The sequence below is a fragment of the Schistosoma haematobium genome, chromosome 3, assembly GCF_000699445.3.
Source record: "Schistosoma haematobium chromosome 3, whole genome shotgun sequence".
Classification (NCBI taxonomy): Eukaryota; Metazoa; Platyhelminthes; class Trematoda; order Strigeidida; family Schistosomatidae; genus Schistosoma; species Schistosoma haematobium.
In genome coordinates, this window is record NC_067198.1 from 19,749,992 (window position 1) to 19,867,860 (window position 117,869).

Consider the following 117,869-nt stretch of genomic DNA (forward strand, 5'->3'; position numbering starts at 1 on the left):
CATACATACTAGTTGTAAAAATTAATTAAAAATCATTAAATGTTACACATTATAAGAAAATAAGAAAATTAAAAATGATATCTAGATTCTTTACTCCATTTATCCTCTTATCTTTATAAGATAAGCTTCACCAATGTTTAGTATATAGTAACTAAGATAATTTATTATATAAACAATCACAAAAAACTATATATTTGTTTTTGACTATTATTCTTTCTTTAATATTTTCTTATCCTCATTAGGTCTGTTTTATTTTTGCCTTAGTTTTGCGATTATTTATAGTTTTTAATATGAACAACACATGTCGGATAGTGATATACAACCATATTCATAGCCTAGTTACAAAAAAAAACGATTGAGTTATATTACTGTTTTATTTTGTCTTGTTTTGTTTACCTACTATCAGAATAATAAAAGGTATTAAGGGATTTTTCACAATATAGTATGTCATTGACCTTCATAACTATCTGATTTTCTTCTCTCCTCCCCTAGATATATATAAACACACCCACAAAGGTAAATGCTTACGGATAGAAAGACAAATAGATAGACAGATATGAGAATGTATAGAACACAGATGTGAGTAAAACTGTTTCCAGTCCACGAGTGATTATTATTTACCTAAAACGTGTACATTGGCAACTTTGAAAATAAGATATAAGTAACAATTTATAACACAATACTCTAAGTCATTAGTGTGAATAAACAATCTACCATAACATTATCATCGTTAAAATGAACTTTCCTGATTAACTATTGTTTTTTTTTCAGGAAAAATAATACTAAAAAGACATTTATTTTCTTTGTTTGAATATTAAGTATTTCATAAACCTTTTTGGAATTAATTTCGAAAACAGAAAATCTTTGTTAAATATTTAGTATTATAGATGTACAAATGTACTTTTGTAATTATACTCTAATGTAACGTCAGTTAGACATATAGCTTTACAAACTTTATAAAGTTCCTGGACATTTATCACACATCAAAGTCACTATCAACTTTACTTGAGGTTAAACTGAATGGAAGAGTTAAGCTCCACAAACATAACCTTGAAACTTTTCAATTTTATCTTCATAAGATCAATGACCAACTTGTTCATCATAGGATATGAATCTTAGTGAGTAATCTATGTATTTCAAGCAAACAATAAAGAGTTTAATATAAATTATTCCCAAACTGATTGACTTTACATTTTTTGTATAATAAATTAGTGTCAGCACAGAGAATAATTAAAAAGCGATGGATAATTTTTCATCGGTTTAAACAGAAGCAGTTTTATGAAAAATTTTAAGAGGCACAAATAAATGACTCTATTTTCTAGTCATATATAATATACGTGAATGAATGTGACTGAAATCTGGCTACTATCCGTTAATGATAGAAATTGTCTTGGAAATTGAAAATAATGTTAATTCAGCATTAATTCTATGAGTAAACCAAATATGATAATTAATTCATTTATTACTAGCGAGTAATATCATGTTTGCCTAGATATTAGTATACATCGAGTTCTATAGATAAGTTTTAATGTGGCCACAGATCAAAGTAACTTGACAACATGTTCACTGGGTGAAAACGTTTGATTGTTGAAGGTAGTCAGTGGCAAATTTTTCTTAACTTAGGTCTCGTTCGGGTTCTCTTGATGACTACCTCCGACTAACTATCTGATTAAATTTAGTTTTTTAGGATACACAACGTTAATATTGAGCCATCTAAAGAGATTAATATTGTGAAAAACACTAAATTCATCTTCCTGTAAAATGAATAAAACTCAATAATTATGATTGAAATTTCATAGTTTATATTATGAACTGATCTTAGTTAGACAGACACCGAAAAACAGGAGGTATCATTTAGTCATTTAGCCATTAGTATAGGATTGGTCAGGTATGTGTACCACGGATGCTCACTCAACGATCTAAACGTTAAGCGCTCGCCGTAAAACTTGAATATCTTGAGTTCTATCTTCAGTGATGAGAAGTCCCATCGTAGGATGAAATAACGGTCCAGTGCTTCCTGCTTTTGAATGGCTGTCTAACTAAGGTCAGTTCATAATGTAAACTACGAAAACCTAATAATCTCCACAATCCCCTAAAAAACAAATAGTTGTAATTTCAGGCATAAATTGAACTCTGGTCATAGAAAGAATGAATAATTCTTGAAAAAGGGTGGTAAATTAAAGCTTTTCTCTAATGTGTACTAGTTTCTTTCATTTCAGCATGTTTTTCGTAACCCTAAAATACTTTCAAGTATATGATTTCAATAATTTGTTTTCCAGGTTACTCCAACTAATGTTTTTCTCTAGTGAATAAAATATCCATGGCATTTTTCTTGTGAAAATATCAGTTGACGAGACTGGGAATTTATCTAATAATCAAAATAATGAGTACTAGCGACAATAAAACTAATTACTTCTTAGCCAATGAACATATAACTTTTTATACACTGAGTTAATGATCATTAATTCTGATGGCCATATGAATGTGAAATAATCTTCAGATCAGCTATACTTCTTTCAAATACTCTAACACTGAAATAAGTATTTATTCCCATTTTTGTCCAGAAAAATATTGTATATTAGTCATAAATTAGTTATTTAACCCGCAAAAAATATAACCACTGTATAATATATTATTCTGTGTTGAGTAATTTGACACGTGACCTGCATCATATTGTTTATCCTTTCTCAATTTTTTTCTTTGAAAAAATATATCAAATCTGATGAGTCTCTTTAATTCGTCAACTGCCATCTTTTTTGGAATTATATATACTCTTCATTCTTCCATTCTATTCCCCACCCTTCCCAGTGGATATAGAAAACAGCTTTTCTAATAAATTCATTTTATCTAGATTTAGCATATATATATATATATATATATATATATATATGTTTGGTGGTTAGAAGTCGTTAGGATATCCTAGATACAGGTTTTGTGTTATGTGACATTTGTCATCAAAGCATACCTGTAATTTTCAGAGGTCTACTGGTCCCTAATGGATTCAAACTAATGTCACCCATTTTCAAAATATGGAAATTTATCAATGAGTTATTCTGGTCACGACAGACATCTTGTATGACTGATATATTTACAATTGATTGATCATTGAGTACTAATGAATATCATTTTTGTTTAGTCCTTTAGTATTGAATTTGTCGACAGCATCCGATCAACACTAAAGAACCAGTCAAACTATGAGATTGCTCACTATTTATTCGTCAATCAATTGTAGATTTAACTGTGTATTTTTCGCGACCGTTAATTTTATTTCTAATTCTCACCAATATTAAATATACTAACCGTGACAAACTTTTATTAACCAATTGTAATAATAATAATGACATTGATGACAGAGATGAGCTTATAATGTACAGATGATCAGACATAATGAAAATGGATAACAGCAGTGAATAGAATAGATAATTTAAACTAAATAAATTGTATTAATTCATGTGTAACGGTTGTTAAACACTGTATTGTTCATATTTTGATTATAATTACTACTATTACTGGTATTGACTTGATTCTCTGTACATGTATTTACATACATAACAAATGATGGGAAAATAAATAATTAATCTTCAGGTGTTGTATTAGATTGGTTTGTTTTCATGTTTTCATAAACATTTCCAAATAAACAAACAAATAGGTTCTCACTTATTCTTTAATTAATTGATCTGATCATTAAAAACAAAATAAGTTGTCTATACATATACATGAAAATTTTGTTCTTCTTCAGAGAGAGAAAAAAGCATCGTATTATTATTATTAATTGCATAAAATATACATGGATTGTGTGTGTGTACTTATATACCCATTTTTTTGGAAAACAAAACATTTTTACGATTAAAATAAGGAAAATGTGTTTACACTTAATTACTTTTCTATTTGTAATCTATTTCTGACAGATCCGATTTATCTTATGCATTGTTTCGTCCATATATGTTTGTGTGTCTGTATGTGTCGATGTGTGCAAACGAGTCATTATCTGGCTTGTTAACTGAGTGGATGTACAAGATTCAGACATAAAGTCTCTCGATAATGAATTTTTATTCTCAGTACTACGAGAATAGATGACTAAACTAATCTTTTACGATGAACTAATTGAGTGTACAAACTTCATCAATATAAACTTATCAATTTTGTTTTCTTTTCTGCTAGTAATTTCTTCTTTTTGCCTTCTTTCATTTATTCAATATGATATGATAAAAAGAGGGGGGAAGCAAAAGTACTATTTTTAGGAAAACGTCAAATTATCTCGTTTTTGTCAAGAAATAGTAGTTCTAACGTGTAAACTTAACCGTGATAACATTTTTTCAAATTATGTTTCCTGAATGATCTTCCCTGTTATTTGATTGATTGTCCTTCACTTATGGTGATTTTATTTTGTATATCAAAGTTTACTATGTATAGAGAGCTGTTCTACTTCAAATTTGTTTTCTTGAAAATCAATTTATTCCTGATCTCCTTATTTTCACATATAGACTCATGAAGGATGATTTCCAAAGTATTTTATACAGTCCATCGAGTACATTTGGATTCGGTTCCTCATTGGGAGTACATCCTAAATGTCCATAATTAGGAATTATCGCAGGCCAGATACGAAACCTAATCTATTATAGACAAATAAACAAACGATATAACATATATTGATCTATGATAGATTATTTTTCATTATGGACTAATTTCAAGTAAAAAGTAACCATTTAAAAAAATGTAGGAACTTTAAGATCATGTATTTAATCTTTGTTTAAGACTTTTTAGTAATCCTCATGAAAGATCGATTTCAAGACCTCCAGATTACAAGAAAAGTAAGATAATTTAAGAAAAAAATGACTCAATCCAGTGATTCTCAACTAATGTTATCTAGAAGTATTATCTTACTTCCGACTTGGTTAACTTTACAAGACACTGTATTTATTTAGATTGATAGTTGAATGTTAGGTATACAACAAAGCCAAATAATTTCTTTTTTTTTCTAATTAGCACTTTTACACTTTCGCCGATGGTGTGATTTTAATCTAGAGGTCAATAAAATTCCAATAAAAAGTATTTCGCTGCATTTTGAGCATTGAATTATTGAACTAACTAATGTAACTAGTCACCTAATATTAGTGTTATTGTAAATCAGAATTACAAGTATTTATATAATAAATGATTCTTAAGAAACTCAATATCAACTGTTACTTAACTGATGTTAACTTTTAATGGAGACTGACTATCACAGTCATAGATATAAACTTAAAACATTATCATGTTAAATCCAGTTTAATTAAACATAAAAGTTTGTATAATATACTATAAATTATATTAGTCATTCACTTATATTGCTTGTTTAAACCGCCTGATTGGTGTTTAGGACTGCAACTGAGGAAGCCGAGGTACTATTTGAATAGGAATAAATCAGAGTTAAAATCAGTTACTCGTTATCTGAAAATATGTTGTTCAAATCAACAACTTAATTTTATATTATCTAAACAGTAGTAGTTTCTCACATCTCAGGATTTCTGCCTACTAAACTTTCTTCAATCTATAAAAATCATTTTGCAGTTCTACATCATTAACTGATTTGAGTTCGAAGGCCGGTGGAAGCTACAAAGTAATGGATAGTTGTTTTGTTCCAGTATGGGATCCTTTAGGATCAAACATCTATGATCCCAGCCCGAAACGAAACTTACGAACCCTGGGTTTTACTAAGACCACTTAATATTCTGGCTATTGATTTGGTATCTTTTGTAATGTAAATCTAGACACTAATTAAAGAAAAAGAAAACAAAATACATAACATTTATTATAAAAATGACTAGATTGTTTATAATTTTGTCTTATAGAAGTTCTTTGTTATTTAATAACAGAACAATATTAGATCACCATTGAAAACCCAGAAGCACTGGACGGCCGTTTCGTCCTAGTATGGGACTACGCAGAAGTGTGCGTACGCGATCCTGTACGCGGGATCTGAATCTAGGACCTTTGGTTTGGCGCGCGAACGCTTAAAATCTAAACCACCGAGCTGACGTCCAACAGTGTTAATGTCTAACTTCAAGCAATCCACGATATTACGCGACAGTCCTCTATTGTCTCCAGTAAGCAACTGTCTCACAGCAGATACGGTCGAACTCCACTCGTCACGGTTTCTCACCAGAACTCCTGGAAATTTATTAATATTTAAAAACCTTTATTTTATTAAAACATATGGATGAGAACAGTCTGGTTTAAGGTAAAACACAGTGGTTGTTTATTTTTCTAAATACGAAAGATGAATAAATACTTATAAGATAAAGTTTTAAACTAAATGAAATTAGTCTTATTTAATTACTGTTTTCTTCCTTTATTTACATAGCAGCAATAGATTTAACATCCATTCCACTTTTGTTGTCTCTAGACTAACACAAATCATCTCTTACTCAACGTTATGATTTATGGAACTTCCTAACATTTAGGTACAATGTAAAGGAGATCAAGTCACTTAAACTAGCGAGTTACACTACAATTTGATTGACAGAATTATAACAGTAAGACGGACATTATTTTAGCTATCAATCAGTGATTGGTTAGTTAATGTAAATAACTCACAATTACGGGGGGTCAACAGTAGCTCGAATAGGTTATTGGCAACGTTTCAGACTGTGAATCTGTGTGATGAGGGTTTGATTCCTATAGAGAGTCAGTTCCTTCAAGATTGCAGGTACACCTTGCTGATAAGTGCCAACAAGCATGAAACCTAGGTTTATGGTTTTTTACTAGCTGCATCCAACCACCTAACATCTAAATACAATGAATGCGATGTCGAGTCATTTACATCTATATCATTACAACATCCACAAATGCTAGTAAATTCATTTTATCCACATTAGTAGTTTGCGAATACACTTTCACTTTGAAGATAATAGTTGATTAAGTTTCGACAGGAACTGACGAATCGGTTAACTAATATTGTACCATCATACACACCGACGATCTATAAGCAAGACCAATTTTAGGATATGCAAGTCAGTAATAAGACATTACATCATTAATAACATTGAATAAGAATTTCTTTGGACCACAAATTAGCTAAAAGTGAAAAATCTGAACAATCAAATCCTCATTTAAATGGTCTATACGTATCATGCCGTGATAAGTGAAACAATACAAAACAACCCCTGGATTTCTAGTCAGATCACATGTTTACAAACTGTAATATCTAATTTATTTTAATTTCAATTATTATTTCACCTTAATACACTTAAATTTCAACAATCATACACAAATATACACACGAAAAAAAAACGCAGCATATATATATATATATATATATATATATATATATAAAGTAAATAAGTTGCCAAGGTTATAGATCATGAGTAATATCAAAGGTTTAAAATGTTAGAAAATTGATCAATTAATAAAAACAATGATTATATATTGAACTAGTTTTATTTATTGAATTAATAACAGGAAGTCTATTGTTAAATCTATATACAAGAAATAATCAATAATAATGATTCAAATAAATAGGTATCATTAATAAATGATTTCATTATTATAACCAATCCTCATGATTAATATTTTAATGACGAATGAATGAATGAATGAATATTTTAGCTAATTTATGGTAATTTCTATGTACATACATTTTAAATACGAAATGATAATTAGGAAATTATGATAAGCCTTAGTGGTTATTAAAATTAAATCTATCAATCAATGACTACCTTCAACCACCATCTACTCTCAATGTATAGTGTACGCAGTGTTGAGTCACCTAGACTGGTGGCCACATTGCAACATGGTCGATAGCATTCGATCTGCACTATTAAGGACTTGACACAAATGACATTGATCACCACCCAGTGATCAATCAATTGTGGTTACGTCTCAGTCCTACAGGAGGTCGGTCGCGGCCCGAGTAGCTCAGTGGTAACGTCTCTGACTGTGAAGCTGGGTGACACGGGATCGAATCCGCCAGGGAGCACCAGTTCCGTTAAGATTACAGGTACACGAGTGCCAAGTAGCACGAAACCCGCGTCCAGGGTTTCCTGTCGACTACCTCCAACCACCATCGAATACGATCCCCCTTAGGAGATTAATTAGTCTGGTACTACGTTTCAGAATAATTACTTTTTTAAAATATATATTTAGATATATATGTTAGGATATCGTGGAACTATGTATATTTATTGAGAATAGTAATATGTACGGAAAAAACTAGAAGTCCGATAGTAAATAATTTGATGCAGTCTGTCATGTAGACTGTTTTTTAAATATTTAGTAACTAACTAATATATTATTAATAATTGTTTTTATCACCTCGTTGTTAGTATTCATGACTGAATTTCTATCAGACTTTGTTGGCACATGTATATCTTGATAAAATAAAACATTATATAAGTTGAATAACTTAACGACTATTTATTCTCAATAGTTCACTAAATCATTCAATAGAACTTAAGGCACAATGTGCTCAGTTCGAGTTTTAGTAGAAATATCAATACTGAGTCGATGTTGCATCTAGCTGGCAAGTCTCGAATAGAACGAAATGCGATTTATATATTTCATTTTTTAACCATAATTCATATATCCAAATTACCTATTATGTTTAAAATATGAAGACTTTATACACAAGTGTGAAAATCAAATCTGACATGTCTTTCAAATGATAAAAACTAAAATTACAATGCTCATGTATCCAGAAGAAGTAAGGGAATCAAATTTATTGAAATTCCAAAGTTTCTGATTAATAAAAATGATAAACCTAAAAGGTAAGGATAGAAATGAATAAGCTACAAACTGTAATGTTCAATCGAACTAAATTAAATGATTCGTGTGAAGTGTACGTATATAAATAAATTAGGTTTATGCTGTTGCAAACCATATAATTTAAACAGGATCGGATTTTCAGTATTCATTTGACACATTCTTGGAGATTAGTGATTAAAAAATCAATCGTACAAATTGTTTATTGGTCTAAACACTGCACTTCTATGTATTGGGTAGAAATAGTAATCTTCGTAAATTCACATGATCTAAACACAATTAATATACCATAAAGTCAAGTATGCAAACCTGTACTCGGTTAAAAAGTTGAACCGTTTTCATTTGTGTTTCAGTAAAATTTAAAGCAAATTTACTGGTAGTATAAATGAAATGAAAAAATGCAACTGATTGGAATATAATCAAGTAAGAAATGTGTTCAGCGTTTAAAGTGTTCACACCAGAATTACATACCTATCTGGTGTACACTAATTTTGAATAACTGCTTACTCAAATCACGATTTATAATACAAATTATTTTCCAATTTAGTGACTGTGTATGAATATACAAAAACAACATATCAACTAGATAGTAAGTAGTTATACCAGCTGATTATTCAATTACTAAAGTTATCAATAAATATCTGATCTGATTTCTTACTTCATGAATTAATTAAATCTTTGATAAACATACAGTGATGTGAATAGTAGCTAGCAGTGGAATCCAGAATGCGCGGTTCGTCCTATTTGGGACGTATCAGCTGAATATACCCGCATTTCAGAGTTGATGTTCACTCTAGGACTTGAACTCAGTACCGTTCGCTTCAAACGCCATCGCGTCATCCACTTAGCTACTGAGTCCTGATAGTCACTTACTTGTGCAATGGAGTGAAGTTTAAATTCACTTGATATTGTTTGTTTGAATCTTCTCATTGATGTTTAGGACTGTAATTGATTAGTCTCTTATTGGCACATGTGCATCCTGTGCGTATTGTCTCGATATTACCTTAATTCACAAGCAAAGATAGATAGTGGCTAGCAGTGGTATACTTTTAAGTTTGTGAATCTTAAAAAAATTTATTTCACTTAAAAATAAAAGGTCATTTTTCTAGAAATTAAGATTATTGAATCAATGTTCAATTTATTATCTTCCCATAATAATGTACCATATGTTTTTATCATTAGTGTTACTATTTTCTTTTTCTCTTAATTTTTTATTATTCATTTATCATAATTTCATTTGAATAAATAATATTATATGGCGCTTATAGAAATATATTTCATTTTGACATAGATGGATATTTAATTAAGCTGTAACAATTACTTGACTCTTATCTTAAGAGAAATACAATTTCTTTTTCACCCAATGTAGACTAACTAACATTAATCAGTTGATAATTAACTATTATTCATAAAATGCATAGACAGTTTTTTTCCTTCCTTATATTGTTGAACACTTAAATAAATTACTTCTCAGTGAGACTGTAATGTATGAACGACCTTTGAGAGATGAGAAAGTGACCTTGAGAGTGTTCACCTACATACTAGGACCAAGTGAGGGTTGTAAACCAGTGTGAGGAATTAAGATTAACATTTACGGTTGATAGTTAGGATTAAGAAGTAGATTTAGGTTTTTGACCACGAACTGACATCAGCCAAAATGCCAAAACTCTGTTTAGCCAAATGGATAATTAAATTTCGCGCCAAAATCCAAGACCTGTTATCTGATTGGTTCGTCCATAAATTATAGTCTCGCATTTCTTTTTTGTAAAATAAATAAACTAAATATTGATATTTTGACCTAACTTTTATAAGAATGAAAAAGCAGTTAGATATGAGTTAGTTGATAATGTTATATGAAAGAGATATTTTGTCTGGAAATAACCTGGTGATCGGGATGTAATCAACAACAAACGGTAAGACAATATCCCATCAAATTCACTGAAACTCATACTCAAAATAAATATGATGCACTAATTGTGTACCCCATACATGTAACTCACGTTTTAGATAGGTACTACAAAATACAATCACAAGCAAATTTTTAGCTTAAATCAACAGATGAATTAATAGCGTTCAATAATAATGTTCACTAGTAATAAATCTATGTATGTTTTAGAATTATTATGTAAAGTTGTAAATATGAATCTTATCACTGATTAGAATCCGCTGGTCAATGAGTTGTAGATATTGATTTAGTTTTAGTATAGGTTTCTCCAGTAGTGTGGACCGCACGATTTTTTCAACCATCAAGCCCAAGATATTCAGTTCCTTTAGTAAGCCCTTTACTTATAAGCCACTCAACATCATTGTTACATAATGTTGGACTGATATAGCCTCTTCTACGTGGCGACATTCGGAATCTACTATCAAGATCCAATGTATTAAATAAATAAGGTTATAGACTGAAGAAGAGTATAGACAATTCAACAAAGAGAATTTTCTCTAAGACAACTTTATTTACTTAAGCTACACAGTCATATTTATTGTTAGTTTGCTCATTAAAACTAAAATGGTGTTGAACAATGAAAAAAATGAAGTGGTAGCCTGTCATGAACTATTTATCAAAATCAGATATTGAAAAGAAGTTACGTAATAGTCCATCGACTAATGAAGAATGTTAATGTGAAGATAATTGTCCACTTGATAGATATTAAGAACAATTAAAAGTTGTAAGGAGTTGTAAGTAGAAAAACGGCAGATTATGGAAGATAGAAAAGAAGATTAAGATTATGATAAAATGAGCGATCACAAAGCCTAGGGTTGAGTTAGTGGATAGCTATGGCCTATGTTGTATTTAGGTTCTCCATTTGTATTCCATTTGGATCGATTCTTCTGACCGTAAGAATGATTTTGAAGGATTCTGGTGGAACAAAGTGACCAGAATTAACTAAATGCCCCTAGATTGAGCTTTTGACTGACTTGTATAGTCCTTTAAATAGACAGGGAGGGTCATGTTCAGTGATGGGCTTGGAAAGAGCTCGTTTTATGCGGCCAGTGTAATCTGTTCCACATGAGCAATTAAAAACGATAGATGTACGTTAATTTCGTGTAAAGTGATTTTATCATTCACACAGCTACGAATTAATATCACAACAACATGAATGCAACTTTAGAAAAGTACTTACTACACCGTTGTAATCGGAAATGATTTCGGTTCACATTGTGCACAATACTGACCTTAGATTAGAATTTGTTAGGTCAGAGTTGAATCCATATACGAGACATTTGTTCATAAATGTAATTTGATATTAAAGCGTACATTTTATGTGAAAAAAAATCCACAATTCCTAAACAAATTCAATATTACACAGGTTGAAATCATGAGTCAGTTGAAGCTAGACCACCATTGAAAATCTGGGAACACTGGACGGCCGTTTCGTCCTAGTATGGGACTCCTCAGCAGTGCGCATCCACGAACCCGCCCCCTGCGGGATTCGAACCCAGGACCTACTGGCTTCGCGCGCGAGCACTTAACCATTAGACCACTGAGCCGGCATCCGACGGTGTTAATGTCTAACTTCAACCAATCCACGAAGTTGCGCCACCGAACACCAATGTCTTCAGTGAGCTGATATCTCACAACAGACCTGGTTGAACTCCACTGGTGACGGCTTCTCACTAGAACTCCAGAAGGTTCTCCTGAAGTCAGTCACTAGTGAGCAGTTGATTATTATCAGAATGAGTTTTGTGGCTCATGATTTCAACCTGTGAAATTTACTAAAATCTCCACAAAACTCATTCTGAAAATTCAATATTAATCACGGAAATGCATTCAACTATGTTGTCATCTTGTAGAACTGTTATTTCCATTGGAAATTATGAAATATTTGTATCAATATCAACAAAAGATAAAATTACTAACAAATTAAACTGTGATTTAAATTCTAGTAAAAATTAACAGAAATTCATTACTGAGATCTGAAACCTAGTGATTACTTTCCAATCCAGTTATCAGAAGGTGAACGCACTTAAACTCTTCAAAGTAGAAAGACTGTAAATTATGTTTGGTTTCAAACAGCGTTTTCTAAATGTCGAATACAAAGTCCCATGTTTACCTAAAATAATTTCAAAATATTTCAATTTAGTAAGTTTGTACACGAATTTCACTATGATCTCATATACCCCATTTAACTCTCATTTCAGTTCTAAAGCAACACATGTCATTTGAAGAAATAGAAAGATACTTCAGGTTTGTCGATCAGAATCATTTCCTGACATTTTTAAATGTAAACAAGCTGTTCCTTGTTTCACTCATATTTCCTTTAATCTAAGAACCATAATGAACATATCCAGGGATTAGTAACTAAAGGTAATCCATATATTTAACTGAACGAATTCTCACGAAAATTGATTTAGACGATTATTTCCTTTCATTTATTTCTCTCATTGATCCTGTCAACCTCCTCGATTCAGTGCATATATCATTTGGGATAATTAAGAAGATATGTCTAATATTAAAAATCCAAAATAGGGTCGAAGAAGTCAAAGGTTAGTTTTTCCAAATCCCTAATTAGACAACTAACTAATGGGTTTACTTACTATTATGTTAAATTATCTTTTTATGTACAGAATAATGCTAGAGATATAAGCAAATATAATTGATAGAGATTTACATTTTTGATGTCTACTGGAGTTTAAACAGCTGCTTAGTAACAGCTAACAACATATCAACTTATTTATACCAAACTAGGTCAGTAGGATATTAAGATAATTGCAACAGACATGTGTCTATTAGACTATAGTCGTGCTCACTTTATTTCTCACTCCTTGTATTTCATGTCGCAAAAATATTACTTCAAAAATAGAACATAAGATGTTTCCAAATCATATTATAATTCAGTTGATCTATCTCCAGTCTATAGTTTTGATATAGCTTTGAATTCAGTGTTGTATGAAAGCGATAGGAAATAACCTAATACAGAAAAAGATCTATAACCCACTTTATGAAATACATCTAATTAAATATGTTGAGTGTGGGTCAGATCATTTCCTTGGGGTTAGTGAATGTATTGTAACATGAAAATTCATTAAAACAGGCTTTCTTCTGTAATGATATTTAGAAACTACTAAACTGCCCCAGAAGAGCAACCACTAATGTGGTGTAGCATGATAAAAATATGCTTTAAAACTTGTTAATGCTTATTAACAAGATGTATTTAAAGTCTTGATGTAACCTTTAACATAATTCCCTTTTTTCAACAGTTCCCTAAATTAACTGTGGAAAGTCTGACTGTATTGTTGGTAAATTGTCTGAGAACGATATTAAGTGGTATATGTTCGAATATATTAAAATAAATGAATTTCGTTATCGCAAGCTTGATAGAATAGCGCAGGTACCCACCAACAGCGAAGAAACTCAACAGATTTCTAATACAAGTTTCCATTGAGCTTTAAATACACTTTGGGGATGATAAGAATTTTTGTGAATGGACATCAGTTAAATAATAGTAAAAAATATGTATCTAAAAATTGTTTGGTATTATCAGACATTTCCAAGGGCAACCAAAATATTCTTCAAATAGGAAAAGTTATTCTATTATCACTGGGTTTTGTGAATCAAGTTGATATACTTAATAAACATAAGAACATTGGTCGATTCATCTTAAGTAGAATGAGCTTGAAATTAGTCATTTAAATCTTCTGAAAAACTATTAGCTAATTACTGGGGTTTTATTTTTAGTTTACTGATGATAATTTATAATTTTGAATAATTAATGATTTTATTTATTATGTTAATACTAGCTTCATAGTTACACGTACCAACGGTCACTTCTAACCTGTTAGGTTGCCTTGAATCAAGTCTAGTCGGTCAGTTTTTAGCAAGATGTATCGGTAACCTTGAGAAAATTGTTACCTTACCAAAAAGAATTTAAACCTATGTCACCTATATTCATAGTTAGAGATGTTACAACTGAGTTATTCGTGTTGCGACTGACCTTTTAACCATCTAACACCCAAGCATTCCATGAAACGATGAGTCACATAGAGTAAATACCACATTAGACTTGATCAATAAAATTCAGTCAGCACAAACACAGTATTGGTTATCATTCAAAGATCAACTAATGTACCCTTTAATTTGTTTACTCAAAACACTATATTCAATGTAACTAAGAAATTGATAGATAGTTAATTAGCTGTTTTCAACTTTTGATAATCAATCACTTTGAAGTTTGGTATTTACTGTAGTGATTAATTTTACTGATAATTCCAAGGAAATTCTAATACTCAATACGGACATTTAATTCACAAAATGAATTGTAATCAACCATTTCTTTCAAGTTCAAATAACTACAAAAGAAATTTTTAAAAATGTAAACATTTCAAATGTTTAATTAGTTTTAGGAGATTTATTTTAAATGTGATTTCTAGACAATTTGTTGCCTAGATCATATTTATTCGATGTTAACTTATGGGTAATTTATGTATCAATTGATGCAAGCATGTATGTGTATGTGCATTATTTATGTCTCAAAAAGTTCATTAGATATTATCTGGGCATCTGGTTTCAACCTTGACTAACTATGACATTAACCGATGGTAAGTGAATTAATGATAAATGTAAATCTTTGTAAAAGATACACATCACAATGACTATGACCTATCTTATTCTTTTTGTTAACTTCCATAAATTATGTTTGCATACATAACAGAGTAAAAAAAAGTTACTGAAAGATATTATGTTTGAAATGGAACAAGTTATAAATGATTCGCTATCTTTAACCGATGAACTGTTAGTTAATGTCTACTAGTTTGATTCCTAGTTATTTCTATTTTTCATAACTGAAAATGAAGCATAGTAGTATACGGTTTACAAATTAAATATAATGGAGTTGAGATCAATAATTGCATTAAAAAAACTCTGATTTCAGCTGATAAGTATGTTACAAGTCCTCAATTGTGCTTTGGTTTCATGTAAGGTGTTGATAGAAACAGAATATTGCAATAGAAGGCCTTCGTTTGACACGCCAGGCCATGGTGTCAGTTCATGAAATTATGCCTTTTTTATATGATATTAAAAAACTGTCTCTCGTTAATTCAACAGAACGAACTTTTTTAAAGTACTTAAATGACATAATTCGAAAGAACTCAGACTAAAATTAACACATACACTTTATGCTATTCCCCAGTACCGACCATTTGTTTTAGTGTCACGCATTCAAGACAATCTGTAAGAATCGTTAAGCATATATAATAATGGCTTTTTTATGGCTGAACAATCAGTTAAATTTTCAATGTCGAGAAAACTAGTGTTGTTTGCTCAATAAACTCCAACTCATGCTACTCGGTTTGTAGTCTGGTCCCCACTTTGTTCAGAGGTGAATATCCATAATTGGTCAGAAGATGTAAGTCATGAAAGTGTGGTTATACTTCATAACATTTGTTATTCTTAAGTGATTGATTAGCGTACGTCAAGATTTATTTGTCTTTGATTATCTATTTTGTAATCTTTTTTATTCTGTTTATATTATCGGAATCCTTTTGTTGATATATTAGTGTTGAGTATTTTTTAAAAACTTGGTAACAACCCGGTACACTATTTTAGTTTAATTATGCTAAAAGACCGGCTACGAGTAAAATTAACTTCATTGTCTTCTTCAGTACCCTCACAAAATATTCATGGAAGTATTTAGTAAACCGGTGCATACACACACACATGTTCACTAAAAATAGTAGTTCCCTGCTTTTTGGAACTTTAAAACAAAAAGAACATAGGGGAAATAAATAGGGCTAAACTAATTATTTAATGAGCTACCCTTATTATAAATTTATAATTTGTCATATTTAGTAAAGCATTAAAATACGTAAATATAAATCTAACGACTATAATATGGGTAGGAAAAAACATAATGAAATAAGTAATTTATTCATTCTGCCACCCATATCCTTCAGTCTTGTGTGAATGTGTGTGCGTATATTTCTAGCAGTTCGTTTTCTTCTTAATCTAAGGTTTAAAAATATTCTACTCATTTATTTAAATAAACCGATCTCCTACTGTGTATGAAGTATGAACAAAGCGTATTAGAGCAGACAATCGCTTTTAATAACTTCTTCATCTGGATCCATATTTATAAATCCTAAATTATCAGTGTCTATAAGATATGATTTTGTTGTTTGATCTACTTCGATGAGAAACAACTACAAAATCAATGATCTCGTTCACTTATTATTATTATTGTCATCTTTATTGCTGTCCACATACTTTGTAACCCTTTGCTAAAAATGAAAGTAATTTCTCCATCCTTCTAAATTTTGTTGTCTCTTTCATCACATTTCTAATCATACTGTTGCAGCTTTTGTTGTGTCACAGTGGATTTTTTCCCACAATTCTGATAATTATCATTGATCAACAGTGTTGTGATTCGTTCAAAGGATGGGACATAAATATTCCTATCACTCTCATTATAACGTTTAATATTTGATATCATATATTTTAATTCCCTCTCTTCTCATTTTCTGAATTTCCTCAGTTTCTCCTCTGGAAATGGATGTAGAGAGATTTACACACACACACACAGGGAACAGCAAATGTTTACTAGTATATTATGAAAACTTTAATAACATAAAACTAATGAGGATGATAATCAATTGAGAAATTAAAATTACTTAAGGCCATTAGAATTTTGTTCTTTTAAGAAAAACAAAACATTGGATATTATTTTTTGTATATCTCAGGTTAACGAGGAAAAAGTGAGATGGAAAGAGCTCAAAGCTTACAAACACTACTATAAATACATACATATCATTACTATTTTTATTTGCAGTTTTATACAACAAACAAATGCCTTAGGCTGAATACGACACATAGGACTCTATTCTACAGTGTATATTTATATATGATTGTGTTGATTAGTATCTTGTATGTACATAAGTGAGTGCATTGTAGTAAGCTTAAACACCTTTCATTGGACTAGTTCAAACACGTGCGTATGTGTGTTCCATAAATAATAATAAAATTCTTACTGTCATACACCCTCGCTCCCCCCTCCCAATTTTTACAATCACTCAATTGGATTTATAAATGAAAATATAAACAATACGACAAAAATAATGCGTGCACACATAGACAGTATAGAAAATTTGTAAAGAGTGTACCGTGTGAACAAAACCGTGGGAACTAAATGGTTTGGACAGCTGCTAAATAAACCTATAGTTTTTCTTGTTTTCGGTTAAAATTCTCACGCTCTTCCACAATGTCATGTCTTTCGTAGATGAGAGAGTGGATTTCTTTCTATCCATATACACTAAATACAATAAGAATAATAATTATTACACTACTATTATTAATAATAACATTAACCAACACGGGTTGTAGTTTGTTGTTGTAGTACTAGTAATAGCTAAGCATGATTGTTAAAAATCATCCAATATAAATCTGCCTTTGAATAGTAGTCTTATCATTCACTCATATTATGCATGTGTTAAGGTCATCAATAAGAGTTGGCACATATACACTGATATAAATATTATGGATCCTTTTTTTTAATCTTTCTAACCAATTTATAATTAAGGATTGTACATATTTTGTTTTGCCCATGTACTTCTTCGATGTTAGTATTATCCCCGATGAATTCTCATCTTAATTTAAACACTGTTGTTACTGACGGTGATAATAGCAGTCTTGATGAAGACAATGAAGACGAAGAGGCAGAGGAAGAAGTCAATAAATATCATTTTCGTAAACTTAATGCTGACAATATAAACAATGATTATGTGTACAATATGAATTGTGAGCCTTCTGTTCCACATCATACTCGTCAGAGGCATCACCAAATCTTAACCAAACGACCAAGATTATCGACAATAACTTCTGAACAAGAAAGTTTTCATAATCAAATAAACACTACAAATAATAATAATACAAATCAACATCACATGAATTGTTCTCAACTACATCAAAGGGATTTAATAATCACATCAACTAGTATGTCAGTTGGATATACCACCAATGCTGTTATTACTAATAGTAATGAAAATAATAATGGAGATAATCCTTATACAACATTTCGTTCATTGTTATTACAATCTGACTATAACACTAATGATAATAGTTCACCAGAGAAAGAAAATCGAACGTCAATTTTGACATTGAAAAGTAGATTGAATCATTATGTCAGTGATGATGATGATGATGTTGATGATGATGTTCCTGATAATGAACATGTTGAGAATATGTCTACATCTGAATCGAATTTGATTCTTCATGAGGCTCATAATATCGATCGTTTCCCATCATTATTAAAACATAATTCTCATATAGATTATCATCAAGTTTTAAATGATGAAAGTGTTAGTAATAGAAATGATGAACTACATGAATATAAAGGTTAGTAGTAGTACAAAAAGTAGAGCATGTATTCAAAAGATATTTCTAAAAATCCTTTTAAGTATATAGTTTTTTTATTTAACTAAGTAATGGTTATTGTCAGTGTATGTTAACATTTACCATGAGTACTAAGTTATTTTTTGAGTCACGAATAATTAGAAGCTAATGTACTTGTAAAGATTTAATTTAATATTTATACGAATTATGTCCAGTCATTATAATTTCTGTAGAGATTTATTTTAGAGTTCAAAATTGCTTATCTTGGTCACAGTCTTAATTACCCGTCTTTTATTTACACTTTTCTATCTGTAAAATAAAAAGAGGAATTCTGGATTTTAAAAAAAGATAGTATCTGATATTTGTAATTATATACTATGAAGTGATTCATATTTAATACAAGGGTACCCATTCTAGATTTTTTAAAATTTACTGAAGTAACTTTATCAGGGTTCAGGTTCCACCTATTTAAGCAGTGATCAAACCAAGACATGATATGAAGTCATTGACTGTTGATTTGAGCCATGTTATTATGTGAAATCAACTAATTTGGGTCGATATAATAATCTTACACAGCGGTTAGAGACACTAAGAGACATGGCTCAGAACCAATACCATTAGTCCAGACGCATGAAGTCTTTATTTAGATTCACAGTTCTAGTACTATCTCATTCACATCCTTTCTTTTTGAGTTTTCGAACCACATTCTTAATGTACAGTCGTTCACTTTATCATTTTTACTATAATTCTTTCCACTCCTTTATCGTTCATTTTGATATTTTCATCTCATCATGCTAATACGATATGATAACTTGGTCTAACACATTTCTGTGTCAAGCTCCAAGTTGATTATAACCAGTTAATTGAATGATTGGCTCATTTAAGAATACATTTAAAAAATGTGATGTGTTATGATTTTCTGATAAAAAAGGGAACTGATGTTGCTTTTTTTCCTTTCACTGTATACTATGCTTACTTTTGCACTGATTTCACAACTAATTGCCTTCTTTAGCATATACTGAACAGGCACTTGGTAATTAAATTAAATTAACAATGAATCGTGACATGACTGAAAACTTGGTTTCAATAGTTCAAATTTTTTAAATTTATTTGTTGAATTTTACTAGTATTATTAATATAAAGTTTATCTGTTTGAACCGAAGTAAATCTGGTTTCATATTTCTTATGATTGAGTAGTTAACTAATAATATATAACATTGTATAAGTCACATAGGTTTAGCACTGAGTGGATGTGTCGCTCAATTTCGTGGATTATTTGAAGTTGGACATTAACACCGGCTCAGTGGTCTAGAGTTTAAGCGTTTGCGCGCGAGACTGATAGGTCCTGTGTCCAAATCTCGCGAGGCGGGATCGTGGATGCACACTGCTGAGGAGTCCCACAATAGGACGAAGCGGTAGTCCAGTGCTTCCAGGTTTTCCATGGTGGTCTAGCTTCAACTGACTCATGATCTCAACCATTAAAATTACTATAATACCTACAAAAACCCCTTCTAATATTTAAATTTATTTCTTATTGCGATAGGTTTATTTAATGAACACATAGTGTAGGGGAGAGCTAATAAAAATCAAGAGCATAACATTTGGTTTCTTGTGCGAAAATTAAAAATCACACCTAGCAAGCTGTAAAAGTATTGTTCTGGCTCTCAGTATGTTTAAAATGATAATAAGAAATTATTTTTTGCATTATGAAATATAAATGACAGTGTTAGACGCATCAGACGCCTAATTATTTTTTCGTAGATTGTACAAAACAGGTATATCGACACTCACCTTAATCTGGTGATACTATATTTTATGAACTAAATAGATAGCGCTTCTTGGATTTTTATGCAAAATCGAATCATTCATTTGGCTATAGAGCACTTTCGTATCATAGCTGATGTCAGTTCATAACGAAAACTTTGATCCTAGACCACTAACCCTAAACGTAATCAGGAACAATATGTCAACTTTAAAATCTATCTGCATCCTGATCAGGGTTCGAGGATTATATATATGGAGAGAGAGAGAGAGAGGTGAAGTTATATTGTCATGCGCATTACTTATGCGGACAGACATAAGTAGTATGTAGCATAAATTGGAAGTAGAACACTTACCACCAGAGTGAAATAAATAGAAGAGGAAACAAAAAGAAGAGCAATCAGAGCAATTATGTGAAGGATAACTGAAGGGAGATATGCAAATGTTGTATTTAATGTATGGTTTTCATATTTTGTAAATCTACTGTTTGATTTTGCATGAAATGGCGAATTGGTTTCCTTTACTTGAGTTATCGTTCATTGTAATACGTTGTGGTTTTCTCGCTTTGTAGACAAAGAAACCTTTAGAAGATTTCGATAGAATCGCTAATTATGTAGAACCTATTCACACTTTTCTAAACACATTGTTTGCGTGTTCAGAAATTGTACATTTACAAAAATTATTTTCTCACTAGCCAAGAGCTGGCTAAACATTTATCACAATTGTTATAAACCCATTCCTCTAACCGTTTATTTCTATTAACACTATCGACAATTAGAACAGATCAGCCTATTCTTTTCGTAAAATATGATAAACTTATCGAGTGTTATTGGCAAATAAAGTCTCTGAAGTATTTACTAAAAGTATTTATCAATTTCAAATTCCATAACATATGTACAAAATAACTTTCCTTTATGATACTTGTGAAATAATTATACAGCCATTTTTCTATTAGAATAAATAATTGTAATTATGTTAAATACTTTCTCAAAACAAACGTAAAACTGAGTGTAGGAGAGAAACCTTAAGTGCAAGTCATTATATGTGAAAATTATATTTGAAATAATCTCGGCGGTTAAACTTTAAATAATTTTCACATATAATGACTTCTCTATACTCGGCGCCAAATTTCTGTCAAACTATTTGTTCTAATCTTGACGAATATTCGTATAACTTAAGTGCAAGTATTCACGTATAATCCATTGAATCAGTGTAAAAGACCTCAAATGACTGATATGATTCATGTAGTTTTTACACTAAATCTTACCCCTAGTCAAATTAGGAAGTGGTAAGAATTACATTCAACTCTTGATCATCTTATGAGTTTTAACCTGATGAATACTGTGATAATTAACTGTAACTAAAGATGGAATAGTTTCATTCTAATTCATAATTGAAACTTCTAAAATATACATTGAGTATCTAATATGGCTTTTAATGTTATCCGCTTTAAGTTATCAGTGTTAAATGCAGTTTATAGCTAACGTTGATTCAACTATTATAATGACCATAGATCAAAATCGACTGACAGATTTCTTATCAGTACTGATGACTTACCATACTTTTTTGGTTAACATTTAATCCCCTCAATTGAAGTGTCAAAATTTGATCGGTTCCTGGCACTATGTGACTTCTAATTACGGGTCACACAAGTGAAAGAGAAAGATACATTCGCAATATTGTTTACAATAACATTGAGTAAAAGGACAATTATAAATGAAATCCTTTATAACGTATTTTGTTAATATTTTTTAGTATTCAGGACTTAATCAATGTAAAAATTTTAATTTATAACATGGATTAATTCAAGTTTTATATGTTGTATAATTAATAGTAATTTTGATTTAATAGCTGTAAAGCATTATGAAGAAGCTATCGAAAATTATTATTCTCCTTGATATTTATTGTTTCTGACTATTCTATGGGGATTTTAAAACTGTTAAAATGTAGTACGGTTTCAGTTCCCCTGAAGCCATTCAATGACTGACTGAGGTATATTGCAAGACTCACCATTATTTTTAACAGTATCTTTGAAAATGACTGTTGACTGATTTACAATGCCTTTTTATTTTGCTTTTAAGTTCCACAAATCAAAATCGGTAAAGTTATTTGTAAAGTGTGAACTAATAGGATTAGAGAAACTGTTATTCATTTTACTTACTAAAGCGGGTTATCCCTTTTACAGCATAGTCTACAAACCAGGGTTTCTGGTTAGCTCTTTTTTTGGCAAGGTTTTTTTCTTTACCATCTAGAATTGATTACCCCACTTTCAACCACCCATTTTTAGCCTGCTTAGGATCGGCAGTAACCTTAGAGGGTCCCCAGGACGAGTTTTAGTCCTTATTAAATGCAGTGAAAGTTTACTGGAGAATAATAGGGATTAAAACCAAGTTCTTTCATTAGTATGTATATATGTGGAGATATTATTATTATTAAGCTTCCTTGTTTATCTGTTATTCCTTCTCATCTTTATCAAGTTAGTGTTTTTGTTTGATATTTATTGTTCTTTTGTTTTAAGCTCGTAAACCTGATATCTGGAAATATATTACTGAATATTATTCCAATAAATGACATTTTAATTAAGTAACGAAAATGAAATATTTATCAATTTTTAACATATTGTACACTTAATAACAAAGGTCATGATGATATTTTGTATATTTATATAACAAAACAAAACAATACTTTGAATAAGTCATTCACTACTATTCAATTATCAATAAATTTTAGTGCGTTAATAGTAGAAAGTTCATTTATTGATTTTTTTTGTTGTTCAACATGTAATAAATTCTTAGTGATTAAAAAAACACAGTTTTATTAAGTGAATTCTTCTTTGGTTTATTCAGTTATTACGCTCTGATTGAACTGAATTGAATTCAACATGGAATACATTTATTGTTTTCTAGGAATTAAAACTTCCAGTTTACAGTAAAGATACCGAAGCAACAATTGTCGATCAAAATTGGTTCTAATTTTCTTTTCATGCTAAAATTCAATTCAAAGAGAATATATAATATATTTATCTCAAAATAAATAACTATTTAGAGAAGTTAAAAATAGGGAATTACCGTAAACACTTCTTGTGTCCATGTATAATCTCAAATGTGTAAGAGTATAAATTACATGAAGATTGAAAATACTCATTATGATGAATAATTTCTTAAAGATTATCTCCAAATATGAAATACTGAAATGAAAAATTATTAACATAAGATAGTAAATGATCAGGCCTTACTGAAAGAGGCTTATCATACATATTAGGCTGTCAAATAACCGTATATTATAAATTCAAGCTTGTTAAACTTAGAATAGGAATATCAATTAATATTCATTGATAGTTAGTTATAGGCGTTTAATGATTAATCATCACCTTTACAAAGTTGGAGAGTCTAAGTTTCATCATAATAAAGATTATTGGTTATATATCATGAAGAAGTATTTGAACATGACCATAAAAATTGTTTCTTCTAATTTGTATCGTGTTTAATTAAAGTTACATTTCATAATGAAAATGTCTCCAATTTGTAAGTGACCATTCTGTTCCTCACCTAATATTGCACTGTCGATTAACTTACCTTGATCTAAGGGGAAAAGAAAAATCAGTATTTTAATATTAAACAACAAAATTGAATTATGTACAATGTACTATCAACAGTTTACCAATGTTATAAAGATTTGTAAAATATAGTGTCAGTGACAAAACATATGCAAAGCAAGTATAGATGATTTTTCAAAAACAAAACTCATTTAATACTGTAAATTCAATAGTATTTGAGACTATTGTACAGGCTCTGTAAATAAATATTTGTACCATATGTTTGTATTACTACCATTACTTAAGGTTCCCAAACATAAATCACTAAATTCCTCTTGTTCCTATATATATATATATATATATATATATATATATATATATATATATATATATATATATATATATATATATATATATATATATATATATATATATATATATGACAGACTGAATCGCCATTCTGTATTACACATAAGTAAACCTCAGCCTATTAGTTCCCACGTTTTGTGTGAAAATATATATTTCAGTCCGACATGATGTTTTTTTTCGACTAAAGGTGTATTTATGCACATACATGATTATAACTGGTATGCACATCAATAATGTGCTTGAATAACAGAGATACACCTTTTATACCATTCACATATATCCATATGTATATGTGTACGCGAACATGAATAGATACAATTAAAATTAATGAACATGAATGTAGAGAGAATGTAGTTGTGATACAAATAGTGCTGTAAAATTAGTAGACAACAGAAAGATATTTTAGTGAAAGTACTAAGATATCGTTATAGTAGGATTATATTTCTTTAAGATTCATTCATGATAACAAGTACACTAACGATTAGTACAATTATATCATTGAATTGGTGATTAACTATAAAAGATATCTGGTCTAATATGATGGATAACACTATGTAAACATTAACTATCCATGAATTTCACCGTGTATTCGAACGAATGGTAAAACATATCGATTTATTTCAAACATATTAATCTATATTCTGCAGTAAGTGATTATCCACTATATGGCTGGTGGTCTTAAAGAGTGCACCTTGTGGAAATTTTCATTTGTAATGTGATCAAATTCAAGTAAGTAATAATTCATAAACTTTATGGCTTCTTTAAAGACTATTCTATGATACCTTCACAAGAGTAACCAATTTATGTTTTGCTTTTTGTAAAATTTTAAAACTTAGTTATGAATCTAAGTAGATTAGACTAGTTCGTACTTTAGATTATTTGGCTACTCTCTGTTGGAAGTGAACATTATAAATTGTAGATCGAACTATGTTATTAAGTGGGTTAATCGACACATTCTATCAATTCCCGATACGCATACCGTATCCAACATTTCCGGACATTTTTCCTATTATTTAGTAGATGTGTGCTGAATATGAATGCAAATGAATGGAAAAATACCTGAAAATGCTGCATACAGCAAACTTGTTGAAGAACGAAAGACGGATAGAAAAATTTACTTTGTTATTAATCAATGACAGCTTCAATCTAACTTCCTTTAGTGTTTAAAATCCAAAATACACCATAAAAATAATTTATACTGATAAAAATTTCTCGATTGCATCACATAAGCATACTAAGTAGTTTACATTTGTCACAGTTTATGGTGCTTCATTAAATGGATGTGATCATATTTATCTCTACTTTTCTTTTTAATTTGAAGTACTATTTATTTTTCTAAATGACAACTACATGACTAAATATCATTTCATTATAGTAAACATTTCTTTCTATAATTAGACAGGAGAATCACCTATTTTAGGTGAGTGCTTTGTGGTTAAAAGGAAGAAGAAAAAAGAGTTCCACATCACAGACAGGCATCAGCTGACGAACTGGGAAATCGCTGGATATCTTTGATATTTCCTTATATAATCTTAATTACGTCAGGGCTTACCCATTATTCAACTTACCAACGTTCGTTTCATAGGATTCGTTCGGAGGCTGATTAAAAACTATATACTTGACAATGTCTTGGATTTAGCAGTAGTTATGAATTTAAATTTAGGAAAGAGAGGGACCAAGTAAAACCCACTTATGCTGGAAAAGATGTAGAATAATAATTTTAATTCAATTGAGAAGCATTTAATTGGTTTGAAATAATCTTGACTAATAAGCAAAACTCATAGACTATTTCAACTGAGTTTATTATAAAAAAGATTGCAGATACATTCTAGGATAATCTACAATGTCTTGGTGGCTTGTAAAAATTTGATGATGATCGAAAAATAACTTGCTGGTAAGACACTTAAGTATATTTGAGTAAACCAAAATCTGGATACAATTGTCCTAATGCCATTTGGTCTCTAGGTCAAAATTAAAAATGCTAAAATGACGCATCCGTTATCGCTGGGTAAAATTACTTTAACAAAGTCTCAGCTGTGGTTGGCTATTCCGTTGACCTTGTAATTAAGAGTCACATCTTATTGATTAATGCGTTGGTGGAGGCTTATGCCTAACATTTGATACAAAATACACAACCATTGAGTGTGCGAATCAAATTTTGCCTAGAAAATTATTCTGCTATTGAAACTATATATTAACTTGGACTGTCATCTATGTGAATGGCTTCTAAAAATGAAGTACATTAAAGGCACACCAGTTCATACCGAGGTGTGGTATTACTTACTTTCCACAGGTGAGTTTACACTATAATGTGATTAGAATACTCTATTGGTAGACCTGAATTTGTAATGGTACCTCAGATTGTGACTGATAAATTTGTTATTTCAATCCATGATTAGAAAGAGTAAGTACTCTCAAATCATCATTAAGGAACAAGTTGACTGTTGCTTAAGTTTTGTCTCAACGGATTGTCATAGCTTTCTCAAAACATATCTTTATTTCCATAAATAAAGTTATGGACTGCATATTAATTTCGAGTTTATCTTCGCTATCAATGATTGATACAGTCAGTTTTAGTCTCCTTTAGTCAGACTAAGCAACTGTTCCTTCTGTCACCTAAAAACTTACAAATGAGGACCTTTCAATAGATTTAAAAGTTTTGGTGGTGTCAACGAACATCATGTATATATTAGAAATAAGTTTGCCCCTCAGATTATCAGTACATGGAACGGAGGAAGGTGAATTCACTGTCCCGGCAACATTGTGTATTATTTATAACATCCATAAACCCTGCATTTATTTAGATCTATAGAATGAAACTAAAAAATGTCAGGTTAGACAACTTTTTGCTAATCACTTCAACTGTTTTAAAACGAGAATGTTTTAATTCAAGTCCGCGTGGATTTTTATTATGATCAAATATTTTAGTAATATACAGGATATCTGAAGTCGACTAAAAGCAATGTTATGACAAGGCAATAGTACTACAGATAATTATATGCTTATATGAGAAAGATGGTCAAGTTCTAAATAAGTTAGGTTTGTTAAAATGTAAAATATCCAACTTCATAAGTTAAGATCAAGATTGATTATATGTTAAGTAGAAGTAATACCGTTATCCAAGAAAGCTTGTATTCTAAAAATTGTTACTTTCAATTAGTTTACATTGATTTTTATTAATTTTGATGTTTAAAGTAAATAATCAGTTGGAAAAATATCGTTGACAAGAAAGTCAATATTGTTATGACTGCATCAAAGTTGTAGGATAACAAAGACATACAGAGAGAACGCTTCTGTTTAGTGACTGGATAAGTTTCAGAAATTGAGTATGGATAACTAACCTCATAGTTTCGGATGTCCAACTTATGTGAGCTATCACACATACACAATACAACTCCCTTTGACTTCTTGATTAAATAGATATTCAATATTAAATTTTTTTAAATTTGATTTTAAGCTATCTTACAGTAGAGAAGCTTGCCTTCATCTGAATTGGTGGGCTCTTTTTTTACTGTATTTATATATGGTTGTTCATGTATCATTTATTCATACTTCATTTTCTTACATCAATGGATTCATTCGTTGGTAAAAAAATTACACGAGAATTTAAATAAGCAAATGGAAATCATCTAAGGGAAAATTTTCAAAGCTAATATCAACGAGATCGAAGTTGTAGTGTTGAGAACTTGGCAACATTTTACATAAGGAAGATAAAAATTAACTAAATGTTACTTTCTCTGAAATTGTTCATTGTGACTATAAACCAGTAAAAACGTTTGTGAAATAATTGGGAAAACATACGCTTATCACATAAGTTTGTGCAGTGATATATGAAGTTTACGCTATATTTAACTATTTTTTTCCAATATTTCACGTATCTTTGATTTAGCTTAAATTTATTGTAATGTACGAATATGACACCGCTATAAGGTTTAACAGGAGTTCCTCAGTTTAATTGTTTAATCTTTCACTTCTAACTATTTATCAGTGTATAACTTCAAGTTTCCAAGCCCTTATTTAATAATAAGATTATTTATCAACAAGATTAACTTAATTTTATTAGACTGTAAGCAGTTATTGGTATCGATTGTCTTGCAGTGACGTAAGATTAAATAGACTTGAGTAGTTATCGTGTCAGTGCCAATATATGTAAATCATATACTAAGAGAATTCTGATCTTGTTGTCATACCGGGTGCACAAATGAAATTCGAAAATCCAATAATATTCAATTTGTTTCCAGTCCATCCAATTCTGTTAACGTTTTGCACAATATTAGATTTATGAAATCTGTTTGTTATGTAAAAATGGATCATTGATTTACGAACAATCATTATATATTCCGACTATATTATTCTTAATTTGAAGTTTGTTGATATGTGAATTCGAGATTTACGCAAAGAAGAACCAATATAAATCTAGTTTCAACCTTTAAAAAAAAACTAGTCAGCATATCAATCATGTGCATTCATCGGAATATTTTCTATCTGAATCAATAAGGTTGTGTCGTTGACCTGTGTTTTTCTAACTGGTCAACTGATGGATGTCTGATTTGTTTGGTTTTTAATCACTTTATTTGCTAGGAATCACTTCTTTACGATTACACCATTAAAATTACTTAATTTACTTTACTTATGCCTGTTACTCCTAATGGACCATAGGCCGCCGACCAGCATTCTCCAATCCACTCTGTCCTGTGCCTTCTTTTCTAGTTCCATCCAATTCTTGTCCATTCTTCTCATGTCTATCTCCATTTCTCCGTGTAATGTGTTCTTTGGCCTTCCTCTTTTCCTTTGGCCTTGAGGATTCCGTGTGAGGGCTTGTCTTGTGACACAGTTGGGTGCTTTCCTCTATGTGTGTCCTATTCACTTCCAGTGCTTATTCCTGATTACTTTCTTCGCCGGGATCTGGTTTGTTCTCTCCCATAGTAGGTTGTTGCTGATAGTGTCTGGTCAAGGGATCCGAAGTATTTTGCATAGACAACTCTTAATAAACACCTATATCTTCTGGATTATGGCTTTCGTAGTTCTCCAGGTTTCCACCCCATACAGTATAACTGTCTTGACATTTGTATTGAAAATCCTGATCTTGGTGTTGGTTGACAGTTGCTTTGAGTTCCAGATGTTCTTCAGTTGTAAATATGCTGCTCTTGCTTTTCCGATCCGCGCCTTCACATCTACATCAGATCCACCGTGTTCATCAATGATACTGCCCGATTATGTAAATGTTTTAACATCTTCCAAATCTTCTCCTTCAGTTGTGATTGGATTGGTGCATGCTGTATTGTATCGGAGAACCTTACTTTTCCCTTAGTGTATATCGAAACCTACTGCTACTGAGGCTGCTGCTACACTGGTCGTCTTCTCCTGCAGTTGTTGTTACGTGTGCGATAGAAAAGCCAGATCATCTGCAAAGTCTAGATCGTCCAGCTGCATCCTAGCCGTCCACTGTATCCCATGCTTTCCATCGGATATTGACGTCTTCATGATCCGGTCGATCACCAGGAGAAAGAGAAAGAGAAAGGGTGAGAGTAAGCAACCTTGCTTTACAACGGTCTTTACCTCGAACGAGTCTGTCAACTGTCCTCCATGCACGATTTTGCAGTTTAATCCATCATAGGAATTCCGTATTATATTGACTATCTTCTCAGGTAATCCGTAGTGTCAAAGAAGCTTCCATAGTGTTGTTCTGTCCACGCTATGAAAAATGCCTTTACGTAGTCAATGAAGTTGATGTAGAGTGATGAATTCCATTCAAGTGATTGTTCCACAATGATCCGTAGAGTTGCGATTTGGTCTGTACACGATCTATCCTTACGGAATCCTGCCTGTCGGTCTCGAAGTTGGGCGTCTACGCAGTCCTTCATTCTGTTTAACAATACCCTGTTGAAGACTTTTCCCGGTATTGAGAGAAGAGTGATGCTCCTGTAGTTATCACAGTTGCTGAGATCGCCTTTCTTTGATATTTTGACCAGAAGTCCTTCTTTCCAGTCTCTTGGTACTTGTTCCTCATCCCAAAGCCTGCTGAAGAGAATGTGGAGTATCTTTGCAGTTACCGCTACGTCTGCTTTCAGTGCCTCTGCTAGAATGTTGTCTGGTCCTGCTGCTTTGCCACTCTCGATATGTGTGATGGCCATGCTGATTTTTTCAAGTGTTGATGGGCCAACATCCATTGATAGGTTCGTGGGTGCTACTTCGATGTTGGGTGGGTTCAGTGGGGCTGGTCGATTCAAGAGTTCTTTGAAGTGTTCTACCCACCTGTTTCGTTGTTCTTCAATGTTGGTGATTACCTTGCCTTCCTTGCTTTTCACTGGTCGTTCTGGTTTACGGTGATTTCCAGAGAGTTTCTTTGTGTCATACAGTTGTTTCATGTTTCCTTCTCTTGCAGCCTTTTCCGCCGTCATTGCTAAATCTTCCACACATTTACGTTTGTCAGTTCTGATGCTCCTCTTCACTTGCTTGTTGACTTCTGGCTTTCTCTGCTCTTGTTCGGCTGGTATTGATTGCTGCCTTCTTGTTCTTCCTTTCTTGAATCTTATCCAGTGTATCAACAGTGATCCATTCCTTGTGATGGTGCTTCTGGTGGCCCAGAACCTCATGAAATGTTGAAGTGATTGCCTCTTTGATCCCTTTCCAGTTGCTCTCCAAAGTAGTTTCCTCTCCATTGAGTAGATCATGAAAGGCCTGGAACTTATTGCTGAGGACCATCTGGAATTTGTTGAGTTTGTCAGTATCTCGAAGAAAAGCCGTATTGAACTTTTGTGATATTGTCCGCCTCACTGTCCAGTACCTCTTGAGTTTCAATTTCATCTTGGCGACCAGCAAGTGATGATCTGATGCTATATCAGCTCCTCTCTTGGTTCGCACGTAATCCATCGTCCTCCTGAACTTTTTGTTGATGCGTATATGGTCGATTTGGTTCATGAGATTCCCATCCTATAAGTGCATTTTTTGCATGTTTGGACAGCAATAATGCAACTCCTTGTTTATGTGGGGCATATTCTTCTTTATGACCAGAGTATAACAGAAGCTCCCTTGAAGCTAGTCGTTGTTGTCCAACTTTCGTCCAATGTGTTTCACTGATTCCAAGCACCTCTATGTTGTATCTCCTCATTTCTGAAACAATTTGGAAAACTCTCCCAGTCCCCCACATTGTACGAGCATTCCATGTACCTAAATAAATGGTTCCTCTGGTTGTGAGAAGGGGCATCGGCCTCGTGACTTCCGAAGGAACGCGGCTTTCATCATGAGGCGTCATAACTCTTCTAAATGAAGACCTGACTCCCAGGGCAGAGTTTAAAAGGTTTGAATAACTTTTTCTGGTTAGCAAGTTGGTTTTCTACGGGATGAGGTCGCTAAACCCATGCCTAACCCTCCTCTATCCGGGCTTGAGACCGGCAGTAGCCCCCGGAGGGACTCCAGGCGGAGTTACACCATTAAAATACTAGGTTAAATATCTATTACTCAACGTTCGTTAAAAGTTGTGACGAGGTTGTAAACTATTATGTATTTGAATTTAAGTGACAGTGAAATACTTTATTCTTCAAGAGCGTGTTCTTGAAGATTCATGTATTTCAAAGTGCTTCAATTGAACATATCACTAATTTTCAGGTACGTGAATTGCCTATCAGCATAATTAATAATGTGTAGTAAGTTACTGAATATAATGGTTTGACTAAATTTAATTTATATATCTGTTATAAGATACTGTCGGCATCACAGATAACTATGTCTGTGATGTTGTGCATCTTTCCAGTTTATCACACCTGATATAAACATTCAGGATTTCTAAAACTGGCATGCAAAACCTGTTATTACTGTAAACATATACATTTGAACTGCAGATCTATACGGGGGAACTGTTTGTTCTTTATTAGCAACCTTTTAAATACAGATGATCTATGTTTTTACAATAGCTAGGAGTTGCTTGGATGTTTACATAATTATTCTGTTCAATTCATTTTGTTTTGTTGTTCACATGATTAGTTGATAACTAGTAAGATCACGATGATGCTTCTAAATTTCATACAACAAGTGTTAAATATTAGTTCGTATATTACAAGTTTCTGTATCTAGTATACTAGTTATTCCCAAACCCGTCACCAATAGTGAAAACCTACTTTTAACTACCCTTCCCCACCAATCCATATCATTGCATAGAGAAAATATAGAGCAATTATAAGTACGATTATAAGCATTTCACATTTACGCTAGATTGTCTCAAATAATGGTCATCTATTTTACTTACTCTGAATTGATTTGTCTCATAGTATAAATAGCTTTATAAAATGTTAACTATGAGAAAAAACACGTATACACTCAAGTTTTCCCATTAATAGATGTAAAACGTTTTCGGCTAAATAATTTTACAGATCATTTTCATCATTAAAATTACTATTTTTATAATGGTAGCAACCATCATTATATTTGTCCCATGTGTGTCTGTATGTGTGCATATCTATTGGATGAAGTCTGACTAGTAGTACTACTTCTCTTCCTAGTACTACTATTTCGATGGATATATATGTGAAAAGAACATGTGGGTATTTCTTTACAATCATTTTCTTTCCTAGCACATACATAGTACAAAACAGAAAATAATCTTTTTCTACTCCGATTGTTTTGTCTATTGTTGTCGTTGTTACAGTTGTATTTTATTACTTCTTGTTCCAGTCAACCCATATTTCATTACAAGTAATGAGAGAGGATGACCTTTTGGGGGAATAGTCGCCTTCTTTTTTTCACAAAGCTCTTCGATTCTTAAACTTTTTTTTCTCGTCTTTCTTTAAACGAAAAAATTAACATTCCACTGTATTCCCACTTTTTTCTACATAAATCCGCTTACGTTATAAATATTTATTTGCTTACTTCCCATACATTTTCTTTACATTAGTAGTCGTCCTCTGGTCGGTACTATATCATTTGTGTGTATGCAATATTACACGTAAAGAGTGTGGCATATATGTCACTGAAATAACCTATAAATATTACTTTACAATACGCTGACTAAGCATAACTTTATATCCACGACGAATGACAGGATTTGTTTGAATGACTAGACTATGCATTTCTGATGAAATGTAAGTTTTGTGTTTGTTCGGGGTGATAACACTGGTGATATGTTGTACACATACATTAACATATATATATATATATAATATATATATATATATATATATATATATATATATATATATATATATATATATATGCTCTCGGTAAATTACGTCATTTATTAAAAAAGGCTAGAACAATGCAGTTATTTCCAATCATGTAGCTGCATATAGATTCCTACTTACTCTAGTTATTTGAGTAAGTTGTTGAATTCGCAAACCTTTTTAATTCTTATGGTTCATTAATTTTGTAAATATTTCATTGACCTAATATTGTTGACTAACTAAAGGTACAACCTTTAATCCGGAGTATAAATTGATAATGTACAGAAATATTCATTTTATTTCTTGAACAGATAGTTTTGTATACGACTTAATGAGTTCGAAGATTGATTTCGTCAAGTAGTAAAACTATTTATAGAGACTTTGAAAAGTAGGAGAGATTGAATGAATATTTCTTCTTCAACATTATGTAACGTCAAGACTACTTGGGAGAGTAGTCAGAAACTCCAGATCATAAGCCCTGTTGAATAATAGTTGGGCAGAGAATCCAGCTCTTCATACTTTCCAATAATAGCTGGATTATCATCATTTGTCATCGAGGGTGCTAATAGATAGAGTTTTAGCTAGTGTTAGTGATCTTATAGAAACTTTATCTTTAAATTAGTTTCCCTACTGTTACTCGAGTACTTTTTGCCTTTTTCTAGGATTCATTTTTATAGATTCTTTTTCCTTGTATGGATTTATCAATTTGAAATAATTCCTGAATTATTATTCAAGTAATTTTCCAGTGAAAAATGTACAACTTTACTATACTAAACTGGCATAATGAGCAAACAAGTAGAGGTTGATTAACTTCTAGATATGCTTAGTTTAGATTGGTTCTTTTTGACCGTCTTCAACCAAGTAATACTAGTTCACCCTGACTTAAACTCGCGTTCATGCTGTACATTTCTAACTATCAAATATGACAGATTTTGTTGACTGGACTTTATAAATTTGATTCCTTCTCAATAGTCACTAAGTTTATCAAATACAATCCTACAAAGGATTAATCCCTAAGTATCCTGTCAGTAAAATTATCCAGCTACAATTCTGAATGATACAAATTCCAGTCACTGAAAGATTATGAGAATTCTTGTGGCTGTATGTAACCATTACTCATGAGTGACAAATTTGGAACTAGGGTTTAGGTTATATTATTAACTTCCTACCATATCTGCTACCTTGATGTGGTGGTCACACTTATTTACCGTAACAGCCCAATTGAGTTACATTGGCTAGGGAACTTGTTCTTTCTGCTGTTGTCATGCCAAACAGGTTGTTTGAAGAGCAGCAGATCTAACGTCCAAGGGTAAATTCGTACTATCAGCTGTACTGGGGAGTAATTGCGATAGGATGTATACCGTGGATAATAAGGATTCCTAGTTATTCTGGCTTTTTACAACTGATCAGAAAAGGGTAATCGTAGGATTAACACATTTAGCTTGGGCGGTCGTTCAATTCTGGTACTGATGTACGCGCTCCCAGTACTATAGTTCAACCAACTACTTAAGGGAGAATACAAGGGATAAACGGGAACCTTCATTGGAAAAACTGAATGGAAGTAGGTGCAAAATCTCAATCAGAAATATAGATATATGCTCCTCGGATAAATAAGCCAAACCTAGACCAGTTGTGTGCACCTACCAACATCCCTCACCTGTCATTGGGCCTTGAACCGATGTTCCTTACAAACCCAGTTCACCAACCACCACCTTTACCCCTCAAATTCCTGTGCTGGCGGTAAGTATTATAATGAAAAGAGCCAATAAGAAAGAAACTTATGATTAGGTTCTGTACGGATAGCTATGAGCAGTTATCCCTCAGGTTCTTTTGTTCCATTCTAAGGTCGTTGCCCAACGATGGGCAGAAACAGATCATACTGTTATCAACCATATTTGAAGATGTTTTTCATAAAGCTAACGTTCCTTATGGGATACATATTTGGACTCCGATTTTACTCTAGTAAGTGCACATGTTTTCATGCGTTATTATACCAGGAATATATGTAATCTAATTTTGAGACTTTCTTCCCAGATATGTCTTTAATTCTTCAATGAAACCATAAGTTACTGTCATTAACCTTGAAACATTTGACAAAAAGAAAAGTATATGATAACTGTAATATAGGCATAATCCTGATCTGTTTAGGATGAAAGATTTTTAATTATAGTTTTAATCCTTTACATTTGTATATAAACAGTAGAAGGTACTGGAACAATGTACCAATCATTGACTTACACATAAAAATTTTAAAGAAATTCACAAGTATTTTATGACTAGACCCAGCGTTCCACTTAAAATCATCCACATTGACCTACTCAATCTGTGCAAGATCCTCATCAGCAATGATTTATATGAATTGATCAATTCTCAGTTGATTTAAGTGATGTTCTGGTCTTAAATGATTGATTATATCTAGTCATAGATAACCTTTCTGTTTTAAATATTTATAAAGTAAGAACTATAAAAATCTTCCTGCTTTCATCACTTACTTATTTGGACAGTAGCTGAATATTTTGTAAATTCTTTTTCTAGTATCACCTATTTGTATTTTACTGGGCTTATATTATTAAATTAATTTTCATAATATTTAAAATATAAAACAATTAACAAACATTTCGTTTCTCCATGTAGAGGATACGGTATTCAGCATTCAACCGATTATTATTGCGCTCAAATTTGTCCAACCTTTTTCAGTATAGACACCTTAGTTTTACTGTTGAATATTATGAAATACATATGTTGCTTACATACTGATAATTCAGTCAGTAGTCATCCAGGTGTGATTATTGTTTTTTACGTAGTTTCTAATATCATCATTCATATTTTTAAATCTGAAGCATGTCAGTTAAATCATAAAATTAAATAAATTATGCAATCATTTCTAATTATTTAGTGCCTCAGCCATCATCAATGGCTTCTACAGATCAAACGAATTTCATGACTGTAAACAACACAAATGGATCTTATGCTAATTATTATCCTCCTCCTCATTATCAACATCATCAAACGACGAATTCACAATCAGATTTTAGTCATTTATTTCATTCAAATATGACATATCCTTCTTTACTAATTACACCATCGTTTTCCAATCCAGCATCTCCTATTTTCCCTCCACCACCACCACCAGTTATTACAAATTCTGGGAATATTTTTGTGTCTTCCAGTCATACAATAAATCCTACTGCTTCTAGTGTTTATCCTGTTGCTGCTGCCGCTGCCGCCGTAGCTGCTGCTTCTTTTCAATCCCTTTCATCATCTGTTTATGATCAATTTTACTCGGCAATATCATCAAATAATCTAACAACTGTTAATAATAATAGTGGTACAAATATGCATCAACATCTTACTCATAATTATAACTCTCATTGTACTTCACAGCAGGCAGAGGATTCAGCTCAAAATGAATCGATTTCTTCATCTTATAGAAATCCGGACTTAACTGGTTATTCTGATATTACACGAACAACATATCCTTTAATGTCTACCCATTTACTTCATCAGCAGCGTCAGACTTCTTTATTTCCTACTTCATCTTATGGTTCTGAGTAAGCGAAAGGTTTCAGTTTATTTAAATGTTAATCACCTTTTTTAAATTTTGTTTGTGCAAAATAATTTATAGTTTCCATTTTATGATCTTGTTAAATGATAATTGTCCACAGTCCATATGTTGCTGTAGTTCTTGAAAAACTCTAAGTTTAATAATGCCTCCTGACGTGGTTGGTTTCGCCCATCGTGATGACTCAAAAGATCTACGGCCCGAGGGCGAAGTCGTACTGCTGACTGTAGAGGGTTGTGACAGAAGTAAGGTGTTTCCTACGGACAACCATCATCTACAGCGATGTTGCCTTTTCATAATCGACTCAGATGGACTCAAATAGATTCTACTGTCACTAGCCATCATTGAAGGTTCTCGATAGAAAGCCGTCGCTCATTCTAGAGCACATATTTAGACTCATATCATGCCCTAGTTCGAGCACGTATTTGTCTGCTTCTTACGGGAAAAGCCACAGCAAGAAAATATCCCTTAGAGTTCAACTTACTGATGAAAACTTTAAAAAATATTTCAGAAGTAACTATAAAAAGAGTTAGTCAACCATGAGAGTGATATCTACTAGTAACTCAAACCAAACTCTTAGGAAAAATCAGTGGATTCCGGTGGCGTCTACAGAACTGATAGATGCTCAAAAACTCATCCCGTCTGGCTCCGAACACAATGGGGAGCTTAGGCAGCTTAGAAGTAGGCTGTTCAAAAGCCTACGTAATTGTTGTGGGCAGTGATGGCTAGCAAAAGAGATGGAAAAGGCAGTAGGGATAGGTAACAGTAGACAACTGTTCAGAATTATCAAGGAAACGGACATTAAAAATCCGGATGTTAGTGAAACTATCTCGGAAATAGACTAGAGTATTATTCACTCTCAATCCAAGAGATTGGACCGTTGGGAAGAACACTTTACGAAACACTTCAACTAGTCTTCAGCAACACGTCATTTACTTACTATGTCCGAGCAACCTGAATAGTAAACTGATGTAGGTCCATTAACTTTTAGTGAGGCTGAAAAAACTATAAATAATCTAAAGCGAGAGAGCAACAGGGCCTGATGGATTAACTCGAGATTTTTAAGGATGGTAGTCCAGTTTTAGCAGTTAGATAAACTAAAATCTTAGCTAAAATCTGAGAACTGGACGTAGTCCTATCTGACTGGTTTCTATAGCTGATCGTCCCAGGTTATAAAAAAAGGACAGAAACCCTCTTGCGATAATTACTGACGAATCTGTTTAACTAATATAATGTCTAAAATATTAGCCTCAATACTACTTCGACGTCTAACTAGAGGTCTTGAAGAGAAAACCCGAGAGAATCAGTCTGGTTTTTAGACCTGGACGTGGATATTTAAACCAAATATTCACCCTTCGGCAGGCTCTGAACACAGACATACCTTTCGACCTCCGGTTATAGTTGTATTCCTTGACCTTGAGGCGGCGTTCGACTCTGTTAATCGTGAGTTTCTGTGTCAGTGTCTGTCACTAAAAGGCGGACCAAAAAAGCACACTAACTTTTTACAGGTTTTCTACTCGAACACTACTGGTAGAGTCAGTGCTTATGGCGAATCATCGGAGTTGGTTTCCTTAATTGGTTTTCATCAGGGTTATCCTCTTTCCCCATTTCTATTTAACTTCGTCATCGACATGCTTTCAGCGAAAAAACTTCCATCCTCTTACTTTTCGGAGTCTGTCTTCTACTAGGAGATTTACTTGTTGACCTAGAATACATAGATGACGTAGTTCTGCTTTGGTGAAGACACTGACAACATGCAGTCGCCTGACCATCTTAAGCAATAATGGAAGCATGTTTGGAATGCAGTTCTTTCCTTCCAAATGTAAAATATTACTTCTGGATTGGTTTGCATCATCACCTAAATTAGTGATTGGAAGTGAAGTAGTTGGACGCATCGACCGCTTCACTTATCTTGGAAGTCTCGTCGGTCATGATGGCCTAGTGTCTGATTATTTCTCGGCACATATTCAGAAAGCTCGACTGGTTTTCGCCAACTTGAGTCACTTGTGGCTTAGGCGAGACATTCACCTTCCAACCTAAGGTCGAGTTTACTGTGTAACAGATCGCTCCGTCCCATTTTATGAATGTGAAACATGGCCATTAAGGAGAGGATGTTTGTAGGTTGCTGGTATCCGATCATAGGTGTCTTCGAAGCATTGCTCGTGTATTTTGGGACCACGGAATAAGTGTCTGTGATGCCAAATAATTCTCATTAACAATGATACTGTTACTACCTCTACTATATTGGGATTGAGCCTGATAACTTCATCTCTCTGTGTCAATGGAGTATAGCAACTTGAACCGATGTACATACGTAACAGCTTGCACTTTGTGACTGACTGATTTAATAATGTTTTAGAAAGATCGCTTTCCAGCGATTGGAGATAATTTAATTTTAGTATGTTATATTTCCATCTTTTCTCTTGTCAGATTGTGCATATATAATTTCAGCCTATAAATTATCCAGATAGAACACTTACTCTTTGGCATCTTTTCGAACTCTCGAGTGAATTAGGACGGAGAATATGTCGTTTATGTATTGCAGTGATTTCTGAAATGTAATTTAAACAAATGTAGTAGATCATATACATAAAGGATAATTCATAAAGCTTGAATACAAAGTTCCAATTGAATAGATCCTTTCAAAAATCATTAGTAACAATGGTCTTTTCAGTAGACTGGATTATCTAACTAATTTAGTTTCAACCCAAGTGAAACTAAGATGTTATTTGTCTAAATTCGGTTGCGAATCTCGTCAACTAACGTTATCCGCAACGTTTTGATTGTTCAGTACAAGCCCTCTCTCCAACACTCAATTTAGTGGAAAAGTCCTGCATATTAAAGTGTGATTTCCATTGGGGATTTTGTTTCAATCCCTAAATTTTCATCCGGTATGTTGGTCTGCTCTACACTGACATATTCATTTCAGACAGTTGCGCATACTTTCAGAGCCTTGAAATGATATCTTCAGTGGAAATTACACCTTTATACGTAGCCGTTACCTGCTAAATGAGAAAAGTTACCGAAAGTGCTGTTCACAAACACGTATTGAGAATTTAATACGTTACAGATAGCCACAGCTTTCTCGATTTCTGTCAAGTTCTAGACCTAAAGTTCCTTGATTAGTTGTATTTACTTACTGTTGACCCAATTTTCTCTCAAAGTGCATTGTCTTTCTTCATGTCTTACAGATAAGAGTTTTAATAAGATTTTATAGACTATATTCTATGGGTTCTACTTATTGAAGGTAAATTTTAGTGTATATTGCGAATAACTTAGATACATTTCTCTCTGCAATACCTTAGCGGTTTAAAACATTTACTAAGCATATATATATTCCCCATTAAAAAAGTGAATTAATTTGTAAACTAGCCAAATTACTTTACCAAATTTATGCGCATATACTACATTGTGAATGTATTTGTGATTTGTTTTTAGCTTTTCTGTAGTACATAGATAACACAATTAGTCAGTACGTTAGTATTCAGGTTATTGAACGTAGTATTTTGGTTATTGTTTTTCTAGTTAATTATGTTCATGACTAATCCAGTTATATCATATAAAACTATACACCAAAAAATCATTCAATAAATTTGGCTTATATACACATAGTGTGAGAAATTTATTTTAGTCAATAAGTAGTCCATGTATTGGTTGTCTATGCGTATGTGTGTGTGTGCTTTGAAGTTGATTCATTTTAGTGATCTAGTTGGGCATCACATTTTATGTACTGTCTTAGACATAACAATACAGAAAATAAATAAATAGTTAGCAAGAGATTGTTCACATAAAACTTTGCTCGTGTTTTTGAAGCGTCTCAAGTAAATTTATATATATATATATAGTCACAATTGATTGATCACTGGGTGGCGATCAATGTCATGCGTGTCTAGTCCTTATTAGTGCAGATCGAATGCTATCAATCATGTTGCAATGTGGCCACCAATCTAGGTGACTCGACACTGCGGGCACTATATATTGAGATTAGATGGTGGTTGGAGGTAGTCGACAGGAAACCCTGGACCCGGGTTTCGTGCTATTTGGCACTCGTCAGCAAGGTGTACCTGTAATCTTGAGGGAACTGGTGCTCCCTGGCGGATTCGATCCCGTGTCACGCAGCTTCACAATCAGAGACGTTACCACTGAGCTATCCGAGCCGCGACTGATTACAGGTACACCTTGCTGACGAGTGCCAAATAGCACGAAACCCGGATCCAGGGTTTCCTGTCGACTACCTCCAACCACCGTCTAATCTCAATATATATATATATATATAGTGATTTGTGAAAAGGATTAGTTCGTGACTTAAACTATGGAAATTCTACAATCTCCACAAAACCTTATAGTGGTAATAATCATATTCTCACGAGTGACTAACTTCAAGATGTAATTGCTAGGATTCTAGCGAGAAACCGTGACCAGTAGAGTTTAACCATCTCAGATGTGAAACATTTATCTTCCTCAGACAATGGAAGATGGTAACTGGATATGGTGAATTGATTGAATCAAGACATATAAACTGATGGGTGACACTTCAATAATCTAGAATTTAAGCGTGCGGTCACCAGACTGAATGTCCTTGGTTCGATTCTTGATGATGGGTTCGGGAATACGCACTTATGAGGACTCACATACTGTGATGAAACAGCTGTCATGTGTTTTCTGATTTTCGATGGAAGTCTACCTAAAATCAGTTCGTGATTAAAAGTGAAAAAAGGAAAACGTACACATTCCAGTATTTTACTACACAGCATAACTGTCATATTGGCGACTTAATTCTGGAACAGTCTTAGGATTATTGACTGAACAGCATTGTCACCTCTTACTTATCATCAACAGATTGGTATGAATATTACTTACGCTTGTTACCCCTCATGGAAAAACATAGGTCGCTCACCAGCATTCTCCATCCAACTCTGTCCTGGGCAATCCTCTCGAGTTCTTCACAGTTGTTATCCATCTTTTGCATGTCTGCTTCAGATTCCCAACGTAGTGGGTTCTTCGGACTACCACTTTTCCATTTCCTCTCAGGATTTCAAGTTAGCGCTTGCCTCGTGATGAATTTTGATGATTTCCTCAATGTGTGTCCAAAGTACGTCCATTGTTTTTTCCTAATTTCCTCTGCAGTTGTAAGCTGGTTTGTTCTCTCCCACACTAGGCTATTGCTGATTGCATCCATCCAACGGATATTGAGTATCCTGAGTAGACAACTATTTATAAATACTTTTACATGTTTGATGATGGTTGTGGTAGTTCTCCAGGTTCCAGCTCCGTACAGCAGAACTGTATTGATGTTCGTATTGAAGATCCTGACTTTGATATTGGTTGATAGTTATTTTGAGTTCCATATGTTCTTCAATTGTAGGAATGCTGTCCTTGCTCTGCCAGTGCTTGCCTTTACGTCTACATCAGATCCTCCACGTTCATCGATGATGCTACCCAGACACGTGAAATTTCCTATCATTTTCTAGAGTTTCTCCATCAAGTATGGTTGGGTTGGTGTTCTCCATGTTGTATTTGAGGATCTTGCTTTTTCCTTTGTGTATGTTGAGGCTCACTGATGCATAGGCTTCTGCTACTATAGTTGTCTTCATCTGCATTTGTTCGTGTGTGTAATAAAAGGGCCAGGTCATCTGCGAAGTCCAAATCTTCTGATTGATTCCGAGCTCTACATTGTATTTCCTGTTTTCCCTCAAATGTGGAAGTCATCATAATCCAGTCGACCACCAGAAGAGAAAGGAAGGGGGCGTAAGAAGCCTTTTGTGACAAAGGTCCTTACTTAGAATGCATCTATCAACTGTCCTCCACGCACCACTTTACACTGTAGTCAGTCGTATGAATTCCGGATAATGTCGACGATCTCAGCTGGTACTCTACAGTGTCGAAGAAGTTACAATAATGTTCTCCTATCTACACTGTCAAACGCCTTCTCATGGTCAATGGAGTTAATGTTTAGTGACGAGTTCCATTCTATTGATTGCTCAACAATGATCTGTAGTGACTCGATTTGGTCTGTGCACGACCGATCCTTACGGAATCCAATCTGTTGATCTCGAAGTTGGGCGTCTACTCAATCTTTTATCTGGTTCAGCAACACTGCTAAAAACCTTTCCTGGTACTGACAGTAAAGTGATTCCTCTGCAGTTCTCATATTTGTTCAGGTTTCCTTTCTTTGGTGTCTTGATGAGATGTCCTTCTTTCCAGTCTATCGGCAATTGTTCCTCCTCCCAAATCTTCTTAAATAGAAAGTGAAGTATGTGTAGTTACTTCTATGTGGTTTTAATGCTTCGGCTGGTATATTGTCAGGTCATGCTGCATTCCCACCGTTGATGTGTGATGGCCATACTGATCTCTTCGATCGTTGGTGGAGTAGGAAGGTCTGTGTGTGTTGTTTTGATGTCCGATAGGTTCACTGTGGCTGGTCCATTCATGAGATTTTCAAAGTGTTCCACCCATCTTTTTCTCTATTATTAAATCTCAGTAATTAGCTTGCCTTCTTTGTCCTTGACTGATCACTATGGTTTATTATATTTCCCTGTCAGTTCCTTCGTCGTGTCATTTAGTTGTTTCTTATTTCCTTCTCTTGCATCTTTTTCCGCTGTCGTTGTTAGCTCTCCCACGTATTTCTGCTTGTCGGCTCTAATACTTTTCTTCACTTGCCTGTTTGCTTTGGTGTATTCAGCTTGTGCCTTGACTTTCTTTGCTCTTGTTCGGATGTTGTTAATTGCTCTCTTCTTGTTCTTCCTTTCTTGAATCTCGTCCAGGGTTTCGATAGAGATCCATTCCTTATGATGATGCCTGTTGCGGCCCAGAATCTCTTAACACGTTGAAGTCAGTGTTTCTTTGATCCCTTTCCAGTTGTCTTCCATAGTAGTTTCTTCTTCCTGTATATCCTGTAAGGCCTGAAACCTGTTGTTGAGAGCTATGTTGAATTGGCTGAGTTTGACAGTATGTCGAAGGAAGGGTATATTGAACCTTTGTAATGCTGTTTTCCCAGTCTTAGAGTGTTTCTTCACCTTCAGTTTCATCTTGGCAACCACCAGTTGGTTGTGATCTGAAGCTATGTCAGCACCTCTCCTGGTTCTCACGTCTTCCATTGACCTTGTAAATTTTTTATTGATGCAAACATGACCTATCTGGTTCTTCGTGCTGTGATCTGGTGAGACCAACGAAGCTTTGTGTATGAGTTTGTGTGGGGATATTGTGCCGTCTATAACCAGTTTGTTGAATGCATATTGGTTCGCAAGCCTCTCCCCATTTTTGTTTCTCTCTCCCCACTCCGTGTCGTCCTATGATATCTTCATATCCGGTGTTATCCATTCCAACTTGGGGCGTTTGGGTCTACCGTCAGGATGGTGAGATCCTTTCTTTGGAACTTCACTATGATCGATTGAAGCCTCTCATAAAACTGATCCTTATTGTCTTTGTTGCTATCATTGGTGAGTGCACAATACTGGATCACATTCATAGTGATTTCCTCCTTCTTTGTTTTCAAGGATACTTTGATGATCCTTGGTCCATATGTGCTTTACGTGCTTCTTTGGACAACATCAGAGCAAGTCCACGAGTGTGTGGAGCATTTTCCTCTTCGTGACCGGGGTACAGCAGCATCTCTTCCGTATCTAACATTTCCTGTCCAGCTTGAGACAAATGGGTTTTCCGGATTCCGAGTACTGCCAAGTTGTATCTCCTCATTACCGTTGCTGTTTGACTGGTCCTCCCGATCTCCCACATTGATCAGATGTTCCATGTACCTATAAAAATTGTTGCTCTGGTTGTTAGAAGGGTCATCGGCCTCGTGACTTCCGAAGAATAAACGGTGATACATATTTGTGTACATATCGTCAGGTCACCTTGATAATTCTTTATTACAAAAGTACTGTCTCATAATTATGACTGACTTATATTTAAGTGTAAAACTGTTTTCCCCCTTAAAACTTAATTCAAGACGTAATGTTTTAAAAGTTTATTAGCCTGTGTGAGTAGTGAATGGTATTTACATAAATTAGAAATTATAATTGTGATCAAAATAATTTCTTAGATATTGAAAGGAACTTTGTTTATTTTTCAGTAATAAATTGAAAAATCAGTCTATTCCTGACAGTTTATTACATGATCGACAATTGTCTAAGATAATCGACAAAGAAGAACAAATACTTCAGCAACAAGATCGGGCTAACAATTCAGACCATATTGATTTTTTCAATACACGAGTTCAACCTTCAGAAAATTCAGTGAATCATTTATCTTTAGATAATCAATTTGCTCCAAGATCATCATTATCGTCGGAATCATCATCATCATCATGTTCAGAGACTTATATGAATTCTTCTTTACAACAAATAGACAGAAATTCTAATGAACACAATAATAGTAAACAATTAACTAATGATTTTACACAATTTAATAAAACATTCCAGTTGAATACATGTGAATCGGGCAATACTAATACTAATCATAATAATCCACTTATTTTAACATCATTAAAAGAATTTCAACTTGATCAAAACAGATTATTCAATCTTTCCAATCATTTACTAATAAACAATAATAATGGTCAATCTACCATCAAAAACACTCTTAACAATGGTACTATCAATACTACTACTACCACTACTACTACTAGTACTACTAATAATACAAATAGTAATAAATTATATAGAGAATCACTAAATTCTTTGAATTTGCCAATATTTGATGAAAATTATGATCAAATCAACAGGAGTAGAATAGATCAAGGTGAAAATACAAACAATATTCAATTAGATATTTTACAGTCAACATCATTACTACTTAAAACTGAAGAGAATTTAATGAATTTCCCATCAAGCTCTTCATCATCAACATTGTTATCTAATCGATCGAAAGAAGCTGATAGTTCAAATATAGCCACCATGAGTAGTGGTGAAAGTGGTGGCGGTATTATCGCTGTTCCTACAAATACCGGTTGTTGTGAATCATTAAGTATATTGACAAGAGATATGATGAGAGCCTATCTCGTTGATCGACGGGATCAAATTCTAATCATACTTCATGCAAAAGTTGCTCAAAAATCATATGGAACAGAAAAACGGTAAGTAATTTATATCTCTTATACTTAGTGAAAAAGTACAAGACTTATTTTTTTTTAAAATAGTGTATTCAGGTTGAAAATAAGCTACATTTACTATCAAAAAATATATTGCTACATATTGTCAGTATCGACTGAATTATTCTCATCAGATGTTGTTATTCATGAACCGTTAGAAATGAAAAACAAATTACAGTAATTGAAAGCTAACGATTCACTATACTATAACGGAGTTCTTTGTTTATGAGGTAGTATATTTTTTAATCTTACATTCAACCTCCATCTGTTACTCGGGCTCGAGAACTATAGTAGCTCCAGAGGCGTCTCCAGGTGAAGTTACTAGAAGGTTACTGATCTATAAATTATTATTTTTAACTGTGGAAGAAATTGTTGGCTTAGCACACAGTACATGATTAATAAAAGTAAGTCGTGTGAAATTGAGCTCACTATCTGATTTTTGTTCTAATGGTACTGATCGAAATCCTAAAAAAATGGTTCATTCTAGTTTTCTTTTAGAAAAGTAATTCAGCAATTAATTATTTTGTCAAACAAAGAAAAAAAAGTAGAACTCGGTTAGAATTGTTGTTGTCGTTATTTCTAAGGTTGTAATGATATGATTCTCTTATGTATTTTTTTCCGGTGGGGGGGGCCACACAGACATACTAGAAAATTATGGTACATATATGTTACCGAATAAACAGTAGTGTTACTTTTGCATTAATGTATTGCTTTAAACATTCATACAGTATTTAATGCTTCTACATTGATGAAAGGTAAAATGCATTTTCTTGAAACGGTCAATGAGTGCCGATTAGCATTGAGAAGCTGTAGTGCTTCTAACTGTTTATTTTCAAATAGTTACTATCGAATGTTTATTAGGTAAGCTATGTAAAATTGTGTATGGGACTTATTTAGTATTTAGTATACAAGTGGTTGGTCATTGAGTAGTGACCATTGTTATGAATGTCATCAGGTCCTTCTTGGTGCTCATCAAATTCTCTCAGTGAAGTTGAGATGTGTCCATTTGTGCAAGTGACTAAAAATAATATGCATTATGTTTAAATGTTAGGTGATTAAAAGTCATCAATAGGAAACGTTTCTTGACTTAGGTTTTGCACTAGTTTTTACTCATCAACAAAGTGTATTTATAATCTTGGAGGGAACTAACGCTCCTTGGTGAATTAGAGTCTAAGTTGCTCAGCTGCTCCATCTGATACGTTATCACTGTGTTAACTAAATGCAGTCAGTCAGTCAGTCAGCTACAACGTAGGACCAGGCAATATATGCATCGGTCTAGGTTGCCATACCTCATTAGCACAGCAAGATGAACACCGGATTCATAGGAGTGGTTAGGTCAAAGGTGGTAATATATAAAATAAAGATTGCATATAAGGATACAGTACAGGAAGAAAGAATTAGTTAGTAGAAAGAAAGATATGAAGCGATTTTAATCTCTTAGTTTAAGGGAAGACAGAGAGTGTATACATTGACACCATTGTGATAGATTCTGAGCCATGTCACCAAGAGTCTCCAACCATCGGTTACGAAAGTCACGCGGATCCCAACCAAGTAGTCTGCATCTACCAACATGGCTCAGACTAGAGGTTAGTGTCTTCAAGCACTGATGCCACGTTTTGGTTTGGCCGCCCCTAATTCTCTTCCAGCCATCTCTAACACCCGTTAGCATTGCACGACGTGGTAATCGGTATTCAGGCATACGTAATACGTGGCCCAATCATCTCAGTCGATGAAGATTCACAACCTCATCAACTGATTTACCATCATTCCCTAATACACTGCGTCTAATCTCACTATTGCATACCCGGTGATCCCAGCAGATGTGAGCAATATTTCTAAGGCATCTGTGGTCAAATACTAGTAGCTTACGAGTATCTTTTACAATTAATGGCCACGTTTCTCAACCGTAAATTAAAACAGAACGAACTGCTGCGCAGTATATTCGTCCCTCAATTGATAAACGGATATCTCGCCTTCCCCATAGGTGACGTAAGTTGGTAAAAGCCAATCGAGCTTTTCGAATCCGTGCTGAGATTTTGTCAAACACCAACCCACTAGGGTTGATCAGTCTTCCAAGATAAGTGAAGTTGTCAACGCGTTCGACTACTTCACTCCCTATCCTTAGTTCAGGTGTTGACGCAGACCAGTCCTGAAGCAACAACTAGCATTTATAGGGAGAGAAGCGCATTCCAAACATTCTGGCTTTGTTGCTTAGTGCTACCAAAAGACTCTGCATTTTATTAGCGTCTTCACCAAACAGGACTGTCATCTGCGTATTCTAAGTCGATAAGTGGACCTCCTGGTAGGAGATCAATACCCAAGAATGTTATTTCCATCAGTAGGTCTATGATGAAGTTAAACAGAAATGGAGAAAGTGGACAGCCTTGACGGACACCACTTGAGGTTGCATGAAGTCAACCATTTTCAGTTTATTTTTTCTATTTCTTTCATCATTAGTCATATTTTTTTTAATGTAAAAGAGTGAATAATACAACTTAATAATCAAGAATTGTATGTTCATACACTTAATATCATTTGTGAAACTGTTTAGTGACAATGACATTCCCAATGATACATTGTTATTGATTTTCTTAAACTTCAAACTTTATGATTAGTAAAATGACCATCTCTTTAATGTTATTTATGGATTCATTGTACATTTTATTATTATTAACTTAAGGATATATATTTTGTTGCTTTTCATCAAAATGAAAAAAATGGTAATTACTTGAATGAAACAAGTTTGAACAAAGAATATATATTTTTATAATTTTAGAAAGTGTATAAAATGTAATATTCTAAACTTTTCTTTGATAAATATCACTACACATATACAAATCATAATAAACCATAATAAAATACATATTGTAGTTAATGAAATGAAATTGCATTAATATATATCGATAGGTTATTATAGACAACATATTTTGTAATGTATCAGTTTTGATTTGTACTTTTAAGGAAGCACTAGACTATTATTTCGTTCTAGTATGGAACTTCTCAGCACTGGGCGTTCACGATCTCATGGGGGATTAAACCTGGGACTGTCAGTTATCCCGGCTAGAGCTTAATCATCAGACTGTTGAGCCAACATCTAATAGGATATATGTTCATATTCAATCACTTCACGGTATTATGCAAACATCTTTCACTATATTCGGTTGGTAACCACCTCGCTGTTGGACACCGACTCGTACGGTTAAGCTCTCATCACGAAATCTGAAAAACCTGCGTTTGATCCTCAGTAACATTAGGGATGCTCGCTGCTGAGGCGTTCCATGTCAGGTCAAAACCTTAGTCTAGTTCTTCGCGGTCTTTATATATTTTTTAAGACTTTTCAGCTTTAGTGGTCAACGTAAAGATATGAATTGTTTGTTTTATGTTGATTATTTATTCTCACCCTCCCTCTCTAAGGTGGGATATGATTCATTCACACACACACACAAAGATAACTACATTTCGAAGTTATTTAAACATAAACTGAGTGGAGAAATACAACTTACTGATTAACGTAATCAATTTAAAACCCTTAAGTGAATACTGTAAACAATTGGGTGGTTGATTACATAAGGATACGCGCAAGCATATTTACTAATATGGGCAGAGAAATATATATATTTATCATATATCAAAGATTTTATGTAATTAAAATCAGTAAAACAGCAGTATGTTGGAGGTGGGGAATGATGATTTTCTGTTATCATTGCGCAAGATAAATTTATTCAGATGAAATCAACAACAATTTACCGAAGATATTCATTAAGGTTAACATTCATCCAAAAAAGCAGTTCTAATAGTACCACAAAGAGAATTTGTTTCCCTTACAATTTATTTATGAACTGATCAAGGTTTTCGATAAAAGATTTCCCAATATTTGACACAATTAATTTTCGTATGAATAGTTTATTGTTGTTATATGGACGGAAACTATGCAAGTATTTTTTTTTAGTTAAGAATTTTTAAAAACAACTTTCTATCTTGGGTAACATGTATATTTAGATCAAAAAAATTTGTTATATATTTTCTGTCCTACCGCGTTATGCCCCATGCAGAGTATGTATGTTACATTCATATATCTATAAATATATGGCAGCCAGTAAATATGGTAGAAGAGAACTAGGTGAGAGTACATAATAATCTAGAGTAAAGCGGTATCTCAGCAGGTTTCATTCAGTATAGATAATATTATCACATAGAAATTGTGGTCGTTTTTTGTATTCTGTACTTAAATGAACATTGAGATTTTTTAAAACAAAGGAAGGACTAGAGGTTTACTTGTTATATCGTTTTCAAACGCATATATATATCATAAACGTTAACTAGTTTTATTTCAGTTTTTTATCATTCGATTATTATGCTTAGTTTTTGTTCAAAATACCAATGTATACAAACAATCATTTCATGATAAGCATAATGACCAATCAAGTCATACTTTGAGAAATAGATTCACATGAAAAACAGTAGTAGACTTTTTAATTTCCCATAATCAAATATCTAGTTTTTATCAGTTAATTGTAAACATTGAGTGATATAGGCCGGGATCAGTCATAGTGTTGCAGATTTACTCAGTCTCTACCTTAGACTAAATTTTATGTTCCAATATTCCTTCATGCATAATTCTCCACTGAATGACTTTTTATCAACTGACTGATCACACTGATGAGTAATTTTTCCAAACTTACTAATATGCTACATAATAACAAAGTGTCAGTAGTTAGTGCATAGTTGATAACATGTTTTAAAGTGATATTATCCCCCTTTCTTCAGCACAAACTATTGGTGAAGTCCAGTGGTTTTTGAAGTCCTATTGATATCTTCTAACGTTTAATAGTTGATTATTTTCACAAATACTTGTTCGGTAACTTTATGTCATGCGAGTTTAATTTTAGAACTATCACTTTACTTGGTTACTAAGTTGTAGATGATTTTCATTTGAATTAATTCAATTGTTCTTCTATACTGGAATTCATTCTCTCGAGGTTTTTGTAATTTGTTTGTTTGTTTGAACACATAAATATTGTCAGAATGGGTTTTGTGGAGAGTTATAGAAATTTCACAGGTTGAAATCATGAGTCGATTGAAGCTAGACCACCGTGGAAAACCTGGAAGCACTGGGTTCGAGCCCCGCGTGGTGCGGGATCGTGGATGCGCACAGCTGAGGAGTCCCATACTAGGACGAAACGGCCGTCCAGTGCTTCCAGGTTTTCCATGGTGGTCTAGCTTCAATCGACTCATGATTTCAACATAAATATTGGTACAAGAGGACACCAAATATATATGCGCCACACTTGGTGTGAGGGCTGTGATACTGCCCGGGTGCCCAGACCTAAGCAGGTGGTTTTCTTAGGGGGCCACACCCCGAGCCTTTGACCTAAAGGTCTAACCCACAAGGTAGTGGAGCATCGTGAGGAAATGCAGTCTCATGGTAGCCGGTGACCAAAAATTGGTTCATAAGTCATTTGTTCCCGCAGGATACTGGGATCCGGTTAAAGCGCTGGACATTCGCTTTTCATCCTCTCATTTTCGTAAACAACACCGGTGCCACGAGAAAGCAGTGAGTAAGACGTCCCTGGCAGAGGCTGTATACGTGTGGCCGTGTGAGAGCATTTTGAGAGGGAGGGCGGGCCCACCCCACTCTCGGCCATACCAGGGCATTTGGGGGCAGGTTTTTGTAATAATAAATGAAACTGAATAAGAACTAGTTGTCAAACTGTTTACAGCCTACAAGTCATTATTGAATATAGGGATTTACAATATTGTAAAACTAGCATTTCATTTAATATCAATGTAAATTGAAAATAACCTTTAAATCGATCTGTTCCGCCTCCATTTAACCAATTACCATTCGATATTTTGTTTTACAGTTGTTAAAACCAAGAAAAAATACAACGAACGTTTAGTCAAACTTCAATATTTTGTGTGAACCAATAATGTAAATGAAATGATAATTCAGTACTACATGTACATCTTTATTGTTGATTAAATCTTATTGTATTAAGCTTAATCATTATGATCTTATCTGAGTATCTAGACTAAAGTATGTTGGAAGTATTTCAGTTAAGTTATAGTTACATGTCTTAATTTGAAATGACATTAATCCTTTCTTTTTTTTCTTGTCAATTACCCTAATACAACACATTCAGCTTATGAATAATGAGTTAAAATAATTTACACAGTAATTAATTAATGTAAGATACTGGGACTTAATGCACAAAAATGTGTAATTGTTTAAAAGTAAGTATTCTTATAAAGTACATCATAGAAATTGTAAACCTAAGACTTTGTCTCTTTATAAGTATTAAGTGGGTAAAAGAGAAAATGTATCAACAAATCAAAATATTTTAAAGCCGTTCAACATTTAACAATTGGTATTATCAAAGCTAGAGAAAAACAAATTAAAAGTGGTTATTGTTACAGATTTACATCAGTTGAAGTAAAAGGTAGCATACTGGATAGCTATTTCATTCATATTATAATATTCTTCGGTAGTGCGAACCCACAACCCAGACTAGGATTAAATCCAGAATCTTTATTTCTCTCGATCACAAAAGGAAAAGCAGTTTGTCATGAGAATCACTTTTTTATGGCACCTTTCATGATATATATATTGCAAAGCCTTAATTATCTTTTATCACGAATTCTTTGTATGTGTATAAACAATCATTTTACCAAACTAACTTCACCAATATAACTTTGAAACATATGAACCCCGCCCTATCATGATAATCTCAAGAAAACAAAATGTAAAAAAGTTTGAATACATGAAATATGAACAACATTATTAGTTATTTCTAAAAAAATAAATCATATTTTGACCAAGACACTTACCATGTAACCGTTTGCTTAATATTTGATTGTATGAGACATGAATTATATTTATCTATTTACATTTATAATATAAATTAATGATTAAATCTACATTAAAATGATTTATACTACTAGTGGAATATCGTCACAACATGTAAAGCCATATGCGTGTAGTCTGGAGGTACAATTTTTAACAAAGTTTCCTAACCCCCCCATCCTTTCAGTTAACAGTTTTCTAACGAACTGCTTAATGCATCATGCTAGAAGTTTCCTTATATGACATAGTCTACTTTAAGTAGTAGGTAAAAAATCAAGGTAAGAAAATGTTTTGAACTATATACAAAACATTTCCGAATACAGAATATACACACGTTCATATGTATATAGGATATTATTTGATGTGTTATAAGCCTCGGTGATATGTGTGAATTAAAACTTTACAATAACAATGTAAGTAATAGACAAGTAAGCACTGTATTTATAACGGTTTGTACTATTCAGTTGTTGGTGTTCTAAGACTGAAATTTATCGGTCTCATTCTGAGTAGATTTTCTTGATATTGTCATCTAGTCACCAGTTGTAGTAAAGTTTGATTGTCTCTGTCAATGGGCTCCAAAATGCTCGTCTCTTTTTTGTGACTCATCAAGTGGATGTATCTATATCAGTTACTAACTGCCACCGAATTTTACTGGGGTAAATATTCTTCCTAATATATGTGTATTTATTTAACAATTTATAACTAAATTTGTAAAATATGCATTATTAGTTCTGTGTAGGACAGTTTTGCGAATTAGTTGAAACATGAATTACTGCTAAACTAAGATAAATGTATATCTATCTATATGAATACAATTAATGCAACTACTTTGTAATTTAATAACTCCATAATATTTTAAATCAACTTTTAATCTGTAGCTTCATTCAAGAAACATCTATCTAGTAAAGTTATAATGAAACAATAGGTACAGTAAATAATGTTTGTTTAATGAAACGTCCATCTGTAAAAACCTACTATTATATCATAATCAACTCTAGATTCATATATATATATATATATATATATATATATATATATATATATATATATATATATATATATCATTAAATTTTCCACTGAAAATAAGTAAATGCTCAATATTTCGTGAATTTAATTCAAGAAAATTTAATGTAACTTTTGATGATGCTCTCATCAGCAAAAAAAAAGAAATAAATACATATACTTAGTAATAGTAATTTTCTAAATTGAAGAAAACCACAGGATTAAAGTCTTTAGAACTAGGTATGATAAATTGGACAAGTTATTCCATCGTCTAATATATTTACATCACAAGTGACCGTATTATTTTTAGATAATATCATGACCAGAGATTTTAATAATCATATAATTACAAAGCTATTTGCTGTCTAGACTCAGAAGCTCAGTGGATAACAGGTTGGGCTTTTGGAGCGAATGATAGTGGTTTTGAGTCCCAACATCAACATCGGGATGAAGGTACATTCAGCCGACGAGTCCCAAACAGAATGAAATACATACACTGAATCTTATAGTTAGCCAATATCCAACTTTAATAAAAACGTTCAACTAAATGGTAAACGTTGAGGTGATCCTCACTAAGTGCTTATTTGTCAAAAACTACTGGTCAATGATAGTCCTTAACGCGTCAACAATAGGAAGATATAAAGCCTTTCTAATAATATGGTGATCCTAGTAAAGTTAATACTATGGTAAAACACGTCTTTTCTCTGCTTTGTCCTTTTTTCTGTTGACTATTTATGGATTTTTATTGTCCATTTTATGCCACATAGAGAATGTCTCGTAGTTTTGAGCGCGTACACTTTCATTTTTCATCAATATTTATTTAGAAGTTGGTGTATATATTTTCATATTTCCATGGAAAAAAAGCAGTAAGGAGCGGGTATTTGTGATTTCAGTGTTGATTTGTACTTCATATCCGTTAAGATTTTGTTAAGATTTAGTTACGCTTTCTCAGAGGAAATTCACCTGTTCATAGATAGAGTATTTACATTGCTGTTTGATTGTAGGTTTATCTTAGTCAATTAAGAACAATGTTTGTTTAATGAATCGTTGAGCGAGATTGTTTTGTGTTACTAAGCTGATTTTCTTAAGAATTCGAGAAAAAGTTGCAGACATTTCACCGGCTTTAGTTCCGTAAAAACCAAAGGCGTAAAAATAATCTTTGTCTACTATTAGCCTACTACATTTTTAGTATTAATACATATTACTCAAAAAGTTATAAGTAAGCAAACTTAAAATAACAAAAATGCGTGACTGGTGGATTAAATAAATTCAAATTAAACAGAATAATTGTATGTAATAAGAGAGGAAACAATTCTACCATAAATTCCTTGAGATTTATGCGGTCTATAATTATGTGATCATGGTTGTCTACCTGTGTAATAAAATGCATTAGTTAAGTGTTTACTTTGAGGAAATGAAAGGGGAACAAATTAATTTTTAATGTTTACATCTGACGATGCAAGCGATCACGTATGATTTAGTTGTTAGGCTGTATTATTTTCAAATAATTTAATAGGACTAAACACATTCTCTTGTCAATTCTAAGAAATACAGGCTTTATGTATAGGTTATTTTCTAAGATGCTCTTCGACCTTCGTACAAAACACTAAAATTCATTTTCTTGATCTTTATTAGATCAACAGTATAGCTGAGTTGTACCCCGATTTTGCATAACCTTCGAGGAGATTCACCGTCAAATTTGTTAAAATATAGGTTTCACGTGGTAAATAATAGTGACTAAAATGGGTAAAAACAAGAACACATTTTTTGAATAAACCACCCAATTCATTTGACCTAATTCAACTGACTCACATAGCGCTAGACGATGAGGATTAACACATCAAATTACAATCTATTATATACTTCCTGCATATACTTGTTAAACGATATGACTAAGGAAACTAAAAACATACAAATGTTTAACAAATATGAATATAATCTAACTGTAATGGATAAGAACACGAGTGGGGCAATCGAATGTATTTGAACACAAAATTACAGAACATCTTAGTAAAATCTGAGAACCATACAATGAATACTTGCAAAATGTCAAACAGTCGTCTCAGACTTCACTGTTCCTGCATTTCCGTACCAATCGCTTTCTGTTCCCGTTCTTCCCTTCTTGATTCTCTTAATCTTCTGCTGCGAGACATAATATTCTGACTCACGTTATATACTACTTATGCCTATATAAGTAGCACACACCACATAACCAATAAATGTCTGTAAGCCCATCATATATCATGTTACTTATCTGTTAATCTAAAGTTCATTTATTTTGATAAACGGGTCTTTTCAATCTTTTTACTCCTTTACTAATAGAACAGTATTGGAAGTAGTTGCTTGTTTTGCTCAGTAAAAAACACAATTTTTCCTCAAGTAGTCTTTTAAAAAAGTAATAATTTGTTTAACAAAAATATTCCCACTTAACAAATAGCATTAATAATAAATATATATGATTAAAAATCTTCAAATGTACAATATAATAGAATAGTTAAAAGTTGAAACTTTCTAATGGTTAACAAAACTAAAACGATAGCAACTATCTGGTATACTTCTTACCAATAGCTGATAACAGTTCATCTGGATATTTATTTGATATTTGCATTGACCTTTAATAGGTTCATAGATTGAAAAAGTGTCAAAGAGCTCGTAGTTTTCAGTTCATCATTAACGTAGTTTTCTTTTGTATTAAACTTCGGAAAAGTATTTTCTCTACACTGTTTCTCTTGAATTTATTATTTAAAAAAAATGTTATTTGTTTACTTAACAGTTTTTTCTGCCCTCCACCTTGTGTATATCTTCGTGGTGAAGGGTGGGGATTACAGTATGGTCAAACATCACATGATGAATCAAAATTGAGCTCTAGTCATGAACATGTTGATCAAACGGATTTAGTGAGTTATTCCACAAATAATGTTCGAACATATTCTCTACAAAATAATAATATATCGTATTCAACAGCTACCCCTACTCCAGGACCTTCACATTTATCGTCTTCATTTACAGGAGAACAATCTCAAGTAAGTAATGAATCTTATTTCATATTAAAATAAATAAAGAGACTAAAAATTTGAGTATGCTCATCTTGACTTCGCTTTCATGTATGTATAGAAAACTAGAATGATTAACTCTATAATTTGATTAGAATTCCAATAGTTAGTGACAGTTTTAGTAAGTAGTTAATTGTTTACCTTTAAAAAACGATAAATCATAGACCCAAATAAATCATGTTATTACAATTGAGAATTTTGACCTAAAGTTATTCCCGGCAAATATTATTGTAGCCTTACATTAAAATCTCATTAACAATTAAAATGGATTTTGTTTAGGATGCTGTGAAAAAATCTGAAAAATTTGAATGTGAGATGGTGGAGAAGATTTGTAGCTCAGGTGGATGATTTTGATGGAGTTTTGTTCTCTGAGCTGGATGGTTTGGTCGTAGAATAACTTACTTACTTACTTACGCCTGTTACTCCTAATGGAGCATAGGCCGCAGACCAGCATTCTCCAACCCACTCTGTCCTGGGCCTGGTCGTAGAACAAAACTCCAGCAAAATTTGAATGTCTTTGATCATTGACATTTGGTTATTAGATTTATGGTTTAGGTAAATGAATTAAATAGTGATGTATGTGAAAGAGACATCTAACGATGTGGTATCTAGAATGTAGAATTTTGATGCAATATATTTAATAGTAGTAGGAGATGAAGAAATTTCACAATATTGCAACCAAAACGGTGGATGATCACATTCGATGGTGTTGTTAAGATATCCAGTAAAGAGAGATATAGAAGAAAAGAGTTTACTTTCCATCTTATTCTAACACAGCTAAAAGAATTTATATAAGCTTAAGTGTTGATTTGTATTAACTATCAGACATTTCAGTCCGAAAAGTCAAAAATATCCAAGTAGGTAGTTCAAATATGAGTTCTTTAATAGTATAGGATGTTCTGCTTGTAGTTGGATGATATTATTAGTCTAGAAACTGCCAACCAACCATACATAACGATAAACAGTGTGCCTGATAAACTTTACAAATTTTATTTTAAATGAAGGTATGTGAAAGATTTTGAAAAAGTTTAAGATTAATTAAAAGTGATGAAAACAATAGAGAAGTATACGATACAAGACTGCTTGTGATTTACACGAAACTCATCAAATATAGAAAAGATTAAGTGTTCATTCGAAAAAAATGACTACGCTATTATAAGAAATACGTGACTTATTGTGAAATATTTTAGGTATATTTAGTATGTGACCAGCAATGGAATCTGGAAAGCTCGTTTCGTCCGATTAGGTACTCAGCTGGATAGACTTACATCTCAATGTATGTGCTCACACTAAAACTAGACCCAAGTACCTTTCACTTCAAACTCAGTCCTGAATATAAACAACGAAAACTTACAAACTCATGTTGAAAAAACTTCAAATCAGATCCTTGTATTCTGTTTTAACAATCAGGAATACACTGATTGTTATGAAGTATAGCATAAACATCCGAACTGTGTGGGAAGTATATTCATCTATAGTTTGGTAAAAGCTACTAGTAAAGCCAATAAAATGTTTAAAGCTCATTAGAAGTAAAATTAATAAATTATTCAGTTGAAAAATAATTTCCTTTCCTTAATCATCACTGGAAAATTTATTGTATTGTAGCTTCAAGATATTCTCTACCTAACTGTTTCCCTTTTCCATTCGATCAATCCAGATGATAACACGTGATTTTTTTACATTTATTAAACTGTACATCTAACATTTAGTATAACATCATAGTTACTTTGAGAGACAAAATTTGTTAAGCAAACAAAAGGGAAATGATAAGCGCTGCTATATCCATACAACTGAAATTAACAAAAGAAAGAGATAAACATCTAACTGATAAATCATTGTATTACTTCAAGAGAATATAAAATGGGAAATAACATTACTATTGTAGTTATGATTAAAGTGTTTTGAAACTCATTAAAATGTAAGCAAGGGAGGTAATGACAATAGAACGAGATATAAGATATACACTATTTGATAAAGAATATTAAAAAATTCATCAAAGTGTAAAAGCTCTAGAAGAGCGAGGATTACTGATGAACATAGTCAACTTGGACAGTTCATGTAGATCATTATTAATATGATTCAATGAAATTTATTGATATTTTATTTATTTAGTCTTTTAACTACTTAATTTCAATATTCACAATATCATTTTATTACAAAAATAATAATAGTAATAATGACATCATTTTGAGTTGTTATTTTCTCTTTTCTATAGATACTTGCTTTTATGGGTATTGGTGGATCAACTACTCCAGTTGAAATGATTCAATTAAATTTAGATGATGGAAGAGATTATTCAAATGCTAAAACATTATTTATTTCAGATTCAGATAAACGAAAATATTTTATGTTAACATTAAAAATGTTTTATAAAAATGGTAAAGATTTAGGTCAATTTCATTCAAGACGTATTAAAGTTATTTCAAAACCAAGTAAAAAGAAACAATCTTTAAAAAATACTGATTGTAAGTGATCATTTTCTTTATACTTCATTGTTCATAGTAGTGATTGAATAGTTGTTCAATGATTAAATTTCATTTAATATTTATCAAATATTTAGTTTGAGGGGTGTTTGTGAAGATTGATTTAATTTTTAAGTTGTATTGACTACAGAATAATCTCAACAAAACCCCTTCAACTAAATTATAATAATCAGATCACTAGTAACTTACTTAAAGATGTTCCTGAAGTCCTTGTAAGAATTCGTGATTGGTGGAGCCCAGATATATCGAAAGTGAAATAATTGGATATAGGTCAAGCTATATCACAGATGTATCAAAGGTGGAATAGTACAATTGAATCCCGAATAAGCTATTCTAGAGGTTAGCGCTTGCCATGTGACCTTGAGAATTTAATTTCGATCCCTGGCAAGGCTGTGTATGCACGTTTCTGACAAGTCTCATACTAGGGCTAAACAACCGTCCAGTGCTACCTACTTTTCAATGGTACCCTAACTGAGAACATCCTGTGGCAAATACAACTTACAAACTAGTTAAATGTATTCGATTTGTAATTATTTTTAAAGAATTTATAATATGGAAAGAACTGATTATTTTATGTACATATTGAAATCTTATATAATTTCTGGCATTTGTCCCATACCTCAATAGTTATATCTGTGATTGAAATACTAGATTAAATGCGTTTTAATGTAGAATAAGTTTCATATTCATAAATGAATGCTGTATTGACTAAGCATTGCTGATACTCATAAAACATCTTTGCACATATATAAACCTCTAATATATTCCAAAGCTCCCTAGTGAGTTTTTATTCATTCCGTTGGGTCACTTACTTAATCTTTCAGAGGTTAGTCTCATGTTTTAGTTGGACAATATATAGAAGCTTGACCACTGCTCTTGGATATCATTAATCGTACATATAATTGTTAATGTTTATAATTTGCCATGTAGGGAGGATTTTTTTTCTGAAATTAATTCAAGGTTCATTTTGTATGAATAAGATCTGTTGAAATCCCAGCACAATTAAAACAAGTATTTTTCGTAAGAGAAATAATAGTACTTATCATTTTAAAAATATTCATTCTTTTCTTAGAAAGATTGTTTTCATAATGTACTGATATCTCAAATGATGTCAGGAAGTGTTTAATTAATAGACTGTTTCATATTAATTTAAAACTCCTGTAAAGCTAATATTTACAACTCCCCATATGACTAAATTTAAGACATCTAGGTTTACCAGTAAGCTAGTGAAGTGAATTCATTGGTCTAGGTTTTATAATTTCGGCAAGACCTGTCACAGTACGAGTAGTATTTAACTTCACCATCTGTTTTAATACTGAATGTATTTCTATGCAAATCGATTATTGGATTATGAACAACATTTTTCTTTCTATATCTATCGGTAACTAAATTTTTTCAATCAAGCTATACGTAATAATCACTATTAGGCATATATAAGGAATTATTTTGGTGGCATACTGTATTTGACGATACTTGTAAAGAGTTTGCTACAGTGTGTTAATTGATTCATTGATTAATATTAATAATATTTTAAAAATATTTTACTTTCAATGTTACAGTATGTATTGCATCTGGTACAAAAATAGCCTTATTCAATAGATTACGTTCACAAACCGTTAGTACACGGTATTTACATGTTGAAGATGCTAGTTTCCATGCAAGTTCAAGTCGTTGGGGCTCATTTACAATCAATCTGTTAGCTGATGATCAAGATGAAGCTGAACAGTTCACTGTACAAGACGGTTATATACATTACGGTCATACAGTGAAATTAGTTTGTTCAGAAACTGGTATGGCACTTCCTCGTTTGGTAAGTTATATATATATTTATACATATAATTAAAGTTTTCCGTATTAGCCTACGGTAATTTCTAATTACGAACTGTTGGGGTTTTCATACGAATGGGATCTAGTGCGAACACGAGAGACTAGGTGATTGACTATTATATCCAAAACGATGGAAGGCAGGAAGAAGTCAATAACTCATGAAAATCTTGATTTTTAGTAAAGACAATTTCAAAGTCAAACAACTGAGTGTCTGTTGTAACAAGACTTGACTTTTAAACATGGTGAAATTAACGGAGTAAAAGTGACAATAATCAGCTGAATTACAGTAAAGTTCAGTGAGGAGATATATGAATTTAGAAAAATGGTTATACCAGTTATCCTTACAAAAAGTAGCTAATATTTATTGACAAGAACTATGTAACATGAAGTCACCTTAGCAATATATCAATCACATATGAAATGTAGGTTTCTATGCATTTAATGAACATTCCTACTGTACAAATCGTATTCTCTTATTTTTAGTGAAACCATGTAAATATTAAATTCTCTGATTCGATGTAATCATCTTAGTATGAAAATAGGATTTAAGTACCATGTTAATTTATTAAATATGATATTCATTGTTTACTGGATACTAATTAATATGTTATACACAGTTCAATGCATATTAACCAATGAATGGTACTTTTAGCGTATAACGTGACCAACAGATTTATTTAAAATGAAATATGTTTGCTATGTACGTGGCCAATAACCTTTCGCTGTAATTCTGAAAGAATATACTTTGAAAGGTATATAAAATAATCAATAATCAGTTACAAAAAATCAGAGTTATGCTTATTGACTTTCATCCATTTATTTTTTACCGATTACCAAAATTGTAAACTTGACTGGCTGATTTCAGTCTAGACATATTACTTACCTCTACAAATGTCGTCTGGCTTACATAACATTTCCGAGTCAATAATTACGTTATAATATACTGATGAGTCATTGTATTGAACGGAGTCAGTTATGCATCTACTCAAACTATTAGCCTACACGTCCTTGCTTAGGTCAGAAGGACAAATGTACGCATACCTATCATCTGTGCATATTAGAATTTGGTTTTGGCAATCATACCCTCCTACTCATTTTAATTCTTTTCATTTGCTGATTAAGTTCGATATACCATAGGAAGTATATATAGTAACTAAATCAAACCACAATACACGACAAAACTATTTTACAATGACCAATTAAGTAATTGTGTTCACAACTCAGAGAGAAAGAAATATCAAACTAATATTTATCCCATTAGATTATTTCTTCTCTTACCATATATATAATTTATTTCGTTTTCTTTCAAGATTGTACGAAAAGTAGACAAAACAACTGTTCTATTGGATGCTGACGATCCAGTTAGTCAACTTCATAAATGTGCATTTCATTTAAAAGATACAGATAGAATGTATTTATGTCTTTCACAAGATAAAATTGTCCAATTGCCATCTACACCATGTGATGAAAATCCTTTGCGTGAGAAAATAAATGATGCCGCAGCATGGACTATTATTAGTACAGATAGAGCGGAATATCGTTGGTTTGAACCTAGCCATTTACCAAGTACATACAGAACAAAAGATGGCCAAATTAAATCAATCACACCTCCTACATCATGTCTGACACCAGTTACACCTGTACCAATTGTACGAGATATGCGAGTGAATGGTGGTGGAGATGTTGCAATGCTTGAAATAATTGGTGAAAATTTCAGCCCTAGGCATCAAGTATGGTTTGGTGATGTTCCAGCTCAAACATTTTATCGTTGTGAAGAACTGATATTATGTTTTGTTCCAGATATATCAGAATTTCACAGAGATTGGACATATATTCAAAAAACTTTAGAGGTAAGCTAGATAAACTTAATTTATTTCTTCAATTGTTAACAAAATTAATCAATCACTATAGACTAGTCTCCAAATCATTTCGCTGCTATCTCTATACAGGCAAACAGTCTGATATATATGTATATAAAGTGTCCTGCCACTAGTATTCTGAAAACGTTATTTATATCAGGTCATAGCACTACATTCGAACCGTTGATAACAATAAAGGTTTAAAAATTGAAGCTATTTAAAGTGACTGTTTTATTTTTCAATTCGCCCATAATAATGATGCATGATATAATTGATTTGAATTGTTTGACAAACTTTAAATGTAATTAGTGAAGATGTCAATATGGTCTGACCGACATTGACGTAGACCTTATGGTTAAATACCATACTTTCTATGATTATCTGACTATGCATTTTCTGATTGTATAGATTTGGAGCAAAAAGTTGTTTAGTATATCAGATCCTTGATGAAATCCATCTTAAGTAATATTTAACATGGGAACTTAAATCTTCTAACGTTCACTCATTTTCATGACACATTATTGAAGCATGATTTAAATAACATTTAAGACAAATTTAAGTATAGAGCTTAATATTATTAATTTCTAACATGAGTAAATGACTAAAGGATATTAAAAGATTATCACTGTATTAATAACGTTGATAAAACTTGCTTTCTCTGTCATTAATTAAATAATGAATAATACTTGGTACGCTAAATAATAGTCATTAAAATTACTAGATGATACACTAGATAAATCACGCGATATGGATAGTCACACTTTATCCGACCAATAATTGAAAATCGCATTTAAGTCAGATAGTACAAGCGTTCAATATGGTGAAAACCAAATTAGAGGGACTTTACAATACTATATAATCTAATATATTTAACATCGCTGAACATGTCTATCGTCGCCTACTATCATCCGACTCATTTTGGAAATTTACATCGAAATTCACCTTCGTTTTTTTATTATTATCAAAATATAGAAATTAGTTTATGAGTTAAAAACAAGCATGTTTTATTTCAAAGTTATTTATAAGTTTGTTTGTTGTATTGTTGTGTAAATTCGATTACAAAAGTGATTACAGTTCAGTTTCATTCCTAATTTTTTTCATGTTGATGAAGAAGAATACAACATCTGTAAATCTATGGTTGTTGACTAGGAACTAATTTCAGAAAAAATACTTCGTCCTAGTTTAACAGTCGTATATAGTGTGCGTGTGATCCTTATGCTTTAGCGAATAAAATTTGAATCTCGAAATTACTTTGTTTCCCGCTGTACTACTAATATGGTGAATGCTACTCATAAGATTGCTTATAAACAGTATCTAGCAGAACGTCGAGTAAAAGTTGCTGTGGTCGCAGCAGGAGAAGGGTTTTAGGAGGTCAAAAAGCAGGGGATATGCAGAATACTTTGAAAATCAAGAGCGCGAAAGAAGATATTCTTTTAGCCAAGGACAAAATGAAGGTGCCATGACCTCGGTCGTTTGAGGATGGGAATGTTAGGAGTTTCTTGGGGCAGTTTTAAGACATTGCGGAGCTGATAGAAGTACGGGAGCTGGGGACAGAGTCGACGACTCTAGGGATACTGCTGCGGGGCTCGGCGACGGTGGGACTTGGTTGAATAGGCTCCGTTGACGAGGAGACACGGGACGTCCTGGTTTCCCGACTGCCGACGGAGTTCGAAGACCCAGTTGATTGGCAAGCAGCGTTACAGCAGTTCGAAGCTCTGCGTCACATGCTGCATGTGGACTTTCTGGAACGGTGAGTTGAAAGAACAGTTGCTGGTATCCCAGTTCATCAAGTGTCTCGGGGTTAAAAACTTGACGACTACCCTTTCAACTCATCGTCCAGTACAGATAATGCACGTCAGAGCAGCTTCGTTAAATCAGACGCAAAAAATCAATTATCTTTCAAGTTTGTACAGTGAGCGTCAACAATTATTTTTAACATTGATAGTTAATAACATTTCATTAGTATATCCGAATAATCTATTTCGTTTACATCCACTCTTTAACAAATAGATTTTTACGATAGTATTCTAACTTTATTTAACCTTAGCTTGATGAAAATAATTAGTAACAAAGTGAAACATTCTACAGATTGTGTTAAGTAAGATTTCTACAATCTTTTTTGAATGAACAACCGAATTTTATATTATGTGTATTATTTTTTTTCTGTAAAATTTACTATCTATCCCAGGTGCCAATTAGTTTAGTCCGACAAGATGGTATTATCTATGCGAGTGGCTTAACATTTACTTATCATCCAGAATCTGGACCAAGACAACATTGTCAACCAGCACTTGAAATTATACGTGCAGCAAGTATAGCCGCTGTTGCGGCGGCAGCAGCAGCTGCGTCTGCTGTTACTTCATCGAATTCTTTGTCAACATCAGAAGAATTATTACTAGAACCTTCATGTTCTTCCAGATCAGGTATCGTAGTATCATCTGCAACAATTGAATGTAATAATGTTGTACAACAACAAAAATCATCTGAATTCAATTTATCTCAACATCATAAAGATTCAATGTGCCTTGATAATAATTCATTTCTTGCCTCAGTATCAACATCATCATGTCAAATGATAAATAGACTAACTAATTGTAATAATAGTAATAATACTACTAGTGGTTATTATGAAGATGAAGCTTTCAATCAACAACATAACTATCCTCATCTTCATCATCAGGAGCATCAATTACAACAGTCACATCAACAGCATCATTATGCTGTTGACACTCAGGAACATCATCATCGGAGGAATAATAATAATTCAAACTCTTTAACTACAACAGATCGTCTATTTTATATTCCAGTGAATACAAGTTGAATCTCTTATTAAATAAAGGAATTTTTCAGTTGCTTTTTTTTTCTTTTGTTTATCAGTTTGTTAAACAGATATCCACGATATTCTTTTCATTTACATACACTAAACTAATAAAAATGATTTAAATTTTAAGTCTTTCTTTATATTCACTTTCTTTGTTTTAATTAGTGGTTGAATCCATTAAATAAACAAAATAAGACTGTAGACTAACGTTTATTTACATCTTTATCCGATTTCACTCATTCTTGAATTTATTTATTTTATTTTATAGAACTTTAAAGACGTCAACAAAATTTTAGTATCATAATTGATTTCAGTAACTTTATATGCGCGTATCCATGACTTTTTGCTTATATATATCATCCTTTCTTTCCGCATCCCCATTTTTTGATAGATTGTCTCATTTTTTTTGTTTATTATAGACAAAATTTGTTGGAAACTAAACAAAATAACCGTTTTACTCATCCTTTTGTTTTTGTTTTCTCTTTTTTCAAGTGATTTCACATGATCCCTTCTTTGTAAGTAATTACATTCAATTTTCTTTTTTTCTATTAGAAATAAAGTTTATGTACAGTTAAGAAAAAAGTAGTTTTTTGAGACAAAGCCGCAGGGAATTCGTTTTATTTTTGCTTAAAACTAAAGATTTGTTAAGCAAAACTTAGAAAAGCTGTAAGTGTTTCACATAATCTTTATAGGCTCTATCAACATAATAAAACCATAGAACAGATGGGATGTGGTTAGCAGTGGATGAAATGGGCGTCCGAATACGATCTATTGTTTATCATTCTGTCCCATAATGGCTAATATAGAGGCAGTCAGCACAGGATGCCCATATGTTAATCATGATTAATCAAATTTCAGTCAAAATTATTAACGACAGCATAATCTAAACGGTTTCAAATTGAAATGATAAAAAGTATTTTACTAGTATAGGGGTTGTGGAGATTATTAAGTTTTTGATTGAGATCATGAACCGATTGGTGTTAGACCACCTTTGGAAACCTGGAAGCACTGGACGGCCGTTTCGTCCTATTGTGGGACTCCTCAGCAGTGCGCATCCACGATCCCAATCGCGGGACTCGAACCCAGGGCCTTCGGTCTCGCGCGCGAACGCTCAACCTCTTGGGCCACTGAGCCGGCATCCAAGATTGATAGTGTCTAACATCAACCAATCCACGAAGTTGCGCGACCATCTTCCATTGTACTGAGGTAGATACCTGTCTCTACCCGACATGGATTATCTCCACTGGTCACGGCTTCTCACTAGAACTCCGAGAATTCCCTCACGAAGCTAGTCACTAGTGAGCACATGTTAATTACTAGTATAGAGGTTGTGGATGCGCACTGCCGAGGAGTCCCACAATAGGACGAAACGGCCGTTCAATGCTTCCAGGTTCCCAAAGGTGGTCTAACATCAATCGGTTCATGATCTCAATCAAAAAGTATTTTGTCACATAGTATTTTTATACTACTAAATATTTACAAACAGCACGACAATGTTGATTGTAAATATAGTTCACAATAGGCCCTAAGCGGCATAAAGCTTAATTAGTAAGTAGTACGACATTCCGGATCGAAACAACTTTTATAGTCAGCTGTAAGTAATATTAGGTTGGTAGCTCGTCACTTGAATAAAATTCAAAAACGTCTTAGCTACTATAATTATGTAGTGCTTAGACAAATGCTACAGTTATTGTTAGAACTTGGTCTTAAATCCGATGTGATAATTATAGGGAGGTTGGGTTGACGCCGAATTCACAAATTAAGAGCTAACTTAACGTTTTTCAACAAGTGACGCTAATACTGTACAGCATATGTCAAACTAAATAGTATGTTGATATTATACTAAATCAGTCAATCAGTAACAACGTGGGACTTTGTACTTACGTACATCAATGCGAGTTGCCATACCACATTAACACAGAGATGCAGTTATCGATTCAAATCCCGTAGTGGTAGAGGTAGTAAGAGTATAAGCAGTAATCGGAAACATTAGGGTTTGAAGATATTATTCAACGAGCATAATCCATGACATGAAGAATGCAGAAGATTAAAATTTGAGAGAACACAAAGAGTGGATGCACCTGCTCCATTGCAAACGATTTCGAGCCATGTGATTCAAGGTCTCTAACCATCGGTTGCTATCGTCTCGACGTCCCAACCACGTAGTCTACACCTACCAACATGGCTCAGTCCACTTGTCAGTGACTTCATGGATTTGTGCCATGTTTTGATCTGACCGCCCCTAGCTTTCTTCTAACCTACTCCTACACCAGAAAACGTCGCACATCGGTGGTTGGGCATACGTAACACGTGTACCAGCCATCTCAACTGATGAAGTTTCACTACTTCATCAATTGATTTGCCATCCTTACCTAGTACCCGTTTCCTAACAACTGCATTACTTACTCGATGGTCCCAGGATATACGAGCAATATTTCGAAGACACCTATGATCAAATACTAGTAACCTACGAATATCCTCTACTCTTACCGGCCATGTTTCACTGCCATAAAGTAGGACGGAACGAACTGCTGCGCAGTAAACACGTCCTTTGGTTGATAGACAGATATCTCGCCTACGCCATAAATGACGCAAGTTGGCAAAAGCTAGTCGAGCCTTCTGTATCCGTGCTGAGATTTCGTCACACACCAGACCACAAGGGTTGATGAGACTTCCAAGATAAGTGAAGCGGTAGATACTCTCAACTGCTTCACTCACTATTATTAGTTCGGGTGTTGATGCGACCCAATCCTGAAGCAACATTTTGCATGAATGAATGAGGTTTCTCTTTCTACTTAACGGAACCCAGCTATAGAAGTTGGTTAGCTGGCCATTCCACGTTTGTTCTCTAAAGACGTATCTTTTCAAAGAACCATTACTCCTTCTCATCAGACGTACATCGAGAAAAGGGATTGATTGGTCTCGCTCCCTTTCTAACGTGAAGTCTATGGAAGGGTGGCATGAGTTAAAAGTGTGTAAGATATCCTCTAAATCAATAGTATCGTCACAAGCGAAAAATGTTTCTTCACGTCATCGAATACATCGGATATGAAGTACAGAATGCATTAACGGAGAACTCGTATTCCTCAAGAAAACCTTAACGAAAAATAGCTACCCAGCCCGTTCCATAGAGAATAATATGAATAGTAGTTGCGACAGGAAACCTAATTGTCCCGTCCCAAAGAAAAACCTTTATATAAGTCTGGAATCTAAAGGTGATCGAACATCAGACGTAATCAAAAATCGTCTAACAACAGCGATTAAAAGAACATTTAATGCGGCTAAACTGCGAATAACCTTCACTAGTAAGAACTTATTTTCTGTATCCATAAAAGATAAGCTTCCGCGTATGGTCGCCTCCATGTGTATCAACCAGTTCACCTGCTCTTGTGGAGCAAGGTACATTGACCGTAGCCAGCGCTCGCTTTCAACTCGGATACGGGAACACATCCTAGTTAGGTTCTATAAGGGTGAAAGGAAAGCAGTTAGGAGTTCTATACTTGAACACCTAATCGACTGTAATCATTCTACGGATCCACAGTTTGATCTTAAGATTGTTTATATGATTCGTTCAAATCTGCCTAGATTTCTTCCTATTCAATTCTTAAAAAAAATAGTCGAAGCTCTTGCCATCCATGAGCTTAAACCAGAACTGTGCCTACAAAAGAAGTACGTCTTATCGTTACCTTGGCCTTAATTATTATTATTACTGCATTCCGCCTTACTTATGTCTTATATTCTCATTATTTTATTCATAAATACTCATCATATCACCTTATTTATTTATTTTTACACCTCTATGACCTTTAATTATTGTAACAAAAACATTTTAATCATCTTATTATATTCACTAAGTCTATTGTTATTTTTCGTACTACGTAATCTTGGTTGTTCGTGTTTACATTTCCTCACGGAATTAGTACTTTAACAAAGAAATTTTCATATATATACGATTGTACAGCTTGATAATGAATTCGTTGGAAAGAGATCCCTTCGCTCAACTTCGTTTTTTTTCATTTTTAATGGGAATTATTTTCAATAATTTTATGGATGATTTTTTTCAGTTAATCTATTTTATGCCATACAGAGGACAAAATATCAAATATGATTTTTGCATTGAAAAAGAAATTTGTAAATAATGCCCTTTTTTTAGTGGTAAAATTGATTGTTAAATATTTAAAACAAAATCACAATAAACTCTTATTCTATGCATCGTTTATATAATTCAATCTGTAAAATGTAATTGACAATCATTATGTGATTTTTATATTGTATGGTGAATAAGTGACATAATGAGTTTATATTTCTTAACACTGATAACTTTGATGATGATGATGATGATAAAAAAGATTTAGCACAATTTAGTGTTGTTTTTTTCTTTCGACTTATTATTTTAACCAATATTCTATCATCAAAACGGGTTTTGTGGAGATTGTAGTAATTTCAATAGTTGAGATTATGAGTCAATTGAAGTTAGACCACCATGGAAAAGTTAAAAGCACTGAACGGCCGTTTCGTCCTATTGTGTTCTATTGAATTTTACGAATACTCGCTGAAGCATTTCAAAAACGTAAAGTAATATAACAGTGGATAAATATATTGGACCCTTCCCATTTAACTAGTTAATTTGAATAGAATACTATTTAAAGAAAGAAGTATTACATTGTTATACTGACCATAAAACGAAAGACTTATCCATAATACTCTACTTACAAATGTTTATATTTTATTGAATAAGACTAATGTTACATTGAAGTTAAGAATTCTAATGATTTGTTCTACACTCAACAAAAACCACTTGATCATACGAAGACGATAAATACATGTACTTATCAAACAAAAATAATAGAATAATGAACTAAGTATGTTTATTCTTGAAAATTAAAGAAAATATATGACAAAAAGTATACAGAACAAAAAAGTAAACTTTTAACAATCTTTATGACAGTCTGTAAATAAAATGAAAAGTAAACCTGGCTAGAAGTTTATGTAATGAAGCCACTGGTTAGTTCGTACCCTGTAAAAACCAGTCGAAGTCTCATCAAGTTTTATTCGAATTTATTCGTCGTACAATATGATCTAGAAAAATTTTTCTTTTTGATGAAAATATCACAAACTTGGAATAAAAATACATCTTTGGTAAACATAACTGTTCTAATTTGTCGTTTAAATGCTTATTGTCTTGGCTCTTTTAATGCTACATTTTTGTATCTGGTCGTCGCTGATTGTTATTTAGGAAACGCTTATCACTTATACTCGGAACGAGAGACCTCTGCAATTCCCACGACGCGAAAGTAAGAACACAAGACTAGTATAAGTGATGATTTACTAACCCCAAAACACTGACGACGACGACCATTCTAGTAGAAAATACACTCATTTATATATTGATTGCACGCTCATTTTGATTAATAATTAGGATGAAATCACATATATGAAAAATACTTGGAGTTATAACAAATCACAGACTGAGTATAGTTCATGTCAATGGAATACAAGAATATCGCATAGTATACAGAATAAAATATCATACGAGAAAAGGAAACAAATACTACATTGAGTAATCACTACACTGAATCAAAACGGAAGTAATTTTGAACAAAAATCATAATGAGTAAATCAATCGAAAATGGACTTTTCTTTCCATCATATCAATAACAAAGGGTAGGCATTATTCAACATAAATTAAACAAATTAGTTATCACAGTGAAAAGACCAATAGGTAAAACAAAAATGATACAAGGGTGTACTTTGGTGAACAGAAAAAACAAACAATAAAACACAAGCAAGAAAAAAACAACAACCGAACACTATTTTCCTTTAATCAATGAATTGTTCAACAGCAGCTATAATACATTGTTGGATGATGCTGAATCCTTGATAACTTCTGTGGTTTGAATCAAATGATTTTGATTATTCGACGTAGAACTCACCTGGTGTAACTTCATATGAATGAATAGAACACAAGTACCATGACTCATAACATTTACAACGGTACGTAATCGATCACTAAAACAAAAAAATATGAAGAAAACATTGTTCACAAGTGACAGGAAACAATTTAATGAACAATTCAGCAAATGTATCAAAACTACTGCAAAAGGTTTATAGAACCAAGAAAAATATCTAAATTAGTTCGACAGACAATTATCAACAGCCAACAGAAGTTGTTTAAAAGCACGAAGTTCAGCAAAGGGATCTCTTTTCAACGAATTTAACATTGAACTGTACAATAGAATATTGGGAGTTTAGGAAGTAGCGAATGCAGAATTAGAGTAAATTTGAATGTTGCCGATTATATAATCTTTTTATTTTAATTTCTGTTTGAAAAAAGATCCCACTAATATTCACTAACAATGTTAACTTGAATTTTATATCATCTAGGTGATTGAGTTATATTATAAACCATTTGTCGAAAAGAATTATTTTTCTTCTCATTTCATCGCTCAATTATTATTTATTATATTATTTTCTTCTTTATATGACTTCGCTATCAACATATAAATACTAGTCATTCTTAACCACAATGTTAAATATTTTGTGTTCTCATCCCGTTTCTGACATTTTCCCAACTTTATTTTGTTGATTAAGGGATACCAGCCTATTTTTTTTATAGTAAAATAAATAATTGTAAATTTAGATCGTTTGCAGCTGATGAGAAGACTTGAAATACAATAAATTTAGGTTAATCTACTAACCTTGTTTATTTAAATTTATCAAGGGATTAAAATGTGTGAAATTGAAACAAACTAAATTAGGAATTTATTGAGGTAATCAGTTAAGAATAAATGATAATTGAAATGCAACATGATTTAGTTGAACTACAATCTTGACTACCTCATTTTGAATACTAATGAATATTATAGAAATACACTACTTAATTAAACGCTTAATACAACTTTTTATGTAGCACCTTGAGTGGTATTATTCGAATAGGAAAATAAATAAAAGTTCTACATTTTGAAAAGCATATTAAATAACGTGAAGGTAACTGGTTATTCTACCAGAGCAATATAACCATATTATTAATTTAATTATCACAAATATATTTAACACCTATTAATTAATTTTAGGAAAAACTAAATTGCCTTTCATTTATTAGAAACATGTGGAGGTTTATTCATTTAAATGCAAAAACAAATCACGGTATTTACTTTGTTTTTTTAAATTAAAAGGTATGTTGTTAAGATATTTAAATAATTGAGAACAAATAGATTCAAATTATGGATCAATCAGCTGTTATTAAATTAACATATCGGAGAATTACAAAAACTGGTGGATTAGAATAAACCAACACACTTTTTTACTGAATAATTTAGTCGGATGAAGGTATTACACTAAGTAGCAAAAAGCTCAATTTGTATAGAGAAGTGCAGACTTTCAGAGTTTTTGTCTACCGTGTTTTACCCTGAAAAGGTCTAATACAAAAGAGCTAGCATAAAAAGCGCACATAGATAAAGGTGAGTATTCAAAGAGGATAAACGGAAAATAGCCGCCATTTCGTTTTAAAATGATTTAATTAGGTATTCAGTACAGCTGCAAGTGACAAAAAACATACGAAAATATCTAAATAAATTACGATTATTATCAGAAGGGGTTTTGTGGAGATTTCAGTAATCGCAATAGTTGAAATCATGAGTCAATTGAAGCTAGACCATCAAAGAAAACCTAGGAAGCACTGGACGGCCGTTTCGTCCTAGCATGGGACCCCACCCCTCACGAGATTCAAACCCAGGACCTATCAGTATCGCGCGCGAGCGCTTAACCACTAGACCACTGATCTAGCCGACATCCAACGATATTAATGTCTAACTTCAACTAATCCATGAAATTGCGCCATCGTACACCATTGTGTTCAGTGAGCTGATATCTCACAACAAGCCTGGTTGAACTCCACTGGTCACAGCTTCTCACTAGAACTCCAGGAAATGCCTCTTGAAGTCAGTCATTAGTGAACACATGATGAAGGAGTCCCATGCTAGGACGAAACGGCCGTCCAGTGCTTTAAGGTTTTTCATGGTGGTCTAGCTTCAATTGAATCATGATTTCAACTATTGAAATTACGATCAACCAACTGTAATCACTGTGTGATTGTTTATAAAATAAATTAGTATACATTGGTTCTAAAATAAATTATTTGATTAGAGTCCAAAACTATACATAATATATATATTTAAAGGTAATGAACTGCATTAAAGGTTACATTATTAATGCCTCATTGGAACAGAAGTGGAATGTGTAAAAAGTAGCAACGGAACTGATTTTTCTAACAGTGAACGGTTACAACGTCGGAAAAAAGATTTGGAAATGTACGGTGAAGTGCTGTGACACGTAATGTGAAGTTATTATAAAGCAGCCAACGAAATAAAACCATATCCCAGATAAAATTACGTAGTTGGTAGAATAAAAGATTAAGCAGCTTCATCAAGACCAAATCGTAGCTATGATATCTGTCAATTGTTTGTTTTAGGTGAATATGTTAGAGTTCAACAGTTAACGATTATATATGATGATAAATTAGATTGTTAGCAGTGACATATACGTATCCACCTTTTTCCACATATTCTTCTTTTGTATCTTAAATTCATCTATTTATTAACTATTTGGTCGCTGATCATTCATCTGTATTTTAATGATTCTGTTCCTAATTTGTGCTTTTTTTCAGTATTTTTTCCGGATGAGGTCAGTTTGTGATGAAAAAGTGTATATAGCACAATGTTATACGATAACCAAATATCGTTTGATATTTAAAAAAAAACTGGTTGTGCTTAAATTTATCATGATTGTTATTCTATACAAATGAGACGATGTCATTTGAGATAAAGTAAGTGAGGAAACGGTCAACAACTAATCGTTGATGTCTTAGGATTGTTAGTAGTTTTTATTAAAACCACAAGTTTTAAGAAAGATTAATTAGGGTGCTTGAATCACGTTCTGTATTTTATATATTGAGTGATACTTAAAAGTTCAAGTATTTTGGAAGATGCTGGAAGATCGAACAGAAACAATGACACAACAATGCATTATATCATTAACGCAAACAGGAAAATATAAGGTGCCGCATCAACATGGTAAGATAGACAGAAGTAAAAAAATTATCAATTACATCATGAAGTTCCATTTTTATCCTTGATTAGTCATTTCTAACTTAATCATACCAGTTTGGCTAAATATCGTTATAAATAACATTTTTTGGCTGATAAATTAGTTAGTCAGTGGTTATATACTCTGAAATCGATTCGGTCATCATTTAAAAAATTTATCCCGTCAGTGCATTTGTAGTTTGGCCATTTCATACCAGAATCCCAATCAGTTACCTACGTTGTCATAATAGAAGTCTATCAATTAGTAAGGATTCGTAGATGAGTAGTAATCAGTCTAAAATTTTAGTGTGGGAAAGGATCTTAGTAATGTAATCGTAAAAGACAATAACACACCATAAATTTGTGTCACATTATAAATTGAGTTGAAGTAAAGCAAACTAATGATATAGTAATTTTAATCATATTGTCTGTGATTGATCATTCAAAAGAATATTTCAATCATAACATTAGTAAAGTATTGCAATTATAATCATTATGTAACAGAAACCACTTGACACTTTATTTATAATTACAAGCTATGATGGTGGAGCTGTCGTCAATAAGAGTAAAATTTTTATTTAAAAAACGCATTGTATAGAATGCAAAAGTCATTGGCATCCTCGTACATTCTTTATTCACTTACTAAAAAGATATTGATCGTAACAATACCAGAGAGTATAATCATACATACATAGTGTTTATTTCTATTTGTCTAACTGTTAGATTTTATTTTGTAAACAATCAATATAAAGTTTGTGGACGATAATATTTCTTGCAAAAAAGAAGAAATACACGAGTCCTTTTACGTGTATGTAATTATAGCAATGAAGATAAACAGAAATATAAGATAGTGATAGAATTTAAAAAGCGAAAAAGAGATATCTTAGATTTTGTCCAGTAAACTTACTTTTAATGAATTGGACAAATTATTTTAAGTTGACCGTTTACAGTGATTTAAGAGTTTTAGTTCAAGATGATGTATATTTCTACATACTCATTGCTTTATGTGCTTAATTTCAAAGCCACACTTTAAGCACGAGTGCTGGTGGTATTAACCGATTGATTAAACCGAAGCAGGTAAAGTGGGGTTTAAATAAGCACCTTATTGGCTGAATACCGAACACCTTGATCATTGAGCCACAGCTCCACGTATTTTCATAAGCATTTCTTTGTTCAGGAATGACAACAATACCCGAAGTAAAGTTTCTTTCCCCAATTTTTGATGGAGATTATGTTTAGTTTTTTGTTTACAAAAAGTTGATTTTAATAGTTCTGATTAATATGAAATGGTTATTACGCATTAATTTGAAATAAAGAAATGCTTTATAGATCATTTGTCATATATATCTGGAACACTACAACATCAATTAACTAAGAGTTATAACTACTAAAATTGAGAACCTTAACCACTACATTGAAGACAGCGGTGGTAGTATGTAGCAAAATAAAACTGAAATTGAACACAAATACATAAACACACAGAATTCCAATACTTACACAATAAACTCAGTAACAAAAAGTAATGATACGGAGGTAGATTCAGAAATGTCAAATGCGCGTGTTATTAAAATAACAGTTATAATACTTGCACTTGGAATTGCAGGCAGTGCCATTACATTGACACCAGATAAAAATCTAGATTCAGAGGAAGGCGAAACAAAACACAATTAAATATGACAAATATAAACCAGAACGACAAGACAAATTTCAATAAAATAGAGAGATGATTATGAATATCATATATTAAATATGACATTGTTTGTTTGAGACATACTGACCTCTTACTATTTGTCATTAAATAATATACTGAAGGAGTACATATATCTTGTGAAGGTTCATTTTTACTCGAACACTATTTGGTCACGTTAGAGCTTATGTCAAATTGTCATTGGAATTGTCAATCTCAAGTGGTGTTTATCATAGTTTCTCACACTTTTACCCAACTTTGTCATAAGAAGAGTTTCACAGATAAAGATTTTTTCTCTCACAGTTTTAGGGAGTGATCTACCAGGAAGTTCACTTATGGATTTAGAAGATAAAGATGACAGTTTAGTTGATTGAAAACTGACAATTTCTGTCTTTTAATTGCACTGAGCAACAATCCAAGAGTGTTTACTATGCGTTTCTCTCATAACTGTAAAAAATTTGTTAGTGTCAACCCCTAAACTAATGGTTGCGAGTAAAATTGTTGGACGCATCCACCACTTCACTTATTTTGGAAGCTTTACTAGTCCTAGTGGTTTGATTGTCCGAAGAAATCTCGAAAATTCAGATCCATTCACTCACTAACTTCCCTTAGATCAAAATCGTTTTATACATTTTATTACTTGACCTCATTCTTTCTTCTCTATGACGTCTTTTTTTATCATCACTGGTGCTACTGCTACTATTACTACTAATTCTATAGTTTTGGAATACGTTTTGATGGTTTTATTATGCTATACTGATGTGATGTGCCAACTGGGCATACATATAGTACGTTCATCGTTTATGGCTAACTGACTGATTGCTTTGTTGTGACTAGAAAGTTGAGACATAAACTCGCTAAAATTCTTAGGTGAGTTGAAGTGAATAACAGAAATTGGATCTTGTAAATAAGACAGCGATTAAGTAGGGCGAGAAAAGCACCACTCAGTTGTAAATAATTGTATTGTGATGGCGAAAATACTGAATAAAATCATTAAAGCTCATCTGACAAATATAACGGTAGCCAACTAATAATTGCGTACAAGCCCAATAAGTGAATATAAAAAAAAACAGAACAGATGGTCAGAAAACCTTTTTATTTCGCTTGGATAGAAAATTGCGTATACAAAAGTAGGTATTTCGATAATTTAAGTACAAGGGATTCAAGGACAAATAGTTGCGTCCTCAATATCAGACTTATGCCATTTGTCATACGCAATTGATTTATTATGAAAATATTTTATATTATATTAGTGAAAGTAATTGAGGAGAGATAAAGCTTAATGTCTTGCATCACATTTTTATACGATAGAGTTTGAAGTTATCGAAAAAATTCCAGTGAATGTTATCAAGATATGAAATAATACAGTATACTGAAGTTTTGGTTAACACGGGGAAGTGATGTACTTTTCCAAAACAATGAAGAAATAAATGACCTAAGAAACAAATTATTTAGCTGTGCGATGACTTTTTAATTTTTCGTTTAGAAAGTTATGCTCAATATATAGTGGTAGAAAATAACCAGTTTTAGTTGAATGAACTTAGTTGTTTGGTAGTATGGTGAATCTACACACTGCTACATATATTGAGTTGTTTAATTTCAACTCTAAAACCCAGGCATGATCGAATTAGATAAACAGAAATAGTGAGCTGTGACAGTTCATGTGAAAAGAGAAAAAAGGGAAGTCATGATAACAATTAGCAAAGTTGCTAAATTTCGAAAAATCAACAATTTGTTTAGAGTTTCAGTACTCTTTCAAAGAAACAAATTCGTCATCGTCCTGCTAGGTAAAGTGAGAAAATTGGAAGGTATATGAACAATTTAGATGAAAAACTGAGGATATTTGACATAAATTTCACACTATTAGATAACTCATTATACTGCAAAGCAGGTTTCTACCTACGTCTAGAAAAAACTAGGAAGAAGGTGTGTTTGACTTTATCAAATAGTAAAGGAGCTATGTTGAGCTAAGTATCAGGTGAATCTCGGTAATCATGGTAAAATATCAATTGACACTTTATAACTTACATTAGTTGTGTTATTTCCAAGATATTTATTCGGATATGAAGATCGAGTATGAAACATGGTGGTGAACCTTGAAAGATGGTCATTAGAGTTTTGTGCCATCGAAAGGTTACAAATACTTTTGTGTGACAGTTAGTATACACAGTAAGTAAATGGGGTTTGAATAAGGAGACTAAATTTTTTGTAGGTGTGTATTAACTGGTAAAACTGAAACATGTATTGAGTCAATAGAGTTGATATATATCTCGACTCTTTCCATATTGCCTACAGAGAGAGAAAGAGAGCGGGATAGTGGAAGAAGTCACGATACAGCTAAGCTATGAAACTAATTCTACAATATACAAATACAAGTTTCACAACTTGTGCTTACGGATTATAGAAACCTCTTTCATTCATCCACTGTTTCCTGATGTACATTTTTTCTAGTTTTTATCCTTTATTTAGTACTTTTCTTTGTGTTTTAACATCGAAAGAATGTGTTACTTCATGTAATTTAACAGTGATTCAACCATTCAGTTAGTAGGTAATTAATAATAGATGTGCATTGATATTACCGAAACGTAATTGACAGTGTAGAGATTTGAAATGACCATAATTATTTTAAAATCAAAACATTTATTACTACATATTTTATATATGCAATCTTGGACTAAAAAAAAACGAAGAAACATGAGACATAAAGTCGAGAGCTGCTTCTCAATCTTTATACTGAAGTTACATTCAAGGAATTTTGGAAGTACAACAAACGAAATAAATCATTGTTTTATTAAAATGTAACTTTAACGATGACTGTTTGTGTGCAGCTATCATATTTATGTATGTGTTTGTTCGTTTGTTTTTTATAATGAAAGTAATTTTAACAACAATAAAAGAAAAAATATTTAAACTTACCCAATTGCAATAAACTGACCAGCATTTAAACGTTGTTTAGTTAATTGGGCAACAAAACAAACAGCAGATGCAATAAATGCAGCAGATCCATTTGCATTGAAGCTTGTGAGAAATGGTGCTACAGTTCGTACTAAATCTGACTCAATTCCATAAAGATCACAAACTTGAAAAAGTTGTGGAAGAGCAATTAAACTGGAAGATATTTTTTAGCGGAAAAAAACATTATTTAAATTTATTAGAAGCGGTTACATTGATGTGTTGTACTGTAATGCATTGGAAACTGTAGGCTACCGACTTCTAGGTTTGATTGTCAGATTGTTTTAATTTCATATTTGTGTTAATTCTGATTATTATCGATCAATTTCATTATTAAATTTAAGTGCATTCTCTAAACCCACTGAATTGTTGGCTCATTTTTTCATTTATTTTATTCTCTTACAGGTTCTATCACATACTGCTTCTCACAATCCCCCAGCACAAAAGGTACCTTCAGGCTAAATGCAAACCTGACAAAGACCGAACGCTAAAGCACGATCTGGCAAGTTGAGTGTAGAGGATACATTCAGATGTTGATAAATTTAATTATTAAGTTTTTGATCGAGATCATGAACTGATTAGTGTTAGACCACAGTTGGAAACTTGGAAGCACTAGACGGCCGTTTCGTTCTATTTTGGGACTCCTCAGCAGTGCGCACCCACGATCCCGCCAGCGGGATTCAAACTCAGGGCCTTCAGTCTCGCGCGCGAACGCTTAACCTACTGGACCACTAAGCCGGCCATCCAGTGCTTCCAGGTTTCTAACGGTGGCCTAACACCAATCGGTTCATGATATCAATCAAAAACTTAATAATCACCAAAAGCCCTATACTGGAAATTTAATCATGTCATTTAAATGAATGTTTAAGTAGACTTAGGTAGAAACTATTTAAGATGTCCGTGATCACTCATACCTGTCTCTTTGTCATTATGACGACGTTTCGTAACACGGTACTTCTATCGCTTAAATATACTGAGAGACTATTATTTGGCAACTTAAGACAAAAATACTTCATGTATGCCATTTTATGAAGTTGTGCATTAATGTCTATTCTAATGACCAGAAGCAAGGTGTCTGGGTGAACCTGTCAATTCACTTTACTGAGGAATAATAACAGTATGATAGATTAGTAACTGATGAAATACAAGTAAAAAATACTCATTCTACATTCGCCACAGTACGTTACTTATACTCCTAGTCGAATACATCAGGCACTTGGATAACAATATGTTCCGCTTTAGTATGCAATTAAAAGACAATGTGGTTTGGGATTTTAAACACAGATAAAAATCAGCCATATGAAAAAACCAGTGAATGAACGATGTAGTTAAGCCTGAAATGATAAGATAGATAAATAAAAAGTATAGTATATAGTATGAGTGTTTAAGGGCTAGTAGTCACGATTTCCATAAATGGAGTAAGAGTAAATCGATAAAAAAGAAATCAACGGACTGAAAATAACGATACTAACAGTAGTGAGAAAGTAAAGGAAAAGACGGGAAATGGAACTTATGGAGTTGGATAATGAAAGACAAAGTTTGTGTATTTTTATCGACTTCGGCAAATGAGACATACTTTACTTTCAAAAGCGCTGAAACAGCTAGGGTAAAGAGTTGGATGAGGGATTTAGTGTATTTTTATCAAACTATTGTACTAGCTTAAAGGTTTAACAGCTGATTTATTGAGTATAATTGTCAGATATCAAATCAATTTCCAAGAAACAAATAAAATTCATGGTTGCAAAGTGAGTGATATGTCTTAAAATCAATCACAGTGGGATTATTGTATAACTCCCTTAATCTTGCAAGCAACAAATATTTCAAAAATTTGTTGTTATTCAGTTGAACATGTATTTATAGCTCGTTTTAGAGGTCTTCTTCGCTTAATTTCTGTAGCTGGGATGATTTAACAAAAGTGAGAGAGCGAAATTGGAATTCCAAGAATTTAACTAGGTTGGTGTGTATGCACACATCCTGTCTAGGAGAGGTAGAAAACGTTAAGATCACTCCGGAGGATTATAAACGAACAGGTCGAGTATAAATCCACGTTGATTACCTGGTATTATAGGAATCCGTCTCATGTATGACGCGACCTAAAACATTCTTAATGTTTAGCTTTTCAGGTGAAATCCTAAGAATATACCATAAACTAGTCTTATAATGAAAGTTACATGTTAATGATTGAAAATTACACATGTTAAGTTTATATACAAGCTTCTATGCAACTATACAAGATATTCCACCAGACGAATTAATAAGATGTGAAGTTAATACCTAGTAAATAGTTGAGTTTCATAGAGTAACTAGTCGAGAATCTGAAGAGACTGCTTGTAACTTTAACTCCTTTGTCCTATAAAAATATAATAAATTCCAACAGATCTAAAGAAAATAACTGATCAGAATAAAAAGTCAAACAACAAACTTACGAACTGGTAGAACTGAAAGCAGTCAATATAGGCTCAGATAAATAGTAATAGAAGCGAAATAAATTTCGTCTTACTGCTATGAAGAAAAATACTGGCATGATCACAAGTACAATGATTGAAAGAAATGTAATTGACGATGCAACGAACAGAATTAAAGCGATAAAATTATCTCCGATTCTTTCCATTCGTGCAATTGCATATGCGATTAAACTAATCATGGCGATTGGGAGCAATCTAAATAAAGTGTTAAGTAACAGTTTTAACTTCAAAAAGATATTAAAAATTCTTAAAGAAAACAAATCTTAACTAACAATTGAATACATCGATTGGGATTCAGTAGAATTTCTCGCACTTGATTTCGGATTTAAATAGATTTTGTGAAGCATCTAGCGGTACTACTTGACTCCTTGAACAGCAGGACTGGCTTGCAACTATACAATTCAGTGGTTACAAATAGTGTTTCAAATGTTTAGTCATTGCTCCATCAAGTGATTGGCAATGTACTTTTGTTAACTAAGTAGAATAATACTAATTCCAAACATTATATTCCAGTGGAGCTTTGACTAATTGACTGTGTACATATTTAGATTTTTTTGTACTACACTTAGCATTATTTTCATTAACTGACATTTAAATTGAAGATGTGTTAAGGATAAGCTATTGTTGTATGTAAGATCAATGTATATCAACCAGCTAATTCACGCTAATGGGAATTGTTACCATGACATGCAGAATACATTTTTTCAAATCGATTTTCGAGAGCTATCTAACCTGAATCCTGAGAGGAAAACATGAATTAGCTGACAACTTAACAATGGATAATTACTTACATATTGTTGCTAATATAAAAAACTACATGGATAGTTTACGGACAGGTTATATATGGGCAGTTTCATGAGATTTGGAAAAAAATTGACGACAGTAAATCCAGTATTCTGTTTGCGAATCATTTTACAAATGATTTCAAATTTCGACTAAAACTATGAATTTCTTCAGTAAAAACTGAAAAATGTTTTGTTAAAAAGTCAAATATATGGGATCAAGAGTAAAATTCTCACTTGATAATAAACTCAATGATAATAGTCATTACTTCGGAAATGCACTCAAATAATGCAATTGGTGGACGCAGTTTTTCTCTTCGAGACCCAGCAACTAAACCAATAACAAGGCTAGTAGTAAACAATCCTATAAGGAAAAAAATTTGAATAAAAACAGAAAGACTTTATAGCATTACTAATAACAACAAGAAAAAAATAAAAGAGTAGATACAGTCAAGTAACCAATGTGTTGTAAATGCATGAATTATGTGAGGTTGTTCAACATTGTTATTCACTTGAAACAATGCCTTAATGAGTAAGGGATTTTCTGTTTTACTACGTTTCTATAACGTTTTATTGAATTTGCTTCGAGTGTTGTGGACGGACACTCACGTGAGGACAACCAAGTTTTAATTAATACAAAATTACAGAATATCTTATTAAAATATGAGAATCATACACTGAATATTTTATTGGAGATTTCCGTCATTTGTCCTTCACATTCTGTATACTTCTTCCAGTTCACAATTCCTTTCTGTTTCTATTTCTATTATCTTTAGCTTGATCTTCTTAGACTTCTGATGCCAGGTTTCCCACTTCCGACTCGTGTAACATACTACTAACGTCGACAGACATAAGTAGCATACACCACACTAGTACTTAAATGGTATGCGTAATTCATGAGTGGCTCTTCTTTGGTCGCATTCCAGTCAGTTAGTCAGCTACAACGTAGGACCAGGTATATATATGCATTGGTTCAAGTTGCCACAACTCATTAGCACAACAAGGTGAACACCAAATTTATAGAAGTACTTATTCGAATTGTAGTAATATATATAAGAAAAATTGCATATGATACAGGAAGAAAGAATTGGTTCGTAGAAATAAAAGTATAAAGTAGTTCTAATCTTACTGTTTAAGGAAAGACAAAGAGTGTATACACCTATGCCATTGTGATTGATTATGAACTATGTCACCAAGAGTCTCCAACCACTCGTTACGACAGTCGTGCGGACCCCAACCAAGTAGTCTACATCTACCGATATGGATCAGACCAGAAGTTAGTGACTTCAAGGACTGGTACCATCCCCAACACTAATCAGCATTGCGCGTCGTGTTAATCGGTGTTCAGGCATACGTAACACGTGTCCTAACCATCTCAGTCGATGAAGATTCACAACCTCATAAACTGATTTACCATCATTCCCTAATACACTGCGTCTAATCTCACTATTACTTACCCGGTGATCCCAGCAGATGTGAGCAATATTTCTAAGGCATCTGTGGTCAAATACTAGTAGCTTACGAGTATCTTTTACAATTAATGGCCACGTTTCTCAGCCGTAAATTAAAACAGAACGAACTGCTGCGCAGTATATTCGTCCCTCAATTGATAAACGGATATCTCGCCTTCCCCATAGGTGACGTAAGTTGGTAAAAGCCAATCGAGCTTTTCGAATCCGTGCTGAGATTTTGTCAAACACCAACCCACTAGGGTTGATCAGTCTTCCAAGATAAGTGAAGTTGTCAACGCGTTCGACTACTTCACTCCCTATCCTTAGTTCAGGTGTTGACGCAGACCAGTCCTGAAGCAACAACTAGCATTTATAGGGAGAGAAGCGCATTCCAAACATTCTGGCTTTGTTGCTTAGTGCTACCAAAAGACTCTGCATTTTATCAGCGTCTTCACCAAACAGGACTGTCATCTGCGTATTCTAAGTCGATAAGTGGACCTCCTGGAAGAAGATCAATACCCGAGAATTCAGTAGACGAGAATGTTATTTCCATCAGTAGGTCTATGATGAAGTTAAACAAAAATGGAGAAAGTGGACAGCCTTGACAGACACCGCTTGAGGTTGCAAAATCAGATGACAGTTCGTCATAAGCTCTGACTCAACTAGTAGTGTTTGAGTAAAATGCCTTTACAAGGTTTACAATGACAGACACTGCCACAGAATCTCGCGGTCTACGGAGTCAAATGCTGCTTTTAAGTCAAGAAAAACTGTCATTGTCAAGTGCCGATAAGCATGCCCGCGTTCTAAGATCTGACGAATGGTGAATATGTAGTCGATACAGCCACGACCAAGTCTGAAGCCAGCAGTAGAATCCATGACGCACCTCTTGTTCCACTTGGTACTCGCCTGATGGATATACCAACAACCAATACAAAAATGAATGAAAAACAAAGATGATGTGGGATATATACGAATAAGATGAGTTTACAACTATAAATTCATTAAAAGGTTCAGGGAAATTTTAAATATAGAACAAAAACGAAGTTTCATAATTGGTATAATTCGTTCACCGAAACAAGATCATCCGTATATGAACACCTTCAAGTAAAAACACGCTAAAGAAATTTACTAAAAAACTAAATCAGAAATAATAACCGGTGTTAAGTACTTTTTTAAACGTTGTTCATCCAAGTAGTGAAAGATCGACAAAATACTAGCATCTTACTAAAGACATACAGAGAAAATATATCTCACCTAGGATATTTGTTTGTGCCGCATGCTCAATTACCCGTTTGTATGTTATAGTTGAAGATGAATTACCATTTGAGTTAGGAAGAGATTCAACTGGCTCGTATGTTGTAACTATCTTTAACATAAATGAAAGCAAAGAATGATAATAACAGTCAAATAAAACTGAGTGAATGATGAAAAGTAGATTTTAAAAACAATTTATTTAGTATCCAAATAATATAATACAGCAGATTTTAAGTAACACATGTTATGTTAGGGGTGAGGATATTAGTTGCATGACAGTAAAAGAACGTGGATATATATTTGAATCTATAATCTAGTGGTTGAAATTCTAATGCCTAGTTGCTTGAATCACAACCAAAATATTGTAAAAATAACAGTTACAACTTCTCAAAGTAAATTTATCTAATCGACAGAAATTATAAACAAAGGTTTGTAGAAGGACCTTTACTGTAATTATGTCTATCTGAACTAGTCAATCGAGAATCCTAACGGATCCAAAGATAAAGGGAAAATTGAGAAACCAGACCAAAATATCAACGGAATTTTAATTTAAATTGTTACATTGTGGAACATGAATAGAATTTATTGTAAAGAATATTCTTCGTACATATACTAGTATTTTAATTTCGCCTTCACTACTCAATGTGAAACTCGACTGGTATATATATATATATATATATATATATATATTCATTAATATCTGGTATCAAGTATTATTTTGAATACTTAGACTAGACACCGTATACATGATGAGGCAAATATTCAAGTAGTATCATATTTTGAATAGCAATAATACACATCACGGTAGTTAATTACAAAAGAATATAGAAAATAATTGTCTGCATTGTTGATGATAACAAAAATCTTTACAATGAGGCTTATTAAATTATAATAACTTCTCAGTTTTGTGTAGACTGACTACTTAAACACAACGTAGAATACGTTTTGAACGGGTAGATATCTTATACACAATAAATTCAAGTTGATTATTTGTAGGGATTTTTAATTCTCACTTTTTATACTATCATGTGGGTTGACGGAACTAATATCTCGACAATGTCTGAATTTTCCAAATTAAATATACTTCGAATGGTGGGTGGAAGTTGAACTCATAACGCATGTGGCCCATTAAGCTGCTGATTCATTATGGTCACCAATGTGACAGCTAATTATAAAATGTTCACAGTAGTTGTAAGTTAATGCTAATCAAATTGCAACGTCTAAAATTGCCGTACGTACGTTTGTAACATTCGATAATAGAAATGAAAATAAAATGCTACCATAAGTTAAATGAGTACTATGGAGGTAAAATAGAAACTGTTGGTTATAATACTACCATTATCTTACGATTTTAACTACGGTAGTCGTCCGCGCAAATACATGGTGAAATTACCGTCTAAATATTACTTTATTAATCATGGAAACTTTTGATTGAGCATTAGAATTTTAATTTCATTATCCATTCGAATGGGATAAATAACCCTTAAATTATACACATAAGCTACAAAGGAGTTACATGGATTTCGAAAGACTTTGAAAGGAAAATATCGCACAATTTCGTTTACAAATATTTAAATAATGACATTATCATTAGTAATTGCCTACTGAAAACTTACCGAAAACAAAAACATCCTAATAATGTTATCAGGAATCATATTTCTAAAAACATTTAAGTGAAAAAATTTGTTTTTATTTAAGTGCAGATCATATAGTTTACACTGAAAATGCAATCAGAATAAAAATGAATTTATTTTTAAGAATTGTTAAAATCCATAGGTTGTAATAAATGTTCACTGATAATTAAAACTATAATTTGTGCGTATGCAAACTATAATTCATGAAACAACCATGAAAATGCATATAAACGTTCCTGTGAAAGAAGGAAAGTTATGTGATAACTTACAAAACTCCAACCAAGTCTAACTTCTATGTAACCATTACGAACCTATTCCAAATAAGTAAAATGATCTCCTTAATGTTTTCATCATCATTTCAGTAAACAAACGGTTTAGAGGAACTTGATTGTTTCTGCAAATCGCTGATTAGTAGTATCTCAAACCCTGATAAAGTTGCTCCTCTAAACATAAGATTCGGGTTAGTACTTCGTCAATTTTTAGGTATAGTTGCTTATCTTCCTGTTCATTAATGGACCTACATATACATTATCAACTTCATACTTTGAGCAAGCTATTAAATTTTCTGTACCTACAAGTTTTGTACCCCATCAGTACACATGAACTGAAGCTATTCACGAAATACGTGTCATTCACACAGTCCCTATTATACAGGATGAAACGAAATGTCGTTGTAAATTAATCTTTACAAGTTATTTTACATTCTGATGGAGCGAAGCATAGATTGAAACAAATTTATTTCTGTACCTAAAAAGAAATACCAGTTGACATTACATACTCTACTCCGTGGATTTATAGATACGTTGACACAAAAAATAAGACAATCAACAGCTATTATAACTGATTTCATAAAGATTATAAATGAAAATACAAAACGCAAAATGATGTCTGTAGTAGATGAAATCTGACAGGTTGTTTGTTATAAAATATTCAGACTTGGAACATAGCCAAACAGGTTAAGCAGTATGAGGACTCTCTGATATTATGGGTATAAGGCTAAGTTAAATAGCCGAAGTAAAAAAACACTAAAATGACAGGTAACTTTGGAATAAAATAGCCATAATCCTATTATTTATTAATACAGAAAGTCATCACTATAAGTTGTATAAAAAAAACAGTAAATACATGTCTTATTCGATATAAAATGTATGGGATGTAAGTAGTAAGATAGCCAGAGAGGGGGAGAGAAACTGGTGACAACACAGTCACGGGCCTGAACAATTTCAAAACACTTCGAGAAACTGAAATCATTAAGAGTAACGAAATTGTGCTTTTCACATGAGAATTCGGGGTTGCAGTCACCAAGTCAAGTACACTTGAAATGATGACATGGTGTATATTACATTACATTCAAACAATATTAATTGACGAAATAATAGGCGATATGTTAAGAAAACCACATAATAAAGTTTGGAACGTTATAACGACAAGGATATTTGAAAAATTCTTATAAGGGAAGAGAGTTACAATGTATATTGAATGAATAAACGCAGGAGATTAAAAATTCATTCAGAAACTATGAAGTACCTTTTTTAAAGATCACTTCTAGCTCATGAGTAGAGTAGTTGATAAGAAGTCAATGTACAGTAGTAAGTTTCCCAGAATTATACAGTTACCAATGAAATAAGCTGTCAGTGTTTGCCCACAAAGCATGTGCGTCTACAGATAGCTTAGTACCGTGGATTTAAGGGGTTTCCCACACGAAACCAATTACATGGAGTTTAAATGCAATGCTTAAACTGACCTGAAGAAGTCTAGAAATACGTCCGAGATTTCGACTTTCCTGGAGACTTTTGACAATCCACTCGACTTTTCAACACTTGTAGTGAATCTACCACCTAAAATAAACGATTAGGGAAAAAATTTCATGGACCTGGGTCGATAAGTGCGGTAATACCGAGACCAAGAAAAGCCCCACAAATATTCATCGAAACACAATATCCTAGAGCAAGTAACGCCATTTTCCCTTGCACTGAAGGCTTCAGCTTAGACGACACTACACATATTAGATGTTCAGGAATTCTACAGAACACGGAGATTACTTGACATTATATTCGTGGTTATCAGAGGGATAACAGCAAAATTTAATGATCTGATAAAAAGTTCCCCAGGTAGACCTATTATTTATTAACAGTTTACATATAACTACCTATCCACAATAAAACATGTTCTGGGACAGTAAAGAAATTTAGCATAACACCCAGAATGATCCCTACTGCAATTCCTATGAAAGTGGACAGAAGGATAAGATTGTTTTGCAGCATAGCTTTCCATCTGTAAAGAGTTGTATTTAGTGTTGAACAGAAACTATGAAAAAAGTTTGTCAAACCTCATGATTATTTTTGAAGAATTTTTTTCGGAACTTTAGATGTAGTTTGATCCTGCCGTGTTTATCCACACAAACCTCTTGTTTCCGACCCCTTATAGGTAGCGCGTCTAAACTATAACGGCCTGTGGTCTGATTGGCCCATTAGATAGTAGGTAGTCTTTTGAGCGACCTTCAACTGTAGCGCAAAAAGACTGAACGCTACCTAGTCTTGGTAATCAGATCGTCCGAATCTGATACCGATGTTAATGCTGATTTTCGTCGATTGCTCTAATCGATTGGCTAACTTCATACCTGAAAAATCGACATTTTAAGGTCAGGGTTAATTTCACTTTATCTCAGGCTATGGAATGTCCTAGTGGGGTCCCCCAGGGCTCAGTACTAGAACCTCTTCTCTTCTTGATCTACATAAGTGATCTTCCTCAACAGGTAACATCAGACCTATTACTTCTTGCCGATGACGTGAAACTTTGGAGAGAGATACGCAACCAAGACGATATACAGGCACTTCAGGAGGAGCTGACTCGACTTCAAAGTTGGGCAGATGATAACGGACTTAACGTTAACACTTCAAAGTGTAAAGTAGTTCATCTGCGATATGTCGAAGACTGCAGTTATAACCTAGGAAACTCCTCTCTAGTAGTATCCCAAGTCGAAAAAGATTTAGGAGTCCTGGTGCCCTACGATTTAAAGTCTTACTCTGTGACAAAAATGCCTCCGAGCAAACCTTACACTGATAACATTGAAGCGCATTTTTGGCCAGTTTGACGGAAGAACTTTCCATGTAATCTTCAATAGTTTTATCCGTCCCCATTTAGAGTGCGGAAACATAGTATTTACCCCCTCACTCCAAAAGGATAAGGACACCCTGGAGCGTATCCGACGGCGAGCCACGAAACCAGTTCGAGGACTCAAATTTAAACCTTACGAAGAAAGCCTCCACTCACTTAACCTTTACCCATTAGAGTATTGACGTCTTAGAGGTGACCTTCTGATGGCTTACAGTATCCTTAACACTTCTGGACATCCTCTCAAACACCTAATTAAGCTTAGTTCCAACACTAACCTAAGGGGTAACACCGAAAAACTGGAGACACAACATAGCAGAACGGAATGTAGACACAACTTCTACTCCTTAAGAGTTATCAAATGCTGGAATTCGCTGCCATCCAAGCTAGTCCAAGCGACTTCCCAGGAGTCCTTTAAGAGGCAACTTGATCTATTCTTAAGGATTAAGGATAGTGTCACACAATGATTTACCAATATCTTTTCCCTCTTTTATTGTTAATATACCTAGGTTCCTGCCTGGAGGTTTTGGTGATCCCTTGTTACTAGACACGGAAGCCTATTAAGCGAAAGGTTCTTCAATTCCATCCACAATCATTTGAACCATTTGAACCATCTTAGAAGTTAAGCGGATTTTTGTGCTTACTCAGCCGTCGTACTTCTTTTTCTCTTACTGTTTTGTCGTTCACATTTTCTCACAACCACTACTCTTCACAGTGCCTCATGACGCAACCTAAATTCAAGCTAAAATCAACCCGCTAAGGACTTAACATCACGTTAGTCGTTAAAAATGTGTGGGCTGGGGTTATTTTATCCTTAATAATCATGTTGCCATGCAAACAGTGTCATATAATGTATAATCCCGTTCGTTTAGTGGGTAAAAGAAGCACTTAAAAATCATTTTGCATGAGATTTTCTATGAGATTGCTTCAACAAATAAGATTTCACTGTTAAAGGAGCATGAAAATGTGAGTGAAATAAAATGGGTTACTCAACTTATATTTATTTGGAAGTGATTTTCACTACTCAATTTGGCTAACATGTACAAGAAAAAATATTCATAAACCAACTATACATAAGAACCCTGTGAGAAGCAATCTGGTCATGCTTGTAATCGACCTACTTGGATAAATAGTAAGTATTGTCTTGGGTGTAGTCGTCTATTATGCAGTGTGTTGTGTGAATCCCATGGGGAGGAATAAATTAGGATTTAACTGACAAGTCTTACATATTATACGAACTTACGAATTTAACATTTATCCATATAGCTAACAGGTCTTGCATTATTTATTAAGAACCATTTTGGCTGCAAAGGGTAGGAAGCTAAGTACCAACCGTGCCTGATGCTAGGATGAAAGTATTGGTAAACGTATTCAAAATCGGTTACTATCTTATTTTACGAGAGTAACATTGTGGTGCGTGCTACTTACATTGATATAAGTAGTACATAATGCGAGTCAAGAATGTAATGTTTGGCAGTAGAAAATGGGGAAGATCAAGAAAGGAAGAGCGGGAATAGAAAGCATTTAGCATGGAAATGCAATAACAATGAAGCTCGGAATAATTATCGAACATTTTGCGAATTAAGTATAATAGTATGGTTTTTCTATTTTACCAACTAACTCTGTAATGTTGTGCTAAATATAATTCGGTTGTCCTCACCTGTGTTCTCCTTCACTACAACATGTTCTTCATTGTACTCTTTGGATGGTGATTTTCTTATGTGTGTTTGACTAGGGTCAACTAACTTCACTTCCTCTCCATGTTGCGTTATAAAGGTTGCGGTTAGATAACTAAATCTGCCAAAGGACATAACGTACCGAAACAATTAGTCCTTATTCATTTGTTTCGAGTTACCTTCTATGGGCGTTGATATGTTAGCTTTCGTTGAGACTTGAATAACTGTTCTTTATTGGCGCTCGTACATTGGCTGTGGCAAACTAGGAGAGAAGTGTGGGATTTATACTAGTCAGAGTGAAGTTTCCATTGATTACCTTCTCATTACTCGGACACTGTGTGACCGTTTTTGATGAGAGTCGTGTAACATGATTTGACAATTAATTGTTGTCGACGGTTGTTTTTGCTGTTGGAATGAATTTCGTTACCATTTACCCAGGTCGTAGCATAACGTTGGGGTGTTCTATACATAATCTCCCTACTCTATGTATTGGCGACTTATCTTACCCGTGAGCCCGATAGTAAAAACGATTCTCTTGACTGATGAAAAAATTTAGCTACCCAAGTTAGGTGGTTAAGAGTTTTTCGATAAACTCCTATAAAGATAAAGTCATTATTGGCAAACCAGTTATTTAATTGATTATTGTATGTTGGCACTACGATTCTTCTTTGGAAATTGGATGGTGAGAGGTTTGCCCGTTCAGATTAAGGTGTCGCGTTCTATATGTCCCACACATTATGTAACAAACCTACCACGGCCATCTCAAACTCTTCTATATATCTACCCAAAAAGGGGTACAACAACTAGTGAGCTTGTTCTTCGAACACAAAAGTTCTGTTTTATGTGCACACTAACATTCTCTTGTACAGATAACTTAGGCTGGTATATTTTTTCTCCGAAATAAGTACAAAATATCTACCTATATTTTTCCCTTCTTTTTGATACTGGATTTTTCTTCCGTATATATTTTGTCAAGATATTTATTGTATACCATAAAGGGTTGAACTGAATGAGTGATGACAACCAGGAAGATAAGCACAAACTGTTACTTATAGAGATAGACAATGTTGTGACTAAGTAATCCTAACTTTTAGAAATTGATCACAGTGATTATAAGTTATGGTTAACTCAGCCTAAGCAATATTAAATGAATCACAATGTAAGGTCTGAGGGAATTTGATGAGAAAATATATGTTCTGTGCTCCTTTCGCGCCTGTAGGTAACCCTCGAGCTATAGGTAGGTCTTTATTTAGGTCTTCGCGCAGTCACATTCAAGCGTGGGATTATTTGTTCAGATAAACAAAGCCTCTCAACATTCAACATAAGATAATAGGAAATAGAATGCCTATACAAAATAAGGTGTTGAATGAATACTTGAACTCTATTGTTTTAACATATACTTAGTTGTTTGAGGTCAACTCTTAACCAATCAACCTAAACTGTTACATTAGCTTCTCCCTAGAATCGATTTCCATAGGAACGTCGGTTCGATTAACCTATCTATCAAAAACACTTTGGTTCTGTTTCCACAACCCAAGTGAGATTCGCCAACTCGCTGACTGTTTGACTTCCAATCAATGACGACTAACTCCGTCAGCAATCGACGATAGTCCACAGATGTCTCTTCATTTACTATGTAGCAGTAAATAACTCCTCAGAATCAATAGCTCTATAAGTCTTCGACATTGGATGCTGATCACATCAATTTTAATGGACTCACCTAGCCGAAGGCGCATGCACGCGTCATGCGTCATGCATCTGCATCAGATTACAAGTGGGGACACCGTGCTCAACAAGCCCTGCAATCACTAGCCGGACTAGATCAGACGATCCTCGACATATTGATAACCTATCAAATATATCTTCGAACCTCTTCACTTCTGTCTTTTGATTTTACTTGGTGAGTACGATTCACAGTAAAAGGTGTTACTGGTTAAAGCGTTGTCAAACTCCAAATACCTGTGGCATCTTCAACTAGTCTGTCATCTTATTTTGTAGCATGTAATTTCTTCTACAACTATCGCTGACGGTTTCGCCACTCGCTTGCAAGAGAAAAAGCGTGAGATCATGGAACACGAATATCTGAGGAAGTGCCGAGAGCAGGCTACCCAACACTATGCTGGTGATGTACGATTTTTTCATGCTCTGTCCGGCTATCAGGTGTTTCCTCACCTGTCTCTTGAGTCACTCTCAAGTATAAAAGAAAGAAGAATCTACTTCAATGGCAATGATGAAAACCAACCAGACCCGAAGAACTGCTCCACTGTCTACATAAAATAATAAGGTACAACAAGGAAATACACAAATATAATTGATAATTGTTCGGTTCAACATATTTGGCTTCCAGAATGGACTGGTAATCTTGGAGGAAATAGACGTAGTGTAGACATCTTATGTACGAAAAAGTAAGAAAACAAAAAGCCTCTCAACATTCAACATAAGATAATAGGAAATCCAAAGCTGATACAAAATAAGGTGGTGAATGAATACTTGAACTCTATTGTTTTAACATATACTTAGTTGTTTGAGGTCAACTCTTAACCAATCAACCTAAACTGTTACATTAGCTTCTCCCTAGAATCGATTTCCATAGGAACGTCGGTTCGATTAACCTATCTATCAAAAACACTTTGGTTCTGTTTCCACAACCCAAGTGAGATTCGCCAACTCGCTGACTGTTTGACTTCCAATCAATGACGACTAACTCCGTCAGCAATCGACGATAGTCCACAGATGTCTCTTCATTTACTATGTAGCAGTAAATAACTCCTCAGAATCAATAGCTCTATAAGTCTTCGACATTGGATGCTGATCACATCAATTTTAATGGACTCACCTAGCCGAAGGCGCATGCACGCGTCATGCATCTGCATCAGATTACAAGTGGGGACACCGTGCTCAACAAGCCCTGCAATCACTAGCCGGACTAGATCAGACGATCCTCGACATATTGATAACCTATCAAATATATCTTCGAACCTCTTCACTTCTGTCTTTTGATTTTACTTGGTGAGTACGATTCACAGTAAAAGGTGTTACTGGTTAAAGCGTTGTCAAACTCCAAATACCTGTGGCATCTTCAACTAGTCTGTCATCTTATTTTGTAGCATGTAATTTCTTCTACAACTATCGCTGACGGTTTCGCCACTCGCTTGCAAGAGAAAAAGCGTGAGATCATGGAACACGAATATCTGAGGAAGTGCCGAGAGCAGGCTACCCAACACTATGCTGGTGATGTACGATTTTTTCATGCTCTGTCCGGCTATCAGGTGTTTCCTCACCTGTCTCTTGAGTCACTCTCAAGTATAAAAGAAAGAAGAATCTACTTCAATGGCAATGATGAAAACCAACCAGACCCGAAGAACTGCTCCACTGTCTACATAAAATAATAAGGTACAACAAGGAAATACACAAATATAATTGATAATTGTTCGGTTCAACATATTTGGCTTCCAGAATGGACTGGTAATCTTGGAGGAAATAGACGTAGTGTAGACATCTTATGTACGAAAAAGTAAGAAAACAAAAAGCCTCTCAACATTAAACATAAGATAATAGGAAATCCAAAGCTGATACAAAATAAGGTGGTGAATGAATACTTGAACTCTATTGTTTTAACATATACTTAGTTGTTTGAGGTCAACTCTTAACCAATCAACCTAAACTGTTACATTAGCTTCTCCCTAGAATCGATTTCCATAGGAACGTCGGTTCGATTAACCTATCTATCAAAAACACTTTGGTTCTGTTTCCACAACCCAAGTGAGATTCGCCAACTCGCTGACTGTTTGACTTCCAATCAATGACGACTAACTCCGTCAGCAATCGACGATAGTCCACAGATGTCTCTTCATTTACTATGTAGCAGTAAATAACTCCTCAGAATCAATAGCTCTATAAGTCTTCGACATTGGATGCTGATCACATCAATTTTAATGGACTCACCTAGCCGAAGGCGCATGCACGCGTCATGCATCTGCATCAGATTACAAGTGGGGACACCGTGCTCAACAAGCCCTGCAATCACTAGCCGGACTAGATCAGACGATCCTCGACATATTGATAACCTATCAAATATATCTTCGAACCTCTTCACTTCTGTCTTTTGATTTTACTTGGTGAGTACGATTCACAGTAAAAGGTGTTACTGGTTAAAGCGTTGTCAAACTCCAAATACCTGTGGCATCTTCAACTAGTCTGTCATCTTATTTTGTAGCATGTAATTTCTTCTACAACTATCGCTGACGGTTTCGCCACTCGCTTGCAAGAGAAAAAGCGTGAGATCATGGAACACGAATATCTGAGGAAGTGCCGAGAGCAGGCTACCCAACACTATGCTGGTGATGTACGATTTTTTCATGCTCTGTCCGGCTATCAGGTGTTTCCTCACCTGTCTCTTGAGTCACTCTCAAGTATAAAAGAAAGAAGAATCTACTTCAATGGCAATGATGAAAACCAACCAGACCCGAAGAACTGCTCCACTGTCTACATAAAATAATAAGGTACAACAAGGAAATACACAAATATAATTGATAATTGTTCGGTTCAACATATTTGGCTTCCAGAATGGACTGGTAATCTTGGAGGAAATAGACGTAGTGTAGACATCTTATGTACGAAAAAGTAAGAAAACAAAAAGCCTCTCAACATTCAACATAAGATAATAGGAAATCCAAAGCTGATACAAAATAAGGTGGTGAATGAATACTTGAACTCTATTGTTTTAACATATACTTAGTTGTTTGAGGTCAACTCTTAACCAATCAACCTAAACTGTTACATTAGCTTCTCCCTAGAATCGATTTCCATAGGAACGTCGGTTCGATTAACCTATCTATCAAAAACACTTTGGTTCTGTTTCCACAACCCAAGTGAGATTCGCCAACTCGCTGACTGTTTGACTTCCAATCAATGACGACTAACTCCGTCAGCAATCGACGATAGTCCACAGATGTCTCTTCATTTACTATGTAGCAGTAAATAACTCCTCAGAATCAATAGCTCTATAAGTCTTCGACATTGGATGCTGATCACATCAATTTTAATGGACTCACCTAGCCGAAGGCGCATGCACGCGTCATGCGTCATGCATCTGCATCAGATTACAAGTGGGGACACCGTGCTCAACAAGCCCTGCAATCACTAGCCGGACTAGATCAGACGATCCTCGACATATTGATAACCTATCAAATATATCTTCGAACCTCTTCACTTCTGTCTTTTGATTTTACTTGGTGAGTACGATTCACAGTAAAAGGTGTTACTGGTTAAAGCGTTGTCAAACTCCAAATACCTGTGGCATCTTCAACTAGTCTGTCATCTTATTTTGTAGCATGTAATTTCTTCTACAACTATCGCTGACGGTTTCGCCACTCGCTTGCAAGAGAAAAAGCGTGAGATCATGGAACACGAATATCTGAGGAAGTGCCGAGAGCAGGCTACCCAACACTATGCTGGTGATGTACGATTTTTCATGCTCTGTCCGGCTATCAGGTGTTTCCTCACCTGTCTCTTGAGTCACTCTCAAGTATAAAAGAAAGAAGAATCTACTTCAATGGCAATGATGAAAACCAACCAGACCCGAAGAACTGCTCCACTGTCTACATAAAATAATAAGGTACAACAAGGAAATACACAAATATAATTGATAATTGTTCGGTTCAACATATTTGGCTTCCAGAATGGACTGGTAATCTTGGAGGAAATAGACGTAGTGTAGACATCTTATGTACGAAAAAGTAAGAAAACAAAAAGCCTCTCAACATTCAACATAAGATAATAGGAAATCCAAAGCTGATACAAAATAAGGTGGTGAATGAATACTTGAACTCTATTGTTTTAACATATACTTAGTTGTTTGAGGTCAACTCTTAACCAATCAACCTAAACTGTTACATTAGCTTCTCCCTAGAATCGATTTCCATAGGAACGTCGGTTCGATTAACCTATCTATCAAAAACACTTTGGTTCTGTTTCCACAACCCAAGTGAGATTCGCCAACTCGCTGACTGTTTGACTTCCAATCAATGACGACTAACTCCGTCAGCAATCGACGATAGTCCACAGATGTCTCTTCATTTACTATGTAGCAGTAAATAACTCCTCAGAATCAATAGCTCTATAAGTCTTCGACATTGGATGCTGATCACATCAATTTTAATGGACTCACCTAGCCGAAGGCGCATGCACGCGTCATGCGTCATGCATCTGCATCAGATTACAAGTGGGGACACCGTGCTCAACAAGCCCTGCAATCACTAGCCGGACTAGATCAGACGATCCTCGACATATTGATAACCTATCAAATATATCTTCGAACCTCTTCACTTCTGTCTTTTGATTTTACTTGGTGAGTACGATTCACAGTAAAAGGTGTTACTGGTTAAAGCGTTGTCAAACTCCAAATACCTGTGGCATCTTCAACTAGTCTGTCATCTTATTTTGTAGCATGTAATTTCTTCTACAACTATCGCTGACGGTTTCGCCACTCGCTTGCAAGAGAAAAAGCGTGAGATCATGGAACACGAATATCTGAGGAAGTGCCGAGAGCAGGCTACCCAACACTATGCTGGTGATGTACGATTTTTCATGCTCTGTCCGGCTATCAGGTGTTTCCTCACCTGTCTCTTGAGTCACTCTCAAGTATAAAAGAAAGAAGAATCTACTTCAATGGCAATGATGAAAACCAACCAGACCCGAAGAACTGCTCCACTGTCTACATAAAATAATAAGGTACAACAAGGAAATACACAAATATAATTGATAATTGTTCGGTTCAACATATTTGGCTTCCAGAATGGACTGGTAATCTTGGAGGAAATAGACGTAGTGTAGACATCTTATGTACGAAAAAGTAAGAAAACAAAAAAGCCTCTCAACATTAAACATAAGATAATAGGAAATCCAAAGCTGATACAAAATAAGGTGGTGAATGAATACTTGAACTCTATTGTTTTAACATATACTTAGTTGTTTGAGGTCAACTCTTAACCAATCAACCTAAACTGTTACATTAGCTTCTCCCTAGAATCGATTTCCATAGGAACGTCGGTTCGATTAACCTATCTATCAAAAACACTTTGGTTCTGTTTCCACAACCCAAGTGAGATTCGCCAACTCGCTGACTGTTTGACTTCCAATCAATGACGACTAACTCCGTCAGCAATCGACGATAGTCCACAGATGTCTCTTCATTTACTATGTAGCAGTAAATAACTCCTCAGAATCAATAGCTCTATAAGTCTTCGACATTGGATGCTGATCACATCAATTTTAATGGACTCACCTAGCCGAAGGCGCATGCACGCGTCATGCGTCATGCATCTGCATCAGATTACAAGTGGGGACACCGTGCTCAACAAGCCCTGCAATCACTAGCCGGACTAGATCAGACGATCCTCGACATATTGATAACCTATCAAATATATCTTCGAACCTCTTCACTTCTGTCTTTTGATTTTACTTGGTGAGTACGATTCACAGTAAAAGGTGTTACTGGTTAAAGCGTTGTCAAACTCCAAATACCTGTGGCATCTTCAACTAGTCTGTCATCTTATTTTGTAGCATGTAATTTCTTCTACAACTATCGCTGACGGTTTCGCCACTCGCTTGCAAGAGAAAAAGCGTGAGATCATGGAACACGAATATCTGAGGAAGTGCCGAGAGCAGGCTACCCAACACTATGCTGGTGATGTACGATTTTTCATGCTCTGTCCGGCTATCAGGTGTTTCCTCACCTGTCTCTTGAGTCACTCTCAAGTATAAAAGAAAGAAGAATCTACTTCAATGGCAATGATGAAAACCAACCAGACCCGAAGAACTGCTCCACTGTCTACATAAAATAATAAGGTACAACAAGGAAATACACAAATATAATTGATAATTGTTCGGTTCAACATATTTGGCTTCCAGAATGGACTGGTAATCTTGGAGGAAATAGACGTAGTGTAGACATCTTATGTACGAAAAAGTAAGAAAACAAAAAGCCTCTCAACATTAAACATAAGATAATAGGAAATCCAAAGCTGATACAAAATAAGGTGGTGAATGAATACTTGAACTCTATTGTTTTAACATATACTTAGTTGTTTGAGGTCAACTCTTAACCAATCAACCTAAACTGTTACATTAGCTTCTCCCTAGAATCGATTTCCATAGGAACGTCGGTTCGATTAACCTATCTATCAAAAACACTTTGGTTCTGTTTCCACAACCCAAGTGAGATTCGCCAACTCGCTGACTGTTTGACTTCCAATCAATGACGACTAACTCCGTCAGCAATCGACGATAGTCCACAGATGTCTCTTCATTTACTATGTAGCAGTAAATAACTCCTCAGAATCAATAGCTCTATAAGTCTTCGACATTGGATGCTGATCACATCAATTTTAATGGACTCACCTAGCCGAAGGCGCATGCACGCGTCATGCGTCATGCATCTGCATCAGATTACAAGTGGGGACACCGTGCTCAACAAGCCCTGCAACCACTAGCCGGACTAGATCAGACGATCCTCGACATATTGATAACCTATCAAATATATCTTCGAACCTCTTCACTTCTGTCTTTTGATTTTACTTGGTGAGTACGATTCACAGTAAAAGGTGTTACTGGTTAAAGCGTTGTCAAACTCCAAATACCTGTGGCATCTTCAACTAGTCTGTCATCTTATTTTGTAGCATGTAATTTCTTCTACAACTATCGCTGACGGTTTCGCCACTCGCTTGCAAGAGAAAAAGCGTGAGATCATGGAACACGAATATCTGAGGAAGTGCCGAGAGCAGGCTACCCAACACTATGCTGGTGATGTACGATTTTTCATGCTCTGTCCGGCTATCAGGTGTTTCCTCACCTGTCTCTTGAGTCACTCTCAAGTATAAAAGAAAGAAGAATCTACTTCAATGGCAATGATGAAAACCAACCAGACCCGAAGAACTGCTCCACTGTCTACATAAAATAATAAGGTACAACAAGGAAATACACAAATATAATTGATAATTGTTCGGTTCAACATATTTGGCTTCCAGAATGGACTGGTAATCTTGGAGGAAATAGACGTAGTGTAGACATCTTATGTACGAAAAAGTAAGAAAACAAAAAGCCTCTCAACATTCAACATAAGATAATAGGAAATCCAAAGCTGATACAAAATAAGGTGGTGAATGAATACTTGAACTCTATTGTTTTAACATATACTTAGTTGTTTGAGGTCAACTCTTAACCAATCAACCTAAACTGTTACATTAGCTTCTCCCTAGAATCGATTTCCATAGGAACGTCGGTTCGATTAACCTATCTATCAAAAACACTTTGGTTCTGTTTCCACAACCCAAGTGAGATTCGCCAACTCGCTGACTGTTTGACTTCCAATCAATGACGACTAACTCCGTCAGCAATCGACGATAGTCCACAGATGTCTCTTCATTTACTATGTAGCAGTAAATAACTCCTCAGAATCAATAGCTCTATAAGTCTTCGACATTGGATGCTGATCACATCAATTTTAATGGACTCACCTAGCCGAAGGCGCATGCACGCGTCATGCATCTGCATCAGATTACAAGTGGGGACACCGTGCTCAACAAGCCCTGCAATCACTAGCCGGACTAGATCAGACGATCCTCGACATATTGATAACCTATCAAATATATCTTCGAACCTCTTCACTTCTGTCTTTTGATTTTACTTGGTGAGTACGATTCACAGTAAAAGGTGTTACTGGTTAAAGCGTTGTCAAACTCCAAATACCTGTGGCATCTTCAACTAGTCTGTCATCTTATTTTGTAGCATGTAATTTCTTCTACAACTATCGCTGACGGTTTCGCCACTCGCTTGCAAGAGAAAAAGCGTGAGATCATGGAACACGAATATCTGAGGAAGTGCCGAGAGCAGGCTACCCAACACTATGCTGGTGATGTACGATTTTTTCATGCTCTGTCCGGCTATCAGGTGTTTCCTCACCTGTCTCTTGAGTCACTCTCAAGTATAAAAGAAAGAAGAATCTACTTCAATGGCAATGATGAAAACCAACCAGACCCGAAGAACTGCTCCACTGTCTACATAAAATAATAAGGTACAACAAGGAAATACACAAATATAATTGATAATTGTTCGGTTCAACATATTTGGCTTCCAGAATGGACTGGTAATCTTGGAGGAAATAGACGTAGTGTAGACATCTTATGTACGAAAAAGTAAGAAAACAAAAAGCCTCTCAACATTCAACATAAGATAATAGGAAATCCAAAGCTGATACAAAATAAGGTGGTGAATGAATACTTGAACTCTATTGTTTTAACATATACTTAGTTGTTTGAGGTCAACTCTTAACCAATCAACCTAAACTGTTACATTAGCTTCTCCCTAGAATCGATTTCCATAGGAACGTCGGTTCGATTAACCTATCTATCAAAAACACTTTGGTTCTGTTTCCACAACCCAAGTGAGATTCGCCAACTCGCTGACTGTTTGACTTCCAATCAATGACGACTAACTCCGTCAGCAATCGACGATAGTCCACAGATGTCTCTTCATTTACTATGTAGCAGTAAATAACTCCTCAGAATCAATAGCTCTATAAGTCTTCGACATTGGATGCTGATCACATCAATTTTAATGGACTCACCTAGCCGAAGGCGCATGCACGCGTCATGCGTCATGCATCTGCATCAGATTACAAGTGGGGACACCGTGCTCAACAAGCCCTGCAACCACTAGCCGGACTAGATCAGACGATCCTCGACATATTGATAACCTATCAAATATATCTTCGAACCTCTTCACTTCTGTCTTTTGATTTTACTTGGTGAGTACGATTCACAGTAAAAGGTGTTACTGGTTAAAGCGTTGTCAAACTCCAAATACCTGTGGCATCTTCAACTAGTCTGTCATCTTATTTTGTAGCATGTAATTTCTTCTACAACTATCGCTGACGGTTTCGCCACTCGCTTGCAAGAGAAAAAGCGTGAGATCATGGAACACGAATATCTGAGGAAGTGCCGAGAGCAGGCTACCCAACACTATGCTGGTGATGTACGATTTTTTCATGCTCTGTCCGGCTATCAGGTGTTTCCTCACCTGTCTCTTGAGTCACTCTCAAGTATAAAAGAAAGAAGAATCTACTTCAATGGCAATGATGAAAACCAACCAGACCCGAAGAACTGCTCCACTGTCTACATAAAATAATAAGGTACAACAAGGAAATACACAAATATAATTGATAATTGTTCGGTTCAACATATTTGGCTTCCAGAATGGACTGGTAATCTTGGAGGAAATAGACGTAGTGTAGACATCTTATGTACGAAAAAGTAAGAAAACAAAAAAGCCTCTCAACATTCAACATAAGATAATAGGAAATCCAAAGCTGATACAAAATAAGGTGGTGAATGAATACTTGAACTCTATTGTTTTAACATATACTTAGTTGTTTGAGGTCAACTCTTAACCAATCAACCTAAACTGTTACATTAGCTTCTCCCTAGAATCGATTTCCATAGGAACGTCGGTTCGATTAACCTATCTATCAAAAACACTTTGGTTCTGTTTCCACAACCCAAGTGAGATTCGCCAACTCGCTGACTGTTTGACTTCCAATCAATGACGACTAACTCCGTCAGCAATCGACGATAGTCCACAGATGTCTCTTCATTTACTATGTAGCAGTAAATAACTCCTCAGAATCAATAGCTCTATAAGTCTTCGACATTGGATGCTGATCACATCAATTTTAATGGACTCACCTAGCCGAAGGCGCATGCACGCGTCATGCGTCATGCATCTGCATCAGATTACAAGTGGGGACACCGTGCTCAACAAGCCCTGCAATCACTAGCCGGACTAGATCAGACGATCCTCGACATATTGATAACCTATCAAATATATCTTCGAACCTCTTCACTTCTGTCTTTTGATTTTACTTGGTGAGTACGATTCACAGTAAAAGGTGTTACTGGTTAAAGCGTTGTCAAACTCCAAATACCTGTGGCATCTTCAACTAGTCTGTCATCTTATTTTGTAGCGTGTAATTTCTTCTACAACTATCGCTGACGGTTTCGCCACTCGCTTGCAAGAGAAAAAGCGTGAGATCATGGAACACGAATATCTGAGGAAGTGCCGAGAGCAGGCTACCCAACACTATGCTGGTGATGTACGATTTTTCATGCTCTGTCCGGCTATCAGGTGTTTCCTCACCTGTCTCTTGAGTCACTCTCAAGTATAAAAGAAAGAAGAATCTACTTCAATGGCAATGATGAAAACCAACCAGACCCGAAGAACTGCTCCACTGTCTACATAAAATAATAAGGTACAACAAGGAAATACACAAATATAATTGATAATTGTTCGGTTCAACATATTTGGCTTCCAGAATGGACTGGTAATCTTGGAGGAAATAGACGTAGTGTAGACATCTTATGTACGAAAAAGTAAGAAAACAAAAAGCCTCTCAACATTCAACATAAGATAATAGGAAATCCAAAGCTGATACAAAATAAGGTGGTGAATGAATACTTGAACTCTATTGTTTTAACATATACTTAGTTGTTTGAGGTCAACTCTTAACCAATCAACCTAAACTGTTACATTAGCTTCTCCCTAGAATCGATTTCCATAGGAACGTCGGTTCGATTAACCTATCTATCAAAAACACTTTGGTTCTGTTTCCACAACCCAAGTGAGATTCGCCAACTCGCTGACTGTTTGACTTCCAATCAATGACGACTAACTCCGTCAGCAATCGACGATAGTCCACAGATGTCTCTTCATTTACTATGTAGCAGTAAATAACTCCTCAGAATCAATAGCTCTATAAGTCTTCGACATTGGATGCTGATCACATCAATTTTAATGGACTCACCTAGCCGAAGGCGCATGCACGCGTCATGCGTCATGCATCTGCATCAGATTACAAGTGGGGACACCGTGCTCAACAAGCCCTGCAACCACTAGCCGGACTAGATCAGACGATCCTCGACATATTGATAACCTATCAAATATATCTTCGAACCTCTTCACTTCTGTCTTTTGATTTTACTTGGTGAGTACGATTCACAGTAAAAGGTGTTACTGGTTAAAGCGTTGTCAAACTCCAAATACCTGTGGCATCTTCAACTAGTCTGTCATCTTATTTTGTAGCATGTAATTTCTTCTACAACTATCGCTGACGGTTTCGCCACTCGCTTGCAAGAGAAAAAGCGTGAGATCATGGAACACGAATATCTGAGGAAGTGCCGAGAGCAGGCTACCCAACACTATGCTGGTGATGTACGATTTTTTCATGCTCTGTCCGGCTATCAGGTGTTTCCTCACCTGTCTCTTGAGTCACTCTCAAGTATAAAAGAAAGAAGAATCTACTTCAATGGCAATGATGAAAACCAACCAGACCCGAAGAACTGCTCCACTGTCTACATAAAATAATAAGGTACAACAAGGAAATACACAAATATAATTGATAATTGTTCGGTTCAACATATTTGGCTTCCAGAATGGACTGGTAATCTTGGAGGAAATAGACGTAGTGTAGACATCTTATGTACGAAAAAGTAAGAAAACAAAAAGCCTCTCAACATTCAACATAAGATAATAGGAAATCCAAAGCTGATACAAAATAAGGTGGTGAATGAATACTTGAACTCTATTGTTTTAACATATACTTAGTTGTTTGAGGTCAACTCTTAACCAATCAACCTAAACTGTTACATTAGCTTCTCCCTAGAATCGATTTCCATAGGAACGTCGGTTCGATTAACCTATCTATCAAAAACACTTTGGTTCTGTTTCCACAACCCAAGTGAGATTCGCCAACTCGCTGACTGTTTGACTTCCAATCAATGACGACTAACTCCGTCAGCAATCGACGATAGTCCACAGATGTCTCTTCATTTACTATGTAGCAGTAAATAACTCCTCAGAATCAATAGCTCTATAAGTCTTCGACATTGGATGCTGATCACATCAATTTTAATGGACTCACCTAGCCGAAGGCGCATGCACGCGTCATGCGTCATGCATCTGCATCAGATTACAAGTGGGGACACCGTGCTCAACAAGCCCTGCAATCACTAGCCGGACTAGATCAGACGATCCTCGACATATTGATAACCTATCAAATATATCTTCGAACCTCTTCACTTCTGTCTTTTGATTTTACTTGGTGAGTACGATTCACAGTAAAAGGTGTTACTGGTTAAAGCGTTGTCAAACTCCAAATACCTGTGGCATCTTCAACTAGTCTGTCATCTTATTTTGTAGCGTGTAATTTCTTCTACAACTATCGCTGACGGTTTCGCCACTCGCTTGCAAGAGAAAAAGCGTGAGATCATGGAACACGAATATCTGAGGAAGTGCCGAGAGCAGGCTACCCAACACTATGCTGGTGATGTACGATTTTTTCATGCTCTGTCCGGCTATCAGGTGTTTCCTCACCTGTCTCTTGAGTCACTCTCAAGTATAAAAGAAAGAAGAATCTACTTCAATGGCAATGATGAAAACCAACCAGACCCGAAGAACTGCTCCACTGTCTACATAAAATAATAAGGTACAACAAGGAAATACACAAATATAATTGATAATTGTTCGGTTCAACATATTTGGCTTCCAGAATGGACTGGTAATCTTGGAGGAAATAGACGTAGTGTAGACATCTTATGTACGAAAAAGTAAGAAAACAAAAAAGCCTCTCAACATTCAACATAAGATAATAGGAAATCCAAAGCTGATACAAAATAAGGTGTTGAATGAATACTTGAACTCTATTGTTTTAACATATACTTAGTTGTTTGAGGTCAACTCTTAACCAATCAACCTAAACTGTTACATTAGCTTCTCCCTAGAATCGATTTCCATAGGAACGTCGGTTCGATTAACCTATCTATCAAAAACACTTTGGTTCTGTTTCCACAACCCAAGTGAGATTCGCCAACTCGCTGACTGTTTGACTTCCAATCAATGACGACTAACTCCGTCAGCAATCGACGATAGTCCACAGATGTCTCTTCATTTACTATGTAGCAGTAAATAACTCCTCAGAATCAATAGCTCTATAAGTCTTCGACATTGGATGCTGATCACATCAATTTTAATGGACTCACCTAGCCGAAGGCGCATGCACGCGTCATGCGTCATGCATCTGCATCAGATTACAAGTGGGGACACCGTGCTCAACAAGCCCTGCAATCACTAGCCGGACTAGATCAGACGATCCTCGACATATTGATAACCTATCAAATATATCTTCGAACCTCTTCACTTCTGTCTTTTGATTTTACTTGGTGAGTACGATTCACAGTAAAAGGTGTTACTGGTTAAAGCGTTGTCAAACTCCAAATACCTGTGGCATCTTCAACTAGTCTGTCATCTTATTTTGTAGCGTGTAATTTCTTCTACAACTATCGCTGACGGTTTCGCCACTCGCTTGCAAGAGAAAAAGCGTGAGATCATGGAACACGAATATCTGAGGAAGTGCCGAGAGCAGGCTACCCAACACTATGCTGGTGATGTACGATTTTTTCATGCTCTGTCCGGCTATCAGGTGTTTCCTCACCTGTCTCTTGAGTCACTCTCAAGTATAAAAGAAAGAAGAATCTACTTCAATGGCAATGATGAAAACCAACCAGACCCGAAGAACTGCTCCACTGTCTACATAAAATAATAAGGTACAACAAGGAAATACACAAATATAATTGATAATTGTTCGGTTCAACATATTTGGCTTCCAGAATGGACTGGTAATCTTGGAGGAAATAGACGTAGTGTAGACATCTTATGTACGAAAAAGTAAGAAAACAAAAAAGCCTCTCAACATTCAACATAAGATAATAGGAAATCCAAAGCTGATACAAAATAAGGTGGTGAATGAATACTTGAACTCTATTGTTTTAACATATACTTAGTTGTTTGAGGTCAACTCTTAACCAATCAACCTAAACTGTTACATTAGCTTCTCCCTAGAATCGATTTCCATAGGAACGTCGGTTCGATTAACCTATCTATCAAAAACACTTTGGTTCTGTTTCCACAACCCAAGTGAGATTCGCCAACTCGCTGACTGTTTGACTTCCAATCAATGACGACTAACTCCGTCAGCAATCGACGATAGTCCACAGATGTCTCTTCATTTACTATGTAGCAGTAAATAACTCCTCAGAATCAATAGCTCTATAAGTCTTCGACATTGGATGCTGATCACATCAATTTTAATGGACTCACCTAGCCGAAGGCGCATGCACGCGTCATGCGTCATGCATCTGCATCAGATTACAAGTGGGGACACCGTGCTCAACAAGCCCTGCAACCACTAGCCGGACTAGATCAGACGATCCTCGACATATTGATAACCTATCAAATATATCTTCGAACCTCTTCACTTCTGTCTTTTGATTTTACTTGGTGAGTACGATTCACAGTAAAAGGTGTTACTGGTTAAAGCGTTGTCAAACTCCAAATACCTGTGGCATCTTCAACTAGTCTGTCATCTTATTTTGTAGCGTGTAATTTCTTCTACAACTATCGCTGACGGTTTCGCCACTCGCTTGCAAGAGAAAAAGCGTGAGATCATGGAACACGAATATCTGAGGAAGTGCCGAGAGCAGGCTACCCAACACTATGCTGGTGATGTACGATTTTTCATGCTCTGTCCGGCTATCAGGTGTTTCCTCACCTGTCTCTTGAGTCACTCTCAAGTATAAAAGAAAGAAGAATCTACTTCAATGGCAATGATGAAAACCAACCAGACCCGAAGAACTGCTCCACTGTCTACATAAAATAATAAGGTACAACAAGGAAATACACAAATATAATTGATAATTGTTCGGTTCAACATATTTGGCTTCCAGAATGGACTGGTAATCTTGGAGGAAATAGACGTAGTGTAGACATCTTATGTACGAAAAAGTAAGAAAACAAAAAAGCCTCTCAACATTCAACATAAGATAATAGGAAATCCAAAGCTGATACAAAATAAGGTGTTGAATGAATACTTGAACTCTATTGTTTTAACATATACTTAGTTGTTTGAGGTCAACTCTTAACCAATCAACCTAAACTGTTACATTAGCTTCTCCCTAGAATCGATTTCCATAGGAACGTCGGTTCGATTAACCTATCTATCAAAAACACTTTGGTTCTGTTTCCACAACCCAAGTGAGATTCGCCAACTCGCTGACTGTTTGACTTCCAATCAATGACGACTAACTCCGTCAGCAATCGACGATAGTCCACAGATGTCTCTTCATTTACTATGTAGCAGTAAATAACTCCTCAGAATCAATAGCTCTATAAGTCTTCGACATTGGATGCTGATCACATCAATTTTAATGGACTCACCTAGCCGAAGGCGCATGCACGCGTCATGCGTCATGCATCTGCATCAGATTACAAGTGGGGACACCGTGCTCAACAAGCCCTGCAATCACTAGCCGGACTAGATCAGACGATCCTCGACATATTGATAACCTATCAAATATATCTTCGAACCTCTTCACTTCTGTCTTTTGATTTTACTTGGTGAGTACGATTCACAGTAAAAGGTGTTACTGGTTAAAGCGTTGTCAAACTCCAAATACCTGTGGCATCTTCAACTAGTCTGTCATCTTATTTTGTAGCATGTAATTTCTTCTACAACTATCGCTGACGGTTTCGCCACTCGCTTGCAAGAGAAAAAGCGTGAGATCATGGAACACGAATATCTGAGGAAGTGCCGAGAGCAGGCTACCCAACACTATGCTGGTGATGTACGATTTTTTCATGCTCTGTCCGGCTATCAGGTGTTTCCTCACCTGTCTCTTGAGTCACTCTCAAGTATAAAAGAAAGAAGAATCTACTTCAATGGCAATGATGAAAACCAACCAGACCCGAAGAACTGCTCCACTGTCTACATAAAATAATAAGGTACAACAAGGAAATACACAAATATAATTGATAATTGTTCGGTTCAACATATTTGGCTTCCAGAATGGACTGGTAATCTTGGAGGAAATAGACGTAGTGTAGACATCTTATGTACGAAAAAGTAAGAAAACAAAAAAGCCTCTCAACATTCAACATAAGATAATAGGAAATCCAAAGCTGATACAAAATAAGGTGTTGAATGAATACTTGAACTCTATTGTTTTAACATATACTTAGTTGTTTGAGGTCAACTCTTAACCAATCAACCTAAGCTATTACACTCCCTTCTTTGGTGGCTAAAGTGATCTCAAAACAAAAATGGATACTAGCTCTTCTATGATACATCCAACGCTGTTTAGATGCACGCGACAAAGACTTTTCAGCCCTATACTCTGCATGTACAGGAGATGATACTGTGGAGAGAGCCCCTGGTCAAATAATGTACGAAACACCATGTGCAAATAACCCACCAAAAGACACAGCCTCAAATTCAGGCTTGGACATTTTGGTGTGGTAATAGTATCATTTCTCAGAACAAAGCTTGACCAGATAGACCTTAATTGGACAATAAACCTGAAATCGTGACTTTTATGTATAGAACCTAGGCACTAGGTTCGGAGTATAAAAGAAAATTCACCTGGGTCTTCCTCTTTGCTAATTTTGGTCTGTCAGTACTGTCAATGGACTTTTTAGAGAAAGGTGGACCTCTAGTCGACACTCAGAACGACGTATGACACCTAAAATTACTTCAGGTTTCACAATCATGCCATTTCCCTAAATTTAGCACGAACTTTATCAGTGGCAACTGTAAAGTCTCGTAGGAAAGCATCCCTAAGGCTGAGATCACCACAACCTTTTGAGTGTTGTAAAGGCAAAACGTCTGACGTTAGGGTCAAAACGTTTCCCAATTTACCTGGCATTTGAAGCAAGAGCTTCATAAACCACCGATTAATGGATTGAAAGCTAACGTTTATAATTGCCTGGAGTGGTCAAACACATTGGCTTCTATATCATAGTTCATCAGTGCTACACCACAAGTGGAAAGTAAGAACAATCAGAAAGTCCATGGATCATCTCTATTGGAACTGAGACCTATTCAACAAGGGACTATAAATTTCAGAGATTTAAGAGGAAAACAGTGAGAAAACAGGGAATTACAAATCCTACTGCCAGCCAAGCAACCTAGTCTTAAACTAAGCCAGATACCACTAGTAAAACATGTGAAAATAATGTTTAATAGTTTTTATACTTTGCTCGGAACGATTTCTAGAATCCTATCCTGTAGGGGAGATTTTTACAGATTAACGGCACTCCAATTTGTGTCAGAGAAACCCCTGTCTATATTAAATATACTGTATCATTTGAGAACTGTCTAAATTGAGTACAGAATTTTTCTTTCGATATAATTTAATATGAGTAACTCCAAAACGCTTAGCACGCTATACAGAAGGACGTAGTCTGGTCTAATCGAATAAATTTTTGTTTGTTAGTTCTGCTTTAAAACCGAATGTTGGCGGTTCGGTTGTTACATACAGGACCATCCACTTTTGGTACCTGTCGGCTTGTATGGCTCCCTTCCTCCTAGTGCAGTATTGATGACCCCGAGATGTGGCCAGAGAGACGTTTTAACACAATAAGCTTACCACCAGTAGACACTCATCTAATAGTAATTGTTACGGGAGAACTGAAGACATTTGACTGATCAAAACCTTTTTATTGTACATCAATAATTTTACTGTGTTTTTCGATGTATTTGTTTTGCTCAACCTTTGAACTTGTTTGCTTATATCATTTATCTTGGACATTTTGGTTTCTCTTTGTCACTGGTTTGGTATTTGGAAGTTTTTGCTCCGGGAACCTACAAAATTGAAGAACGACATTTGGGTCGACTATTTGTAAATCGCGAATAAACTTTGGTATCTAACTGGAATTTGGTTCTATTGTTAATTTGGGTTCGTGAATTACAAATAGATCGACATACCGTACTTCAATAAAGGGAACGAGCAAAAACTTGGACGTGACAGCTGTCGAAATGGAGGTTTTCGCGGATTATAGTAATTTAATAGTCGAATTAATTAGTTGAATACAGCTAGACTACCATGAACAACTTGGAAGCACTGGACGGCCGCTTCGTAAGCCTGTAGTGGCACTGAGCTCTAACCACACAATCCTCAAAGCTGAAAACGAGACAACTGGGAAAATGGATGTTCAATATTTAACGCAGAGGAAAAAGCAACGATGGAGAAGGCGGGAAGAATGAATGGAGTTAACTGGATTTTATCAGACGGCATGGCTCAGCCTTGCAGGCGTGGTCACCATTAAGTGTTGTAAAATAATCTTTTATTCATATTAAACATATTGTTCCATCTCTAGACTAAGCTTTTACTCCACCATATATTGTTAGTCGTTACTATGCGATGAGTTGGTGTATACAAAGATGCGACTTCCACGTAAGATCTTATAGATTAGGCAGTTAGATCATGAAAAATCCACAATTTTAGGATCAGGTTTATTATTAGAGCAGTACTAATATCATAGTACATCATAATTGTGCAGGCCTGCTCGTGTAAGGGTTTTGATCCATATTCATAGAAGAAGACGAATGATGCATGAATTCTCCCGAAGTGTCGTAGCATCGTTCCGTAAAGGAGTTTTGTTGCAACATATCCGACTTCAGCTTTTACTACGTTGCGAACACCGAGTAACACGAATGAAAGAGCGTCATTCCAGTGGGACACTCTTGCAACTGAGAGTGAAGCTTTCCAATGTTTACGAAGGCGTCCTACCAACCATTTGGCTTGTGGGTGGTTGGCGGTCGTTCGTAACCGTGTTATTTCTAGTGGTGTAGCAAAGCTCAGATCCGAATTGATGCCCACGGCCTGTAGTGATAGTTGAATGGCGTCTGAAGTTCGCTACTCATCGTTCGACGACGACGCGGGCCACTGTTTCGGCAGTAATGTCCTTGATGGGCACTGCCTCCGGCCATGATGTTAAGCGATCCACACTCGTTGAAAAGTAAGTATTTATTCGAATCCGGTAGGGGTCCTACCAAATTTTAACGAACATGATCGAAACGAGCGTCGGAAGTTTGGGAGGAGCCCAAGGGACATTCATCGCGTCTAATTACCTAAGATTTCTGGCAGTTACCCACTCCTTCATGTCTCTATTCATAACAGGCCAACAAAATCGTTACAGTATGAGCTTGATAGTTTTTCTAACACCTGCACAAGAAAGCCTGAGCAGAGTACTGAAGCCGTTGAGCCGATAATCTTTCGGTACGATTGGACAATTCATACCTGTAGATTTGTCATATAGAAACGTTTCGTGACCTGTTATCATCTGTTTAGTACATAGTTTCAGGGTTTTTGAAGATAACTCATGCTAAAGATCAGTGTCTTCATTTTGAGGCTGGAAATGTTTAAGAAGTTTGATTCCTTGGAAATTTTTCAAGGACTTCATACTAGACAAGGCGTCTGCAACTACATTGTTTGCCTCGGAGATGTGGTATACATATGAGGTGACCTGAGGAATATATTAGAGTTGTCGAGAACCTCAAGAGTACTTGTCTGAAGACGAGCTTGGGGAGATGAGAGATTTGTGGTCAGTAAATGGAGTGAATTCTTGACCTTCCATAGGATATCAAAGGTTCCGTACAGCACAATTTATGGCTAAGAGTTCTCTACCGAATGTACTGTACCTCAATTCGGCGTATTGCAGCCGTCTCGAGAAGAATTTCAGAGGCGATCAGTTGTTATTTACCAATTTTTGCCCTGGCGTGAGAGCATATTTGTTTTTGCGATAAGTTCCTTAACTGTGAAGAATCTTTCTCTGAATCGTAGTCCGAATTGATAAGTTATGCGTTTCTATGATGTTGGTCTGTTACGGGTCTCATGAAAGACGTGCAATTCAGCATAAACAGTCAATAAGAAATACCAGACCGCGAAACGTACATATTTGCTTGACTAGTTGATTTTGGGCATTCAAGAACGGCCGCCATTTCGCTTTTCAGAGAGCAGATGCCTTTAGCATCAATAGTGTGTCCGAGAATATCTAGAATATTTAGACCGATTATGAATAAAACGGACCCCATATGTTATTAATATGAATATAATCAAATGATAGAACACATGGTTTACCCTTTCCCATTATTTATTGATTATTAGTTATGCCTTTATGCTCCTACTCCTCGCTTTCAGATTCCAAATCGCTTTAACGGTTAAAATTGTGTTGTTCTTCGTAAATGTCATATCCTTTTTTCCATTACAAGTAGACAGATAACTCACCAGTCTCGTGGAAGCTGATCAACTATGGCCGGTCATAAGGGGCTAATAGTGTCCTAAATCTTGTGAGTCATTCAATGTTTTGTTTTCTTGCTCCGAAAATATTCAAATTATAAACTCTTGCATATTCCTTGATTCGCTATCCATCCTTACCACCTCTAAACCACATATAACTTTTACCATTAGTTATCTTCATAGCAGTGAGATATACTAAATCGACATCTAACACACAATACAGAAACTTTAGCCATTTGACTTGCTCGTAACATGGAACTAGTAGAGACAGTGTATTCCAACAAGGAGCTAAGATTAAATAAATATTCGTACGCATCACAAACATAAGAAGCCATAACATCACAAAAAAAGGGAACGTGGTGTTACCGATCAGCAAACATGGTGGTGGGGAAATAACTTCGATTCACCCATGTAAATAGGGCACAGCATTTTGTTAATTTACGGCTTTTTATCGTCACGTAAGATGTCACGAACCACTGTTGTTGATGCTAATTTGTTATAAAAAGTACCTCTTTAAATCCCGTTTGTAACGTTGAACTGGTTTCACTTGCTACCAAGTAATGTAGAATCAAAACTACGGTTTGGACTGCTGAATAGCCTTCCAGGTACGTTAGACACGCGCTCTTGCCCGTCAAAATCAAAACAAGTAATCGGGTAAATAGCGGCTCTATAATTCATCATAAATTTAAATGTAAATCGTTACCTAAACAAATATTACCACCCGGCTATTCAACCAATAATTGTTCAATCAATCAAATCTAAATTACAATAAATAAAGAAGTTGTCAAAAGATGCGGGAAAATTACCAATCACAACAAATGAACGCTATTCTATCCTGACTGGATAGAACACATACAAAAGGAGGAGCAAATCAATATGGCTGCCGCCAAGAACAAGTGTCAAGTTAAACAACACAGATGCAGTTCGGGAAGAAACAAAAAAACTTAGTGAAGGAGTGAGAAAAACAAAACCTATAATAAAAAATACAAATATTAACAATTCAAATGTAATAAAAAAACTAACAATGTACAACTAAGGGGATCAATAGGAACAAAGTACAAGTATATACATGGAGGGATTTTCACACACACAAAACATTCAAAACGGATCTTACAAGTAATCCTATTACAAGCAATACTAGACAATTCACTAAGAACGAAGCCTGCTCATGACCCTATAAAATCAATAAAAAATGGACTAAAATAGCTTCGACAGAAAAGTGAGATAGCCATTTGTGTATCAGAATACTATTTTCAGCACAATATTATAGAACTCCATACAATCCTATGTTTCCAGCTTTTTTTAGACCATCTCAATTTATTTAGTTCTTTGTCCGTCCATACCATATTTATTGCAGTTTTCCTTAACCTACTGGAATGCTCTTTCTTGAAAAACACCTTAGTAATAGAAAATTAGACAGAGTAGTTGTGTCATCACCATTTCACCGTAAAGGACTCAATATCAGTGTAAGATCTATTTCGAATGTTTTGTGTGTGGAGATCCCTCCATGTATACATTTGCAGTTAGTTCCTATTGATTTCTTTAGTTGTACATTTTGTTAGTCTTTTCGATCCCATTTGAGTTGGTAATATTTGTATTTTATTACAGTTTTTATTTTTCTTACACCTTCATGTTTCTTCGTGAAGTGCACTTATGTCGTTTCACTTGATACTTAGTCTTGGCGGCAGCCATATTAGTTTGTTCCTCCTTTTAATTGTGTTCCTTGTATTGACTGGAACTATGCATATTGACTGTGAATTGAAGCACTCTCCCAGAATTGAAAACATTGTGTTATAAAGCAACCAAATATTATCTTTTGAACGAATCTGTGCATGATCTATCCAGATAGAATAGAATAACATTTATTTGTTGTGATTGGTAATTTTGTCGCATCCTTCATCAACTTCCTTATTTATTGTAATTTAGATCTGATTAGTTGAACAATTATTGGTTGGATAGCTGGGTGGTTACATTCGTCTAGGTAACAATGTACATTTAAATTAGTGATGAATTTTAGAATCGTCATTTTCCCAATTACTTTGTTTTGGTTCCAAACGGGCAAGGGCGCGTTTCTAACCCACCTGGACAGCTATTCTTTAGTCCAAGGCTTAGTTTAGATCTTACAATCAATATGCATGAACATTGCATGCTTTGCTTCTCGTCCTTTATTTCTCTTACCCTCTTTTTCAGCCCTCTTAAGACATGTGGAACGGGCGACTTCGTCCTGCGACATCACTAATGTCTCAGCTGTTTCACAGGTATATGAGATCACAGTTTATAGAACATCTCAAATTTAATTGGATTTGCTTTCAAATATCAGCTGCACGTCGCAAGTCCACCTCCATAAAGGGCGCCAACTGTCACATTGACGATACGGATCTTACTCATTTTATTTGCATCAATATTTGAGAAGTATTATCCCCTATACTTTTATGATCAGTGCACTTCATAAAATACCAAACTAACTGAGTAACCCGCCACAGTGAGGATTGTATTTTCTGTAACAATTTGATCTTGCCTGTAAACTGGAATGTCTCATATAACAGACTGTTATTTGAGAATAAATTATTATTAGTAAATCCTTCCATGGTCAAGCAATAACAAGATCAAACAAGTCTCTCGACTTAATAAACCATACCTAATTTACCAGACTAACCAGAACAATATTTGGAATCCTTTTCTTATTCTCCTTCTTCAGTTAAAGTGCTAACACAAATGTAGTTGACAATCATCAAATATGAATGGGACCCCATCCAAAACATGAACTGACTTCTGACCTTAAACCAAAGAATACTTTATATTTAACATTTTCGACGCACTGACTGGTTTGTCACTTGACGTTTATTAGTCTAGGCGCAAAGTGTATTACTTATACGTTAAACTCTTAGCCACCTATTATTGCTATGGAACTGGTGAGAATCAAAAAATGTATTTATAGATGTTAGTGTTTGCCATAAATTTATTATAATTCGGCCAATATGCAAGGAGGCAAGTTATGCTACCATCCAGCCGTAGCATGTCCCGTTGATATTCTAGAAAGCTCCGTCAGGTTCTGATTGAGTCAAAACCCTTTGACTCCTTTAGTGCTACTGAAGGCTCCGTCGTGGTTCTCGAAAACCTTCCAAATACCTCCCCGGAATAAGATCTTCTCATTAGGTCCACTTGTAA

At 34.3% G+C, this 117,869-nt stretch overlaps 2 protein-coding genes across 2 annotated transcripts; one reads left to right on the forward strand and one right to left on the reverse strand.

Annotated features, from left to right (window-relative positions):
- Positions 1-18,088: 18,088 nt before the first annotated feature.
- Positions 18,089-70,778, forward strand: MS3_00005204 (uncharacterized protein). Its single transcript, XM_051213230.1, has 8 exons — positions 18,089-19,066; positions 36,780-37,434; positions 45,517-46,518; positions 57,153-57,402; positions 59,648-59,897; positions 61,475-61,725; positions 63,053-63,592; positions 65,790-70,778. The coding sequence occupies exons 1-8, from the start codon at positions 18,289-18,291 to the stop codon at positions 66,420-66,422; spliced, it is 4,359 nt and encodes a 1,452-aa protein (XP_051069189.1). The 5' UTR covers positions 18,089-18,288; the 3' UTR covers positions 66,423-70,778.
- Positions 70,779-70,907: 129 nt separating this feature from the next.
- On the reverse strand, positions 70,908-90,235 carry MS3_00005205 (uncharacterized protein). The gene is made up of 12 exons (XM_051213231.1): positions 90,060-90,235; positions 89,880-90,004; positions 89,773-89,847; positions 89,604-89,726; positions 89,475-89,568; positions 87,713-87,755; positions 86,097-86,208; positions 83,629-83,755; positions 82,571-82,804; positions 80,109-80,300; positions 77,003-77,140; positions 70,908-72,431 (listed from the first exon to the last, which is right to left on the reverse strand). The coding sequence occupies exons 1-12, from the start codon at positions 90,062-90,064 to the stop codon at positions 72,269-72,271; spliced, it is 1,431 nt and encodes a 476-aa protein (XP_051069190.1). The 5' UTR covers positions 90,065-90,235; the 3' UTR covers positions 70,908-72,268.
- Positions 90,236-117,869: the final 27,634 nt, after the last annotated feature.

What these genes read in the sequence shown, in the direction of transcription:
- MS3_00005204 (XM_051213230.1), top strand. Translation starts at nt 18,289, where the DNA reads ATGTTAGTATTATCCCCGATGAATTCTCATCTTAATTTAAACACTGTT. An exon ending in TGAACTACATGAATATAAAG is followed by an intron (nt 19,067 to 36,779) that starts GTTAGTAGTAGT and finishes CTAATTATTTAG; the next exon opens with TGCCTCAGCCATCATCAATG. An exon ending in GTATGGCACTTCCTCGTTTG is followed by an intron (nt 61,726 to 63,052) that starts GTAAGTTATATA and finishes TTTTCTTTCAAG; the next exon opens with ATTGTACGAAAAGTAGACAA.
- MS3_00005205 (XM_051213231.1), bottom strand. An exon ending in GTATTTCTAGACTTCTTCAG is followed by an intron (nt 87,756 to 89,474) that starts GTCAGTTTAAGC and finishes AAATGTTTTTAG; the next exon opens with AAATATGATTCCTGATAACA. An exon ending in GGCACAAACAAATATCCTAG is followed by an intron (nt 83,756 to 86,096) that starts GTGAGATATATT and finishes TTTTCCTTATAG; the next exon opens with GATTGTTTACTACTAGCCTT.